Below are 131,185 nucleotides of genomic sequence, written 5' to 3'. Positions count from 1 at the left end.
GTTGTGTACGACGTCCACTGGGGGCGTATTGCGTATTACGGAGCTGATTTCAACTGCCAGTGTGAAGGCGGCGTTATGCCGCCTTCACACTGGCAGTTGAAATCAGCTCCGATACGGCAGCGAAACGACCGGAAGTCATTCATTTTCTATGGAGATTCGCAGACCGCATGCGAATGGGTCCGAACCAGGTGCGAACGAGTGCGGTGCGAAAAAAATCGTGTCCGTTGGCCATCCGGATGCGTTCAAAAAATTTAACTCTTGCGAAAGGCTACGGACGGTTCCTATCCGACAATTCCAGCGGAAGTTGGCGTTGCTATGGTACTGATAAACAAACCTGAATTCTTAACTTTTAATAAAATAAATAATGATTTTATAACGACAAGTTGTCATGTCATTTTTTCATTTTAATGATTTTATAACGTAATTTATGCAGTTAATACAATTAAATAATTAAATATTTAAATATTGTACAATTCAATGTTGTGGCCATTTTCCCGCTCATTCACATACAGCCAGAAAATTATATTATGGCTAATCGTAGACTTGTCAATGCTCTTGCTGTTGCTCTCCTATACTGGAGAAGCAAGCAAAAAAAAAAGAGATCCATGTGGGTAAAATACTACCTGGCAGAGAGGTATCAGTACGGGGAGTTTCACCGCCTGGTGGGTGAGCTGCGTCTGAACAACGGTGAGGATTTCAGGGAGTATTTCAGGGTGTCGCGCTGTCAGCCTTTCCAACCTTTCCGCCATTTTTGTTCTACTCGGTTCCAAGGCTTCCGACACTTTTCACCGTTGTGTACGACGTCCACTGGGGGCGTATTGCGTATTACGGAGCTGATTTCAACTGCCAGTGTGAAGGTGGCGTTAAGCCTATTTTTTGGCACTGCGTAATATATTTGCGGCAGCAAGGTTCATTGATTATTACGCTGGAATGAGAGTATTAGGGGTGTAATGGTAAGCAAAAATCACGGCTCGGTAGTCGGTACATACCTCGGTTTTGGAAGTCACGGTTCGGTTCATTTTCGGTACAGTAAGGGAAAGAAATGCAAACATTAAACTGCAGGTTGTTTATTACTATAAACTTTTTTTAACAATTTGTTTACACTTTAAAAAAAATACTTTTTAATAAAATATACATAAAATAAAAAAAGATCTCAAAGTGCAAAGTTCTCCACTAAATAAAATACTCTCAGTCTCAAACCAATATCATATAATAAAATATAATGAAAAATATGAATAACCATGATTACAGTGCAGCATTACCAATCCCTCAGATTTCGTTATTGCGTTGGACCGTCAATACTGTCAATACTGTCAATACTGTCAATACTGTTGACGGTGTCCTTTATCAGTAGGCTTTATATTTATGCTCAACATGAAGTATAGATATTGTTGTTGTGAAGACATCAGCCATCACGCAACTGACACGCAGCAGAAACGCCATGCTCGCGCCACGCAGCCAGTGTGTCACCGGCCTTAGAATCAGCTGCAGGGCGGTATTTGCGCTAAACGCGGAGACTTCCGCCACTTAATATGTTCGTTTGGAAACACGAAAATGTACCTATGTTCCATACACAAAATATTGCATTCGGTACACACATGCACCGTACCAAAATCCCTTTACCGAAACGGTCCGGTACGAATACACGTACCGCTACACCCCTAGAGAGTATAGTTCCTAGCCATATCGAAATTTCCCATCGGTCTTAGTACACAGTGTAACTACAGAAGAGTCAAGTTTTAAATAGGAAAAATATCGAAACTCTTTGGTCATTTTTGAGCAAGATGCTAACGGTCTAATCAGATTCAATGATGTATGCTAGGCTGCAGCTAAAAGTGCTACCGCCAGACCTGGATATCGACTAAATTGATTCGGAAACAGTAAAACTCAACTGTTTAACTCTAGGGGAATTGGAAAATAAGCCTATTTAAAAAAAGAAAAGAAAAGTGGAGTGATCCTTTAAGTAGGCTCTATCAACCTTGAGTGACATTCGATCAAATTTTGACAATTAAAATTTTTGCCTTTTTTTTTGAAGTGGGTGGGTTTTTGGGCTAGAAATTGCAATTATCTATCTATTAACTATTAACTATCTATTAACTATCAATATAAGAGCTATGGATCCTAAAAATAATTATCTTAATCATTTAATAATTTAACAAAATAATTCAACTATTAAACACTAATAAAAACAATCAGCAATTGCACTCTAAAACATTTGTCTCAAAACAAAATGCTTCCTATTCGATTTTGCTTCAAGCATGATATTAATAAGGTATGAGGCTTCATTAATGTGTACACCTACCCTTACAGTATTAAAATACAGTGTTTGTAGCATAATCTGAACACCTGGCACAACATATATGTTCAAAACTTATATAGGGATTCAGAAGGTTTGTAAAGCTCCATGATTTCGAAAAGGATACTTAGTTCACTACAAGGCCTACAGCAATGTCATGATCAAGCTTAGGGTGGAACGTTTGTTATCATTGTGATGTAAAGCCTCAGCAAAATATAAGTGTTAAGAGAAAACACGTATTTACATCTTTTGTTACAGAGTTGCAAAATAACTTTCCGTTCTTTATGTGCCTTTCTTTTAAATGGACAGTAGACCTATAGTAAAATTATGCTTCAGAGTAAGGTTTTTATCACGGTCAAAACATCAAATGAGAGACCTATAACTGAGTATTTGCATGAAATCCTTAAAAGCAAAACAACACCTTTGTTTACCACATTTGTTATTTAGAAATTCTGCATAACAGAGATCTTTTGATTGTGATATTTGATTGAAATGTTGAATTGCCAACTTCTATCTTAGTGCAGAAGTTGACAAGAGCACCTTAGGGTTTATAGAAGTTTCAGAATGCTTTTATCATTTCTCAGTTTATAATTGTTTGTTTCTTGAAAGGTTTCAGTTTACAGTATTTTCACAAATTTGGCACAAATCTAATCTTTTGCCTTCACATATTATGCAATTCACATCACCACCGCATGATGGCAACAAACATAGCAGTCCTCCCTATGTAAATTGTGAAGGCTGAGATTTTAGTGCAGATGTGGATGTTTAACTGTGAGGATGACCAGCTTTTCACTGTGATAAAGTGTGAGGTAAGACTCCTCATCCATTTGATGCTTTTGAAATGTTATTGTACTTCAGTGGTATGTTAGTAATATCTTCAAAGATATTAAAGGGGTCATATGATGTGATTTAAAATTTTCCTTTCTCTTTGAAGTGTTGAAAGCTCTTGGTAGATAAAGAAGATCTGTAAAGCTGCAAAGACTAAAGTCTCAAATCCAAAGAGATATTCTTTATAAAAGTAAAGAGTCAACCACTTGTACCTAAAATGGCTTGTTCTAACACGCCCCCACATGTCTATGTCACAATGTGGAAAGATTTGCATAATGCCGCCCAAATGTTCACGCAAAGAAAGAAGGCTTAACTTTTATTTTTGGTGTTGCCGCCGGGGCCATGTTGTGGAGACGCTGTGTGTTTCATTGTGAAAGCGAAGCTACTTTGTTTGGCCTTCCAAAAAAGGACACACCTAGAAATCAGTAGTTCAACATTGTTCTGGAATAGTTCAACCCAAATATTCAGATATGTGCAGCACATTTTGTGGAGGATGAGAACTGTTTCCTGTGAGAGTAGCCTACAATTCCGGTGTCTGTTTCTATAAAGTGGGGCAGTTCCATCTTTGCAAGGACAATCTGGCACTTCTGACTCCCAGTCTGTAAGTACGTTTCATTTACATATTTAAATAATTTGCCACTGATGATTCAAATTCGAATTTTGAGCAGCGTAGAGTAGTGCTTGTTGTTTGTTGTTTCTTTGATCACAAATGTAGACATGATTTTATGTTTACATGGCGTAATACGCAACACAATGCGTAAAGAGATCGTATAAGTCAGGGTTCCTCAATTAGTTTTCGTCAGGGGCCGAATTCTGCCAACAATACCAAACCAAGGGCCACTGACCTCGGCTATATTATATATATATATATATATATATATATATTTGTATGTATGTATCTATCTATGTATGTATGTATGTATGTATGTATGTGTTTGCTTTTGTTGAAATAATCAAAAGATGGTCATGTTGAATATTGAAAACATTACCTGTTTGAGGTGAGAACACAGGAGGATACCTGCTCCACACGAAGGCTATATAACCTAGCGAACGTATTGGGGGTCGTCCAGCCCGCAGCTCTGCAGATATCTGTCATTGAGGCACCACGAGCCAGCGCCCAGGAGCATGCAACACCTTTAGTTGAGTGAGCTCGCAGACTGAATGGGCAGGGCATACCCTGTACCTGATAAGCAAGGGTGATGGCATCCACAATCCAGTGGGCCATCCTCTGCTTAGAGATGGTCTTCCTCTTCTGCCGGCCTACGTAACAGACAAAGAGATGGTCTGAGGTCCTAAAGCTTTGTTTCCGGGCTACATAGCATCTTAAGGCTCGGACGAGAAAGAGCAAAGCTAGGGCTGGGTCTCCTCCGAGGATGGAGTCGCAACTATCCTGGAGCGCAGCTTTAGACCGTACGGTTGAGCAGGCCCGGAATGTGAAGGGCACAAGTGACCTCAGAAATTTCAGACTCTAAAGGAGGAGGTGGCGGGCAAGTTGTAATATGTGACAGGAGCACAGACCATCTTGCCGGTTGATGTATGCTACAGTCGCTGTGTTGTCCATTCAGACCAGCATGTGCTTGCCTCGCAAGCCCCCTTTGAGACAGTCCAAAGCAAGGCATACTACTCACAACTTTAGGTAATTAATATGCCATTGCAGATGGGGGCCCGTCCATAACCCCGACACTGCGTGCCCTTGTATGTGGCCCCCAGTCAGTGGTAGAGGCATCTGTGTAAACCACATCATGCCTGGAGACCTGTTCCAGGGGCACACCTGCCCAGAGGAATGTAAGGTCTGACCACGGGTTGAAGGTTTGGCGACAGGCCTGTGTAACTTGGACCTGGTGAGTGTTGTGCTTCCACACCCACCCCAGGACTTGGCCATGAAGCCAGTGCTGAAGCGTCCTAGCGGTGTAAGTGCTGCTGCAGCTTCCATATGCCCCAGGAGCCTCTGAAATAGTTTCAGCGGGACCGCCGTCCTGCCCTTGAACGAATTCAAGCAGGTCAGCAACGACCTTGACTTTCTTCTGTGAGGCGTGCTGTCTGTTCGACCGAATCCAACGCCATACCAAGAAAAGAGATCCTCTGCATCGGGTTTGCTCTTTAACTCATAACTCACTGCCTTTCTTGGGTACAATGAAGTAAGGGCTGTAAAACCCCGCCCTCATATTGGCTGGAGGGACCAGCTCCTTCACCAGTAAGACTGCTACCTCAGCCCTCAAGACAGGAGCATTGGCCTCCATCACTGTTGTGAAGTGTACGCTGCTGAACTTGGGGGGATGCTGGCCGAACTGAATCACATCGTTGATGGTCCGCAGAAGCTAGCACAATGGGCTGGGTAGCACTAGCCAGGCACCTAGATACGGTGCAAGCGGGACCAGCGAAACCACTGCCGAACCGGGGCAGCGAGGAGGAACATAGGAACCCAACTCGGGCGGCTTGTAAGCACACTAAAGTGTCTGAGTGTGCGGTGCAACGCTTACCTGTCCATAGTTGGGTCTTCCACAACTCTTTGTACCCTCCTGGGACACAGAGGTTGTGAAAACGGCTCTTTTAGAGAAAATGCTCTTTTAGGGAAATGCTCTTTTATTGGTAAGGTGCATAGGGGAACTGGCAACTTGCAGCACAATGGGGGGTAGTGCAGCCTGAAGTGTCCAGGAATTGTAGGTGGGGGGAATGAATGTACAACGCTCTCTCCCCCCTTAATACCACAATTGAGGTGCCCTTGATCAAGGCACTGGACCCCCAACTGCGCCCCAGGCACCACAGCATAAATGGCTGTCCACTGCTCCGGGTGTGTGTTCACGTTGTGTGTGAGTTCACAGCTGTGTGTGTGCACTTTGGATGGGTTAAATGCAGAGCACAAATTCTGAGTATGGGTCACCATACTTGGCTGTATGTCATGTCAGTTTGTGTGCCATGTGACTGTTCATGCTAGGTGGACTCCATCAGGGGCTTTTTGGCCCCTTTTTGAATGACAAATATAGGCTACTGTCACCATTAAAATAGATACTCTCAGGCAGTCTCAAGTCACCTTTATATAGCGCTTTAAACAAAATACATTGCGCCAAAGCAACTGAACAACATTCATTAGGAGAACAGTGTATCAATATGTCAATAATGCAAAAACACAGTCACAGAACTACAAGCTAGACATGGCTTTGTGTTTTGATGGGGATGTGCTGTTTCACGACATTTACTGTAATGTGGCAGCCATTAGTATATCTTCAGTATCGCAGCAGCTACTCAACTTCTCCTTTTTTATGGAAGATGTTTTATTAGTACTTTACAGATAGACTGGCATGCCTGTGTAACATTGCCAATGCTAGCTACAGCTCTGCAGGATGTTTCACAGACAAGCTAGAAAAATATTTAAGATGGGTGGTCCTTCCCCATTCATGGTCCCTTTTCAGTCTGCATGAGTTAAAGGAACTAACTGAATCCTTTTCTCTTTAAATGGAAATCAGGATTGGTCCCCTCTCATATCTCTTCAGAATAGGCACAATCCTATTTATTATTTTGTATATTCCAGGGTTTTGGTTTCATTTCCCTGCATTTAATAAAGCTACGCTCAGATCCATCCCTGCTGGTTACTGGGATAAAGAACCGGGTTTATTTTATGATGACAGATTGAAAATATCAATGTTTGATCAATTAGTTGCTGAGTCAAGCATTCTTCATACCAGTGGGATTTAAGGAAGGTTAGAGCCTAGAATTATTTGGAACAGATGCTGAAGTCCCAGTCTGGAAGCAGCACAGACTGAGGTGAATAAAGTAAAGTACTTTGTCTTGCACCGTCTTGGTGTGCCAGATATTGTTGCAGACATTAACTCAACTTATCCAGGAGAGATTCTCTGTTATTCAAATCCTCTTGCCAAATGAACTGTATTCGATAGGAAACAAGGGATGCCAGGGGAAGCTTTTTTGGAACTACACACTGAGCTAGGAGAAACATTCTCTTTGCATTTGCTTGATCTCCTCCGACAAAGACCCTTTGGTTGGGTTGCAGTAAGAGAAATTCTTTGTGAGAAGATGGCTTGAATCCTATGGCTCATGTAAACGAATGGTCCATTAATGAATAAGGATTTAACTGAATCACAATTTAATATTGGTTCCATTTAGAAGACCTAACAGTCCACTGTTTAGGTTCCATATAGTTCTCTTAAGACTCCATTCCAGCAGCCTCTCTAGCTTGAAAGACCATGTGGAAAATTGGGGAGGTTAGGATAGTGTTATCCACTAAAAACATTCAGTATTCATCCTTCTTTGCATAGGTGACATTTGCTTAGATCCACAAACATCCATAACCTGTTTGCTGATGTTGAAAATATTGAAAATACTGCAAAGAAGAGTATGTGTAGAAATAGCTAATCAGCAAGATAAACTTCTTCTCTGACCCTACACCCAAAATCTACTATAAGCTAGCAAGACAGACATGGAATAATGATGATGTTTAAATAAGCAACACATTGAGTGTCTCCATTGAGTGTTTTTGGTATATTTTTTTTTTAGGTTTTGTAGGAAACAGGCACCAGGTAAAAACCAGTCCTCTGGCTGAAATCTCTGTGATGACCTACTTTGCACTCCTCTCATGGCACAGTGTAAGGCTAAGGTCATATGATAGGACTGGCTATCCTTGTTGAAAAAACGCATATACTGGTTAGATATGTTGCGAAGGATGTCAGCTGGTTAAAGCTGGTCCCTAGTTGGCCATGAGCTGGTCCTTAGCTGGCTATGAGCTGGTTATGAGCAGGCATTGGTTGCTTAGGACCAGCTTAAACCAGCTCAAACCAGCCATCATGCTTCAAATCATACCTAACCAAAATATGCAGTTTTTTTTCCATTAGGGATGCCAGGGGAGAGATTTATCTTTCCAAATTGTTGCAGCTTGTAAAATGTAACAAGGAAAAGTGTAAACAACAGTGTAAAGTACAGTGTAAATGCTTATCAATTTGCCCCATTTTGGTTTTACAGTATTTGTGTTAAACAACCTTCTAAAAATATTATGTTCAGGATACTGACACAAAATCAAATTGCTATGACGATGATTTCATAGCAGTAGCAATGTTGCAGCAGGTGCATTCAACATGAGGAACTGACCATTGGAAATCATTACGCTTCAAATAAAGATTGTAGGCCTGTATATTACATTATGCCAGTAGCTAGTGACCAGTGACTGTTAAAGTTCCCTTATTATTCAATTTTTAAGGTTGCTAATATTGTTTTATGAGTCTCTTAAAACAAGTTTACATGCATGCAATGTCAAAAAACATGTTAGTTTTCTCAGAAAACAGATTAAATTTGACCTAATTTCTAATGATTCATTAACGACTCATGCGAAACAGATTGCAAGAATCAGTCTCTTTAAACCCCTCTTTTCAATGAGCCCTCACTGATGTGAGCTGTACAGCGCGCGTGTCGGAAACAAAATGCCAATGGTTATGACAGAATGGCAGCCTTGGAGACCTGTCAACACATAGAAAAACTGATATGGATTGTAGCTTACTAACTCGAGCCAGAGTCTGATGATGAAATGGATGAAATGGATGAACTGGCTGATCGACAATAGACTGATTCACAAACACGACTGGAGCAAGACATTTCTCAGTTGTAAGTGTCAAGTATTGACAAGTTTGTGGTAATTATGAGATGGGATAAAACACATTTACTCTTACAGCTTAGGATACATCATCGTCTCGACATGATGTTAACCACACATAAATTTTACTGTGTTTGTGGGCAGGCAAGTTGGCGATATATAACGTGGGCGGACATTATGCAAATGTGTTATTTCGTGATGTAGAGCCGTAACAGAATAAGATTCAAAATTCTTTTTTACAACTCTTATTTCTTTATTTATTTTGACAGACAATTTACTTTATCTATCATGCACTGTCACCTTCACAACTTTGGAGGTAGTTTGTGTTTACATTCAGCTACGTGATGCATGGAAAGTCGAAAAGGCAACTTTAAAATGCATTTGATAATTCATTAAATCAAGAGATTCTTTCAAAAACGATCGCATCAAGTTAATTTATCATTTATTTCAAATTTTTTATTTATTTATTTATTTATTTTTTTACATATTTTTATTTTTAATATGCTCATTTATAACATTTTAGACTAATTTATAACAATAAATAAAACATTTAGTAAGAAACCTAAGTGAATTAGCCCATATATTATTTTGTTTAATGTTTTTATTAATTTGTTTATTTTTCAGAATCATGGGAGAACATGATCTCTGTTTCCTAAAATCCATTATCCAGAGTCACAGCTTAATAAATAATAGCCTACTATTATTACTGTTTCTAATAGCCTATTAAAATGTAGACGAGGATGTAAAATGTACAATCTTACAGACTTTATATAGTACAAAAATAAGGATTTGGTACATTTATAATGTATTATAATGCCGCTTCTCATCCAGTGTGCTAAGTTCTGCAACAACCCAAAACCGCATTAACAGTCTTCAAGCCAAGAGTTGACTGATTAAAGCCAGAGAAGAGCAGAAGCAGGAGACAACGTAATGATGATAAGAAAAAGTTCGAATAATTTTAGTTGTGTATATTTCAATGCTTTGACCTTGTCTGACCAGCACGAATCCAACAAGCAGTGTTATACAAACTGCTTCACAGCATCCTGTAAACCTTGGATTTTCCTTAAACATTTCCTCGTATCTCGTACTCATATAGACAAAACAGTTCAAGAAACTCCACAATCATAAGATGAAACAATGAAACTGCATAAGCAAGGAAAATAATAAGAAATGTAAAACATAAAAAGCATCAATGATTAAATCTATGGTCAAATAATCACAATTATATAAATGATACAAATGATAAATGATAAAAATGACTTGCCTATTGCGAAACAGGCAGAAGGACATCGCCATACAAGGATTATACATAATAATATATTCCTCTTCATGAGAAGAAGTGAACAAAGGTTCCTACTTCATGTTAAATGTTCTCAGGATTTTTAATATACAGTTCAGCTCCCATAGCACACAGTATATTCAGGTTTTGAACATAAACTCCCTCTCTTATCGTGTCACAGAATGGCATCTTTTACAGAATGTCTTAATTGCTTTCAGTTTTGAAAAGTTATTTCATACAAACTTTACCTCCATCTGCTAGGACTCAACGTTACAAGAATTTATGTTGTGTACAAACATCTGAGTACTTTAATCCTCTGAGCACAGTACGAATCATGCCTTTGGCTTTTGTCCAGATTACAAAGCTACGAGTTGTTCATAATATGCCTCTTTGAAAATAGATGATTAAATGAAACAGACTCACACTCCACGATTTCTCATATAGTCAGAGATGGATTGGACATGCAGTAACAAGAAAGTGTCACAAGAGCAATGGAGTCATTCGATTATATAGTCAGTGTGACGGTGTGTCATGGTTTACTGCAGTTCTTAACCCTTCTACGAAATATGCTTTAAAGTACATCTTGTGAAAGCTAGTGAGGAGAAAATAAAATAGTTTTGCTCACACAGTGATTCATCTTTTTATACATTTGAACAACCTCTAACTTGGCTAGGAAATTTGACAATGCAAGATGGCAATGACATCTGCACACTTCCTAGGGGCACTGTGAATATCCAAATCATCATATTAGAAAATTAAGAAACAAAAAATTGAGTATATTTAAACTTTAAACTTCATATAACCTTTGCAAATGCCTCATACATTCATCACAGCCTTATAATTATTCTTATATTTACAATAATTTACTATTTTATCTTGGACTTGAAACTCAAAGGGGCCACTTGAACTGCAAGTTCAAGATCTTGAACACCAAATTTCCCCATCGTGTAAAAGCACCACTGATGTTTATCCATGCTTGTTTGGTGTATTTTGCCTTACTCTTCTGTAACCAAATCTGAATTTCTTTTGACATTTAATACAGGAACCATGGTCCCACACCTGCTAAGCACCCTCTGGCTCAGCCTGCTACAGTAGCCCAAAGCTCTCATGGTTGAGCTGGAAGGAGCAAACAGCTCATTAATGGCATAGGAGTCAATTAACAATAAACTGGGTTAAGAGAATGCTTTGAAATCTCACACACTTCACCTTTAAGGAGCAGCATGACAAAGAAGTGACTCACAGTGTTAGCCTTAATGAGCACTGACAGAGACTCAAACAAAACAGGAATATGAGCATATAGAGATAGCCTTGATTTCAATATTTAATGGTAGACTAACATTACTAACATTATTATGATGACAGTACAGTTCACTAAGACTGAGAAGATTAAAGTTGGTGTCTGAGCCAGGATGCCTTTCTGTGTGGGGCTTGCATGTTCTCCCTTGTGTTGATGTGGGTTTCTTCCTCCATATGCTTTGGTGTCCCCAAAAATCTAAAGACATACATGATAGGTGTGAAAAGACCTATAGACTACAAAATTGACAATATATGTAAATATGAATGTGTGTTAGCCCCGAGATTCAATTAAGTATTGTTACCACATATGGTGAATAAATTTAAATCGATTAAAACTGTTTAATATGTAATTGTACTGTAAAATACTATAAAATGTATGAGCATGGAGGTAAAAACTATGAACTGACACACAATTTATGTAAAAAAGAAAAAGAGTCCTATTTTGTTTGTAAAACTAGAATTTTTTTTGAAATATTACCCTGATGCTGTCACATCCTGTTATACATCCACTAGTTAGAATTACAACTTTAAAAGCATAGATTCATGTGATGTGTGGGATTCAAACCAGAGAGTATTAATATCAGTAAAACAAGTTCTACCGCTGGCTGACATAGTCAAAATAGTGGATTTTTATATTGGTGTATTTAAAGAGATTGATTTGTTTGATTTTATATATATATTTTTTATAAACCACTTGGTTCATTTCTTAAATATCAAAATATGGCCTCACTTAGTGTTTTCAGTGCTCAGTGTTATCAATGTAAATAGTTCTGTATCAAGAGTCCACTTTTGACCAGTGGTTTTAAGATTATCTGACCCACATTTGGCTAAAATAATAAAGAAATTTAAGCAAGTTTAATACAAGCTTCAGGGTTCATACACACTATAACAGAACCACTGTCTTGATTCACAATGAAAGCACAGAAAATGCCATTTCCAATCACAGACGTTTAATGCATTCTATATTTACATATCAAATCTACAAAATAGGTGCATGTTAAAATATGCCTGGTGAACTTATTATTTCCAGCGCCATAGCCCTTTACACACAATCCCAAGTAACTTACATCTCAGCATTACATTCTGATACAGTAGAGTAAGCACAATGCAAAACAAAAAGTATACTGGCACTTCAGAAGTAGCTTAAACACACTGTTAAAGCAGATCCAGTTGTTCATAAAGTACTAGTATAAACTGGGACTGAAGTACTGGATTCAGTAATTTTTAGTTGTCAAGTTGAGGATTTTATTTTGAGTTTCCTCTTTTCCTGTTAGTTTGAGAATCAATGTCAACTCACTCACTCACTCACTCACACACACACACACACACACACACACACACACACACACACACACACACACACACACACACACACACACACACACACACTCACTACAGGCCGAAGATTCTCGAGAGTTCACACAAAGCTGTGCCAGGATCAGTTTTGCTGTAAAGAAGGACAGAATGTGTCATTTAATGTGCACAGAACTGAGAGGAGCTAACCAGTTCCCAGAGGCACAGACAGCAACCGGTCCAAAACTACAGCACCAATAGAAATAAACTTCATATAGACCACTTACAGTATTTGAGATACAGTAGATGTCACACAATCACAATTCATTTAAAAACTACTGCAATACATATTATATATTCAACAGCAGAACAGATCAATGTAGTTATTTGTAGCACATATAGTAGTAAATTACTTTTTTTTGTGTGTGTGTTATTATTCAGTTGATCAATGATTTGAAATTGAGTTCTGATGATTCCCCGGTCATGCTGTCCATTCCACTAACACATGATTAAAATATACAAACAAATATGATTGAATAAATCTAATGAAGTGTGCAATTTGTGGTACTGCAAATCACATTTCTTGAAAGAAACAAAAAAATTAAGAGTGTTGACCTGTCAGAGGAGTTTCAAGGACTAAACAAATACCAGTGTCTCAGTGTGAATGCTCTATTGATTAGTAAATTAACAGAATGAATATTCAGATAATTCAATGTAGCTGAGAAAAATGGAGAATTCTTTTTAGTAATTTTACTTTGTCATAAATGGGGTAACAATTTCAAGTTAATTAGCTTTCGGTATTATTTTAGTATGTCATGAAGGCTGTGCTTAAAGCCACAGGTTACAAACTTTCAAACACACAAATTAAAGTCCAAACTCCAATCAGAATGATTATATCTTATTATCAAGTTATAATAATCTATATATGAGAGAGAAATCTCCTGTTGTATGGGAATATGATTATCAGAAATAAAATATATTATAATCCTTAGATTATATAATTAGATAATAATTTGATTAATATTCATTTACATTTGAAAAAGTGGGAAATCCTGTCGCAGACCGCCACTGAGAATGGTAAGGGATTGCAGTTATTTTAAACTGACCTTTTAACATTGAAACATTTATCAGTAAATAACACAGATAGAGAGAAGTTAATCTAGCTGTTTTCTTGCTACTTCAGTTACTCTTAAATATCTTTTAAAGGTCCTTCACACACAATGAGCTGTAACGGTGCTCTCACACTACCTTATGCACTTATATTTAGATATTAATAAAAATATAGAACACTTACTAAAATGTCCTCATCAAATACTGATATTTCTCTTTGCTCATGCAACCTCGGATTCTGTGCTTTGAAGGAATATATTCATTCCTTTAACAACTGAAAATGATTTTACCTGGCACCTTGAAAAACTGACAAGCCAGCAGCAGCTACTAAACCCTAAAGTTTTATTTTGAAATTAATACTTGTGCTATCACTGATAGCCCTCGATGGCTGGCACAAAGTATATAGCTGTAAAAAGCATCAACCATTGAGCTTCTCCTGCAACTTTACATTCAACATTGCTTAAAAATCAGAATCTGCTGTTTTAGCTGCTTTGATGACTTGGCATGGTTTAGGCACTAACACAAACTGCAAACTTGCAGGAGGGCTGCAGTAAGGTATTTAGCATTTGTTTCTCATTTATGACCTTTACAACTGTTAAATGCTGTTGCCTGTCATTTTGCACACACACTCCGGCCTTCATGGAGGTGGGGGTAACTTGACGTCCAAGAGACTGTAAGCAAAAATGTTCCAGAAGATTCCACAGAGGATAAAGAGTGTGTAGACACTGAAGAAGATCCAGAACAAGGACTGTTCCTGCAAACGCTGTTCATAGTTCTGAAGAACCACAACACCAAGAGTGAGGCCCACTGCCACACCCCCCAGATGGGCCACAAAGCTGGGATTATGGCATGGTGGGAATGCTGGGGGATAGAATCGAAGCCAGACGGCACGACCGAACTCCACACTCACTGTAGATACAGAAAGTAATGTAAGGGTTTATATATACAGTACAGACCAAAAGTTTGGAAACATTACTATTTTTAATGTTTTTGAAAGAAGTTTCTTCTGCTCATCAAGCCTGCATTTATTTGATCAAAAATACAGAAAAATTATTACAATTTAAAATAATTGTTTTTAAATGTATTATACTTTAAATTATCATTTATTTCTGTGATGCAAAGCTGAATTTTTAGGATCATTATCACATGATCCCTTTAGAAATCATTCTAATATGATGATTCATTATCAAAGTTGGAAACAGTTCTGCTGCTTAATATTTTTTCAGAACATGTGATACTTTTTTAAGATACTTTGATGAATAAAAAGTAAAAAAAAAAAAAAAAGAAGCTATGTTTTTAAAATAGAAATATTTTGTAATAACAATATACACTACTGGTCAGTAATTTGGGGTCAGTTTTTTCTTTCTTTCTTTTTTTTAATAAAGTCAATACTTTTATTCAGCAAGGATGGGTTAAATTGATAAAAAGTGATAGTAAAGAAAATGTATTATTAGAATATATATTATTAGAATTTTTTTTTTATTTTGAATAAATGCAGTTCTTTTTAACCTTTTATTCATCAAATATATTAGACAGCAGAACTGTTTCCAACACTCAAAATAAATCAGAATATTAGAATGATTTCTAAATGATCATGTGATAGACTGGATGTTACATGTGACACTAAAGGCTGGAGTAATGATGCTAAAAATTCAGCTTTGCATCACAGGAATAAATTATTTGTTTTGCAAAGTATATTCAAATAGAAAACTATTATTTTAAGTTGTAATAATATTTCACAATTTTACTGTTTTTTCTGTATTTTTGATCAAATAAATGCAGACTTGATGAGCAGAAGAAACTTCTTTCAAAAACATTAAAAATAGTAATGTTTCCAAACTTTTGGTCTGTACTGTATATATTACGCATTTCATTTAAAAAGACAGCTAATCTTATATGCAAAAAACTTAAGTGGACAAAGTCATTTTTTATGTTTTGCTTTTATTTATATTTGTATGTTTCTTAGACTTATACTGACAGTGGATGCAAATGTTATCTGTGTCATTGTAGAAAATGTTGCAGGTATTTGGTAACTATAATTGTTTATAGGTCAAGATAAAGTGAGTAGCATTCAGCTCATCCTCTTATCTTGTGGACCAACTTATGTTATGGTCAAATCAATTGTGGGGAAAAGCATTACTTAATGGACTTTCATTGATTAGAACAGTTCTGTACGTTTCCTACTAGTTCTGGAAGAACTGGCCTGTTATAATGGTTTTGTTCTTAGTGACATTTACAACATCATATCTATTATATTTTTGCAAAAATAAATATCCCCCCCAAAAAAGATTAAATCTCTAAAATCAGCTGATAACAAAAATGGTATAAATATATTGTCAATCCCCTAGAATATCACGATCATTTAAAATTTCAAGCACAGACTTATAGTCTCACAAACTAAATACTATTTTAGCATGAATAACATAAAAACAGATAACATACTGCACACCAGAGCCATTGCCATGCGAAAGAGCTTGAACTGACACTTCATTCCTGACCAGTTCTGTAAACAGAGGGAGAAAAACATTAAATTAGGAGAAATGACAAGAAAATTGGTAGTTAAGAGAGAAAACACTTCAGTATTTGTTCGTATACTCCTCTAGTGTTGTTCCAGGGAATTGGTTTTGGTACACCATTTTATCAAGGTTGCTTCAGACTGAGATGTATATTTGTTCTGGCATTTTCAGTGATCCTGTGAGTGACTATCACAGCTGGCAAAGGTAGCAGCATTAGCACCTGTGATTCATCAGCTAATTCAAGGTTAGTCTTGCAGTTTTGCATGTATTATACATAATAAATCAGATTTGATTTGACCTAATGTGAGTTCAGTTTTTGTTGTAGACAGTCTGGATGCAATCTGAGTCCATACCATGTACCAGTGCTGACACTAAAGGTTCTATCTGAAATGCTGAGCAAGTACAGGAGGGTTCATGATCTGACTTGAGAGACTGTGGACAGTCCCGGTGTTAATATTTAATGACTCTGGCCAGGTCATTATGCAGTACAAAACACCTCCATTCATTTAGAGAGAAGGTCAAAGCTTCAGGAAATAGCACATAGGTCTTTGATTGGTCAAAAAAGAGGAAGAGCTACAAAATATACATTTTATATAATAATACAATACAATAATTGTCTATGTACAGTAAGTTGATTCTGTATTGACTGAGATCATGCAAAACAAAATATGTTTCCGGGGAATCTTAGGCATCGGTTCTGTTATTTAGTTACCACTGAAGAAAACAGCATCAAGAAGTGAACATTCTATAAAAAGAATGCAGTCTTAATGCAGAGATCAAAACAAACACAACCTGTGTGTTTACATGAACTGCATCTAGACAAAGAGAATGTTGTAAAGAAGGAAATATAGGCCTGTATTTATAACTCCATGAGAGGATAAAGACACGTTGAAAGCTTTATTTAACATCTCAACTGACAATGTATGGAATACTCTAAGTCAGATACACAAATGATTGCATTTTGAAGTCACTACAGGGAACTTTTTAACTAAAATTTCTTAATTAAGTCATGTAAATGCAGCTTACTTGCAATGTCTGGGGGCTTTATAAAACAAGTTTATCAAATAACTTCTTGTCACCTTTTTTTCACTCTTAAACAGTTACACTCATTCTCTACTATAGGAGAGGAAGAATTGTATAAACTTGTTAAATCATCTAAACCAACAACATGTATGTTAGACCCTATACCAGGGGTCATCAACTATATTTGTCAAAGGGCCAGAATTTTTCTCTGCAGACACTGTAAGGGCCAGATACTCGTAATATAAAATAAAATTCGAATTGTATCCTAATATGTTATTATTTGATACTAAATCTAATTCCAAATTTATGTTATTTTTTACATATTACTTGTACTGCAGCAAGCCACCAGGGGGCGATAGCGATATTTTAGGCTTCATATTTGTGAGGCTGTCAAGCTGTCCATCACTCTCACATGCAGGTCGTTGTTTGTGGAGAACACTAGAAGAAAGGCCTTCTGAATATATTTGAATGAAAAATGGCACTCTCAAATAGCCTTAAGCTCTTTGTTTTAATGTAGAATTGACTGATAAGTACGTATTCATAGTGCCTACTGTTAGAAATGCTGTACTTGTGTGCCTCATTTGCTTTTTTCCCGTTAGATTTAAAAATAAATAAAAAAAATTGACATTCTATTTTTTTTTTTTTGCACACCTGGGATCCCCCGCGAAATGGTTCTCATTCCCCCTTGAATAAGGCCGGCGACACACTGGCTGCGTGAGCGTCTCAGCTGCGTGGCGTGTCTGTTTTTATTTCGGCTCCCATATTTAACAGGTTGGAGTTTGCACACTGAGACACGCGTCTTAGGCGCGCTCGAGCCACGTGGAAAACGTGCATGCTAGAAATAGAACCGACACGTTCCACCAACGGGAGTGTTCTCTGGCTAAAGCGCAGAACAGCGGAGTTTGTATGGACCGAAGTGCATGTCTGAGCTTGTGTTTTGTTTCTTTGACATTGTGGAAAATAGAATAATAGAAACAAAATGAATTAGCATTTTTACCCGTTATTATCAATCTAAATTAATCTCGTTTTTAATTTCGTTTTTCTTTATTTAAATTTCGTTTTTCTTTATTTAAATTTCGTTTTTTCTTTATTTAAATTTCGTTTTTCTTTATTTAAATCTACCCTTACTGTGCCAATTTGTTATACAGAAAAATATTAGACTACCTTAAAAGTATTGCTTAATTTAACAGACCTGTGTGTGTGTGTGTGTGTGTGTGTTTTATATCACTAGTGCAGTGTCCGCCAGTTGACGTTGCATGCCCTATACCATCTAAGCTCCTAAAAGAGGTGCTTCCAGAAGTCATAGATCCTCTTCTGACTATTATTAATTCCTCATTGTCATTAGGATATGTCCCCAAAACCTTCAAACTGGCTGCTATTAAGCCTCTCATCAAAAAACACAACCTGACCCCAAAGAACTAGTTAATTATAGACCGATCTTGAATCTCCATTTTCTGTCCAAGATACTAGAAAAGGTAGTATCCTCACAATTATATTCCTTCTTAGAGAAAAATGGTATCTGTGAGGATTTCCAGTCAGGATTTTGACCGTATCATAGTACTGAGACTGCTCTCCTTAGAGTTACAAATGACCTGCTCTTATCATCTGATCGTGGTTGTATCTCTCTATTAGTTCTATTGGGTCTAAGTGCTGCGTTCGACACTATTGACCACAACATTCTTTTGCATAGACTTGAACATTTTGTTGGCATTAATGGAAGTGCATTAGCATGGTTTAAATCATACTTATATGACCGCCATCAATTTGAAGCAGTGAATGAAGAGGTATCATATCGATCACAACTGCAGTATGGAATACCTCAAGGCTCAGTACTAGGGCCGCTACTCTTCATGCTTTATATGTTACCCTTGGGAGATATCATCAGGAAACATGGTGTTAGCTTTCACTGTTAGCTGATGATACTCAGCTCTATATTTCTTCGTGGCCCGGTGAAACACACCAATTTGAAAAACTAATGGAATGCATAGTCGATATAAAAAACTGGATGACGAATAACTTCTTACTGCTAAATTCTGAAAAAACAGAGGTGTTAATTATAGGACCTAAAAACTCTGCATGTATTAACATAGAACACTGTCAAAGACTTGATGGCTGCTCTGTCAATTCTTCATCATCAGTTAGGAACCTAGGTGTGCTATTTGATAGCAATCTTTCCTTAGAAAGCCACATTTCTAGTATTTGTAAAACTGCATTTTTCCATCTCAAAAATATATCTAAATTACGGCCTATGCTCTCAATGTCAAATGCAGAAATGTTAATCCATGCATTTATGACCTCAAGGTTAGATTATTGTAATGCTTTATTGGGTGGTTGTTCTGCACGCTTAGTAAACAAACTACAGCTATTCCAAAATTCAGCAGCAAGAGTTCTTACTAGAACCAGGAAGTATGACCATATTAGCCCGGTCCTGTCAACACTGCACTGGCTCTCTATCAAGCATCGTATAGATTTTAAAATATTGCTTATTACTTATAAAGCCCTGAATGATTTAGCACCTCAGTATTTGAATGAGCTCCTGTTCCATTATAATCCTCCACGTCTGCTGCGTTCTCAAAACTCAGGCAATTTGATAATACCTAGAATATCAAAATCAACTGCGGGCGGCAGATCATTTTCCTTTTTGGTACCTAAACTCTGGAATAACCTACCTTACATTGTTCGGGAGGCAGACACACTCTTCCAGTTTAAATCTAGATTAAAGACCCATCTCTTTAACCTGGTTTACACATAACATACTAATATGCTTCTAATATCCAAATCCGTTAAAGGATTTTTAGGCTGCATTAATTAGGTAAACCGGAACCGGGAACACTTTCTATAACACCCGATGTATTTGCTACATCATTAGAAGAATGGCATCTACACTAATTTTAGTCTGTTTCTCTCTTATTCCAGAACAGGAATAACTGCCCCAACTGAGCCTGGTTTCTCCCAAGGTTTTTTCTCCATTCTGTCACCGATGGAGTTTTGGTTCCTTGCCGTTGTCGCCTCTGGCTTGCTTAGTTGGGGTCACTTCATCTACAGCGATATCGTTTACTTGATTGCAAATTAATGCACAGACACTATTTAAACTGAACAGAGATGACATCACTGAAATTCAATTATGAACTGCCTAACTGTCATTTTGCATTATTTACACACTGTTTTCCTAATGAATGCTGTTCAGTTGCTTTGACGCAATGTATTTTGTTTAAAGCGCTATATAAATAAAGGTGACTTGACTTGTCAGTTTATGTGGTTCATAATATGTCAGACTAACTGAAAAAAGCCTGGCTTATTTGTTGAACTTGTTTTATGAAACAGGCCCCTGGTTACTGATGTGCAAGTAAATGGGGAAAGCTGGTTATTTAAATAAGTGGGTATTTGTGAGTTAACAGTTTACTGGTGTGCATGTAAATGTGCTTAATAACATATGCATGTCTAAAAGGCGAACCTTACAATCTTTCAGCTACTTGATAACCTGTATCTGAAATAGAGATGGAATGTGAATCACGCACATACACAACAGAGAGGGTTAACTGCTTGAGTTTGAGTAATTTTTAGTGACAAGAGACATCAGGCTGAACTTCACACTCATCATTTATCCTGACAGTCTGAGGCAAGGGCATCCTGATATTTTTCAAAGGATTCAAAGGAATTTTAAACGGGAGCTGAGTTAAGACTATATAATAAACATACGTACTTAGTATCACCACTGTGATTAATGGCATATTTGATATCTCTTAGCATTATCAAAAACTGAACAATAATCATTTTTTTGGAGCAAAACATTTTCACAACTGCTCAAACTGCTATAATAAGAAAATATAGAAATTTCTTGATTACCATGACAACATTGGCGAGGTGGGCGGAGACCAAAGCGTAGACTCCGCCTGATGAACCGACAACAGGTGCTGTCATGTCTGTCACTGACACTGCCAATGAACCTGCAGGAAGGCAATGCAGACAAAAGTCACGATGACACAAACTTATGTTCAGGCATCACCAATATATTCACTTTCTTCAAATATTGGAGTCTGCTGGAGTCAATATCATATAAAAAAAACACTGTAAGCCACTGACCAAATAATATTTGAACTAATGACGGCAAATGAGATTTAAAAGTTGGCAAATGGCAAGAGTATCAGAGAACAATGAGTTCATGAGAATTCTGCCAAAGATCTTTTGTGTTTCACAGAAGAAAGAAAATAACAAATAATTGCGTTCTGTAAGTTCTGTAACTGGTGAAAATTAGGCACTCATTTTGATCATGTTATTTGGATACTACTAAAAAAACAACAATATCAAGTGATATCAAGCGTAAAAAGTGTAACGTCTTTATGTGAAGATTAAAGCAAACATGCAACCTCTAATTACTATATCAAATTTCTCTAGGCAGAGAATGGCAATGCCTTGTAAAGATGTAATTATGTACATCCACATTCACACAGTGAATACACACATTGTGATCAGACCTGCACACCGCTGTTGATGAATGTGAAATTATTAACTGGCTTTTTCATGTTTCTGTAGTTGCAATGCATATGTCTCTACAACTTTTTAATGTTCTAATAGGATATCCATGTCATTGTTACGGATAACTCGGGAAGCGTCCGATCTCCTGGACCTTCCTCTCCATCTGCCCGTTTGATTGAGGATGATACCCGGAGGACAGGCTGATGGCCACACCTAGGAGGGAATGGAAGGCTTTCCACACCCGGGAGATGAACTGGGGGCCTCGGTCCGATACGATATCTTCTGGGATGCCGAAGTACCTAAAGACATGGTTGAACAGTAATTCAGCCGTTTCCATGGCTGTAGGTAGGCCCTTTAGAGGAAGAAGACGAAGGGATTTAGAAAATCTATCCACTATAACCAAAATACAGGTATTGTTATCTGAAGGCGGGAGGTCAGTAATGAAGTCCACCCCTAGGTGTGACCACGGGCGATTAGGAACGGGCAGAGGATGGAGCTTGCCAGATGGTAGATGGCGAGGACTTTTGGACATGGCGCAGCTGGTACATCCACTCACGTACCTCCTGACATCCGAGGCCATGTTGGGCCACCAGAAGCGTTCCCTTAGCAGCGAGAGAGTTTCATTGACCCCCGGGTGACCAGTGCCAAGTGACGTATGAGTGGAGTGGATGAGTGGGGTGCGCCGTGTCCTGGGGATGTATAGGTGTCCCAGTGGGCAACCCGGCGGGATGTTGGTAGGAGGCTCGGCTGGAGGAAGAGTGTCAGAAGACCAAGTAATCGGAGAGACAATGATATTTTCTGGGAGGATGGTTTCTGGAGTTTCAGATTTCTCTTCGAGAGCGTAGCATCTGGATAGAGCATCGGCCTTTACGTTTTTCACCCCTGGGCGGTACGAGATGGTGAATTGGAAACGGGTGAAGAATAACGCCCAGCGGGCCTGTCTGGGATTGAGTCTCTTGGCTACTAGAAGGTATTCTAGGTTCTTATGGTCAGTGAGGACTTGAAATGGGTGTTTGTCTCCCTCTAGCCAATGCCTCCATTCCTCCAGAGCTAGTTTGATGGCTAGCAATTCCCGATTTCCGATGTCGTGGTTTACCTCCGCCGGGTTGAGTTTCCGGGAAAAGAAGGCGCATGGATGGAGGCAGCTGGGATTCCCCTGCTCCTGGGATAGGACCGCTCCCACTCCGGTGGTTGAGGGGTCCACTTCCACCACGAAGGGCCGATCGGGATCAGGATGGACCAGGAGTGGGGCGGTCGTAAAGGCCTGTTTAAGGGTTTGGAAGGCTTCTGTGGCGGTTGGAGTCCAGGAGAGAGACTTAGGTTTCTGGCGGAGGAGATTGGTAAGAGGACTGGTGATGGTACTCAAGTTTTGTATAAACCATATATAGAAATTTGCGAAGCCAAGGAACCGCTGCAATTCTTTGATGGTGGTTGGAGTGGGCCAATCCTTGACTGCGCTCACCTTCCCCTCGTCCATCTGGATGCCACTGCGATTGATGGTATAGCCAAGGAACTGCACTGAGGGCTGATGGAAGGAACATTTTTCGACTTTGAGGTAGAGCTGGTAGTAGGGCTGCAACTAACGATTATTTTGATAATCGATTAATCTGTCGATTATTTTTACGATTAATCGATTAATCGGTTTATGTACTTATATTTTAGTTTTTTCCATTTTTCCCCTAAAGTAAATTATTAATAAAGGGTCTTTATCATTCAGCATATATTTTTAAGAGATTTTAATAATTTTGCATTGTCATATCCTCATCACAAATATACCTGGAGTTGTTTTATTATGTGTTAGTGATCCCTTGTCAAACTCTTCTGCAATCAAAACACTGACCCATACTCTATCAAATTTCACAAGGAGATTTCAAATAATGTTTTCACCATGGCAGTCCTTAGAGCTCCTAAAGTAGTTTAACATCCCGAACAAAGCTTATTAAGGAATCTTTCAGAACATATTTTCACGAAGAATAAGGATAAAACAGAATAAGATTGCAGTGCATTGTATTTTATTATTTACTGGGAAACAGCTTTATAGCTTATGCTGTGAAATTGTAAACAATCCTTCGAATAAAGTGCCAATGGCATGAAACCTGAATGGAACTCACAATTTAAAGTAAAATCCATCAGAAGGTTGTCCAGAAAAAACGGACACACAAAAAACCTGCTGTGTGAAAAAGAGCAGTGAATACTTAGAAAAAAAAGTGCATTTCAAATATCTTTAAACATTTACCTCTCTCATTCAGTCATAATTAGGCTGCACGACTGAATTATGAACTGGTAAACGACAAACTGATCACAGAACATGTTTGTAAAGCTTTAAATGTTAACTGTTAAAAAGCAATGTTATCAGCTTTTACAACTAAACATTTGCAAACAACATTGTACTGGAGAATCTGCACAAATAAAAGGCTTAGGGGCCGTTCACATATCGCGCCTAAAACGCTAGGCGCACCCATAGACTGTGCGCACCGCTTTCTCCTCCTTTCCAAAGCGCTCGTGCAGAAGCGCCCCTGAGGCGTCTGCCTTTGCTAAGCAACCATGACGTGCTCTCTCCTTGAAGACGCGGAAATTTCAGCAAAGGATAAATGGATTTGCAGCTCTAAAAATCGCTTGCAGTAGCTCTGCTACTAAATTTATTTCAAAATGGGAATCCATATACAGCTATGATCAGCTGTTCCTTCATCTTGGCTGAGCTTTTAACGTTGTTACGGGAAAGGATGAAGCTGATTATTTAGTTCTTGTCACATGACCCGCGGTGCGCTTGCTGCATTCTGAAAAGTTGAAATGTTTTTAACTCGATGCAGTGTGCACGCGCCTGGAAAAACGGGTGCGTCGCGACCGCGTCGCTTCCATTATGGGCGCGCATACTGCGCGCCTACATTGGAAATAACGAACATGAGCGCGCAAAAGACACGATATGTGAACGGTCCCTTAAACAGTTCAGTAGTGCAGAGTTTACAGGTTAATCTTCTTTTTTGAAGGCTCAAAATAAAGTACTCCCACATCCTGCTGAATGCTGCAGAGACGCCGTTCGGGAAGCACGTGACATAAAATGAGGCCAGCTATTGGCTATTCGCTACTTCTCCTGTTGTACTGGCTGAGTAAATCCTCCGGTGGCTCATTACTGCCACACTTTGGTCACCGCAGATCTGAAATATGCACGAAATAAGCCGCTTACGGCAAATAAATTATTTAGCAACGAATCGATGACTAAATTAGTTGACAACTATTTTAATAATCGATTTTAATCGATTAAATCGATTCGTTGTTTCAGCTCTAGCTGGTAGTCCCTCAGGCGTTGCAGGACCTCTGCAACGTGGCGTTGATGTTCTGCCAGGCTCCGGGAATAGATGAGGATATCATCGATATATACCAAGACAGACTTGTGGAGGAAATCCCTGAGCAACTCGTGGATGAAATCCTGGAATACGGAGAGGGCGTTAACAAGCCCATACGGCATGACGCAATATTAGTAGTGACCAGTAGGGGTAATGAAGGCGGTCTTCCACTTGTCCCCCTCACGTATCCTGATGAGGTTGTATGCGCTGCGGAGGTCCAACTTGGTGAACACAGTGGCACCACAGAGATGTTCCAGGGCAGCTGGGACGAGGGGAAGTGGGTACTGGAATTTTACAGTGATGTTATTGAGTGCTCGGTAATCAATACATGGCCTCAAGCCTCCATTCTTCTTCTCTACGAAGAAAAAGCTTGAAGCAGCAGGGGAGGTAGATGGACGAATATACCCTTGGGCCAGCGCCTCCTTGATGTATTCCTTCATGGCCTTCTCCTCGGGAATGGATAGGGGATATATCCTTCCCTTTGGCACTGGTTCACCCGGCAGCAGATCGATGGCACAGTCCCACAGCCGGTGTGGAGGCAGCTTGGAGGCCCGTTTAGGGCAGAAGACGTCGCTGAAGGGGGCGTAGCATTGAGGAATGGTGATGGACTGATTTTCAACTGGGCTCTCAATAGACGTGGAGTAGACTGGGAGAGGTTCAGGGGACGGTGTGACTGGAACTGGACAACCGGAGATGCATGATTGGAAACAGGCTTTGCCACACTTCAGGATCTCGCCCGTCTTCCAGGAAATCACGGGGTTGTGCTGCTCCAGCCACGGGTGCCCTAGAATAACGTCGGTGGTGGATTCCTCCAGAACCAGCAGATGGATCTCCTCGTGATGGAGTAGTCCAGTTTGGAGGGATATGGGGCCGGAGATGAAGTTGCCGGCTGACCCAGAATCGAGGAGGGCGGAAAATGGAAGAGACATGTCAGCGGCAGTAAGTGTCACAATAGTGGTGAGTGGTTTTATTTGGTATCTTGAAGGGAGAATGGCACTCACCATAGGACGAGGAGGACGGACGGGGCACACTGCTATAGCATGCCCCGGGGCTGCACAGTAGAAGCACAGATTCTGGGCCAGCCGTCTCTGACGCTCCGCCATAGTGAGGCGGTAGGAGTCGAGGATCATAGGCTCGCTGGCTGGTTCTGGGGGGCTGACGTTTTCTGGCCGGCAGAGTGGTGTGGAGGAATGCGACTGGCCCTGGTGCTCTTCTAAGCACGACTGCATACGAGTGGCGAAGCGGATGGATAGCTGGATGAATCGCTCGAGTCCGATGGTATCCTCGTATGCAGCGAGATGCAACCGCACTCGGGGTTCCAATCCTTGACGGTAGGTCGTAAGTAAAGCCTGTTCGTTCCATCCACTGGAGGCCACCAGAGTCCTAAACTGAAGGGCATATTCATTGACAGACATTTTCCTTGTTTTAGGTTATACAGCTTCTCACCAATGTTAGAGTCCCAAGCTGGTCTCCTGAAAACTTCACAGAAATGGTCGATGAAGCTAGAATAAGACTGGATAACTGGGTTATTTTGAGTCCAGAGAGAATCTGCCCACAGTAGTGCTTTACCTTGCAGCTGGGAAATAATAAAGGCTACATTTGAATGATCAGTGGGGTACAAGTGCGGTTGCATCTCCAGGACCAGCGAACATTGAAGGAGGAATCCGCTGCATTCCTCCGCCGAACCAGAGTAGGGCGCCGGCCTGGCCATGGGACTGGCGTGAACGGCAGGTGAGGAAGTGATGACAGGGTCGGCGGAAGTGCTCGCTGGTGTAGGAGGTGCTGGTTTTGCCATGAGTGTTCGTCAGAGTGCATCAACCAGATCTTGAAAGGGGTCCGTGAGGCTCATGCTTGTGCCTGGCGGTGCTGGTCCGGTCATCTGTTACGGATCACTCGGGAAGCTGAGGATTAACAGAATGAAGATGTTTATTATACACAGACACAAGCAGAGGAGCAGGTAGTGATGAGTCACAATGAGGATGGATCCGTGAAGGTAGGGTGAAGACTTCTTGGAGGGACGGTGAGCCACACACACGCACACTTGGGGAACTGGGTCTTCAGAGAGAATCGCTGGAGAGAGTAGAAGAGGAGTTAGTCCTTATAGTAAGCATAGAGGAATGATCTGGTCGCAAACGTGACCGGACAATGTTTGAGTGCGTGTGTGTGGCTTTTATGGTGCTGCGGTGATAGGCTGGTGATGAGGATCAGGTGGATGTGATTTAGAACTCAGGTGATGGTGTGCGTTGTGATTATGTGGAGGTGGAACCTGGCATGTTTGTAACAGTCATAATGAAGGATAGTAAATGTGCAGAAGGACCGTCAGATATTAGAAGTATAATTCACTAAAAAAAGAAAATGTACCAATTATTTATGATCGGACAGAAACAATTGGTTTATTTTTTCAATAATAAAAATAAAAAAAGGGAGGGGGATGAAATTTGAGAATAAAGATATCAATATGAGATACTGCGCTCTTTACACTCAGTTAGCTTGGTTCAGTCTTTTCTCTTTGTAAAAGCAGGAGGTTTAAATACAGTACATTTTCTCTCAAATTCCACTCAGTTTAGGGCAAAAGATCAGACCAGGAAAGTCCTCTGGCTATGTAATTCACAAAGATTTTTGACAAATTTTTGCAGAATATAAATTTTTAAACTTGCATAACCAAACCTGTTTATGTATGCTGCAAGCTCTACAAACAGTCCAAAATATTCCAAAAATGTATGACTAATTTCCCAGTTCTGGGTCTGGGCTGCAGTATATTGAGGGCTGGGGTTAAACTGCCTCTTCATGACATCTGCTGCTGATTCTCCAGGAGCACGCATGCACAAACACACACACACACACACACACACAGACACACACAGACACACACACACACACACACACACACACACACACACACACACTGATATTAGCCGCTAATGTCATCAAGGAGAATGAAATGACATTTCCATTTCACATCAAACCCCACAGCTGGTAGAAAATTCATGTGAACTTCCCCCCTCCTTTCTTCTCTCCTCTGCTCTGCATCATTCTCACTTTCACTCCTCATGCCTCTTCATCTCTGTTTTTCTTGCATTCTCCAGTCTGTTTGTTTTTTGTTGTTTTTACCTCTCTGTTCCTCTCAGCAGGGGTTGCAAACTGTTGTGTGAGGTTTTCTAATGTTGGAAAAGCTCAGAGTGTTTGTAGTGTTTAATCAGCTTTCCATTTGTTAATCTTCACAAGTCTGAAAGCACATGGCTGGACATGGAAATAATTATATAATCATAATGTTATACCAACATGTTCGCTTCATCAGCTGACTCTTTTGAATAATTTCCAGGATTTTGACTTGATTTTATGAGTTTTTAGAACTTCAACTTCAAGTAAATGACATAAAAATATAGTGGTTGGATTAAATCAAAATTGACATTTTACCAATGACAGTGTATAAAATTTATATAATTGATGACTGTTGGAATATACATTTTGTAATGATTTGTACAGTTAAATAGGTGTAGTAACATTTTGCATATGCATCACTTAATCTAAGGCCCAACGATTAGATTAATTAACAGCAATTTGTGGAAAGAATGGCAAATGACTAGAACAACGATAAAGATAAATGTGACCTCAATGAACTAGTCTGGTTAAGTCATAAGTGTCATGTCATGATTGAAAGAGCTGCCTGAACCCTTGAATGAAGGCTGTTGGGTATTAGGAGTCTGGAAAGGGATGGAAGCTTAAATGCATTCAAGGTCCAAAAACACTTAAATTTTCTCACAATATACAATGCAGCATTAGCTCTTTCTCTGAAATGGCTTGTTTAAGGATCCGGTCTCTCTAAACCAGTCCTTTCCAAGCACATATTCTGCTCTGACTAGTCAGATTGATATCAACAGTATCAAAATCTTGCTCAACACTATATCACTAATCAAAGTAGTAAGAATAACAGACAGTCTGCATTAATCAACACAATTTTAAAGTTTTTCAATAATTTGAGTTAGCAGAAGTTGACAGCTGTGCACTGGGTGTACGCATACAAAACAAACATGTTTTGAATACTCAGTAGAAAATATGTACATAAATGATTAATCATATATACAGGCTGTAACCAAGATGGTACAAAAAAAGTATAAAGTTTTTTTTATTGCTTTATCTTTAGTGAATAAGCATTTTGCAGATCCCATGTTGAACTCAGCAAGATATGAGAAGTAAAATGACAGGGACACAACAAAAGGTTGAAGTTATACTGGTGTGGTGTCACTTCAAAAATTAATTGTAACCATGGACTATTCACATACTTTGGGAGTACATGCAAAGTGATTTTTACTTTCGCAGTACAGAGAACAGCGTCTTCTAGATATGACGACAACACAAACCAAACTATTCCAGGTCACAGCTACAGTTTTTGAGGGCGGGTCAACACACACAGTGTTCACAGTCAGCCAAAGAAGACTATAGGAAAATATGTAACCTATCCTGTTTATGCAGGAAGTAAGGTTTGGAATTTTTGATGATATGTTTCAGTATTGCTGATTTCTTCTGGGAGACAATAACTCCAGTTGTGGTGGACTTTGCTCTTTGAAATTCCGCAGACCTTTTACATTCACAAACAGTTATATTACACATTACATGAAAGCTAATATCCGAAAGAGCATAACAGGGGCACTTGAAGGAGACTGCATTAAAAAAAACACACTTTCTCATCACAAACAGTAAACCTAAAAATATATGCTGAGTTTGACTCACCTGCCAGTACGCCACACACATACACCAGGCCGATTCTCAAAGCTCCGTGGACCATCTCTAATGGCACACCCACCAAAAGTTGCATGGCCATATTTAGACCCAGATGTTCAATTCTGAAACATATAAATCAGCATTATAGCACAATTACAGATGTCCCTGAGAAAGGGATTAATATCTTCCCCCAGATTACATTAGATTAGTGTCTGTAGTTATTTTCAGAAGTTGAACATTTTACAATTTGGTACACTCCCATAAAGACCTTCTGTTTACCATATTTGATGTGCTGTATGTATCTATGTATGTGCAAACATTAATGTTTATATGTGAATAAAAGCCTCAAGTAAATCTGTTTATCATATGAAGTAATCATATCTTTTCAGAAGTCTTGGATTAAATCGCTCTGTTCTTTGGATTACTTTCACAATATCTTTATGCACTTTTTGAAGGCAGCGTGGACCTTCTCCTTGAATATTCTCTAAATGATCACAGACCAAAAGAGCAAAAATGAATATGATTACTGTACCATCACCTGCCCTTATCAACCTCCAGATGCCAGTGGTGAACTCAAGAATATCTGGTTACTCTAACTGACGCTATTAGGTTTAATTAGCAGACAACCGTTTTTTAATTTTTGTGTCTTTAAAAGCTCTTCTTTCAATAAACCTTAATTTATGGAAGAACTAAGAATGCAGTCACTGTTATCTTACATAACATTTTCAAATACTAGTCAGAAAAGAGTAATGTGTCAGAGATGAGGCATGTAGTGTGTGTGTTCTGACACACGAGTGACCTGATTCTGACATGAGTCATTTCCCAAATCCACCCCATTCCAACTTTGTTTAGTCCAGCTTTTTTTCTAAAGCCCTGTTTATTTCACCAACTGCTCTAATTCTTTGACTTTCAATATTGCACATGGAAAACTGTTACACCTTTACATCAACAACAGCATAGTGACATATCTGGGTGATAGAAAACACTCAACTACAGGTAATTTTCTTCATGTCACATTCCTGGTTCTCCTCAACATTGCCAAACAGATCCCATAGAAGCCCAGTGGGGCAAAATCTGCACCCAGATCTAAAATAATAAGAAGCAGGACAAGGTCAGAATAATTATCCTCATACAAAAAGGACCTGAAATTCACTAAGCTTCAGATAACTGGGGCATATAACTTAAGACATGGTGTACGATGATCATACAGAGCTAAAAGAAAGAGTCACTGACAAACAGCTTATTCATGATGCTGATGAAGATATCAGTCTGACAGACAAAAGAAACAAAGAAATGAAATGGAAGAGCCTTTAATAAAATATCTGAACTGAACATGAACATCTCTGAATATATTAGCCAATATTCAGTACAAGCACTTTTTCACAACAAAAAGACAGTTCATGTCCCCAGAAACAGCATATAAAAGTAACTCAATTGCTTATCAGGACAATCTGCACGAATTATCTTGAATTATGAATGGCCACAGCCATCTGAAACTGATCTCTGCTTCAACAAAACCAACAGTTTCCAGAATAAAAGATAATTAAATCACTGCCATGAAAAGACTGAAATATGAGGGAAGATTGTATCTGATAAAGCAGGAACACATTGCACACATTTTTCATGAAAATCGTATGTATACATACAATCACATACAAATGATACTGTATGTACATATTGTACTGTACTTTAATAAAGACATGTGACAAATAATTTTGCTGTGGCTTTGTTTAGAACTATTTTTGTTAGCTGGGAAAGTAAATGGCAACACTGTGTCTTTGTCAGGGTTATGTTTGGTTTGTGTTCTAGTTTTCATTGTGATTTCAGTTGGCCTTTTCCCCTGTGACCTAGTTTCCGGTATTTTTTTGTCATTTTGTTCACCTGAGTCTTGTGAATTTACTCGTTAGTCCTTCGTTTGGTTTAATATTTATAGCCCTGCCTTTCATCAGTTTGTTTGTCCTGTCGCCGTTGTTTTCTCCATTTCTCCCAAGTGGATTTATTAAAGACTGTTTATTTGATATCTGCCTCCTTTTGAGCTTCTTTCCCGTGGCAACCTTTGACATAATACAGGACCATAAGATGACTGAACTGAGCAATGTTAACTGGGCTGAGGATTTTCTCCTGGATATCCAGCAGGAGGGACAGCCTTTGGAGCAGTATGTGGAGGAGTTTCTGAGCGTGTTACATCTGGTGAGTTGGAGTGATTCCAAGATTAATGCGTGACTCTGAATGGGACTAAAAGATGATTAATTTATTTAGATATTATGACTACGCTCTTGATTTAAATGGTTCCAAGTTTCTAGTCGATGTAGAGAATCATCACCCTCCTCCCATCCAGAAGAACGTGGACGCTCCAACTCACCACAAGCAAGCTCCCTCCACATACTGTTTCAATAAGTCTGTTCCACCCGCATTTCCCCAAGTTCTCCTAAGCTCCTCCCTAGTCATCAGCCCAGGATCACTGGCTGCTCAGGTCTCAAGCCCACTGGCTGCTCAGAAATAGAGTCCATCGGCCGCTTTGAAAATCAAGTCCGCCGGCTGCTCCGTTGTCAAGCCTGCCAGCCTCAGCTCAAGCAAACCCGCCAGTCGCCACAGACACAAGCCCAGCAGCTGCTGCCCTCTCATGCTTGCTGGCCGCTTCACTTTCTCAAACCTTGGCCCAAAGGAAGAGGCTAAGGAGGTGGTTTTCCAAATCTCCAGCACACATCTCAGCGCTCATGGACATGGTTCTAACCCCAAGAAAGCTCTCCTTAGTTTCTGTCTTTGTTGGTCCTGTCCAGCTCTCCATCATCTCCTGAGTCCTTTTTTATTATTTTTTAAGTAATAGCATTAGCATGTTGTGGAATAAAAATTGTACCAGCAATCTTTTGTTTGGTAAAATATCAAAATAATCTCAAAACTCTCAAGGACAGTATAATACCAAAAAAATTGCACGTACAGAAAGTACCAGTTTTATTCTTGCATTGACCTTTAAAATGGCCTTTACCCATCAGATTACAAGCAGAATCATGTGAAGGGTGATTTAGAAGTGCAAATTAAAAAGGTTAGTGGGCAATGCAAATAGAACATTCTGTTCCAAACAAAATGATGTTTGACACAACTGCTGGCCATCTGAGATCATGTGGATAATATCATGTGGTGTTTAATGCTGCAATTCTGTGACACCATCTCAGAATGAGTCATGTCCTACCCACTGCAACTGATGAAACCAAGTTAGAGAGTGAATTTTGAAAAGCCTGTGTCTGCGTGTTCTCCTATTTGGATTCTGTTGGTGAGGCAGACAGAGCGGATCACTAGCTTGGGTTAATGGGGAGATTACTCTGTAGATAAGTGTAATATAAAACATTAAAACCCACAGATCACAGTACATCAGGCACATCACAAGGGCTCAAGCCCTCTATCAACCTGGGACATAGGCCTTCAGTCCTTTACGTCAGAAAAAAGCTTTTTGAAATGTGGTGTAATAGCATTTTTTTTTGTGACTAAAAAAGGTTGCATTGAGGGTGTAAGCATTTTAAAATGCCAGAAAAGAAACAGCTAATCAAAGCAGTATCTAAAAATGGCATGAATTAGCAGCAGTGAGCCACATTTTGAGGCTGCAATATTCTTGCATGATTTGATATACAAATATGTCTTTAAATTACAAAAGGGAAAAGGGGAATGTATTAAAGTACCATGAATGCCATATGCACCTGAGAAAGGTTTTTATTCCTGCTTATTTACAGCTCTCTGTATTCAGATTTGTCAACTGTAGCATTGAGCTGTCAACATTTTTTGTGTAATGACAATTAAACTGTAATACACCATAATTTTTATCTCATATCACTTAGATATCTCTTTCTCTTTTCATACCAAATGTTACAGAATCTCAAAAGCATTAACTAAAAAATGTACTAAGTAGTTTAAGTTTTGCTTGAGAAAATTCTGCTTTTTTTCAGTTTCAATAAGGTGAAATGTTTTAGGTGGTGTTTATGGTAACTTACAGTACAATACATTCAACATCTACCATGTTCTGGGCACGTTTAACGGTGGGTAAGAGATCATAAGAGATCTCGTGATTACTGTATGTTAGCTAGCTAGTACAAAAGTAACAAGGATTTCAAGTCAAATCTTGTATAGAAATTAATATTTTAATATTGCTGCCAGGATGATTGTAATGGACTATTTTTCTTTAAAGGACGTTTAAGCTAATCTTCATTTAACATTAAAATAATTCAAAATCAAATATTTTATATTAATGCATTAATAGAATTAAATTAATATATGAGTTATTTTGTAATAATATAACTAGTGTGTAACTTACCCTGCGTGCATGAAGACGTAGCTAAGGTAGCGCCAGGCCTGAGTTCTGAGCTGTGGGTGGTATGGCAATGGGCCCTTCAGGAAGTATGGTGATGACACTTGGAGAACCCAGCGGTTAAGTTGGAATCCGTAATACATAAAGACAACAACCTGAGAACAATGTGGAAAGTAAGTGCCTGTTACTAATGTGACACTTTTGCTGTCCTTCAAATCATAGTGGGCCACCTACATAGGAAGCATTTTAAGGGCACCCTTCACACAATGGCTGTTCTAAATGGTAAGCGTTTTCAATATTGTTGAAAATAGTCCCTTATGCTCTCCAAGGCTACATGTATTTGATCAGAAATACAGCAAATACTGTAACACTGTGAACTAATACAATTTAAATCAATAAAAAATCTATTTAAAACATTTTACTACTTTAATATGCTATCAAGTTGTAATTCTGTGTCACATGATTCTTCAAGAATCACTCCAATTTGCTGTTTTTTATATTATGTATTAAAGCGATTAGTACTATGGAGATGGTAAGAAAAATGTTTACAATTAATTAAATATAATTATTGTAATTAAACATTTGTTCTCACACCCGTTCAGGTCTTGGTTTAGCTGGAAGGCCTTTTAATTTTTAGCTTGCATGCTCTCCTGTGTATTTCTCTTTGGGTACTCCCTCAGTTTTCTCCACAATCTGCAGCTTCAGCAGCTGTACATGTAGGCCTCAAGGCAGCTTACTAGAATCTGTTGAGCTTTGATTCATAATAACTCCTACTGAAAAGTGGGGCCTGGTATAAATATTTACATTTTACTTGCATTTCTGGTAGAACTGGAGGAAGACTTTCAATTCAGTGACTCTCAAATTCATTATTTGTTCATTCATTTTAAAGGAGACTATAGTGTGCTCTCTAGTGACTAATCTATTTAGAACAGCAGTAATGGACCCACTTTATACAGTATTACATGTTTTAAACTACATGTACTAACATGTTAAGCAATCATTTGATACAGTCTCGGTTGTGTTTTTACATTGTTTTACAAATATACTTAATTACTGTGTACACATGTGTAATTACAGTGACAACCCATACCCTTTAAACCACCTTTAAACCAAACCTGTCTCTAACCTTACCCTTATCCAACCTCAATAGCAAAAGTGCTTTACAATCCAACACAGACACAATAAGTACGCAACACTATTTTTTAACATAAGTAGCCTACTTAAAGTCACCTATTATAAAGTGGAAACATATCTGCTGTTACTGTATGTTTGGAGTTTTTTTTTTTTTCAGTTTTATAGAGTCAGTAGAAAATATATATATTTTTTCTTTTAATAAACTTCAGTAGTAAAGTTTATACTTACCTCTGCTATAGTGATGGCCAGCATAAGCCATGGTGGTGGACAGTAGGTGTAACTGTCAAAGTACCACTTGCGGTCCACCTCTCTCGCCAAAGTCTCATAGGCAACATGACGCACAAGTCTCCGAGACAGACCCAAACCCACTTCCTCTCTCAGTGCAGAATTCCTGAGTTGCCGACTCCCCTGCAGGATCGCTCGACGGAAACTGTTTGAGCGCTTGTTGCTCATCTGAAAAAATAAAATAAATAAAAACATGACACAAACTGAACAGTCATGTTTATCGGCACTTTTCTTGTAAATATGCAAATGATCAGGTAACAGTTACAGAGTCAATCAGGTTTTTATATACAGGCAGGCACATACTTTTATATTTAGCTGTGAGAGCATTTACTGTGATCCTTAATAATATATATGGATGTTTGTTCTTATTCCGAACCTCTGACTATACTAATTCACCACCCAGGTTTTTTGGGAAATATGCCTGATGTTATTGGTCTATGAAATGTCTTTCTGTCACTCTATCACACATCCCATATCACCCCCCCCCACCCGAGACAGAATGCCACTGTTGTCACTTAGCAACCGATTAAAGATTCCACAATCATCTCCAAGTCTCAGAGCAGCAGTGCAACAAACAGTGTGTAAGTTATTGCATGTGTGTGTGTTTGTGCGTATAAGACAATGCTGTTCAAACAAGCTTTTCACTGCTGAGGCAAAAAGCCCTCCTCAAAAACCTGGAATGTTCTCTTATCCCATGCCAGGCTCCTGATCAGGAATACAGGTCATACATTATGTAAGTTGTGGAAGAGGCCCTGAGAAGGATGAAGAAATTTAGCTGGAAAGCCCCTAAAGACGTCGCCTTTGCCATCACATTGGGACCAAATGAAATAAAAATGTTAAATGTTAAAACATGACTAAGCTGACCTACAAAGCTTGTATTTTCACAATTCACACAGTAAAGCTATATAAAAACTATTTACTCTGTTAAAAACAGTAAAGAATTTAGTTTTACTTTGTGTAAAACTAAAGCCAGAAAATAACGAATGCAGCCCCCCGTCTGGATAACAGCTCACCTCAAATGATATTTTGTAGAGGAATATGTACACACAACCACGTGCAAGCTGTTTCAACTTATGTTTCGTTTGATATAGATATACACACGGACACACAAAACAAAATAAGTACACACATTGGCCAGGGTTGATATAGATTATAATTAAAAAATTAAGGATCAGAGTTTTTTTTTTTTTTTTTATAATTCTTTAATTCAGTTAGGATTCATTAAACTGATCAAAGGTGACAGTCTTTCAGCTTAAATTCTGTTCTTTTGAAATTTTCAGTTCATCAAAGAATCATCAAAATTCATCATGGTTTCCTCAAAAAATGTAAGCAGCACTATTGTTTTCAGGTGTGATAATAATAAATGTTACTTGTGCACTACATGTGCACCAGATGGTCAGCATAACTGAAAAAGGGTGTGTTGATAATGCAAAAGGACAATAGTAAAGTGTCAGTTCATCATAGATTCAGTGATGTCGTCATCTAGCTCAGTCAGTTTCATATATACTATATAATAATTAATAATTAGAAGGTATTTACATGATATTCCTGTATACTTTAAAAGAATACCACGGTTTGTCTAAAAAAGGTACATTTGTTAATGCTTTCATTATCATTATCAATTAATAAACATTTGTCAATATAGGGTAATTTTAATTTATCCATATGCTGTTGGTCATTGATAATTAAAGTTGTAATACATTAACTGTTGTTAATGTATAAATCTGGAAATGTTAAAAATGCATTAATAAAGACTGAATGCTGTCAATTTTTTGTTTGTTTTTATTTTTTTTTTATTCATGATACCCAATCTATATTTTTAACAATAACCAAATGAAAAGTGTCACCAGACTTTTTTTGTTAGTGAATACTTGTTTAACTCACTGAAGATGGAAACATCACCATATATTTATCATAATGTGAAAGAAAATGTTTTAGAATTCAACCTCACAAACAACCACTATTAATTTCCTTCTACTGTTACACATCAGCTTTCTTAAAATATCTCACATGAACAGTAACAGTCTGTGTGCCTTAACTCTTTATACACACAACTGATATTCACTTCTCCACAAAAACAAACAGACATTAAGTGCTCCCTGGGATGCACTTTTCTGTGGCATAATAATTTGTTGAAGATTTTTGTGTTGGCTGTTTCCATGGAAACCGCACAAGGAACAATATGGTATTTAGAGAGTACACACACAAATCATGCTCTCTACTACTGGAGCACCATACAGCCAGCTGAATGACTGTAAGGCTGAAGAAAAGGAAGAATTATCAGAAAATAATGGAATGGTGCTGCCACACTTTAATTGCTTTCCATCACAGTGAACATAATAGTGAAAACACGGCTATTAATGCACATATATAGAATTTTCCATACCTCCCAGTCTCACTCTTGCATCTCATTTCTAATGTTTTTTCCATCTCTTAAAATAAAAATGTCATCCACCACTAGTTATTACAATTTGTCTTTCCCCTGTATCTCTGTTCTCACATTGTTATAGTGGACAATGAATGAGAGCTGTATGGGAACAAAAGAAGTGTAGAGACCCAAATTGCATGCTCCTCATTCCTCTCTGTCCCACTTTCACATGACCTGCTACAGCCAATCAAAACACAGAATCTGATTCAAAGTTTCCCTGCATTGCTTTATGGTACTATAGCTCTATTCTCCAGCCACTGTGGTGAACAATGAGACTCTTTGAAGAGTTGCTGTATGTGCGAAAGAAAGACTGAGAGAGAGTGAGAAAGAAACAGGGAAAAGGGCAGAAGAGGGTGTCAGATTGAGGATGGGTGGCATTCAGATATTCCCACAGATTTGAAGGCATTCCCATGCAAGTGGAATGGAACATTCCATGTTTTGGCTTTTAGTTCAGGGTCAGGAGTTCTACAAACCTCACCTCAAGTTCATCTTCAGAACTCACCAGGTTAACAAAATCCTGGTAGCAGATCTTTCCATCAGCATTTCCATCAGCCAGGGCAAGAAGAACCTCCAGCTTGTGGGGGTCCAGTTCTGATCCATGAGCCGCAAGCAGGTCTCGGAAACGCTCAGTACTGATGAAGCCTGAATTCTCTGGGTCATACTGAACATATTACAAAGGAGAAACAGGAAATTAGAGTTCCTTTTAACATTCTGATTCTAAAACATTTCCACAACCAATAAATGATTCAAAACAAATATTATCTGCCATCTTTGAACTCATAACATGATGATTTTCATTATTGAGGAATTTATCCATTGTTTAATCTAAGAACTATAAGCAGAGGGGCATTACTTGATTTCATCTATTAAATAAGTTAGAAAATAAATATTAGGGATTGCGAAACTAGCTGTGTCTTAAGTGCCAAAAATCCTGTACCATGAAATGCGTGATATATAATGTTTTTCTTAAAACTGTAGAAATAATTTTAACCATTAATGTTGTTTAATATGAATTTAAGAATACAGAAACATGTGTTCAATGAAGAAGGTGGCCCTGATGCTTTCATTTACACAGAACAAAAGCAGCATCTGACCGCCTCTGTTACTAGGGCATTATAAACATTTCATTTAGTTCTTTAGTGATCTCTAACAACTGAACAGAACTTTCAGAGCTGATAGCAACTGAGTTTCTGGCAAAGACCTGTTTATCCAGAAATGCTAGAGAAAGTTGGATGGGGTGTTAAGAATAGGAGAGTCATTTGCATTCTTTCTCAAGTAAAATACCACCCACAATCAGTGACAAAACATATTAATACATGTCAGATTATGTCCATAAAGTGGGTGAAAAGTTGTTTTATTACATACAGTACAGACCAAAAGTTTGGACACACCTTCTCAAAGAGTTTTCTTTATTTTCATGACTATGGAAATTGTAGATTCACACTGAAGGCATCAAAACTATGAATTAACACATGTGGAATTATAGATGGAATTATATACATAACAAAAAAGTGTGAAACAACTGAAAATATGTCATATTCTAGGTTCTTCTTTTGCTTTGATTGCTGCTTTGCACACTCTTGGCATTCTCTTGATGAGCTTCAAGAGGTAGTCACCTGAAATGGTCTTCCAACAGTCCTGAAGGAGTTCCCCGAGAGATGCATAGCACTTGTTGGCCCTTTTGCCTTCTGTCTGCGGTCCAGCTCACCCCTAAACCATCTCGATTGGGTTCAGGTCCGGTGACTGTGGAGGCCAGGTCATCTGACGCTGCACCTCATCACTCTCCTTCTTGGTCAAATAGCCCTTGATGCCTTCAGTGTGACTCTACAATTTTCATAGTCATGAAAATAAAGAAAACCCTTTGAATGAGAAGGTGTGTCCAAACTTTTGGTCTGTACTGTATGTATGTATGTATGTATGTGAGTTTATTGAGGCAAAAGTCATAGTTAATGGTGACATTTGGTCCCCCAAACTAAAGTCTGACCATTGGGGCTTACACACATACATAATTGTGTTTAGGTAATCAGAAAGATAAGGATGGTTTAACGGAATAATGTCAATAACATGATCTGTGTCTGATATTGTGTTTAGAGTCAAAGTTCAAAGAGCTCATCCTGTTTTATTAATTGGTGTCAATGCTTTCAAACATTAATTCACTGTTAAGTTCATGGGGCACACACACACACACACACACACACACACACACACACACACACACACACACACACACACACACACACACACACACACACAAAAACTCTGTATAGCTATTTCTGAGGACATATGTTGACACAATACAATCTCTAGCCCCTTACCCTAAACCTACCCATCAGAACTAAGTGCCTCACCCAAGACCTAACCTTTACCCAATTATAACCTGACCCCTAAAACCAAGTGAGGTCTGGCCAAAATGTCCACAAAATTGTCCTCACTCTGATGGTCTACTCAAACTGGCCCTTACAAAGACACATCATAAACCTCTTCTAAACTAGAGAATTCGCATATAAATATGGCTAAAGATTAATAGACAGTTTGCTAAACATTATTAAAACTACGATCAATCTAAACATACAGATACTGTATCAGATGGACCTGCATAAACCAAGAGAAAAAATGATCTCACTGAATGGGAACGTTGATGCTTTAAATGTTTTTCTTTGATGCTTTAAAAGCTGACCTCTCATGTTAATACAAAACATTCAGCAATAGGTGATGCTACAAACAAAACAAATTTATTTTACACAAGATTTAAAGGCAAATGTACTTTAATGTACAACCCTAATCAACCACTTATACTGTACTTTACCATGTATTACACAAATTTTACCACAGGTGGGGCATGTGGATTGCCTAGAACCCCCTTTACCTTTTTTTTTTTTTTTTTTTTTACATTATTATATAAATATATATTCTGGAAAACAGATTCAATTAATAAATTAATTCCTATATAATATTATTTTCTAATAGTAATATTAATTTCTAATGATTACATTATTAAAAATGAAAAAATTAATAACATTCAAGCAATTAATGTTATAGTTATTACTTTTATTTTATTTTTTTATTTATTTAACCTTTATTTAACCAGATGATCTCATTGAGATTTTAAACCTCTTTTTCAAGAGAGACCTGGCCAAAATGGCAGCATATTAACAGCGCATAATTACAAATATGATCACCAAGCATATACTCAACAACAAAAGACATTTAAACAATATCCTCCGTTTCATAAACAAACAACATCAATATCAACAATTTATCAACAATTTATACCAACCATAGGTTTAAAACGATTTGGTTATTTTAAAAACAGTGACAATTTATGGCATCTAATTCCAAGATTACATAATTACATTAATTTCCATTAATTACATTAAATAGCATAACATAGTTGATTAGGATGTTTACAGTTGCCAAGTAACACTGTAACCATGTGCATTCATATAGAACAGTGTGTCTATTACTGCTCCTGGAGAACCAACATCCTGCAGATTTTACCTGCAACCAGCTCCAACACAGTTCTGTGCAAGTTTCTATTAATCCTGAAGACTTTGAGTAGCTGATTCAGGGGTGTTTAGTTAAGGTTTTAGGACATTCTCCAGGGCAGTGGCCATCCAGGAAAAGGACACCCCTGATATAGAATGTGGGATGTGCAGGTGTGCATTTCTTGTAACATTTCTTGTGCAGTACGTGCACTTACGTGTACTTAAAGTGTACTTAACTAGGAAGTATTGAGTATTATACAATACATGGATGGAGTTAGGTTCAGGGTTTAGTACCTAGTTATTATCCAGTTATTGTAATTAATGTACTTGTGGAACAGGATTGTAAAATTATACTGTATTTTACTAGAGATTACTAGGGATGTTATGAGAGAGAGAGAGAGAGAGAGAGAGAGAGAGAGAGAGAGAGAGAGAGAGAGAGAGAGAGAGAGAGAGAGAGAGAGAGAGAGAGAATAAAATATTTCCACTGTTATTCAGACATTCAAACACACAACTAAAGTTTCACCCACCTTCTCTTGAATGAAATCTGCTAACTTCTGGGTGCTGTTAATTTTATCCCCACAAGTTTTCATGGTATGATCTGTTCCTGTCCCACACGGTCCCCACAGAGGGAGAAAGTGAGAAGCTGGAGACAGAGACTAATCTCTACCCATTGGGGATTTACAGTTCAGTGCAGACCCCCACCCCCAGAACACACGCAAGCAAACAAACACCCACCACAAACTCCACCCTCAACCCCTTAGCCTACATTCTTAGTACCCGATCACAAACACACACACACACACACACACTCTGCTGTGAACAAGAAAATGCATACATTCTTGGTGCCATACCTACATGAACTATTTTTAGTAAACTGCCTAAAACAGACATATTTGAGGGAATCCAGCATCATCAATGGGGTTTGATTGCCTAGTTCATTCTGCCACCTTACTGTACAAAATTATACATCACACAGAAACAATCTCTCTCTGCTGAGCCTGCACATGCACAAATATAACCGATTGATCTCACAAAATGACTCAGCTAAATGTAATCAGGCTAAGTCCTTTCCTAAAATGTAATTTTATTCTATTATTTTGATGTGTTTGTGAAGTTGATATTGCTTTTATGCCACCCTGTTGTGCATAAAATGTATTATATGTAGACACCAACCACTGCAGCCCTGATAATTAAATACCACATTAATCCTGCTTAAAAATAGTCCTGGGGCTGATCTTTCATTACAGAGCTAAGAAAAGGGGTGGTGTGTGTTTGTGAGACCCCTGGTATTCCAGGCCTCATTTTCATAGAGCCGCATATTAAACAGTCTTCTTTACACAGGAGAGAATAGAGTTCACCAACTGCCACAATCTGTGTGTGTGTGTGTGTGTGTGTTTGGAAGGGGAGGGATAAAAAGATTAATACATAATAATTGTGTACCAAATAATAATAACAATTGATGAATTCTTTGATTCATATGGAAACTACTTCAACCCCTGAGTAAAATTATAATAAAATAATAATTGTGAAATAAACTAAGAAATACTAAAATAACAACAATATATATATATATATATATATATATATATATATATATATATATATATATATATATATATATATATATATTTACATTTATATTTACAAATAATAAATTCACAATTACAAAGAAAATATACTATTAAACTAAACTTTTAATAAACTTTATTTTATATAGCACCTTTAAATGTAGCATCTTAAAGCACTTTACATTAAAATATGAAAATAAAAGACACATTACAGTACAGGCAGTAAAAAACTAATAAAAATAAAAAGCCAATATAATAACAAACAAAGTAATCACATGAATCACATAAAAGCTACCCTAAAAAAGTATGTTTTTTAATTAAATCAAACTGCATGATTTAAAACGCATTGTTAGACATGACATCATAACTGGAAGATACAAACTAATTTATTATTTCTTTCTGTCTTTCTTTTACTCTGAGGAAGCTATATGAGAAATACATTTGACTTATCACTAATAATATATATTCAGAGAAGGCCCATTTTCATTGTTGTTGGCAATGCTTACTATATATATATATATATATATATATATATATATATATATATATATATATATATATATATATATATATGAAGAGTTCAGATGCAAAAGCCTCTAAGTGCCATCTGCAATTTTCATCTAAAATTATCAAGCTCCTATGCTTAGGTTGAGTCATTTTACTTTAATGGCAATGTGCAGGTCCTTTTCCAGGCTATTAAAGTGAAATAACTGAACATAAATATAGGAGCCTGAAAACTTCTTGGTAAAATGGATGTTTATAGGCAAAACTCAAGCAGGTCAGGACTATTAAAGATAATCAATTAGCTAATGGAAGTTCAAGGCTGAGGTAAAAAACCTGATCCATGTCTAATGTACAAACAAATAACAGGTGTTCGGTGTGTCTCACATGCTCTTTAAATGCAGCTGAATAACTTTCAGCATATACCTTATGGTGTAACCAAACTCATACATGTCCATGTGAAAAAGGTGCCATTCAAAGAGGATTAGCATAATTATCTCCTCATGAATAGGAAACACAAACAACAGGATTGAAACATATTACAAAACCCATATATATATATATATATATATATATATATATATATATATATAGGCTATATTTTCACACTGAATCTCCAAATTAGTGTGGAATGAACTTTAAAGGCACTATTTTAATTCTGTATTATTACAGAGATTAAAGATTAGTAAAACAAACAGTCATATCCATAACATATTTCCTAGTTTTCTGTAGTGTACATATGAATCAGTTGGCCCTTCTGTCATTTGTGGTAGTGGGGTCTATGAGAAAGATTGTTGGCATCCACATGACCCATCCAGAGCAGTCAGAGCACAGAACAAACACTCTCTATCATGAGAGTGACAAAATCTGCTTTGAAGAAAAGGGAAAAACTTCATCATCAAATTGAATGAATATGTTTGCAAATTTTAAACAATAATTTGGAGCTCATTTATCCAGATATGACAAATTTTTATAAAAATATTAATACTCAATAGAAATACTGCATTCATAAGTAAGTTTTATTTATTGATTCAAAAGGGAGTAAATTTTTTAAATTCATTACCAAAACAAAATGCAAATTCAGTAGCTTAGATTTAGTAACATACTATACACTGTCTATCCCTCTTCAGCTCAATGTCATTACAGACCGCTGTTACAAGACCTTCTGTTCTCAAATGAATGGCTAGACCAGAGGCTGGTATCTCTACAAATAATGATATGAAACAATAGCAGCAGGGTCACAAATGCCATCAGGTGTGAGTTACAACCTCCATGCAGCATTTAGATAAAGAACTGACCTGACAAACATGAATTAAAAGCTGCTAATTAAAAAAAACAACTGCTCAGAGGGGTCTCAAAGTCAACATTCACAAAACTGTTAAGAGCACAAACACTGTGCCTAGATTACTGTATGATGTAATTCACAGCAGCTATTAAAAGAAATGTGAAAACAGAACACTATCCAGGGAGTGTGAAAACAAGATCATTTTCACTGCTTGGGAGCACAGTCATTTCATGGCTGGTGCCTTCAATACTGAAGACGCTATTCAAAATGACAAAGCAACAGTGTGTGGCAAACAAGTCAAGAATGTACAGACAAAGATAATTAGCACTTCAAACAAAGGGTGTCATCAAACATTATGAATATACAAAATGAACCACTTTTGTCTGGGTGTTCAGTACCATTGAGTATTTTTGTGGCCTCCGGGGCTTTGCATATGTTAGCTACTGCTCAGCTGCTTTAGAAGACTGCAGTAGAAATTGGCCCAACCCTCAGGCTGTGAACCAACAAAAGCTGCACTGCATGGGGTATACAAACCACCCAGGCTCATTGAAAAAATGGTCCTGCGGTGTCACTTCTGCAAAATGATATTACGTTGCTTCTTGACCCTTTCAAATTGAAATGTTTGGTGAGTGGCACTAGAAGTGTGCTCAGTTCATCCTTAAACAGTGTGGCGATGTTTTATTATAATGTTTGTTGTACATATTGCAGCAGTTTGGAAATTAAATGTCAGGTGAGTGGTGCTAAGGTAAATGCTCATTTGAAAAAAAAAAATCTTAAAAATAACATACCTGTTACAAACACGCCAGGTTCCACCTCCACGCAATCACGACGCACACCCTCACCGGAATTCTAAATCACATCAACCATCATACATGTGGATTATTTGATTTTATTTCGTTTAAATCTCTGTTTTCAACAGCTCTGTTAAAGGCAGGGTAGGTAAAAAAAATTATAAAAAAACGTATGTTTAAACTTTATTTATATATCAATACATAATTAAAATGTAAGTACTCTGAAAAAGAAAGTATAAAAATCGAGTGTCTGTAGACCTCTCACGACTGTTTTAAAGACAGCTCATTATTTCCATTCACTCCACCCCCTCCCTTCTGGGCTCCTTCCAAAGCCTCTACTACAGCTCGCTAAGTAATGTTATGTTAGCTATATTACGCAGCTACATGTGCTAATGACACATGCTTCATGAAAAAATAAACAAAAAAATATGTATGATCAAAATACAAAAAGAAAGATTTACCTGTCCAGCAGAAATAAAGTCATCAAGGAGTCACTTTTCAGCCCCTTGAGTTCCCTCAGTTCTCGCCATCGCTGGAAAGCCACGCCGATATTAACTCACATTTTATTTCTTTGTTTATCCAAAGACTTTTTGTTCATTGCCTTTTCTTGTACTGTTACTGTCTTCCTTTTTTTTGCCTGGTTTGCCTTCACTAACTGCATAGGCCGGTACTGTGAATTTTGCTTGCTGTTTCTCTGCCATTGTTTTGGTATTCCTAGGATCCGTGCCTGTTGAATTCCTCAAATCAAACGTGCGCGTGCAAGTGGGCAGGTCATGTGTGGCAAAAGGGTGGTTGCCATGGTTGCGAGAGAGTGACAGTCGCCTAAGCCAATCCTATGTTTCGTCCCTAAATGGAAATAATAATAATGAGCTATGTGGCAAGCCAATGTTAACTTCTTCATCAAAACACAAAACATTTATCCCATTTGTACCTGAGAGGCACTGTTACACATGTTCCCTGTGTGTAAATGTCAGTATTTATGACTGTCTAATGTCTGACTACTTCACTCGTATTTTACTCGTAGTGTTTCTGTTCATAGACTGAATTCTTCAACAAAAGGGATCCTAATCCAAGGACAGTGATTATTTTTGCGGCTGTCTAAGATGATAAGTGTGATGCATTATTTGTTTGTCTGTTCAGTACATTTCACTGTGGATTCTATGGCAAATCACTTTTCGGTGCAGGCTTTGCAAACAGATTTTTGCAAGACATGGACATGACAATAATACCTCAACGTGTAAGTAACTGTGTTCATTCTAATGACTAATCTTAAATTATATACAGAAAGCGATCAAAGAACTCTCCCTTTATAATCCCTGGAGCTTTCAATCACACTGTTTGAGTTTCTATTCAGAACTGAACTTTTCAACCCACATCTCAAAAATTGCCTGGTTGTGTAGGTTCGCACTTTACAACATCAGGAAATCAGACCTTTCCTGTCAGAGTGTGCAGCACAGCTCCTCATCCAAACTTTTCTAATTTCAAGGCCAGTGTGGCGGGGGAGGTGTGGTTCAGCAAGGTCTGCGACGGGAGAGAGTGAAGAGACGAGCGGTGGTAAGTGGTTCAAGTGAGAAACAAGTAACACCTGATTCTCGTTAAAGTGATTGGCGTGGGGAAGCGCTATTTAAGCCGCCCGAGGATCGGCAGAGAGAAAGAGATCTGAGGACTCGGGGAAGGACGCAGCAGCAGCAGAATGTTTATGCGCATGTGGCGAGACTTTGTTTTCTGTTTTTTCTTTCTTTTGAAGTACATAAAAATCTTCCTTGAGCCTCAGTACGCCGACCCTGGTCTCCTTCCTTCACACACGGAGAAAACTTAAACTTTATTACACTGGTGGCGAAACCCGGGAAGGAAGGAGAAACACACCGCCATGCAGACCCCGTCAGGCCCATCGGGTTCGCCATTTGCGGACATCATCATGTCGCTCGCGGGCCTGCATCAGGAGCAACATCAAGCCCTGCTGGACCTGCGGGCCGACCACGACCGCCGATTCCAGGCCATGATGCAGGCCCAGCAGGAGGACCGCGAGCTGTTCCGGAGTTTGCTGGACCGGGGGGTTCGGGCGAGCCCGGCTTCCCCCAGTGCCAGCCCCGCTGCTCACATGCCTCTGACGAAGATGGGACCCACGGATGATCCGGAGGCGTTTCTTGGTCTGTTTGAGAAGACGGCCGAGGCATGTGGGTGGCCATTGGACAGCTGACCGGTTCGCATCATCCCGCTGCTGTCGGGGGAGGCCCAGAAAGCGGCGCAACAACTGCCCGTCCCGAACCTCCTGGTGTATGCCGATCTGAGACGAGCCATACTCCAGAGGGTCGGCCTTAGCCCCGAACAGCACCGTCAGCGATTCCGGTCGCTGGAACTGACCGAAGCAGGCCGGCCCTTTATCTTGGCCCAGCAGCTCAGGGACTCGTGCTGCAAATGGCTGTTGGCCGGAGGAAGCGATGGCAAGGACATCGTCAACAAGGTGGTACTGGAGCAGTTTATCTCCCACCTGCCGAAGAAGACTGCCCAGTGGGTCCAGTGCCACGGGCCGGCGTCGCTGGATCTGGCCATCCAGCTGGCGGCGTGTTCCGGGGTAGGCAAACCTCTTCCATCTGTCTCTCTCTCTCTCTCTCTTCCACTACCTCACTCTCTTCCCCTTCCCCAAAACCCGTTCCTTTCCCCAGGACCCAGTACACAGGCCGCCGAGGGCCACACCGCGCTGGAGGACGGGGCCGGAGCCGGGGTCTGGGTTGCGGGGTCCGGCCAGGGGAATGGGATCCTCGCGCTGGGAAGGGGGAGAGGAACCTCCTGTTGCTTCCCCACGCCAATCACCTGACCCACTTCCGGCCACTAGGGCGGTGGGGAGGCCTGGGCCGGCCTGCTGGCGTTGCGGGGATCCGGGCCATTTCGTGGATAGGTGCCCGGTGATGGAGGTGGGGATGTTGGTCCGGATCCCGGACGACCCGCAGGCTGCCCCCGATCAAGCCGGGTTGTACCAAATACCAGTGAGTATAAAGGGGGGTAGCTATCGGGCTTTGGTGGATTCAGGTCGTAACCAGACCTCCATTCATCAAAGCCTGATACAATCAGGGCATTGGATATGGGTTAAAGTGAGGTGTGTGCACGGGGATATCGTGGAATACCCCGTAAAGGCCATAGCTATCAAATTTCGGGGTCAAAAGCATTATGTAGGGGATCACCTCTCGCCCTCACAGCTCACTGACATCGGGCGGTTGCAGTCCGAATTTGCCAATGTGTTTTCGCCTCTACCGGGTATCATTAATCTGATTCAGCACCATATTGAGACAGAGCCGGGTGTGGTGGTTCGCAGCCGGCCGTATAGATTACCTGAACACAAAAAAAGGTAGTTCAGGCTGAATTAGAAGCTATGCTAGGGATGGGAGTAATCGAGGAGTCCCACAGTGATTGGGCGAGCCCGATAGTTTTGGTGCCTAAAACGGACAGCTCGGTTCGCTTTTGTGTGGACTACCGCAGGGTGAACGCAGTGTCAAAGTTTGATGCTTATCCAATGCCGCGGATTGACGAGTTGCTCGATCGGTTAGGCACGGCTCGCTTTTACTCGACATTGGACTTAACAAAGGGATACTGGCAGATCCCCTTATCTCCAATGTCCAAAGAAAAAACAGCCTTCACCACGCCGTTTGGATTGCACCAATTTGTGACGCTTCAGTTCGGTTTGTTCGGGGCCCCGGCTACGTTTCATCGTCTCATGGATCGGGTGCTAAGACCCCATGCTGCATATGCCACGGCCTATCTGGATGATATCATCATCTATAGTGGAGACTGGCAGTGGCATGTGGAGCATGTGAGGGCCGTCCTTGGGGTGCTGAGACGAGCGGGGCTAACGGCCAACCCAAAGAAGTGCGCAGTTGGGCGGGTGGAGCTAAGGTATCTGGGCTGCCACTTGGGTCACAGCAGGTGCGTCCCCAAATTGACAAGATGGCAGCGATTGCAGCCTGCCCCAGGCCCAAGACCAAAAAGGAGGTTAGGCAGTTCCTGGGGCTGGCAGGATATTACAGGAGGTTTATCCCTGACTATTCGGACCTCACCAGCCCGCAGACTGACCTCACTAAAAAGGGGGTACCGGATACGGTCCAGTGGAATGGGGGGAAGGGGGGGGGGGCTCCCCGGCCTGAGTCGGGCGGTGGGGGTATGTGGCGGGGGAGGCGTGGTTCAGCGAGGTCTGCGACGGGAGAGAGAGTGAAAAGACGAGCGGTGGTAAGTGGTTCAAGTGAGAAACAAGTAACACCTGGTTCTCGTTATAGTGGGGCTGTGAATCTTTGGCAAGGCAGCAATTCGATTCGATTACGATTCATAGGTTTTCGATTCGATTCAAGAACGATTTTTGCAAATTTAGAACGATTCAATTCGATTCGATTCACAATTAAATTCGATTCGATTCGATTATAACGATTCGATTCTGCATTCTTTAAGTTCATTCACGGGATTATTTAAATGCTTCTACTAAATTCTTTAAATGCTTAGTCAGGGGGCAAATTACAGCAGCCTTTATGTTTAGAGAACCATAGGTTAGGAAAAAAAAAAAAAAAATTTTGTCCATTGTTAAATGCTAGTTTAATGATGCGACATGGCATACGTAAAAATGTATGTAAGCCAAGTTTTTAAAAAAGAGCTTAAAGAGTATTATGTATAAACTAACATTTTGTCACACCAGGGGCGTAGCCATAATTTCAGAAGTGACAGAAATGTCAAATACAATAATTTTATGTATGTAGCCTATATAATAATAATAATAATTATTATTATTATATATATTTTTTTTTACAAGGAATTATCTTCTTTTTTAATTACTTTTAATTAGCTGTAATAAATCAAATACACTGCAGGACAATAATCAATCATTTGTAATCGATATTTTTTTCCTAATGGCAATTTTATGATTGTTTTATATACTAGGCCAGGGGCGATTCTAGGATTTCATTTTAGGGGGGCTCAGCCCCCAATGAGGGAATGATGTAAAAAAAAAAAAAAAAAAAATTAGTTTATGCTCTAATGCTTATTTGTAACTAATTTCATTCATTCATCCAGTAACATGCATATGGCACAGTTCTATAATCACTGAGGTACCGAATGTGAGGTATTTAGGGGGGTTCGGGGGCATGCTCCCCCGAGAAAATTTAGATTTCTCTGATCTACATATGTGCATTTTAAGATGTTTTGAAGGCCAAAAAAAATTGGATGACAATAGCTTTAAAACCATGTGCGGGCAGCTGTTTTTTTTCTCACTTCATCAGCATCACACTCTTTTTCTCTTGGTTTTTATCTTGCTCGGTCTTTTCCCTCGTAAAGCTGAGCTTTGACTGATATAGGCTTTTTATTTTTGTCTGTCAGTGAAGAAAGTAAACATAGGGTCAACTGATAGGTTGATTTATGAATCATTTTCTCAGACAAAGCTACCAGGAAAGCTAGGTAACTAAGTCCATCTACAATGAAATATAAATTATTTTATTTTTTAAGCTTTTTAGCCTTTGTAATCAACAATACGGTTGGTTATTCACCAAGTCACCCCGTGAAAATCTATTTAATTTCAAATCATTTAACTAACCAGCTAAACGTGTATTAATGTAACTGTCTATTGGCAATATGATTAATCTGTTCTATATTTATTTCTATTTATTAAAAATAACAACATGAATTATCAATTTGCCACTTCTATAAATCAAGTACTTAAAAGAAAATCACAAATCCCTTTTACTCTTACTCTAATATATGTATGTACACTCCTCCTGATTCATTATTACTTAATAACAAACTATATTTATTAATACAAAACAAAAAAACTCCAAAATAATAATGATGTTCTCTGTCTGGGCCATCTAGTGCTTTCAGATAATGATGTGTGTCTTTAATAATTTCTGTGCATGGCAGCATAATGTAATGCCAAAATACAAAATAATATGTTTTAAAGTTTAAAAAGTAAATAAATAAAATAAATCATGATCGTTTTCTAAAGTATGTTTTCATGGTTGTTAATCGCTTCATTTTTGTAGGAATAAAAAACAACTATCACACTGTGTGATAGGGCTGAAGGAGAACGCAGCGAAACGTATTGGTATTGGATGAGAAACCGAACCGTCCCGTGTTGCTCCCAATGCTCCAGTAACATTACATTATGTAAACTGCAATGCATTTATGACAAAGAACTGCACCGATGCAGATGTAATATCATAGCAATCTATCAATAAATGCACTCACGACACACCTTGTACTCTCTGATGTTCGCTCTGCTCGGCGCCACTGAAGATTGAAAAATGCGCTAACTCCAAGCAGACTCAAATAAGGGGAGGTGCCGAAACTTGACGCAGCTTGCCGCCGTTTCAAATGAGTTTTTTTAAAGGGGGCTGAAGCCCCCCTAAAAAGGGCCTAGTGACGCCCCTGTACTAGGCTACATTTAATTAGCAATTATTTAATTTTTCTGCACAGAATAAGGTAGAAAATATACTTTATACTGTACTGTAATAAATGTCAATTAGCACTGCATCATTCATAAATTGTTTGTGTTTTTTTTTTTGTTTCATCAGTTCATTCTGCTTTTATTCAGTTTAGCTGCAGATATAGCCTGGCACGTCTATGAGAGCGAGATCGCTTCTCTTTCAGTGTGAAAACGTCTTCATCTCTATTTAACTTTTCCTCTCCATCAGCGAATGATTCTGAGAGGAAACGTGTCAGATGTCTGTTTGCTAATGAAACAAACGCTACTTTCATGCATCTGATTATCAGATAAATCTCGTGCTCTTATTTCAAGGTCGTTGTTAATGCTGTGGTTAATTTTAAAAGTTTCCTTCATATATTCGGTTCATCCGCATTGTTTTAAAACATTTATCATTCAATGGATCTGTGCGTATGATTTAGACACTTACATTTCTGCTCCGTCCATGCAATTAATACAGCTGTCGACGGCTCCGGTAACTCCGTCGGTAAGATGCAGAGAGCCATTGACAAACTACAGAAAAGTAAAACTTCTTCAGGTTAGCATTAGGTACTGGCCACGAGTCCTATAGATCACACGTCAGCTGCGTCAGAGACGAACGGAGCGCGAGCGCAATCCTGTGACAGTCTCAGTCGGTAAACAGTGGAGCGCGTGAAGGACAGATAAGAGGCACGATTCACAAACACTCTTCAAGGTCTCCATTAATTCGTGCGTGTAGTAATTTAATGTGTAGGCTATACATTTTGAAAGCATTGAATCGCTATAGAAATCGCGATTCATTCAATTCTTAGCATTTTGAATCGATTACTGTCCAAGATCGGTGATTCACGATTCAAAAATCATGTTTCAAGATCGATGCATATGAATCGACAGGGTTGGTAATCGATGCATCGAGAAAACGAGTGAATCGTTACACCCCTACGTTATAGTGATTGGCGTGGGGAAGCCCTATTTAAGCCACCCGAGGATCGGCAGAGAGAGAGAGATCTGAGGACTCAGGGAAGGATGCAGCAGCAGCAGTGACGCACGAGAGTGAATCGTGAACGTGAATGTTTATGCGCATGTGGCGCGACTTTGCTTTCTGTTTTTTCTTTATTTTGAAGTAAATAAAAATCTTCCTCGAGCCTCAGTACGCCGACCCTGGTCTCCTTCCTTCACACACGGAGAAAACGTGAACTTTATTACAGCCAGACTACTACATTTCTCTACTGGTGGGCCTTCCAGGCACTGCGACAAAACCTCTGCAGATAATCTAGAATGCAGCAGCACATCTAGTCTTCACTCAGTGAAAGAGAGTGAAACTCCTAAACTCACTCCACTGGCTCACAGTTGTGGCCAGAATCAAATTTAAGGTCTTGATACTGGATTCTAGGACTGCCACTAGAATGACACCTGCCTACCAGAATACACCACAAAAGTGCATGCTCCTTTCTGCCAGATAAGATCTTTGAATGAGTGATGCCAAAAAAATAACTTGCCAAAACCTTAACCCTCTCTGTTCCACTCTGGTGGAATGAACTGCCAACCTACACCTAAACTGCTGAGACCACATCTTTCAAGAAACAGCTGTAAAAACAATTTTCTGTAAGCACCTTACCAGTTGCTCCAGTTAGTTACTTCCAACAGGGTCAATCTTCATTCATCACCGTAAACAATATGCAATGGACACACACACCAGCTGGACCTGCTTTCTCACAAAGATTTTTTTTCTCCGTAAGGATCTTTTGGAGATTCTCCTTCCTTGCCACAGTGGCTTTTGGTTTGCTTACAACAGCTTATAGACACATATTAATTTTAGTGTGACTGTAAATTTTATATAAAACATTATTACTGCAGTCATTTTCTGTAAACAGTGTGTTTAGTATAAATGTATAAGTTTAAATGACTTAATTTGACTTAAACGGCAGAGACACAATCTGTACCTGTACATTTTGGAACACAAAAAATATATTTTGAAGAATGTTGGTAACCAGATTGTTTTGGTGACCTTTCGCTTCTATTGTATGGACTAAAATAAATATTTCTGAAAATGTCTTTTATGGTCAAAAGAAAAAAAATGTAAGTTATCTCATTTTACTAGAACATGAGGAACAAATTAATGATGACATATTTCACTTATGGGTGAACTAGGCTATTCCTTTAAGAATCAGCCATCTTTTTACCTTGCTGTATCTTTCGTGTAGACAGAAAAACAACAATAACTTAGGTTCTTAGTTTGAGTATATTCTGTTGTGTATTTAGTATCCCTATGGTGTAATTGCCATAAACCACTTGAAATAGCCAAAAGTTCAAATTTGGACATTCCCAGTCTACGTGGAAATGAGTCTACTTCAGCTGGAAACAAAAAGGCAGACAGCTTATCAAGGCAGTTCTGTCTCAGTTCACTGCCTAAAATTAAAGACAACCTGCACAGCCTGTCATGTTCTGGATATTTTCCCACACACCAGCACTGACAGGAACTATAGTACATGTTTGAAAGATTACATCAAAGCCTATTACAACAGAAAAAAAAAAAATACAAATAAGGGATAATGTATATCATAAATAATGTATAATGTATATCATAAAATAGGACATGCATGCAAAGAAAAATGTTTTGTATATGTTGATATGAAATGCTTTAAACTAGCACAGCTGTGTATGAAAACCATTGCCTACAGTCAAATATGCATAGTCAAAAATATGTACCAAATTTCCAATGCTTTGTCTTTTTCTTCTAGGATTGTAAAATAAGACCATTCGATCCATTTCAGATGCTGCTCTGAGTAAACAAGATCCATCATTGAAGCCACACTGAACTGATGGATTAATGGTCAGGGCCACTGGCCATTTGTCTGGAGGCCATACGTCACACACTAATTGCCCAGACACCATTTCTCACATCTGCACTAAAGGTCACGTCTAGCTCAGATTGGCTCTAATCATGCAATTAATCTCTCCGAGGCTAAATTTTGCAGAAATGTAAAACTAAAAATACTATTACAATTTATTATTATGTGAATATTTATCTGTATACACACATGATCAATTTAGCCTTTTAATCTCTCTGAAAACATGTTTAAAGTTAAAAAGAAATGTCCTAATACAGTATATCCCATTTTTCATCTAGGCCACGAAGAGTTGCATGATTAGTGAATGAGACCTAGTAACTTTGTTGTTAGACTAAATTTAAACTTGTCTGACCAAATTATTATGTCAACAACAATAACAACAATATGCCTTTCCACTATTGAATTACAAATTAACTGCGGATCTAATTGATTGAGCAGTGCTGTATATTGGGATTCTCAAAATTATTTGACATTCTCTGCATAGTCTGCAGTGACAGCTCAGACATGAGCCCCATATTTGGGCCAATTTCACGGGATTGTACCCGCTCTCCATCTTGCTCACCCCTCTCAGTGAAACTAAATTGTAACCTTATGGGACATTTTTTCCAAGCAGATCTCTGTGCTTTACTGCACTGCTCTATCTGTATCTTGTCTGCACGGTAGAAACTGGATAAGCAGTCACCCCATTACAAAAAAAAAAAAAAAAAAGAAATTCCTGCTAGAAGCCAAAATACAGCAGGAATGGTAATAGCACCACACAGTACAGGTCAGGGTAATGCAGTCACAAAATAAAACGTGCCCGTCATCATTTACTCAGTCTCATGTCATCACAAAGCTGTATGAATTATTATTCTTATTATTATTTTTGTGGAAGACAAAGATATTTTAAAGAATGTTGGTAACCAAACAGTTTTAGAACAATAAAGTTTAAATCCAGAAATGAAAAGTCTGTCAATAATTACTTCGTTCATCTTCAGAACACAAATTAATGAATAACAATTTATTTGTTTTAGATATTTTATGTTTAGATATTTCTACTAATTTGCGGGAGTCCCGTGAATTTTTTTATTCTCCCACATCCCGCACACTAATGTTGCTTTCGTCATGAAAATGATTACTAAATATCGTTGTCAACGAACCTTTATCACATGATGAAAAACAAGATGACACACAACGTAAATGATGGTCATGTGAGGATGACTATAATTAAATGTATAATACAATATTGTTGACAAATAAAAATGAGACTAAATGTGGTTTACAAAATAAAAACTAGGCTAAAATGTCTCTTAATTTCCGTTGACCAAAACGAGACGAACTGTGATAAGGTTATTTTGTTTCGTTTAGTGGCGTTATTATTATTATTTTGCAGTATTTTTGTTTCCTGTGTCTCACTTCAGGGGCTGCATCAGGTCTTACTGCGCAGACACAGGCGACATCACTTCCTCAAGCACCACTCGCTGCATTATTTAGAAGACGACAACAAACAAAGTTAAGTCTGACACAGAGAAAGGGACAGATGTGTGTGCTTGTAACATGTTTGGCTGGTAAAATAAATGTTGTGAATTCAAATTAGAGAGTGTTCCGTGTCTGGAATGGATGTATTCTTAAATCGATAAGGTAACAATAATATAATAAGATAACCTTGTTTGAAATGGGTTTGCTAAAAGAAAATTTTGTATTCGTCTATACTACTAGGTACTTATACTATATTGACTGGGTTAAATAGAATTGCATTACTAAAAAGAGACTAAAATACAATTTTCATTGACTAATAATAGACTAAATGTTATCAGATTTCACCAACTAAAACTAGACGAAAAGTCATGGATAATTCTGACTACAATAAGACTAAAATGCTCAGACTTCTAGTTGACTGAAAATTGACTAGACTAAAAAGAGTATGAACATGACTTAAACTAATAAAAACTAAAATGACAGCTTCACACAAAGACTCGACTAAAACTAAAATTAAAACAGGAAACCAAAAACAACACTTCCGCACACACACAAGTGTCTATCGCACGCAGCAGCACTTGCCCATCTTGCCCCACGCTGCACTCTGTTGTGTCGGGTCTTGTGGGAGAAGGTCTCTGGCACTTGACTCAACAGTGCATGTGATACATCCTTTCTACAATCTCTAGATTATAAAACATTGCATTCAGTCAGCAATGTAATGCAGCAGTAACGTATAGAGACCTCGGCTTGTAACTATACTCTAATTACTATTTAGAAAATTATAACGCATTAAATTACTCCGTTACTAAAAAAGTAATCAAATTACAGTAATGCCTTACTAAGTAATGCGGTACTGCCCAACACTGTTCTACACACACACACACACACACACACACACACACACACACACACACACACACACACACACACACACAAACAAACACACACACATTTTATGCTATGGCACACTATCACTTCTCCCACTGTCGATGCCACAACACACTTGTTTCTGCTTTTATTTCTCTTCCCCTTTAAATTAATTTATTGTTTTTCTTAATAACAAACTTTATATTAAACTATATTTTCCTTCCTTACACATCAAAGCTAAGCAATGTTGGAATTTTACCCATCTACAATAGACATATGATATGCTCAGAAGAAAAAGAACTTCTTGAAAAGTTAAGACATATCAAATTGAGCCTTCAGGTGACACGAGCTGTCAAAGAATGTCTGAAAGCAGTTTAAATGCTCCTCTTAAATCTTCTACCTAGATTAAAGACTGAAGGAATACTTCAGCCACCATATGAAAATTGTGTTTATTCACCATTGTATTGTTCCAAAAAGCTGACTCATTCAAATATTATGACAATTCAATAGAAATAACTGGTGAAATAACAAAGTTCTGTTATGAAATTCTAGATGGTGCAAGTCGATAGGTTCTAACGGAATCTGACATAATTACATCAGCATTCACATGATTTCTTAACAGCAGCCAATGAGCTTGCTGCTCAACATTTAAATATGTGGCTAATGCTTGCAGTAGGAGTTGCATCGTGCTTCAGAAACACTCCACCTTCCCCAGCTCTACCTGTATGGACCTGCTATGGGGTAATTTCACATATCTTATAAAAATCGGGGTTATTTCATGTGTGCTATATGTGCAGCAGAAGTATTTCTTACATGTTCACAGCAGCATGTCTGTGGATGTAATGGCAGTAGCAAGTCTTGGTACTTGCTCTGCCATAGCATTCTATTCAGCGAGTTGTCATGAAAGAAATGCTTGTCAGTAAATTCGGCAGTATGTTTCAACAATATAAGTAATTATGAAATAACATATTAATATGAACAATTAATATGCAGTTATGTGTCTGAAAACATATCTAGTTTGCACTATGATACATTCTTTTTAACTACTCTTTTTAAAAGCTAAAATGTAATAGGGAGAACACTGCATATTGGAAAGCTTATGGAATTGATTTGCAGATACTGTAGTTACTGTTACAACAGACCAAAATGTATCTGCAACATTACTAATGGATCAGGTTTTTCTTCAGAGTTTGGAAAAACGCAGTTTGTGCAGAAGATGAAGAATGTTGCCATCCAAGCCCTTGTCGTCAGCAGCAGTTTTGAGGTGTTATCAGCAGCCTCGCAATGACGCAGACAGAAATAGAGAGAGAGAGAAAGCGCTGGCAGCTTGACAGGGTAATCAATGCTGCCTCAGAGACCAGCTATCCCACAATTCCCTGTGTGTTGTGGACAAATCACAATGCATTCACACTACAAAATGATACTCCCTGAGAATGAAGCACACTTCTTCTGATGTCAGAGACAACAGAATTAGAAGAAAATCATGATGATTGTGTTGAATAACTACATAAGAGAGTGCAGGTATTTAATAGGTTGGGGAAGTATTAGATTACAATAAAATATTATTCATTACACTTTATCTTTTCTGTTCATTCTTTTTGACTTTTTCCATGTTAAAAAGTTCACACAAAAATGAAAATTCGTCCATGTTTTACTCACCCTTGAAGCATCCTAGGTGTATCTTACTTTGTTATTTCAGACGAATCCAATCAGTTAAATAAAAAATTGTCCTTGCTCTTCCAAGCCTTTCAATAGGGTTAAGCAGGAGTTTGTTGTCAACAGTTCAAAAGACGTGAAATAAATTGTGCGCATCTATAATAAAACCTCCCTCACTTGGCTCCTGGGGAGTAAATAAAGGCCTCCTGTAGCAATTCCATAAGTACTTGTAATATAAATATCGAGATTTCAAACGTAATAAACACTTTTTTTCTCACATATGCTGATGGAAGACATATGTGTAACACGTGCGCCTTTGGGAAATGTAGGAGCAAAGGAAGCAATGTTTCCCTACTTTAGAAAAGGAAAACCAGTCTCTTCTTGACTTAATTCAAAATCCTTTGACATTTTTCTTTAAAAAATCCTTGTTTTGTGCTTCTAATTCGTGACCACCATTTTGTTTTGTTCTCTCTCCATGCTAGTTACTAACCACACAGCGTTGACATACTACAGTTGTGTTCAAAATTATTCAACCCCCTAGAGACTGCAGTACTTTACAAATACAAGCTTTTCCGAAGATCCAGGATATAATAAAACTTGCATCTATAACAGTTCACTGGCATATTAAAAGTGATATTGTCAATATATAATGTAATATATTTGAGTTATAAGATTTTTTAATAATACTGCTATGTCATAATTATTCAACCCCTATTCAACATTGCTGTTTTTAAATCACTTATTTGCATGGTGGGGAATAAAACCGTCTCAAAACACAATTAAGCCTTTAGAAACTCTATTAAAAACTGAATTAGCTTGAGCTGTTACACATACAGTTTGGCCCATGCATGTATTGAACTTGAGTAGCAAAATGTCAACAGAGATCTCACAAAAGCAAAAGAGAAGAAATATTGTATTACTTTAGAAAGGCTAAGGCTATATGATGATTTCCAAGACATTGAAAGTTCCTATAGACACAGCTCTCAGCCTTATTCCTTAGCTTAAAGTGTGTTTTACCAGAAAATCTTTGAGGGTGTGGAAGAAAAAGCACAATATCATAAAATGTTTAATCAGAGCAACTGAGAAAAAACCTGCAATGTACAGCCAAAGACTTGCAAGATGACCCGATGAAAGGAGGAAAACCATTTCAATGCAGTGTGTAAGAAGAACACTAGACAAGTATGGCCTTCATGTTGAGACATCTTGATAAATACCACTCTTTATCAAGAAGAACAAAAAGCCAACTTGAACTTGATAAAATTCATTTGTGTGGACCTGTGGAGCTCTGGAGGAATGTTTTATGGAGTGATGTGACCAAACTGGAACTTTTTGGACCCATGGATCAGCGGTATGTCTGCTGCAAAAAAGGCAAAGCTCATAAGCAGAAGAACACCATCTCCATCATCAAACTTGGAGGTGGATCAGTCCTGTTATGGGGTTTCTTTACTGTAGAAGGAAGTGGAAATCATGACTGTATGAAGGACATCATGGATTCTTTAAAGTGTAAGGCCATTTTGACAAGAATTGTGATGCCTTTGGTGCAAAAACTGAAGCTGATGATCAATGGACTTTCCTGCAGGCCAGTCATACCAAAGTACACATCCAAATCTACTACTGCTTGGTTCAGGGATCAGTCATAGAATGTACTTGAGTGACCTGTTCAGTCTACAGGCTTAATTCTCATTTCAAATATCTGGTTGAATTTGAAGAAAGCAGTGGCAATGTGAAAACCAAAGATTATCAGTGATCTGAAAGCTTTTTCAGGTGTGGAATGGGCCAAAACTGTAGTAGAGAGGTGACAGAAGCTTCTAAACACTTACAGACAGCGTTTATTGGTGATTTTAAAGAATAAAAGATTCTGCACAAAGGGTGTTGAATAATTTTGAACATGAATGTTTAGAGTCATTTCAAATTTGAATTTTATCATGATTCATCAATGTTCCATTCTCAGAATCACTCAAAAGTGTATTAACAAACTTTCTCTAATACTTTACTGATGCCTTTGTAAAATTGATTTCATAAAATGTTATCCTCCACAGCAAATTGTCTTGCAAGTCAAGGAGGTTGAATAATTTTGAACACAACTGTATGTCATCCGCTTGCACATCTTCCACGTTCCAACAGTCAGCAGAACCGAGAAAAAAAAGTGTAATGTAATGAAATCTGGATATTTATCTTACAAATACACATGGATTCACTACAGGGGGCCTTTATTCACCCCCTGGAGCCGTGTGAGGGAGGTTTTATTACAGATGCATACACTTTATTTCATGTCTCCTGAACTGTTGACAACAAACACCCTCTTAACCCCATTGAAAGGCTTGGAAGAGCAAGGACAATTTTTTATATAACTCTGAAAATATGAAAAAAAAAAAATGTCACATACATCTAGGATGCTTGAAGGGTGTCAAACATGGACAAATTTTCCTTTTTTTGGTGATCTAACCCTTTAACTTTGAGATATGCCCATTATTGTTATCAACACACATATTCTTCTCTTGATTTTCCCCCTTAGTAACTTAAGCATACTGAATTTTCAATAATGAGCCAAAGTGAGAGAGAACCCACAGCTACACTTTCAGTGAGGACCAAAGCAAAACATAATACTTTCATGCAATACTAATGGAGTCCAACCATAATCCTCTAACAGATGCTCCACTGGAAGTCTTCAGCTCATTATCATAATGTACAATGTTAAATCCAATGAACCACTGAAAAACACAGAAATGGAGAGAGCGAGAGAGAGAGAGAGAGAGAGAGAGAGAGAGAGAGAGAGAGAGAGAGAGAGATCAGCTGTTCTGAATGGGTGTATGGCTTGTGAATTTCAATTGAGTGTTTTTGTATGAATTTATGACATAACTGCATTGTGTCTTCCATGAATCCAATGTTTTTGTTATGAAAACAGATATATTAAATACCCTGTAATCAAATATACAATTATCATAGAATACAGCTAGTAAAATACATTTATCTATTCTAGCCCATTAAAACTCTTTATTTTTTTTCTCTATTTTTAATTTCATGGGAATACACAATTGTCCTATAATCATACTAATTATAAACCAATATTTAGAACCTAAAGTTTATTTATAAATGCTAAATTTAAATGCTATAAATTTAAGTTTAATGCACAAGAAAAGGACTTTAAGCTGTATTTAGAATAGATTTTGGAAATTTTGGTCACAGTGTTGGATAAATTGAAAACTAATTATAAAATCTATAAAATTGTTTTTTTTTACATAAACGTGTGTATTAGACGGTTTAAGCAAATATTACATAAAAAGGGAACTTAGTTTAGTACTCACATGCCATGTGACAGCTGCTTTCTGTGCACGTGCTTCAGATATGTGAGCTCAGAAAACCGTACATAAGAAGTTATAAGAAGAAAACTGATATGGCTTTAGGACACAGGATTTCAGCATGATAGACATACTAATCAAAAACAAAACAGAAGGTTTTTTTGTTTGTTTTTCTGGCAGATTCTCTGCAGCACTGTCACGGTGTCTGGTCTCTGTTTCCCTGGATCTCCACTAGTGGTCCCACTTCCCCATAGACACCTCACCGCAGGCACTACAATTCCCACAAAGCCTTGTCCCTTCATCACAGTAATTGCACTCCTGTTAATTGCACTCAGGTTTCTTCACTTGATAGTCATTACCCTCCCTATATTAACTGGTCTGTTTCTGTTTGTTTTCATGGAGTCCTTACTTTCCGTCACCCAGTTTCCTCGCGTTCCTGTTTCTATCCCTGTTTGTTTGTTTTGGATTGATTTTTGGTTTTGACCCCCTGCTTGTTGGATTCTGATTTGGATTACCCATTAAACTCACACTGCATTTGGATCTCTCATCTCCTGTGTTCCTTTGTTCCCGAACGTAACAGAAGGACTCCATCATGTCGAGATCCAGCGGTGTGGGACTTCATACCCATTCCCCAGCCAGTATGGTGGAGCCGAGGGCGAAATTCATGAAATTAACCTCCCTCCGTGATCTTCAAGGACAAAGTCAAGTCACCAGTGTTCTTCATGGGCAAGGTCAAGTCACCATTGATATTCATGTGCAAAGTCAAGTCGCCAGTGTTCCTCATGGGCAAAGTCAAGTCACCAGCGTTCTTCATGGGCAAAGTCAAGTCACCGACTATCTTCATGAGCAGAGTCAAGTCACCAATGATCTTCATGAGCAGAGTCAAGTCACCATTGATCTCCCTGAATCCAGTCTAAACACCACAGAAGTACCCGAGTCTCTCCACGTCTCTGCGGAACTACCAGAGTCTCTCCACGTCTCTGCGGAACTACCAGAGCCTCTCCACGTCTCTGCTGAACTACCAGAGCCTCTCCACGTCTCTGCTGAACTACCAGAGCCTCTCCACGTCTCTGCTGAACTACCAGAGCCTCTCTACGCCTCTGCTGAACTACCAGAGCCTCTCCACGTCTCTGCTGAACTACCAGAGTCTCTCCATGTCTCTGCTGAACTACCAGAGCCTCTCCACGTCTCTGCTGAACTACCAGAGCCTCTCCACGTCTCTGCTGAACTATCAGAGCCTCTTCACGTCTCTGCTGAACTATCAGAGCCTCTTCACGTCTCAGCTGAACTACCAGAGTCTCTCCTCGTCTCTGTGGAACTTCCAGAGCCTTGTCACGTCTCAGCCGAACTCTCTGAGCGCTCGACTGATCCTGTTGTGGCCACGGAGGCCACCCTTAACTTGTTCATGTTCTCTGTTTCAGACTTGCCTAACCAGACTTGCTCTCCTGTGTCATCGATCCCACTGTGGTGGTCTTCTGCGCCGCCCGGGTGGACTTCTGTCTCGACCGCATGGATGTGGTGGTCTTCTGCGCCACCCTGGTGGGCTTCTGTCTCGACCGTACGGATGTGGTGGTCTTCTGCGCTGCCCTGGTGGGCTTCCGTCTCGACCGCACGGCTGTGGTGGTCTTCTGTGCTGCCCTGGTGGGCTTCTGTCTCGACCACATGGATGTGGTGGTCTTCTGCGCCGCCCTGGTGGGCTTCTGTCTCGACCGCACGGATGTGGTGTTCTTCTGCGCCACCCTGGTGGGCTTCTGTCTCGACCGCATGGCTCCAATTCCACCTTGCTCCACCCTGGATTCCTGCCCTGTCGGTTCGGCCCTGGCCACTGAACTTTCTGTTCTCTCCTGGACTTGTGTTTTGTTGTTGTTTTGTTTTAGTTTTTTGTTTTCTCTCTGTTTCCCTCTATGGACCTGGCCTTCCGTCCCTCCTCCTGGTCCTCCGCCGGTCCACCTCCCTCCTGGTCTCCTTGTTTTTGTTTTGTTTTTTGGCACTTCTTGTCTCTGTTTCCCTATATTACCTGGCCCTCCGTCCCTTCCCCTGGTCCTCCGCCGCTCCACCTCCCTCCTGTTCTCTGTATTCCTTGGTCTGTTCTTGTGTTCGGGTGGAGCATCTGGTAGCTGCTCTGTGGAGGAGGGGGTAATGTCACGGTGTTTGGTCGCTGTTTCCCTGGGACACCTCACCGTAGGCACTACAATTCCCACAAAGCCTTGTCCCTTCATCACAGTAATTGCACTCCTGTTAATTGCGCTCAGAGCCCTGAGCACCAGAATGACCAGACACAGGAAAAGTTTCTTCCCCCAGGCAATCCATCTAATGAACACTTGATAATAACTGTGGGATGTATATTGTCATTCCTTACCTACTTATTTGTATTTTTTGTTCTTTTATATTTGTCATTCTGTTGCACTGCAGAGCTTCTGTCACAAAAATTCCTTGTATGTGTCACAAAAATTCCTTGTATGTGTAAACAATAAAGCCCATTCTGATTCTGAATTCACATTTTTACCAAGAACAAGGTAAATACTGATACCAACATAGGCAGTTGGTTTTGCAACTAGTGAAAACAGAATTACTGATATCTTCAATAATATTTTAACTAGTAAAAATACTTTAACAGATATCTAGAAATGCCATTTTACAGGCAAGAATAGCTGTGCTAACGAGTAGTGCCCTGGCCAGGATTTCGATATTGTCTAAAATATCCATGTTTTGGCTTTGTTTGCGCTATGCAGACCAATTGTTGTATGACAGAGTACCATGAGAGCTCTAGAGAGCAGACGGCTTCTTGTGCTTTTGAATTGCTCTCATGGTACTTTGATGTCATACACCGATCGGTATGCTTCAAGTCAAACATAAATTTTTACACGTATTTGCATCGCTTTGACCATTCTCTGTAGGTCCCACCTCATGCATCACTATTAGTCGATAACGTACGAAGTCTGTATGTTATTGGTCAAACGATCATTACCTTTATTACCCTATATTAAGTAAGACTGGACAAGCCCTCGATCCTATGCAATTTGCATATAGAGCGAATAGAAGTGTTGAAGGTGCTTCACTTATGTTGTTAAACTTACTGACTAAGCATCTGGAGGGGAAAATACCCATGCAAGACTTCTCTTCTGCTTTTAATACTATACAACCTTGTATTCTAGCCAGAAGATTGCTAGAGTATGACAAGTTGAACCACAACTTAGTGGGATGGATACTGGACTTTTTAAATAACAGAATGCAGAGGGTAAAAGTGAATGGTAGCTGCTCAGATGTATTATGTTTATCCACAGGATCCCCTCAAGGCTGTGTTCTTTCACCATTACAATATATTTTGTACACCAATATGTGTCAAAGCTTACATGAAAACAGGATATTTATTAAGTTTGCTGATGACACAGTGATAGTGGATCGTGTGGAGAGTTATAAATATCTTGGCACAGTCATAGACTCAAAACTGTCATTTGAGTTGAATTGTGAAATGGTCTGCAAAAAAGGTCATCAACGTTTGAGTTGCCTTAGGAAACCTGCTTAACATTGATAGACACATGCTGACTTTGTTTTACTTTGCTTTTATTGAATCTTTTATGTCATTTTCTATTGTGGTGTGGTATGGAAGCCTGTCAGTGAAGAATAAGAACTCCTTAAACCAAATTATTAATTGGGTGAGTAGGATAATTGGAGTAAATCAAAGGAATTTGGGAGATATTTATACAAATCAGCTGTACCGGAAAGCAAATGTTGTCTTGAATGATCAGTCACATCCCTTAACCCTTGTGGATTGTTCAAATTCACTACCCTTTGGAGTTGTTCGGGATGAAAACATCCACTTTTTTAAATTTTTTTTGCATAAATCTGTTAATCAACCTCAGTCCTGATCAAAACTACCAAATGTTTTTAAAAAAATCCAAGATTTTAACTCTTTAATTGCCAAGTTCATAAATGATGTCACTGATTTGAGGAAAAAAACACACAAAATGACTTATTTTCAATATAAAAGTAATTGTGGCTGGATTTTTTTTTTACTTTTTATAACAGTCTTGGGCATGTCAAAGTTTAGTAGCAACATTGGCTTTGATGCATTTTTAGTTTTTGTGCAACATTAGATTTAATTTTTTTCTCCCTAATTAGTTGTTGGTGGCTGTTTTTGCCCCATTGACTTCCATTATAACGACATTTTTTGATTGCAAAGCCATGACACCATGTATTCATGCATTCTTGATTGTTTGTGGTTTTCCCTTTTGGGAAGAGGTAAAATTTGTTAATTTTACAGTTGATCACTAGGTGGGACCATTAACCCTTTAGATAGGCCTGTGCAAAAAAAGGCTTAGTTTCTGGCTTGTATATGGAGTTATATGGAGTATAACAGCAAATTATAGTGTTTGTGTGTGTGTGAGATTCTTGATTGTTGGTGGTTTTCCCTGTTGGGAAGAGGTAACATTTGTTATTTTTACAGTTGATCACTAGGTGGGACCATTAACCATTTAGATAGGCCTGTGCAAAAAAAGCTTAGTTTCTGACTTGTATATGAAGCTATATGGAGTATAACAGCATATTATATTGAGTGTGTATGTGTGTGTGAGAAAGAGAGAGAGAGTGTGTGTGAGAGAGACCTTTTCGCACTTACCTTAATGTATTTCAGAAAATCACAATGTACACCTCAGCTCTTAGAACTACATGGAGTAAACAAAAGTGTATTTATGCACCTGCTGCCTTTTAATGGTGGTGAAAGTATTCGGTTATTAAGTGATGACGTAAGAAGCGCTGTTTCCGGGTCCAGGCCTCAACTCGCTTCACTTGAGAATATGACCTCAGCAGCCGTTTATGAGCGATGATTATTCATATTGATAATTTAAGTTAAACGCTTTCAAACTTACGATATACACTACAGTCTCTGTGCTCACAGCGTCCCAAACACAAATAATTTTAAGATATTTTTTTTATATTTATATTTTCATTGTCTGGCTATCTGGTACTTCAGTATGGAGTTAAAGGTTAATGTTATAACTTTTTCACTAGTATTCTATCACAGTTTATATTAGCACCTTTTGTTGTTTTCTCGTGGTAACTGATAGAGCGTTTGGACACGGAAGCGCTGCTACGTGACGTCAGACTTAATAAGCGAATAGACTAAACAAAAGCAAAGTACGTGGATTTAAACACTTGCATGCCATCGTGCTGGATATTTGATGGTGAGAAAAGCAGCAAGCAACACGAGAAAGGGCTTGACTTGTACCAAAGTTTATAGAAATGATTATGTAGCGTGACCCCTCCAGCGAGCTGCAGCTTATTTGAAGTTGGTATTGCATTTTGGTTCATAATACATTATGTTCATAAATTTGATGCAAAGTATATTTTTTACAGGATTTTAAGGTTTTAAACTGGCTTTACCATCAAGAAAAGAGGAGCATTTCACTTATAGGCCATATGTACTTTTCACCATCAAAAGGAAGCAGGTGCATAAACACACTTCTTTTTTTATTGTTTATTCCATGTAGTTCTGAGAGCATGAGGTGCATATTTTGATTTTTTCAAATACTGTACATCAAGGTAAGTGCACAAAGGTCTCTCTCACACCCTCTCTTTCTCTCTCTCTCTCTCTATCACACATACACACACACTATAATTTGCTATTATACTCCATATAACCCCATACAAGTCAGAAACTATGCCTTTTTTTGCACAGGCCTATCTAAAGGGTTAATGGTCCCACCTAGTGATCAACTGTAAAAAAGAACAAATGTTACCTCTTCCCAACAGGAAAAACCACCAACAATCAAGAATCTCACACACACACAAACACTATAATTTGCTGTTATACTCCATATAACTCCATATACAAGCCAGAAACTAAGCCTTTTTTTGCACAGGCCTATTTAAAGGGTTAATGGTCCCACCTAGTGATCAACTGTAAAAGTACATTTTTTTACCTCTTCCCAAAAGTGAAAACCACAAACAATCAAGAATGCAAGATTATATGGTGTCATGGCTTTGCAATCAAAAAATGTCGTTATAATGGAAGTCAATGGGGCAAAAACAGCCACCAACAGCTAATTAGGGAGAAAAAATTTAAATCTAATGCTGCACAAAAACTAACAATGCATCAAAGCCAATCTTGTTACTAATCTTTGACATGCCCAAGACTGTGATAAAAGGTAAAAAAGAAATCCAGTCCACAATCACTTTTTATATTGAAAATATGTAATTTTGTGTGTTTTTTTCCCCAAATCAGTGACATCATTTATGAATTTGGTAATTAAAAAGTTAAAATCTTGGAATTTTTTTAAAAATTTGGTAGTTTTGATCAGGACTGAGGCTGATTAATAGACTTATGCAAAAAAAATTGAAAAAAATATTTATCTGATACATTTTTACAGCAGTTTAATTTAGTGGATGTTTTCATCCACGAACATCCCGAAAGGGTAGTGAATTTGCCCACAGTGTACCGTTGAGTTTTTGAAAAATTTCAAAGCATTTTCCCAAAATATGGGTCAAAATAAGATTTGTCACCAAAAATCATTCCATTAGCTCAAACACAGAGAAAGTTGTGGCCAAAATAAGACTCAACTTTACCCCCTAGTGGACGAAAACGTCCCCAACAACCCACAAGGGTTAAGGAATGACTTTCAGTTACTTCCCTCTGGTCATCGGTTTGTGGCCTCGGAATGGAAGACTAGACAGAACAGAAATACTTTTGTTCCAGTGGCAATTGAAATTTTAAATAATATGAGTAGTAGTAGTAGTATTAATAGTAGTAGTATACTTTATTGTCCTCGAAAGAAAAATTTGTTGTGGACTACATGTTGCTGCATATAAAAAGAACAGTTGATTTAAAATTAATAAGATAAACTGTTATTCAGCATTCATACAGATACAGGCATTCTTATACCTATTAAGTTTGCACATTGGGACTCTATATTTTCTACCGGAGGGGGAGCATTTCATACTGTGAATACAAAAAGTGAGTTTGGTCTCCCACGATTTTCTGTACCTGATTCAGAATGCAGTTCTCATATAAATGTTGAAGATTTGAGTATTCTTCATGTCCAACAGTTTTTAGTGCTGTCAACACCAGGTGTGCTAATTTAGATTTAAGCTGTATAGTTAGGTTCCCAAACCATACTATAACACCATACCTAACTATGCTTTCTAAAACAGCTTTGTAAAACAACATCATGATTCTCTTATTAACCCCATAAAAACTTAATCTACGTAAGAAGTACAGTCTCTGATGCAGCCGAGTGCAAACCCATTCCGTGTGAGTTTTCCAAGTAACACCCAAATACTTGCAAGTTTGCGTTTAGGTGATGTTTTGGTCATATATGACCACTTTACAATGGTCACCTATACATTTTGGATCGAATATAATCTTCTCCGTTTTATTTATATTTATTATTAAATCATTTTTATCACACCAGTCAACGAACTGGCTTACTACTGACTGGTAGATGTTTCCTATATTATCGTCTCCATAAAGTAGAATTAAGATGGCTGTGTCATCTGAATATTTAAAAATATACTTTTTTGAATTTTTATTTTGAACATTCATTTGTAAAAAGTGTAAAAAGAATTGGTGAACTGACACAGCCTTATGGAACACCTGTGCTAATGTTCTTTTGTTGTGAAAGAAAATTGTTTACTTTTACACACTATCATGTTGTACACATTATCTGAGTTTAACCAGTTACAGTAAAAAAGATAAGTACCACTTTATGATAGCTGGGTTTACACTCAACTGCTCCATCTTTAAGATTAAAAAGGGCGGTTGAATGGTGTTAAAAGCAGAGCTGAAATCGATAAAAAGTAAACGGCATAGGCTTTGTGAAATATAAATGAATTAGACTGTGTTTCAGTAATAGCAACGTTTGGCTATTAGTAAGCTCTGACGATGAATAACAGAACTTAAATAATACTGGGCCTTATTCTCCGTTAAGTCATGTTATGGGTTAAGACACTCAGTCCGTAGATGTTTTAATTAGTGTTATCACAAGGCTTTTTACATTGACAAATGACCCAGTTGGGAAGGTTTTTTGTTTTCTTTTTCTTTGTAACGATAATCCCTTTTCGGACTCGATTAAGATCCCAGTTGGATACTCTTTGATAAGAGTATGACGAAGTTTGTTTTTGGTTTCCGCATCTTCCACCTTTTAATAGGTTTGTTGTGGATACTTAGGTCATTGTTCGTTACTCCAAGCTGTGTGTTTTGTTTGTGCTTGGAATCAGCACAGGCAGAGTTAAATGTTGGGATTGGACTAAACATAATTATTTCTATTTTCCTGAATACAGCATTAAGTACATAAAGTATATTATATTTAGTAATGAGTATTAGAATTTGTACTTGGAATGTAAAGGGATCCAATAATCCAGTGAAAATGAAAGTTATTTTAAATAGTTTAAAAAAATGACAAAATCCAAATAAGCCTTTTTACAGGAAAAACATCTCAGCAACAGTGAACATAATAAATATCTCTGGGAGTGGCTTGGTCAGGTTTATTACTCCTCTTATTCAACAAGTAAGAGGGGGGTAATAATATTGATACATAAAAATTTGCTGTTAGTTGTTACAGACACATATAAGGATACAGAGGGGAGAATCATCTTAGCTAAAGGAATGCTTTATGGGGAAATTATTTTGCTGGGTAGCTTCTGTAGTCCTAACGTAAACGATGATGATTTTTCTGCCTTACTTTTTGACCGGTTTGTTGAAATGGACTCCTCAAACATTTTGATAGGAGGCGATTTTAATTGCTCTCTTTGTCCTTTTTTAGACAGGAGCCCAGCTCAGAACACTCAGTCTAAAAGCGCAAGATCGCTTAATAACACACTAGAGGAAATCGGCCTGTTAGATATTTGGAGGCATTTGAACCCCTCAACACAAAGTTTTACATTTCACTCCTTACCTCATTCATCAATGCAAATCTCAAAGCATCTGGCCCATTTAGTGGAGAAGTCAGATATAGGAGTTATTGCCATTTCTGATCATGCTCCTGTTAGTTTAGAGATGTAACCACTAAAACTAACTATTTGTTGGATAATCTCATATACAAGCCGTAAAAAGAAGGAACGATTAATACTACAAAACGACCTTGAAATAAAAATTAAAAGACTGGAAGAAGAATATTATTCATCAAAATCAGACAAAGTCCTTAAGAAATTAAAGACATCCAGGGATAGGTTAAGTGACTTAATAACAAGGAAAGCTGAGAAGGATTTGTTATTTGCACAACAAAAACTTTTTGAATTTGGCAATAAACCAAACAAATTCTTGGCGAGGCTGGCAAACAATGCCCCCCTTAAATTCTTTATTTTGGCAGTTAAGGATGATAATGGTCAGCGACATATGGATAATAAGTACATTAATGAGTGTTTTAGACCATTTTATGAGGAACTGTATAGTTCTGAGACTGACTGTGATAAATTAAAGGATTGTTACTCTCTAAATAGCTTGAATATACCACTGACGGATATCCTGTTGAGTTTTTTTACGGTTTTGAAGGGCAGGATTAATAAACTATTACAGAGAGTATTTAATGCATCCTTTGAACACTCAAGTCTTCCGGGGAATATGTATATTGCCAATATTACAGTAATACCAAAAAAAGATAAGGACCCAGAACTACCTTCTTCCTATCGGCCAATAAGCTTGCTAGTAGTAGATATGAAAATATTGTCAAAGGTGTTGGCCAATAGATTAGAGCATGTTGTATCAGACATAGTAGGCACAGACCAGACTGGATTTATTAAGAGTCGTTTTTCCTCAAACAATACAAGACGCTTGATTAATATTATCAATCATCTTAATCACCATCAAATACCAGGCGCAATCGTTACAATGGATGCTGAAAAAGCCTTTGATCGTGTTGAATTGGAGTACATGTTCGAAGTGCTAAGAAGATTTGGTTTTAAATCCACTTTTATAGACTGGGTGAAGATCTTGTACAAGATGCCTGTAGCCTCTGTCTTGACAAATGGTCTTTTATCCACACCATTTAAAATAACACATGTTACTGCTCAGGGCAGTCCTTTATCACCTTTGCTGTTTTCATTGGCTATAGAGCCTCTTGCGATAGCCATCAGACAGAATATAAATATAGGAGGAACTTTAATAGGAACAAAACAGCACACAATTTTATAATATGTCGATGATATCTTTTAACTTTGACAGACCCCGATAAATCAATTCCAGCATTGATTGATTGTATTAAAGAATTTGGACAAATATCAGGATATAAGGTTAATTTTGAAAAGTCAGAAATAATGCCTTTAACCTGTTAGCCAGCACCCCCCATTATGGGACTCACAGCTGAAAGTGCTCTACCTAACTTATAATTGTAACAGTTTACTACTTCAGTGTGTTACAAACATAATTTTGGTTGCTTTTTGAAAGAAGACACTTTGGGCTTTACTTTTTATCAACCAGATTTGATAATGCTCAAAAATATTAAAAGTTATAGACACTGAAGTGCCTTGAAATTTTTTTTTACCACACTTTAAAATATTTTTTTATTTGATATAAAAATACATGAAATGAGTCCTGGAGCAATCTAGAAAAGTAATGGGTTGAAAACCACATGTCTCATGAGTTTCTATTTCAAATCTGAATAAGATATCATAAAAAAATGAGACTCCTGCAAATATTTTTCTGAGACTATGTCTAGACCCCCACCCCCCAAATTTAAGAAAATATATTTCCCAATAGTACTGAAGGCTTCTACAAACTATTTAGTCAGTAAACATACCACTGCATAGTTTTTTTCAATTATAAAACACTAGACAGAAACTTAGACATCATATTAGTGATTTATTTGAGCACTAGAAAAATACAATAAGAATAATTTGAGTAAGAAAAATAAGAATAATAAGAAAAATAAAAAAAGATTTAACTTTGTTTGCCAATTACAGAAAATCCTGAGATTGCTAGAAATGCAGCTTTTACAATGAATTACGATGCAAATAAGTGCTGATGTGCTGATGGCCACTTATAAAAATGGTAATAACACAAATGTGCCATAAAAGTAAATAATCCACTCTCTCTATTCATATAGACGCGTTCACTTTGATTGCCGTGATCATATAGTAATAGCGAGCTAATTTGGGCTGATTTGCACTCAAACAGATGGTAATGGGTTGGTAGTGATGCCCCCTCTACTCAGATGTGGAAATCTATGATATCTGAAGTAGTAACTGTAGAAAGACTGAGGTATTGTCTCAATGGTAAATTGCACCTGTTTAAAAATGGGAGAATATTTTGAAGAGAGAATTGAAGATGAACACCGAGCCGAGCCAGATAACGAACAACAGACTGACTCGTTCTCGAGTCAAGAATCGTTTCTGTCAGATGCGTCCGATTCGAGAACCGAGGAGCTGATGATACTGCGCATGTGTGATTCAGCGTGAAGCAGACTGACACACAGAGCGTCTGAACCGAACTGATTCTTTTGGTGATTGATTCTGAACTGATTCTGTGCTAGTGTTATGAGCGTGGGTAAACCGAAGGCTTGAATCAAGGGCAATCATCGCCAATGACGCCATTATGTCGAGCGCAAAAGAACCGGTGCATCGTTTTCTTCAAACGGTTTATTGAATCGAACTGTCCGAAAGAAGTACTGATGATTCGAAAACCGATGCAACCGGTTCTTGACTTGTGAACGAGTCAGTCTATTGTTCGTTATCTGGCTCAGTTTGGTGTTCATCTTCAGTTCTCTCTTCACAGCAGTTCAGTCAGTGTACTGTTTGAGTAAATGAATTACTCTGGGATATTGGTTTGTTTTAACTCAGAGGGAGTGTCAGCCACATTAAAAAAGTTAACAAGCTGAAGTCATTTGTGAATTCATGCGTATTGGAGATGCAAACTGTTTAAAACGATTCAGTTCGATTTGGTGAACTGGTTCAAAAAGATACAGTTACATCAATTGATCACAAACTGCTTTGTTTTGAACTCTCTCTCACAACAGACACGGAAGAGAAGACAATGCTGAATAAAGTCGTAGTTTTTGCTATTTTTGGACCAAAATGTATTTTCAATGCTTAAAAAAATTCTAACTGAACCTCTGATGTCACATGGACTACTTTGATGATGTTTTTCTTACCTTTCTGGACATGGACAGTAGACCGTACACACAGTTTCAATGAAGGGACTGAGAGCTCTCGGACTAAATCTAAAATATCTTAAAATGTGTTCCAAAGATAAACGGAGGTCTTACGGGTTTGGAACAACATGAGGGTAAGTTATGAATGACATAATTTTGCTATTTGGGTGAACTAACCCACGGTTTAAGTACACCGTGTTCTGGTCAGAATTTGACAGGGGAGGCCTTGATCTGGCTGTGTAGGCTTCTTTTATATTCCCGTAGCATTTGTCTAAGATCTTATTATGTCTTTGTGGCGAGGTGGGCCTGGGAAGCCGAAAAAGCTGCAGCGGGAGAAAGAATGTGGGGACGAGCGGTAATAAGGAGGTCAAATGATTAATGATTAACACCTGTTTGTAATTCCAGTGATTGGGGAGAGAGGAGTTATAAGCGCCGAGCAGACCGGCAAAGGGGAGTTCATTGAGAGAGCAGAGCTGAGCAGTGTGTGTGTGTGGAAATAGATGTGTGAAGGCAGAGCGCCGAGCCGCAGTTTACTTTTGTTTATTCTGTTTATTTTTGGAGTTAATAAAGAGCCTTTGTTCGCCACCCCTGACTTCCTTGTCCATCATCTTTCCGAACTGTATTACAGTCTTGTATTGTCTTTAACATAATGTTCGTACCCAGAGAGAGCAGACTCCATTTTACAATGATTAAAATCGCCAAGAGTAAAAACAGGCGCGTTAGGTGTATGTTGAAGTTGGACTTGAATACAGTCTCTTATGATGCTCACAGCATTTGCTGCTTTGCCCAACGGAGGGACATACACAACACAGATCAAAATATTCCCAAACTCTCTGGGTAGATAGAAAGATCGCAAACTTAAACATAAAAGTTCAATGTCCGAATTACATACCGTGGATTTAACTGTCGTATGCCTACACCAGCGGTCATTTACGAACACACAGATGCCTCCGCCTCTGCTCTTCCCCGAGGTGACAGATCTATCTGCCCGAATAAGAGAAAAACCTTGTACCTCTATCAATGAGCCAGGCATCTCAGGTTGAAGCCAGGTTTCAGTAAACACCAGAAGACCTGCATCCCGGTACTCAAAGCAAGCTTTGATGCGTAGTTCTGAAGCTGTCTGACACCACCTCTGTGACATCTTTTCCGCCGCCGTTTGCTTTCCACACTCCTTTCAGACAGTCCGAAAGGTTCACAGGCAAATTGTTATCAACTGAACGGTACAGAAGCAAATCCTTTCTTGTGTATGATATTGTTTGGTCGTGCTCCTCCTGGACGCCATTGTGTGCGAATAACAGACTGATGTCAGGTGCGCGATAAACAACCCAGTAAAGAGCCATATATATATATATATATCGCCATTCAGATGACTTAAAAACTGACTAAACTTAAAAAACAAAAAAACAAATAAATAAATATCTTGTCCTCTCAACACTTTTAAGAATGTCAGCAGCAGCATGAGTCTGTGTCGCCAACCGTGCAGGACCACCGGAAGTCAAGATAGATGTTTTAGTATTTGATAGTTAATTTGGACAGAGGATGTGTATGTGTCATGGTGCAGCCAGTTTTATGTTTTCTATGTTTATATTTTGGGTGACAGAATTCTTCTTTTATCTGCAAAACAAATTTTCCTGCGGTTATGATATAAAGATACCTTACCTTACCTTTATTAAGTATGAAAATAGCAAACCAAAGCCAAAACCTGGATATTTTAGGCAATATAGAAATCCTGGCCAGGACCTGTCCAGGGAAAATGGCATGTTTGGTCATACTATGATAAGTTTATCTGTCTGGCCGATGTGTTCGAGACAGGACCTTTATTTTGACAGCACTAAAATCGGCAGCGCCTGAACACACAGCGCTCACATTCTCCCACTTGTTTGCTGTCGTCGTTAACAGTTCTGTCCACAGACAGAAGTCTGTCTAATAATCAGATAGAGCTTGTAAAAAAAGAAATTAAAATGTATACAAACATGTATTGCTTTTATATTGTTAGTAATAAAAAGGCAATTATTATGTTACTTTCTCGTTTGCCATCAGCATTCAGCAAATACGCATTTATATAATTTTAACATCTTTTAATGAATAATGAACATCTGATTCTAAAAACCTTGGAAATTTAGTCAAATCCAGCTGTGAGATCTTGTGAAGGGTTTTTTTTATCCAGCATGATTGCATGTTTTCTGCATGACGGCTGGTCTGTGAGAATTGAATGCAGACAGGAGGAGAGTTCATTTACATTTAATCATTTAGCAGACGCTTTTATGCAAAGCGACTTACAAATGAGAACAATAGAAGCAGTCAGGTCAACAAGAGAACAACAACAGTATACAGTTAGTCTAGTATAGAATGCATAGCCAGGTGTTTTTTTTATTGTTTATTTTTTTTATGAAAAGACAAGAAAAGGAAAAGTGCTAGTATTAGTGCTAGTATTAGTTCAGCTTCACTGGAAATATGCAATTGACAAACTTTAAACTCGTGATTTCAAATTATGCTGTGCTTCATGCTTTTGCCCAATGTCATATTCATGTAATTTTCACTGTGTGCTGTATGTAAAATGAGTGTTACCATGGCTTTATTTGAAAAAATAAAATAAAATAATGTGATTCCAAATGCACACAAACTTCCCAGAATACTGGGTGCCCTTTTGGTTACAGTGTTTACTTCCTTTTTAATTATATTTTTATTAAATATTTGTTTATTTGTGAAAATACTTTGTCATTTAAATTATAAGCATGTTTATTTTACAAACTTATTTTTTAATCCACATTCAAATGATTACAAATTTCTTAAATATTAAATAAAATTATATCGGCCTTCTGCCACTCTGCTTTCCATGATATTGGCATCGCCATCGGCTGTCAAAAAAACAATATTGGTTGACCACTAGTATTGAGTTCATGAATATTAATGAGATCTGATTTTCCCACAATCCTCGTTTTAGCATCAGCACTGGCCAAACATGGCAGAGGAACATCCACTCATAGAAATGGCTCCTCCTTTATTTTATTCGTTTATTCAATGAAACATGAAAATAATATTATGTATGATTTTTTTTTAATTGTTTAAAAAGTAGTTTCATCCTATTTCTTTTTTATTGGCCACCAGGTCCTTTGGATAATTAAAAGAAAAAATGAGCAAGACATCAATTTAGCTATCAATTATTTTATCAAAAAATAACAACCTCATGTTACATTTTCATGTTTATTTTTGGTTTCATTACACTTTATTCAAATGCATAAAATAAAATATACACCCAAAATGAAAAATAAAAACTTTTTGTAAGTGTTAGATAATAATGCATCAAAAATGTTTGATGTTTTTGCTGGACATTTTTTTTATTTTATTTTTTTCATTTATTGTTCCATTAACATAGTAATAATAATACAGAACGAGTCGTGATGCCGCATGCCCAAATTCTTGCTGGCGTTTCTCCTTGATTAAAGACGGGTTTGTTATAATGCAATGCTATTATTTTTTTTTTACTGTAAATGTTGCTGTATTATGTACACTGACACATTCTCATATGATGAGCCAAACTATTGTATTTACACTCTCTGCCTAATTCAGCTCTGGTTTTCTTGACCAATGGGACCAAATGGGTGTGTAAAATATGAAATGATACACACTGTAATATGCTGACGTGTATTATTTTTATATACTATGTTGTCCAGTTCTTGAAATACTGGGCCTACACTGAACAAGATGAATGATAATTGAACCTTTTGATCATGCCCGTTTTCCATTTCAATGCTATGTTATGACACTGCACTGATACACTAACTCTTCTGACAAAACACAAACATAAATGCTTTTGCTTAAAACATAATATTTGAATGAAATATGCAACATTCTCTATCAATTGTAGCAGGTTTGGAGACAACGATTTATAGTAATTTTATAGTTATACAGTATAATTTAACTAGTGAACATTGAATTGTTTGATATCAAGAATTCATATCATGAGAAGGAATAAAAGTCAAAGCGGCTTGCCATACTGGGAGGTAGCAGTTTAGGCCGCCCCTGTTTTTAAAGCTATTCTACAAACTTAAGTGAAAATGTAATTGATTGCACCATTCATTCTCAATACTGCAATCACTCACCATAAACCCTGACAAAAGGCACTCATATCAGTAAAAGAAAATAGCAACAGTTTTTCACTGTCTTGATCTTCATTCACTCTTTTTTTTCTTCAGCCCACCCTGAGTTGACCTTAAGTTCAGCCTAAAAAGAATCAATGTCTTTCTTCATAGAGATTTATGGTCTCTAATAAAGGGTGACCAGCCCAGCAGTGACTCACAGGGGGCTCGGATTCATCTCTATATTCAGCAGAGGGAGTTATGTTGTAGAGGGCCATGGGACCAGGAGGTCACTGTCTGAGACATTTTCAAGGTTGCCATCTGGGGCCCAAAAGAACCCATCATTGGCCCTTCATGTTATTGTCATTCCTATAAGCCTCCAGACTGTTAAAAAAAGCTCTGTAATAAAGAGAAAAAAGCTCTCTTTTAAAGAAATTGTTCAGTTCTGTTAAGGCCAAAGGGCATTTGATTGTTATTGGCTCACTTGTGTTCCTGCTTTCTGCTTCAGTCATCCAGCAGGCTGCCATGTGGAGGTCGTGGGAGCAGAGATCACTCTCCATTCTCTATCTGTGCCATAATCCTATTGCTGTAATCCCCGGTCAGACCTTCTCTTTTATTCTGCCTTTCTTTTTCTTACTTTTAGTCTCTCTCTCTCTCTCTCTCTCTCTCTCTCTCTCTCTCTCTCTCTCTCTCTCTCACTTTATTAAGTTTTTAATCTTTATTGTTCGATCTCCCTACCTAATATGTGTCTTTTTCTTCCTTTTTTGTCTGTTGTTTGCTTGTTTTATTCAAACTAAACCTTAGTAGCCTTGTCCCAGACCTCCCTTTGCAAAACCATCAAAAAATATTATTAATTAATTATTAAATAATTATTATATTAATTTAACTATTATAATATAAATAGAGAGCTGAAATAGACAGACCATATCATTAATGTGTCATTTTCCAATCAAGATGTCATTCTGTTAAAGGGCACATCAGATGCAAAATTAACTTTTTACATGGTGAACTTCAATGTGTGTTGGCAGTGTGTGTACATAACCACTCTAAAATGATAAAAATCCACCCATTGCATTTTTTTAATCCACACAAATCATAAGCACTTTCTCAGATCAAGCCTTTCACAGATTCTTGGCAAAGTGCCCAGGCCCCTCCCAAGACAGTTGACGAACACTGCCATATTAGCATAGACCCGGTTGCCTTTGTAGAAGTTTTATAAAGGTGTTTGTTAAAGGCAAGGCAAGGCAAGTTTATTTATATAGCACATTTCGTACACAATGGTAATTCAAAGTGCTTTACATAAAATAAAGTAAAAAAAAGGCATTTATAACCTTTTAAAATGATTAAAAATGTATTTAAAATTAATTTAAGACAGTGCAATAATTTAGGGTTGCATAATACACAGTGCAATACATAAAATACGGTGTAATCATGTTGGACATCGCACAGTGCTCATTTAATAAATGCACAGCTAAACAGATTAGTTTTGTGTCTAGATTTAAAAATGTCTAATGTTTTATCACATCTGATCTCTTCTGGAAGCTGATTCTAACTGTGGACAAGCATAATAACTAAAAGCAGATTCCCCTTGGCATTTCACTCGTGGTCTGTTAGGTTTATATTCAGTGAGCATATCTGCAATGTATTTCAGTCCTAGGTTATTGAGTGATTTATAAACGAGTAAAAGTACTTTAAAATCAATCCTAATTCTAACTGGAAGCCAGTGTAAGCACCTGAGGACTGGTGTGATATGCTCAGATTTTCTGGTTCTAGTCAGAATCATAGCAGCAGGGTTCTGGATGAGCTGCAGCTGTCTAATGGTCTTCTTGGGAAGGAAGGTGAGGAGACCATTACAATAGTCCGCCCTGCTTGTGATAAAGGCATGAACAAGTTTCTCCAGGTCCTGACGGGAAACATTGAACTCTTGCAATGTTTTTTAGACGACAGTTTGCTGATTTAGTTACTGCTTTGACATGACTATTGAAACTAAGTTCAATCTCCAGAATCACACCAAGATTCCTGACTTGAGTCAAGATATGCATTCACCTTGAGAACTTCAACTTTGTTTCCAAATGCAATGACTTCAGTTTTTTCCTTTTTTAACTAAAGAAAGTTCTGGCACATCTAACTGTTAATTTCATCAATGCATTGGCAAAGGGATTCAATGTGGCTGTAGTCATTTGGTGATTAGGCTAGGTAAATCTGGGTATCATTAGCATAGCTGTGATAGGCAATTTGGTTCTTTCTTATTATTTGACTTAGTGGGAGCATATTAAAGACTAATAAGTCATTTACAAATGTATTTTAAATAGTTTTCGAGCAGTTATAACTGCATGAATAAGAATGGTGACTTTAACGGAAGAGAGGGGTGGGTGAGCAGTAGCTCATTATCATTTAAAGGGACATGCACCAAAACAGGTTATTGTAAATGGAGCTGTTTTTGAAAAGGTAAAAAGGGTGTTTTTTATTGAGAAATTTTAACCAAAGTACGTAATAGACTTTCCATGAAGACCACAAAGAATCATACCAACTTTTGGAAGATGGGCATCCGATGTGCCCTTTAAATTATTTCAAGAGTACTAAAATATAATTTAATTATGTGTATGTTTTATAAAATTCTAGTTATAAAATTAGCCCTGGCAGGACAAGTCAGCCATTTTATTAGAAAAAAATGTTAATTTCCATCATAAATTACTTAATACACAATAAACATAATACATAATTAAAGATAAAAAAGTAGAAAAAAAGACAGAATTACATTATTAAAGCAAGATTGTGAAAATACTTGACAATTACAATGGGAAAAAAGTGCCCAAAGTTATAGGTAAATCATTTATATATGGGGCATACAAACTGTAATTGAACAGAAAACTGCTTATTGCAAGAAAGATTCTAAACACAAAAGAGATTTTTTACATGCATACTCAATGTTTCAAGCCATGTCCACACGTACACAGAGTTTTTCCTTCTTCCATTTAAAAAAAAAAAATCTCTGTCCACATGAAAACGCAAACGCAGGCCAAGAAGCACTGTCAAGACCATGCCAAACCAACAGGTGGCGATGTAATCTCAACCGTAAATCCATGTTGGCCAATCAGAAGCCTGAAAAAGTTTCCAGTAGGCGGAGATAACAGCGCTGGCTCCAACGGCACAAGCCAAAAACGGCGGTTTCGCTATCTGCACGACAACACTGCAACCGGAGTTTTTGAAAAACTTCACCCTGGCAGGCATTTTCAAAAATGTCAGGTTTTAGTAACCTGCCACTGCGTTTGCGTGTGGACGAATGGCCAAACCATATTGAAAAAGCTTTTGTTTGTGTGGACAGGGCCTCGGGTACAAAAACTGTTGTTTATCAACATCAGTGTATATGAAGATACCAAATAACCCCAGAACCAAAAATAATCCTATAAACTGCGGCTCACCACAGTGTTTCAAATCTTCAATTCCTTAATTTGTATGACGATGGAAAGGCTCCACACTACACACTCTAAAGACTGAAGTCTTCTAATTAAGTCATAAATCAGGATTACTGGTTTGTAATTAAGCATAAACACAGGCGGGACACCCATGCTTAGAGATAGACACTTAAGATTTTGAGAGGGAAGATACTTATAGAGGTTAAAAAAATAAAATCATAAAATCATACCTATTGAAATTCATGTACACGTACCTCAGGCACATGCACACACAACACGACACAGACACAAGGCAGCTGCTGCCTCATGAAGTCAAACGAAAAGCTAATGGATTTAGAGGCCTGAAACCAACATTTGACCGCAAATATATGAAGGATGCATAACCGCAGAATTCATGCATAACAAAGCTCTAAATCAATAAAGGATTGACAGTTCCTCCAGCTATAAAAAAAGACTAACACACTTCAGAAACACTGTAAGAATAATGACTTTAATCTCCAGCATAAAAACGGATATGTAGTAGATTTTACTTTGGGTGACATGATCATCCAAAGCAAGTTAACTGTGCACTTTTCAGGGACACAGATTATTTCCCTGAAGTATTCTGGGATTTGTTGCTCACTTCATAGTGAGTAGGTGATGCAGATCATATCAGTTCACATTAGTTCTGCTAAAAAATGGAAGTCAGGTTTCATTAAGACTCCTGATATCATCATTAAAAGTTTGTTGCTAGCGGCCTTGAAGTAGGCTGGTGCTGCCACTTCTATATTGAAGCCACCACCTTCATCTACCAACTTCATGTAATGCTCAACCACAGGGAATAAAAACATTAAAATGATTATAAATCATAAAATCTTTCTCTGCACCTGAAACTTGGCTCTGGCGAGGAAATCAAGTTCTAAAGTAACAAAATATAATTATATATAGAGTACATGAAAATAATTTATATCTCAGGCATGAACCAGTCTGCCAGTGGAGTTAGATTAAATGACAATAAGCAGGCCTCAAGTGAAGCCAATATAATAATAATAAGAAGAAAGGGTTGGTAAGCTTTGATCAACATTAAACCTGTTAGACAAGACATTTCTTGAAAAAGGCAATATGTTTTGACATGCTGGAATGTGTCTGCAGTGTATACAAGTTTAATTTTCACATGTATGCAGACACATGCTTACAGATAATAAATCCAAACCATACTGTAAGAAGCTCAGAAAATCCTGCACAGGTGGTGGAAACGTTTCCGTGGCTGAAACTTTAGCTGTGACATTAGTAGCGTTTTAATCTTAAAAATGTGAAAAGCTTCAGTGTCTGATCACATCAACTACAGGTAGAAGCACTGAAATCTGAGTATCACCTTTCAAACACCCTGAAACTACTATAGTGAAACCTACAGTCACGGCTCGCATGTCACACAACACCACGGACTGTTTCACAGGATTAGAATAGAAGTGTAAATTTAAAACTTATAAACGGTGGTGTACATTTAATTAACTTCACAGTGTGTTTGTGTGTTCTCTGTTGTGTATGTGCACTTTGGATGGGTTAAATGTAGAGCACGGGGGAGTGAATTAACAGCGCTCTTCCACCCTCAATAACCATGGCTGAAGTGCCTTTGAGCAAGGCACTGAACATACAGGTGCTTCTCAATAAATTAGAATGTCGTGAAAAAAGTTCATTTACCATATTTTCCGGACTATAAGTCGCACTTTTTTTCATAGTTTGGCTCGTCCTGCGACTTATAGTCAGGTTCGACTTATTTATCAAAATTAATTTGACATGAACCGAGAGAAATGAACCAAGAGAAACCATTACCGTCTACAGCCGTGAGAGGGCGCTCTATGCTGCCAGAGATGCTGCTCAGTGCTCCTGTAGTCTACACTGAGCAGCATAGAGCGCCCTCTCGTGGCTGTAGATGGTAATGTTTTCTCTTGGTTCTTGGTTCTAAATGAATGTGACTTATAGTCCAGTGCGACTTATATATGTTTTTTTCCTCATCATGACATATTTTTGGACTGATGTGACTTATACTCAGGTGCGAGTTATAGTCAGAAAAATACGGTATTTCATTAATTCAACTCAAATTGTGAAACTTGTATATTAAATAAATTAAATGCACACAGACTGAAGTAGTTTAAGTCTTTGGTTCTTTTAATTGCAATGATTTTGTGACGATCGCGACCCAAGTAAGACACAGGAGAGGGAGAGATCCAATTGCAGGTATGATTTTAATGGGATAATCCAAAACAGAGTCAAACAAGCCAGGGTCAAATACAGAGAACAATCCAAAATAAAACAAACAGGAAAGGGACAGGAAGACGAGGAATCTCGGAGGACGAGAAGACTGGGATCACGAAGGGTAAGGACTCCATACAGACAACATGAAAAGACTGGTAAATATAGGGAGGCTAATGACAATTAAGTGAAGGCACCTGGTGCAATTAGCAGGAGTGCAATTACTGTGATGAAAGGACAAGACTAGTGGAATTCTAGTGCCTACGGTGAAGTGCCTAGGGGGAAGTGAGCCCACTAGTGGACACCCAGGGAAACAGAGACTAGACAGCGAGACATTACCCCCTCCTCCATGGAGCAACTGCGCAGATGCTCCACCCGAACCCAAGGGAAGACCAAAGACACAAAGAGACCTGGAGGGAGGTGGAGCGGCGGAGGACCAGGGGGAGGGACGGAGGGCCAGGTAAAATGGGGAAAACAGAGACAAGAGGACCAGATAAAATGGGGAAACAGAGACAAGAGGACCAGGTAAAATAGGGAAAACAGAGACAAGAGAAGTGCAACACAAAATGAGGAGTCAAGGAGGGAGGTGGACTGGCGGAGGATCAAGGGGAGGGACGGAGGGCCAGGTCCTTAGAGGGAAACAGAAAGAAAGACACAGACAAGAAACCCAGGAGGGAGGTGGACCAGCGGAGGATCAGGAGGAGGGACGGAGGGCCAGGTCCATAGATGGAAGAACAGACGAAAGAACAAAACAAAACAACCACAAAAACACAAGTCCAGGAGGACATGACGTGACGCCCAGCAGGGCAGAGCAGAAGACCACCACATCCGTGTGGTCGAGGCAGCAGCCCCCCAGGGCGGAGCAGAAGACCACCACAACCGTGTGGTTGGGACCGAAACCCCTCAAGGCGGAGCAGAAGACCACCACGTCCGTGTGGTCAAGACCGAAACCCCCCAGGGCGGAGCAGAAGACCACCACATCCGTGCGGCAGAATAAACAGGAGGACAAGTCTGGTTGGGCAAGTCTGAAACAGAAAACATAAACAAGTTAAGGGTAGCCTCCGTGGCCACAACAGGATCAGTCGGGTGCTCAGAGAGTTCGACTGAGATGTGAAGTGACTCTGGTAGATCAGCCGAGCCGAGGAGAGACTCTAGTAGTTCAGCAGAGACGTGGAACGGCTCTGGTAGTTCAGCAGAGACGTGGAGAGGCTCTGGTAGTTCATCAGAGACGTGGAGAGGCTCTGATAGTTCAGCAGAGACGTGGGGAGTCTCTGGTAGTCCCTCAGAGACATGACGAGACTCTGGTAATCCCATGGTGTTTATACTGGATTCCAGAAGATCAATGCTGACTTGACTCTGCTCATGAAGATCATTGGTGACTTGCATTTGTTCATGAAGATCATTGGTGACTTGTATTTGTTCATGAAGATCAATGGTGACTTGCCTCTGTTCATGAAGATCAATGGTGACTTGCCTCTGTTCATGAAGATCACTGGTGACTTGAATTCTCCCATGAAGAACCCCGGTGACTTGACTCTGTCCTTGAAGATCACCAGTGACTTGACTCTGTCCTTGAAGATCACCAGTGACTTGACTCTGTCCTTGAAGATCACCAGTGACTTGACTTGACTCTGGAAGGTCAACGGTGACTAGCCCTGACTCTGAAAGGTTAACGGTGACTAGCCCTGGCTCTGGAAGTTCAACGGTGACTAGCCCTGGCTCTGGAGGGTCAACGGTAACTAGCCCTGACTCTGAAAGGTCAACGGTGACTAGCCCTAACTCTGGAAGGTCAACGTGACTAGCCCTGACTGGCGGCCATCTTGGGCAGTGGCGTTGGACCGGCAGTCATCTTGGGCAGTGGCGATGGGTCGGCGGCCATCTTGGGCAGTGGCGATGAGCTGGCGGCCAACTTGGGCAGTGGCGTTGGGCTGGCAGCCATCTTGGGCAGTGGCGATGAGCTGACGGCCATCTTGGGCAGTAGTGCTGGGCTGGCGGCCATCTTGTGCTGTGGCGCTGGGCTGGCGGCCATCTTGCGTCGTGACGCTGGGCTGGCGGCCATCTTGTGCTGTGGCACTGGGTTGGCGGCCATCTTGTGCTGTGGCACTGGGCTGGCGGCCATCTTGCATCGTGGCGCTAGGTTGGTGACCACCTTGTGCTGTGGCGCTGGGCTGGCGGCCATCTTGGGCAGTGGCGCTCGGCTGGCGGCCATCCCACCGGAAGAGACAGGAGTGGCAGGGGCATCCCACAGAAGCCGATGCTGTAAGTAACACACGAATTCCCAGAACCCATATGTGTCCAGCTGAGCCAGTTCCTCTTGTGGAAACAGGTCATCCAGCACGCTATTAAAATAGTCCTTTAAGGCCGCCTCCTTATAACCCATGCCCTCAGCCAGGGACCAGAACAGCTGTGCCATGGCCCCCACATCATTACTCTCCTGACGGAGGGAGGTTAACTTTAAATATTTAGCCCTCCGCTCCACCATACTGGCTGGGGAGGAGACATGAAAGGACATACCACTGGATCTGTATGGATGGAGTCCTTCTGTGACGATCGCGACCCAAGTAAGACACAGGAGAGGGAGAGATCCAATTGCAGGTATGATTTTAATGGGATAATCCAAAACGAAGTCAAACAAGCCAGGGTCAAATACAGAGAACAATCCAAAATAAAACAAACAGGAAAGGGACAGGAAGACGAGGAATCTCGGAGGACGAGAAGACTGGGATCACGAAGGGTAAGGACTCCATACAGACAACATGAAAAGACTGGTAAATATAGGGAGGCTAATGAAAATTAAGTGAAGGCACCTGGTGCAATTAGCAGGAGTGCAATTACTGTGATGAAAGGAGCCTTCAGAATGGTCTCTCAGTTTGGTTCACTAGGCTACACAATCATGGGGAAGACTGCTGATCTGACAGTTGTCCAGAAGACAATCATTGTGACCCTTCACAAGGAGGGTAAGCCACAAACATTGATTGCCAAAGAAGCTGGCTGTTCACAGAGTGCTGTATCTAAGCATGTTAACAGAAAGGTGAGTGGAAGGAAAAAGTGTGGAAGAAAAAGATGCACAATCAACCAAGAAACCGCAGTCTTATGAGAATTGTCAAGCAAAATCGATTCAAGAATTTTAGTGAACTTAACAAGGAATGGACTGAGGCTGGGGTCAAGGCATACAGTTGTGTCAAGGAATTTGGCTAAAGTTGTCATAGTCCTCTTATTAAGCCACTCCTGAACCACATATAATGTCAGAGGTGTCTTACCTGAGGCCTGAGGCTAAGGAGAAGAAGAACTGGACGGTGCTCTCAGATGAGAGCAAGTTTTGTATTTAATTTGGAAACCAAGGTCCTAGAGTCTGGAGAAAGTTTGGAGAAGCTCATACCACAAGTTGCTTGAAGTCCAGTGTTAAGTTTTCACAGTCTGTGATAATTTTGGGTGCAATGTCATATGCTGGTGTTGGAGATTCACAATTTGAGTTGAATTACTGAAATAAATGAACTTTTCCACAACATTCTAATTTATTGAGATGCACCTGTATATATAAGTACAAAGAAATAACATATTGTTGGGTTCTTCATAACACAGCAAGTAAGATCAGCCCAGTGGTTACATTATAGTAATTATGCAGTGATATGAAACTTGTAATGCAGTGAGTCACACAGTATGTTAATTTAAAAGCTAGTGAATATGTCAGAGGATTCATGAGATGGATTCAAACCAGTAACTGATTGAAACCATCAAAGATTGTGAGTTTTTCATTTTTAGAACCAACACAAATCATTTGTTAATGAATCAGACTACACACGTCATGCTGTTATGTTTTGTTGCATGAAGTGTAAGAAAGAAATACCATGTTCTGCAACACACTTGTGGTTCATCACATCAGAAATGTGTACATTTAAGTTAAGCTTACCAAATAACTTAAATTTAATTAACTGAATTTGAGATTATATGTGTTTTTCTGACATGACATTAAGGCACACATGACTCGTTTACTTCCACTGTCTTCAGTCTGCTTTTGTTTTTTATTTTTTATCAAAAGGACACTACACTAACTGTACGGACAGCTTTCCATGAGGAACATAGAGTGTTTAACTGAAGGACTCATGAGAACTCTCAGTGACTCATGTGTTTCCCCTACCTGCGATTTAACCTGAAACCTTCATCTCTGACCACTAGACTGTCACCACCCCCACTGATGAGCAGATGCTGATCACATACTGCGTATATGTGAGTGTGAGAGAGATAGCTGTGTGTTGGGCAGACAGCAGGTGGGCTGTGAGCTAAATTTTCAGCCAAAGTGACAAGAACAGTAGAGCATGAACGCAATCAAGTTTCTTTAAGAGTAGAGGTGTGACCTCGGCATCCTGGCTAAATTCGCCCATTGGCCTCGGACCATCATGGCCTCCTAACAATCCCCATATACACTGATTGGCTTCATCACTTTGTCTCCTCTCCACCAGTAAGCTGGTGTGTGGTGGGCGTTCATGCACACTATGGCTGCCGTCGCATCATCCAGGTGGATGCTGCACACTGGTGGTGGATGAGGAGATACCCCCTGACAATGTAAGCGCTTTGAGTGCCTAGAAAAGCACTATATAAATGTAATGAATTATTATTATTATTATTTATTTTGGACACACAGCTGTCAAACATGTAGCCAATGACATCCTTATGCCCAGTCTCCCTGTTTCTTCTATCATTCTCCTTCCTTTATTCTGGCTCAAGGCCAAAGGATGGCACAGTTCACTCTAGCTGTGTTTACACTGCCAGAAAAAAAATCTGATTTTTGCCCACATCTGACACAGGTTGGAATTTGATTCACACGTGTAAACACACAAATCTGGAGCTGGTTTTCAACCTCTTTCACCTCTGCCCCATGCATTCTATAAATACAACAGGTTCGCTACTAAAAGCTACATTATATTTCTCTGCAATGAGTTGGTAACTTTCACTTGTTTGCAAGCTTCACATTCGCGCGGTTTCTCTCTCTTTCTCTCTCTCTCATCTTCAGAATCATTTAATAAATAGGCTATCATCTTGGCGCTACATAATTTCACTAAATTCTACCTCTAACGAGCTATATAAAATAGCATACTAAATGATTTTGAGCTGCAAAACATCCATGACAGCCTTTGTCCATGCTGCCAAATAATAGCCAAATGGCCACTCAATGTGAATTATAGAAATAATTTTAACAGGACGGCCATTCAAAACACGAGGATCTATCATCTACCATGTGTGATCACTCGCAATCATTTTGAGCAGGAATTATGAAAAAACAGATCGAGTCCAGTCGTGTCTAAATTGAATGTAAACAGATGGGACAAAAAATCGGACATGGTCAAAAGATCGGATCTGTACATTAAGACACGCAGTGTAAATGCAGCCTCCTTGCCCCTTAATTACCACACCAAAGATGTATTTATGAATGTTTGCAGCTTTCTTGGTCCAGTGATCCCACTAACAATACTTTAATACAATAATTTTATTTTTTATGGATGTCAATGGAGGAGAGGCTAAATAAACAGCTGTTTAGAGGAAACAGCTTATACTTTGTGATCCTGGACCACAAAACCAGTCATAAGGGTCAATTTGAGATTTAGCTGAATAAATAATCTTTCCATTGATGTATGGTTTGTTTGGATATGACAATATTTGGTTGAGATACAACTATTTGAAAATCTGGAATTTTGAAGGTGCAAACCATCTAAATATTGAGAAAATTGCCTTTTAAATTGTCCAATTGAAGTCCTTAGTAATGCATATTACTAATCAAAAATTTAGTTTTTATATATTTATGGTAGGAAATTTACAAAATATCTTCATGGAACATGATCTTTACTTAATAGTCTAATGATTTATGGCATAAAAGAAAAAAATTATCATTTTGACTCATACAATGTATTGTTGGCTATTGTTACAAATATACCTGTGCTATTTGGTTTTGTGGTACAGGGTCACATTTAATGAATCTTCAACATGTTTTACACTGAATGACTTAACTATTTTTTAGAGTTTTCACTGAAAAAATGCCACTTTATAAGAGAAGTCACTGACTTTTTGCAACCTGTGGGATTCAGCTTACAGCTGTTACGTTCGTAAACTTTGATTTCTGACTGAAATTCAAGAGAGATGTCAAGGCATTAATGTGATTGGTTATTAAGGCACACTTGATCCAAGTTGACCGTTACACTTTCCCCAATAGTAAGTAATACAGACCCTCTTATCTCCTAATTGTAAGGCCGGGCATACACTGTGCGATTTTCATCCGATTTTGAGCCGAATTCTGACTCGTGCGACTCTTTTTTGGATCGGGCCGATTTTCAGCATTGTCATGCGTCGTTTGTAGTGCAGTGTACAAGGGGAAACGAGAGGCGATTAACCTCTCCCGACCGCCAATCGGTTGGTCGGATGGATTTCTGACATGTCAGAAATTTTGGTCGCCTCTCGTGAGGTATTGCACTATTGAAGCAGGGCTACGAAACAATTTTCCACGTTCCCCTCACTGCACAAATGCGCGAAACCATAAACGAAACCATGGCGACACAGTGTGTAGTGTGGACTGAAGTGATGGAGGGAAAAGTTATGGCAGCAACATGTCAGCCTTTTCGACATATCATCGTCAACTTACCACAACAGGTTCTGAGGGATCATACGTGTTGATTCCCCACGTATAGTGTGAGCAGTCAAATCGCAACTCGACGATCGGACCGTACAGTGAGCGCATCGCGATAGTAATCGCGAGCTTTGGCTTTACATCACATGCAATCTACTCGTACAGTGTGAGTTGGTACCTTGCCGAAATCGCACAGAAATCGCACAGTGAATGCCCGGCTTAAAACAAACTATGCCTAGTAAAACCATTATTACCTGTTTCAGGTGTAATTCATTAATTAGGATTGGAGCTAAACTCTGCAGGACATCACCTGGACAAATTCACACGGGCCCCCACATTTGGGGTTGTGGAGGGGGATGTTGGTCTCCCCTCGGCAGAAACTTCACTCTTTGGGAGGGTGGGGGGGGGATACTTTGCTCCACCTCTAAAAATCGCGTTCCTCCCGGTAGAAATTACTCTCCGCATTCACCTCCTAGAAATTGAGCACCACAGTCCCCCTTCTCCTTCTTCCAAGGGCCCTTCCCATTGTCGGGCCCTTGGAATCATCCTAACCAGAGCAGTTCTGTGCATCCAGTAGAACACATTCACCATGCTTTTTGACAATCATTTTACACAGTTTAAAGAAGACATCTGCACTGGTTGTTAACTTGCTCCACACTTCCAAGCACCAGAGAGTACTACTGAACTGATATTTTTAGCAACTGTCTATTTTTTTTCAAACACTCCAGGATTTTTTCACGCTTTGAAAGTTGGAGATTCCTCTTATTATCACTCTTAGAAGTGAAGTGTCAGGGAAAGAGTGGGCTGTGAAGAAAGAATATAGAGCGAGGGAGAGACAAGGAAAGTACACTGAAAATAAAACAAGAGATATTGGACAATGACTCGCTGCATGTGCCTGAAAACAGAAACAAGGCCACATTAGAGATATTTTAACTTTCATCACTGAATGTCAAGAAACACAAATAGCTCAGGGACACACACAATGTATGTGATTGTTATGCGTTAATTGGCCACTAGGACATACAGGATTGCGTATATGCACATGGCCCCCTTCTCTGTCGATTTCTTTTTTTATTCCTTTCGTCCTTTCATAGACGAAACCTCTCTCAGCTTGTAGAATGAGTGATAAGGAGCAGGTGGTGAGCAATGGCACACTAATTGGCTGCCTCTTCAAAATACCAGAGAAACAAGCCAGACTACACATTTTCTGTTAGATTTTACATGTCCCTTGTTTAATAGAAGTACACTTTAAATATGCATCTTATATAATTTAGAACAGGTATGGGCAACTGGCAGCCCATTGGCCGTCTTTTAGTAAGGTCCACTGGATCATATTAGACACGGGTGATACATTTTAAAACATTTGAAAAACAAGTCGCATAAAGATTGCTTTCAGTTTATGATATTAATACTATCTCCAACCAGGAGAGGTCACTAGTTTATAGCCGATCCCTATTTTAATTTCAGAGTAGTAGCACTTTAATGTAAATATGTGCCTTGTCCAAATACACTTGATCACTTGACTACTTAAATGACGTATGCCCTGTATTTGGCTCAAGTGTTCAAGTGAGGATGAAAACCACAAGTGTGTGTACAACTTTTAATTACCTGAGGTGACACACTTTAATTTCCTTAAAACGTCTTCAGGTAAATTATTTACATTTAAGGCCATGAAAACTGGAGGGGGATGGCAAGACAAGAATATCTAGCTATATCGATTAATTTGACGATTAAACTTCAGAAGGCTATGATTTCACTGAATAAACTTGAGCGCTGCACGCCAGCTTTGTGTACTGTGGTTACTGGGGAAACAACTATATTTTCAATATTTTAGATTTAGTCAGAGAGCTTTCTGTCCTTCCATTAAAAAATCTATGTACGGTATACTGTCCATGTCCAGAAAGGTAATAAAAACATCATCAAAGTAGTCCATGTGACATCAGAGGGTCAGTTAGAATTTGTTGAAGCATCGAAATTACATTTTCGTCCAAAAATAACAAACATTACGATTTTATTCAGCATTGTCTTCTCTTCCGGGTCTGTTGTGAATGCGACTGCTGTGACAGTTGACGTACAATGCTGCTGACGTGTTATCTTTTTTATTGGGCGCACCAGAAAACAAGTCAGCAGCATCGTACATCAACTTTGATTATGTTTTTATTACCTTTCCGGTCATGGACATTGATGTAGAAAGTAGGCATTGATCTTCTTCTGTGGAGGCAGTTCTTAGCCATACTATTACATCATAAAGTGGCACATTCCAAAACCTGTCATTTTGGCAGATTGGTTTCAATATAAGCAGTTTTTAGACTAACAAGAAAATTTTGAGTTCTGAAAATTACAGAATGTATAGCACAATAACCTATTATATATAGCAAAAGATCAAAAGTCTTTCTTGATTTCTTAGTTCATGATCCATTTTAAGTAAAGTTGCTTGTGTTTTATGGGGCTCCGAAATTTTCAGCAGTTGTTTTAAGTGACTTTGGACATTGTAAAGCTAAATATCTGTGGAATGTATCTACAGTAGACTTGTGCTGGTATTTGGTAATGCGATATATTGCTGTGATTAATATGCACGATATTGTTATCGTGGGCACTTCTAAATACCGTGAATTATTTAGAATTTGGAATGCATTTTAAGAATATTATTCCCATCAGCTGCTTAAAATGCACAACACTGCTGTATGCTGCTTGAAAGAACGCTCTGATGTAAACAAGCGCATGAGAAGCACATGGAGGAACACATGAGAGACGCGCTGAATGAAAGCTCAGTCACTCTCTGACAGCAGATGGCGCTAAATGCAGCCCTTACCCTGTAAACATAAAACTAATCTTAAATAACCATTCAGATTTGTGTTTTCCCTATGGTGTTTATTACAGAGCCAACTACTGAAATATTTAGACTTAATAAGCTATTTATCTTCAAACATTCATTTTTAAAAAATTTTTATCTGGACTACAAATGCCCTAGATATTGTTTGAAAGTGTTTTGATCTTTTATTGTTCTTTCACACTTTACATTATGGCTTCATTAGTTAACATAAACTGCCAATGAAAAAATTATTCTGAACATTCATTAATCTTAGGTATTCCAATATTTAATAACACATTGTTAAAATTGAAAGTTGCAACTGTGTTATTTAATGAGCTAACATGAACTAAGACTTGTATTTTTTTTAACAAAGATTAATAACATCTATAGCAAATGTAGCTATTGCTCATTGTTTAGCTGTTCATTTATTGAATGAGCACTATGTGATGTCCGAACTGATTACACTATATTTTATGTTTTGCACTGTATTTTATGTAAAATAGTTTTCTATTTTTAAACTGTCTTAAATTCATTTTAAGTCAATTTTTACATCATTTTCATTTTCAAGTTCTTAAATTGCTTTTTATTTTTGTGATTATTTTTCTTCATGACTTTTTTTTATTTTTTTATTTTTTTTTATTACCATTGTGTATGAAGGTTAACTATGAGGTCTTATTGTAAAGTGATACCTATTGATTTTTTATAGTTCTTTTGCACTTTAATGTTTTTTAAATAAATAATTTAAATAAAAATTTTACTTTTATATATTTTTCTGTATTGCTTTGTTTTAAATGTTTAGTTATTTTTGTTATAAGAAAAAAAGTTATTTAACCTGTTATACTGTATTATGACCACTTTTTTAAAACAAAATTTCAATACCAAAAGCATTATCAATTAACCGCAACAGGAAAATTATCCCTAACAGTATGTATTGGGTTTATGTTTGGAGTATTACAGGTAAGTACCCACTGAAATCATTAATGCTAATTCTATCCACTGTATTAATTCTAAGACCCTCGTGAGCTGTAACAAATCCAAACAATGAAATAAATTCTAGCACAAAGGTCATATCTAAAACCCAGTTTATGGTAAATAGCAGCAGAATTATTACAGTGCAACAGCATCTCCTGTGAAGTTACACAACAAATAACAACCGCAAATTATTATTATTATTTAAGAACAAAACACCATCTTCTGCACATTGCTCAGAGACACACATGGTTAATTCTGCTTTGGAAAGCATTTGGAAATATTTTAATGGGGGAACATAAATAGATAAAACTGGCAACAGCATTACCACCTCGGGTATGCAATTTTTTTTTTTTAATAATTCAATAGACTGTTGTCAATTTTTCCTCACATTTAAAAAATGAATTTTACTATGTGTAAAAAAAGATATTTAACCAAGTCAGACCCAAATTTATGGAGAGAGAAAAAAGGTAAAATAATAAGTATTGTTAGTGAGTTGAGAAACGAAAGTCAGTTAACTGAATTACTGTAGTTACTGGTTTGCAGTCATGAAACTTAAATTTACTGGGGAGAGAAGTTAACATAATGTTATTGTAAGATAATTTTTATCTATCTGCAATGAGTGATTTAACAGATTTCCATTTTTACTTCCATTAGTTGTTTTTTTAATACAATCAGCTAATAAGTTGTCAAAAACAAACAAGCCATTTGCTGTCACTTGCACCACAGGGTAAGAATGCAATCATCTGATGCTAACAGCTTTTCATCAGTAGTCAGGTTTGAGCATTTGAATATGTATGTGTAAATTATATAGATTAATTGAACCCTAACATTGTGTCATTAAACAACCCAGTTCCACCTCCTCTTTTTCATTAGACTGTTACATCTGCAGTCTGTGAAGTGTGTTCCTGGCCTTTAGATCCCACAATGCACAATTTACAGCCTTGCAGTGACCCCAAAACTGGACTAAACCTCAAACAGCAGGCCACTTGAGGGACTCAAAGTGTTGGCTGTATAAAGGGAGCGGAGTAAGAGGCCCACTTGTGTGGCAGCCCCCTCCCTGCCCTGTCAAATCTAGCAGGGACGGAGGGGGTGTGCCACGAGCCTTCGGCACCCTTACAGCTCCCGTTCTCTGTTCATGTCTGGCTCCCTCTTAACCCTAAAATCTCTCTTTCCCTTCATATTGATATCCATCTCTCTCTTCTGCATTTGGGCCCCCTTCATCCTTCATATCTTTATCCCTGGGGAGTACGTGTGGGGGGTCAGGGTTAGGCAGGTGCAGAGCCAGCGAGAAAGCCTGAGAGCAAGAGGAAAGAAGGGGCGGAGGGGGGAGCGCTCTCCGTCTGTCACCCGGCTCTCTTGTCTCCCTGCAACCACTTACTAACCCCTCCTAATGCTGGATTCTGAGTGGACCAGAACTGTAACCATTATAGTGTATGTGTATTTAAATCACACAGCATCAGCCAATAACCATGTCCACTTCACCATTTAACAGAAGTGTCTATTTCCTTGCTTTGTCAGCTACAAAGTCTACTGGCCATTTTGACAAAACAATTTATGTTCATATTTGTGAATTTTGAGTAAATGTTGTATAATTATTTTTATTTTTAGTTTCGTTTGTGTACAAAGTGAACTTTTCAGAAATTAACAGAATGCCTTTTAAATTGCAATTCTTGCTGATGATTCATAGTACATTATAGACCTTACACTGTGTCCCAAACAACACACTAAACGCAATAATATACGATTTTTATAAGGCTATTTTGTCCTCCAACATTGGGGTCTGATAGCCAAGCACCCACCCCCCTCTGGCAAGTCAGGAAAGCTGAGATAGAGTTAAATTCATTAAGTGTCTAACATTACACAATTAAGAGCGTCATCTGGGCATTTAAAGTGCACTGTATTTAATTTCTTTAAATTGAGATTCAGCAAGTTCCACTTCCAGTAATTCCGAATCAAATTGAAATGCAAAACCTGTATAATGTTGGTGATTCAAACTCACAAACTGAAAAAGATTTGATTCTTCAATTCTCAAATTTCCCAATCCACTTGTGCTTTCATTTAATTGTATTATATAAATAACAAAGTGATGCTATAATATATATAGGCTAATATTGGATGACCAATAACTGAAATACTGTATCACTTTTCATGATTTAACCCTTGTGTCTTTTTTCGTATATTTTGTATAGAACCATTTTATCAGTTATTATCATCATATTAGTAAACAAGCAAGGTCTGCACATGTACAGATTTGCACAACACCAAACCCAAACAGACACCGTCAAGAACAAGAGCAGTAATCCTACCTTATCAAAAAGACACTTCCATTGCTGGATGAAGCATTTGTGTAAGATAGAGAAAGAGGTAAAAGAAAGGAAATATAATTGAGAAAAAGATAAATCAACTCTCAAATTCATCTCTTTTCTTTTCTGTTTTTCAACAACATAAATCATGGTCACTTACGTCTTCTGGAGCTACAGGAAGGACATCAGTGCTCTCTAGCACCTCGATCTCTTCACCCTCTGCGTGAGCAGCGACCGCTGGGGATGAGTTCACCATAGCCTCTGTGCCCCTCTCAATTTACCCAAACAATGATTATCTCTTCTCATAAAGTTCTGCCATGATGTCTTGTTCAGGTATATTCCGCCACATCTCGCCACATATGGTTTTGACAACTCCAAACTTCATGCAGAGCTAAACTCGCATTTTCCCACGTCTGTCATATCCTATGGCACGTTGAGTTTATCCCATTTTAAGGGGGTATGTGGAATTCCTCCTCGCTTTCATATTTCATTACAGGATGTTTTAGACACTGAAAATCCACGGTACGTCACACATAAGTTCGCGTTGGATTTTTAAACACGACTGTCTTTCCCAGTAGGGTCCGGATTCATATTCAAACAGTCACCTGCAAGAGAAACATCGTTTCTTTCTCAAATCCCTTATGGTATTTTGTGTTTCGTTTTAAATTATTACCATCCAGTGTCGTGTCTGGCGTGGTTTTGCTCAAACTGAATACCCGGTATGTCACCAAACAAGAATGCGATAACATGATAAAGCGAAATGATCAGGTTATTTACAACAGCGGCTTGTCTTGTTTATCGTACCAACGTAAAACCACGCAAGACTAAAAATAAAACAGTGTGAAATGCGTAAGTGTTAATTTGTGGTGCGTCATTGTACCTTGCTGTTGTTTGTTTCGCATCCACAGCGCGTGCCAGCAGCGCCCGAGAAAAAAGCGACTCCTGCCAGCATCCACAGAGCGCTTTGCCAAAGTTCACTGTGACCGAGCGAAGCGCAGACAGCATGGGGAGGTAAACGAGAGGCACCCGCCTCCTTTCACTGATCGTTGTCGTGTGGGCGCTTTTACAAGCGCTCGTCTCGAGTGATGATGGGAGATGAATATGGATGCGCGTGAATGATAGTCTATATTTCCTCATGTTCGTTTGTGTAGTTTGTCTTTTATGTCTCTGCGGTTTTGCCAGTGGATCTGTTTTCTGGATCAATAAAGTACATCTATTTACAGCGACTAGTGTAAAGAAACATGAGCAAGAGTTGTGGGTCCGATTAAAAGAAAAAGAAACTCGCACAGAAGTCACCCTCACTGGAAATTTATTTAAAACGACTGGATTTTTCAAAATTTGCCGAACAACAATAAATGTGACACCAGTGTTAATTTTAACAGCAACTATTTTGACTAAATATGAACTTAGTCTAAAAATGCTGTTTATTTTTAGTTATATTTCATCTTAATTGTTTAAGTTGACTAAATCTGTAGATGTAGAGCACGATATTCGATTTTTCATATCACGGTTATTGTGGCCATAATAATTCACGGTATCGATATATCGAGATATATAGGTGGTGGTGGGGGGGGGGGGGGGGGGGTGGGGTTGCTTTGTTTGTTGAGTTTTTCTTTTTCACCCAACGGACATAAGGATAGACTACTAATAAATGCAGGGCACAAGGCTTTCTCTGTCTCCTTTGAAGCTCCTGTGAAATAACAAGAGAGAAAATATCAAGTTCAACAGCATGGATGGTGGATGTATTAACTAACATGAATAAACAATGAACAATACATTTATTACACAATTTAATGAACTAACTAACATGAATGAACAATGAACAATACATTTATTACACAATTTATTCATCTTTGTTAATGTTAATAAATTCAAGTCATTCATTGTTCACGTTAGTTCACAGTGCATTAATGTTTACAAACACAACTTGTGATTTTAATAATGCATTATTAAATGCTGAATTTAACATGAACTAAGATTAATAAATGCTGTGGAAATATTCTTGTGTGACAGGTGTCAGCGTTAAGGCACAATACTGCCACCTGGGAGCTCAACCAGGTACTGGCACTGGAGTATTTACATTTGGTGTTATCATAATAGAACTATTCATTTTAAATATTGCGGTTGTCGCTTATACCGATATATTGCCACAAACTAAATTAACACGATATCGATAAATGTTGCTGCGAATATCACATTATCGTCAATACCGTTAGGCTATCGCTATACCACTAACTGTAGTAGATTTAGTCATTAAAATCTAATGGGTTTTGTAAAAATTTGCATCATCAAACATTTTCTAAAATTCCAAACTTAGGCATTTCTCATGCAGAAAACATCTAATAGTCCTATTTGCATGGCATTAAGTTTTGAACATGCAACAGAGACACATATTTAACTGTTGTGAAATATACCGTTTTTATTTATCTTAAAGGTAAATAAAAATAATTTCTCATTAAGAAATTACAATTTACACATCCACAAATGGGTAAAGTCCAAAAAAATAAACAACTGATCACATGTGAAACAGCTCATGTGATATACATAATCATGTGTACTTGCCCTTTACTATATGTTGGTTAAAGAAAATGTGCATTGCGCACTAGAATTGTTGAACATATGAGTGCTATTAGGAGACAAGATCACACTTCTCTGTTTGTCCATCTGTCAACAATTTGCAATTGTGCCTATAAGTGTGTTGTTGCATTTCTTGCCCCATGAGCACTGAAGAAACCATGGGCTAAAAGTCTGCTCTTTGGTCTGTTTTTAATATTTTGCACTTTTTTACTTTTTCACTTTGGTATATGGATAATAAAAACTTCATTTTTGAGAGACCTTTTTTGGTTCAATTTGAAAAAATGTTCAGTGTGCGGAGAAATTCAGCGACTTGTTGGACTAAAACTCATTAAGAAATAAGAAAAAGATCTTCTTTTAATAAAATACCAGGGATTAGGGACTAAATATAGATGAATCCTTATTAAAACTACTGAAGTTATTCAGTCAAGCATATAGTGAATGATTTTCTCTTTTTTTTTTTTTTTTTTGACTGTTTAACATTGATGACAGAGACAGCTGCAGGTTTATTAGCTGATATCACTTTAAGACCTAAAACATTCTCCCAGCTGTTATATGTTCATCTAATACATAACCAACTGTGTTCGTACACTTTCAGAAAAAAAGGTGCAAAAGTTGTCACTGGGGTGGTACCTTTTCAAAAGGCACACCTTTGTACTTAAGGAGTCCGTACTGGTAACATAAAGGTACATATTAGTACCTAAAGTGTACATATTAGAACCTAAAAGGTTAGGTTTTGTACCCTTTTTTTCTGAGAGTGTATGAGCATAAGCAAGACACATTTTTGTGTATATTTGTGTGACTCATTTCAATAGTGTGCACAGAAAACCGTACCAAATTGAGTTTTCCTTAGCATCATCAACTTGTTTCAAATGTATACATATGTCTGCTCTTCAACCGATGCCAACCTAAAAAACAAACCTTGACAAAAACTATTTTTCATATGTGAAATTAACACTGGACCTCACCCTTATACAAAAATATATTTATTACTGTGAAAATTGAATTAACATTTACTGTTGTTTGGTGCATTTTAACAGTCAAATTGAGTACTTTTAATAGGAATCTGCACAATCTGAAATTTTATTTTGAAATATTTATACACAGATTTTGCATGACCAACAGAAAGCTTGTTGGTATATCAGCTCTCTCTCTCAATATATATATATATATATATATATAGGCATGTTCAAGTTTCTAACCAAACGAAATACCGAATAAACAATATGCAACCTTTTAGTCTATTTGTCTTTCCCAACAAGAATAGTTCTGTCCAAAGACAGAATGGAATCAACAGTTGTGCGTCAAGGAACACACATTAGTACAGTTTTCTTTCTGAATTAATGTGATTTTGAACAAATTGGCTGAGCAAATTATTCAGTGACCCACTCATGGGACATTCACATGGGGCGTCAATGTTAATGCTTCACATTTACTTTGAATAGGTAATGTTATCTGCAAAATATCCCCACCACTAATATTCACATTGACAGTGTGACTGAAACTCCACAAAGAAAGTCCCAGTGCTGCCCAGTACTCTTAGTCATATGCTGAGCCATTCATATTTAAAAGGGTCCTATTATGCTTTTTACACTTTTAACTTCCTTTACTGCATAATGTTGCTGCTTCTGTGTGAACAAGATCTGCAAAGTTACATTTATTCTCTTTATCTATATTTTCTATCTATATTTTTTTATAATACCACTATCACCATCATTAGTTTGTTCTCAATATCTGCAGGGCTGTGATTATCGGTGGCCTTGTGTCTGTCAGCGTCTACAGTATGTGTCTATCAAGGATTACATAATTTCTATAATTAGCCACTTCTAAAATGCATATGGAAAAAAAACGTTCTCATTCAACACTTTTCTTTTTCATATGAGTGGTGGCGACAAACTTAGCATGCTTGTTTTCCCTCACACAACTCCTGGCATTGGTCCTGAGGATGTATTTCCATGGCAACATGTAGACCTTAGTTATTTATAGCGTAACACCTAAAGCATTTATAGTCTTGGCAATTTCTCTGTACCATTGCCAAAAATATTCCAGAAAAGTGAGAGAAATTTGAGATTTTCACATTTATTTTTTGAAGAGATGAACCATTATATTATTAGATCTCCATAATGCATCACATTATTATAGTATGTATATTACTCACACTCGATTATGTAAATATGATTTATGGTCATAACTGAAATCGCTTGTCCAAAGAATACGAACAAAGGCTTAAATGTTTACACTACAAACATCAGGCAAACAAGTCTCAGAGGCCTGATGAGTATGAGTAAATATGCTGTCCTAAAGGACTGTGGTGAAGATACAAAAATAAATGTAGCTCTATACTGCCTTCTTGTGTACGATTTGTAAAAGTTCAACACAAGAGCCAGAAGACAACGCTTTCATTTAGGAATTTGTTAAAATAGAAGTTAACACAGATATATTTTAAATTGTTATTAAGAAAAAACGTAGAGAGGTTATAGTATTTAGTTTTAAATATATACGGTATACATTTAGCCTATTATCTCTGTTCCTTGGCAGAGGGAGGGAGAGTTTACATGTTACTATTTTGTAAATGTTCTAAGCCTAAGGCAATGCAAAACTGAACCAGAATGATCAAAGGAAGTATGTTAACTCTCTGCATGTACCATTCAGCTACATAATTAGCTCAGTAATATTTTCCTCATTCCTAAATCGTTTGCACAAAGACATGATTTGTACTTTTATCAAAAGTTAAATAATAATAATGCTTGCAGTTCTCTTTTCTCACACAAATTAATCATGTCCAAATGCTAAAAAGTCAAGTCAGAAAGCAAACTATTTTTTGGTCATGCAAGTACAGCTAAATATATTGCATATTGCCATAACCAAACTCACATTTTTTTTTTGTACAAGTTCAAGATGAGTACCGTTTCAGCCAGCGTATAAACTACTTAAAAAGAGTAGAAAAATCTACTCCAATGTTGACTAAACTTGGTGTAAATAAAATATTAGCTCACAACAAATTCAAACAGACACAGTTCAAGAGGAAAAATGCTGTTTATTAATATAGGCTGAAATAATCTCCATACCACATGGAAAGACTTTTTCGGTGCAAGTCCACAACTATCACATTCTATTAAAGGATATTTAGCACAAAAGTGAAAATGTCATTATTATGTTGTTCCAAACCGGTATCAACTTCTCTCTTCTATTGAACACAGAAGAAGATATTTTGATGAATGTAGTTAACCAGTTGTTGGTATCTCTATAGTGTAGTGAGCGAGAGAGAGAGAACAGGAAGTATGGAAGTCAATGCTACCAGCAACTGTCTGGTTCCCAACATTTTTCAAAATATCTTCTTCTGTGTTCACCAGTATAAAGAAAGTCGTACAGATTTGGAACAACCGGAGAAAGAGTAAATGATGACAGGATTTTCATTTTTGTGTCAGCTAGGGTAAGAAGGGGAAAAAAAACAACCACTAGTTAAATCTCAGTACAGTCATGTTCTTAATATCTGAACAATAAAGAGAAACAGTTCAATTCCCTTTCACAACCCATCATTCCATTTAAACACAAGAAAGTCAGAGATTTGCATAAACCCACAGTGCTTGGTTGATGATGATCCTTGGTTGAGAGACAGAGCATAGTGATGACACTTTCTGCTGATTAAAATGAAAACTCTTACAAAGAAACTGGAACCCCCTCCCCCCACAAAAAGCTCCTTGTAATAATAGCGAGTCCAGACATACTGTCCCCCTCAAACTTGTGCATAGATTCTTAATCCTTTCACAACATCTTATTTCTGCATCTAGTGTTAAACCTTGATGGAGAATTAACTCAAAAACTAGTAAGAAGTTCTGGTAAGAGTTCAAGTTCTTTGTTAATCTACAATTCTCTGGCCTTTGCATTCAGGCCTCTACTGAATTTTTGAAACAAGTAAAGACAAGAGGATGGAATATCAAGCATCTTTTACTGGACCTCGTTGAGAAACATCAGGCAAGGTAAAATCAAACAGTGGTAGGTCCTTCCACAACCTAACCAATAAACAAAACTGTGTTTATACATAAAGCGACAGATACAAACAAACATATTTCAAATAGAAAGTACTCCACTTCAAGAAATATAACGCATAGGTTCACTACGAATCTAATATTTGGTAAATGTGTATCTGCTACGGATTCAAATTCAAAAAGACATTTTTAAATCCATAACCTTCAGTGCTTATGGCTGGATTTCTATCAGCATCTTTTTTCTTCTTTCGTTAACCGACTTGTTAAATTCTCATGATAATCAACATCGTAACAGTGGAACTGGAACTCTGAACCCCTAATCTTCCTGAGAAAATATCCAAATCCACTGTCAGTGTGCAAGAAAGTGACAGAATCATGTTACATTTACAGAAATGAAAGCTTCGGCATTAGTTCAACCAACAAGAATGTAATTTATAAGCAAAACACAATGCAACACTGAAACATTCCCAGAGTCCAGCAAGTAGCATACGTCTTCATTTTAAAAGGTTTATTTTTTTTATTTATTTTTTTACATTTATTTGATGGAAGAAGTTTTTTTTTTCTTGCATTCTTGTAATTCATTTCTTTTCTTTTTGCAAGTTCAGACAATTCAACCATTTGTAAACGGTAGGTAGATTTGAAAAGAAAAATAATTTCACAGAATGGAAGAGAGGCACCTTTTGAAATGAGTCAGAATGTCACCAACTAGCATCTGGTCATCTTTACTGTTCATCCATGAATGTAACTGCTTCTCTACCAACTTTCTCACTATAGCCAAAGTTCAGTTTTTTTTATTTATTTTTATTTTAATAATGCAATTGAAATGATGCAACACTCTTCAAAATGATAACTTCTGTGGGAATGAATCCACAATAAAAGCCACTATGAGGATACAATTTTACAGGTTTTAAACATTTTAAGATGACAATAAATCCATAAAGTCCTTGAGTAAACATTAACACATGAATTGTCATCATCTCCCCTGCAGTTTTCAGTTTTTTTAGTATAGCTGAGCAAGGGAAAAAAAGACACTCAGTGCAACGCTAGATAGTAACCATGTTTGAACAATTTTTAAAACACAAATAACAGACAGTGAAACATACTAAATAAATGAATGGATGATAAATGCAGACAGTCGCCCCGTGACGAGAAGCAGTGATTAGAGAGCGCACATACAAAACCAAACACATTCAAACTTTTTTTAAGCTCGCTTTTTTTTTTTTCTCGTGAAGAATGTTAAAATCTTGTGAGCATGTTATCAATACCCTTGAAAGTGTCAGACCCAAACAAAAATGTAAGAAAAAAATAAATTCACATTTTACAATTGGCGCACTTCAATTCAAGTATCGGTGAAGATATGTTTATGATTTTTCATTCTTTGCCTAGAGATAAAAACATGGTTCATAATTAAGGGATACAACATAATGATTGAAGGTATACACAAATACTGCATGTATGTCCGGTGTCAATTAATTTTAAACATGCTTCTCCAGTAAGACTGTTTGGTTCATATCTATCATTGATCACTCCTTTAGGAAAATTCTCTCAGATGACACACTGTAAGGATCAAGGTCTATTGCTTAATTCAAATTATATTTTACCCATTAGTTTCACAAGGGAAGGATTCAGAATCTGATAGCATTTTTTTTTCTACATAATGAGCATGATAATATACAAGATACTGTTTAGCTGTAGTCTAACTATGCTGGTGTCACCAGAGACTTCCTGTGATGTTTGGCTGTTTGGAAATACAGCCACATTGTGGTTCACTGTCAGTCAGCTGCGACTGAGTTTGGAACAAGGCAGTTACATACACAGGCAACAGTGATACCCCCCACCCCCACCCCCACCCCCACCCCAAAACAGAAAAAAAAGTCACTTGAATTTCTTAAGACACATCTGCTGAAATGTCTTCTCCCTAAAGAACAAAAAAGGTTTATACAGCATAAAGGCCCAAAACGAACTGAAACTGAGATGGAAATGTACAGTTCATTTTCAGTCCCCATTACAAACAGTTAATACAGCATACACAAAAGGCCCTCCAGCTTGCGGTCAACCTTCAGAATGTGACCAGCAAGCAGGAGATCATATCAGCAAGAAGTGCATTTTTAATTGTGTTTTTGTCAAACTTTTATAAACAAGATATTAAAATGCTATTACATTTTTGGTATTCAAAAAAAGTACCAGGGATTACTCGTGATCTGTATGCCATTAGCACACCATAATCCCCAATGCTGTTAAAGTTCTTGCTTGTTATAAAGGATTCTTCCAATGACAGCAACAAGATTATCACAAATAGTCAGCATGAAGTGACAAATATATCTGACGAATATCCTCAACCCTTTCCAACCCAACCCCACCTCAAACACACAAGAATCATCAAAGTGCCTCCAAAAAGAAGTGCTCTACAACAAAACGACACACATTGGAATTTAAGATGTGAATTCAGAGATGCCACAGTGTACTCTACATATATATCTATGTATATATTGGCACATGAGACCATAAGGGGAATTCAACACAACCAGCAGCAGAGAGGTAAGATACGCAGGTCCCATTTACTGTATAAATGAACTGATGGCTCTGCAGCAGACCTAAACTAGCCACCCTCCTAAATGTATTGCCCCACTGTTAAATATCCTCTTGCGTTTCTTTAATGTACACTTTGTACGCTGCATACACATCACTGAATGTGTAAAACCACTTACAAATGATAAATCTTCAAAACGACCAACTTTCAATAAACATAAATTTAGTTCAACTTGTCGTGCCCTGAGATTGTATTGAAATGAGATTTATCAAATTCAGCAGGAATTACCACACAGACCTCCGAAAAATGAAATTGGCTTGAAGTTTACAAGGATGGCAATGGCCTCGAGTTTGTGAGAAAGTATTATGGGAGGACTGTGGGATATTTCCAGATTGGCACAGGGCGGACATTACTTGCCCATCTTCTCTAACTTTGCATAGTGACAAGTCTGTCTGTAACTACATACTGTGTGCTGTAGTTAACGAGCCAGTGGCAGAAAGAGTCTGTCCACAGAAACGCTGCTCGGACAGGGCTTTTCAAGTACGGGCGGCTTGTCTCGACAACAGGGTTGGCTTCACCGAGGCCACACAAGAGAAAAGAGGATGTTAGCAGCTGAGTTAGAGATGGGACACCCAGGGTGAGGTGCATCAACAGAAGAGGCCCTAATCTAAATGACCTAAGAACACTGTTAACAGCAACAAAAACAAATAAAAAATGGCCCACACCACAGATCTTCATTTGCATTCGTTATACAGGACAGGTATACAGAGGCACCTGCACTGAAGGCAGTTCAAGACCCCTGCATGAAGACCAACAGAATGTGAAAAACACACACACACGCACACAAAAAAAAAAAAAAAGTTTCACAACACTGGCAATTCCATTCCACCTCAAACTCCAGCGAAAAATATCATGCAATGACCATGAGAGGTGTGATGTTATCCGGAGAAGGAACGGGGGACATTCGAAGATCCGTACCTAAGTTACTACAACAAGGACGCATATGATAAATGAGGACGCCAACGTCCATATCATGACGTCATTTTACTGTCCTTCCTTGCATTCCATTGTAGTAGGTGCACGGAGAAAGTTGCGTTGGAGAATCAAACATCCTCCTATCAGTTTTCACATTCAACTTTTCAATCTTTTTCTAATCGAGGTGCCTCCTCCAGACAGATAAAGACATTTGACTATTTCATTTGAGTAACAATGACATTCACTTTAAAAGATAGGGGGAAAAAAGTACAGACACGCAAAAAAACAAAAAAACTAAACATACATTGCAAGTTTTGTATGATTGTAGAATTTGTTCTTCCCTTCATTCTGATTTTTTTTTTTTGCACTCAAGTTTCTGGACCAGAGATGGACGACAAACAAATGCATTTTTTTTTGAATACCAGTAAGGTAAAAAAACTAAGGAAAAAAAGTTAAAAGTTGCCATAAGAAGGTATTTTTTTTTTTTTTTTTTTAACTATACACTCCATTATCTGATTTATTGGCTTCACAGAAGGAGCATAACTCTGTAATAAGTGCTATGATAATACCCCTTTAGGAAGAGACATAGAAAACGTAGATGTCTTTTATGTTTGTACCAAATGCAAAGGTCTCTTATTCTGTACTGCATTAAGAGAAACCCATTGTATTTGGTATTGTGCCTGACTCCCTTGCCATGTGTCTCCGCTCTGGATTCCGTTTCTGTTTGGTGAAGAAGTGGCTGGGAGACTGTGAGATCCAACACATGCCGAGTTTAAAACTGCATGGAGTGATGTCAAACACAATTAACGGTTTCTCCTTTCCACACAAATACCGATCAGCCAGCAAGACAGACGGACAGAGGCAAGATGGGAAAATGAGTTCAAAGGTTAAATTCTTCAAAAATCTTCGAGAGAAAAAAAAGGAGTCTTAAGTTTCAGTAAGCTTCAGTGTGGACGGAAGAAAGGGTCTCTGGCTTCTATTGCACAATGCATCAGAATGAGTTTCTTTTCTTGGTAGTATCTCAATAAAAACGGCCAACCAGATACTTCACATAGTAACTGAATAACTTCTGATTGGTTCAGCACTGAAGTCCATAAGGTATACTTAAAAAGCCTCCACTGAGAGTGTTTTTAACAGTGGTTATGTTCTCGCACACAGATGCTTGGTCAAGTTCCAGCAGACACACTGACATCCATTCATCTACATCAAAGCTTAACATTCAGCTTATTATTATTATTTTTTAAACCATACACATATTTTTGTAAAAACAAACTGGCATGAGTAAATAGAAATCAAAGAGCAGTGTAGCTCCCTTTTGTAAAACTAAAAGAATTAAAGAAAAAAGATCATTGGTGATTAGTCATGCTGACAGGCCACTGCTAGGAGTGTTCTTCTAATTTGCTCTGGCCTATTCGCTGGCTCAGAAACAGAACTGTGCAAGATACAAAGTTTTTTTTTTTTGTTTTTTTTTTGTTGGTTTTATAAAATTAATGTTTCAAGGAGGACTTGGAGAGAGAGCACTTACGGCTAATATAAGTTCTGAAGAAACTATGCAAAATTGAAAACCAAAAAAGTACCAGGATCATTCCAATCATCAGAACTGTCGTTATAGGGAAAGGTGTCATGAGGTCTCACTGTGCCTGGGTCGCTTTCAGATGGCTGCCTCGTTGATGGCTTCTCCTGAACAACACTTCTGAGAAAAAAAAAACCTTTGTTAAAAAAAAAAAAAAAAAACATTAAAAGGCTTCTGCTTCTACTGATTCTTGCTTTCAAAGGTCTTTGAACACTACGAACAAGATCCACGAACACAACAGAGAGTCTGACGTAAAAACCAGAGGACAAATAAACAGCATTGGGAGGTTTTCAGCTTTGTTTCACCCTAAACCTCCATTACAGCTCCACAAAAAATGATTATCGCCACATTGATTTGCTTGGGTTTTGATCCATTAGGTCTTTTGACTTTGTTGGTTTATGATGTCCGATACGTCCTACATGCTCTCTCCGCTCAGCAGGTCTCCCGGGAGCAGAGTGTTAATTGGGATGGGGCTGCCAATTACCCTGGGGTCATCTCCATTTGGGGGAGCCCACAAACTGGAGTACTGTGGCACACCTCCCCACAGCAGGTCGCCTCCGTTTCCACTGCTGCTGTTCCCGGTACTGCAGACTGTCTTGGTACCTCCTCCACCCCCGCTCCAGAGGCCTGTGGGGTGGCTTGCAGCAGGGTTGCACAGCCGGGGTTGATTGGAGCCTGGTGCTTGGCTGGCCTGCCAGCTAGTGGTGGGGGTAAGGGACTGGCCCTGTGCAAAGAAGCGGTTCACATCGTCCTCACCGGCAAACTCTGCCAGGATGGTAGTGTTACCCAGCACACACCTTGAGAGGCAGACAAAACGTTGGAAGGGATTCAAGTATTAAAAAGCTTTCTTGATTGATAACACATGAAATCAGCTTGAAGAGAGAAAGACGACATGATACACATTTATCTACAGGACTTGAATTTAGAAAAAAATGATGAAACAACACATACCTAAAACTATAAACTGTATATAAAAGCTATTCTCAAACATCCTCTTTAGGCTCTGTCCCAAATGGCACATCTCATGTGCACTAGCAGTCTTGTAGACATACAATGCCGGTCATGTACACATGACTGTAAAGTCCGTGATGCCGAAGGGCTCGGCAGCAGACTTCTACCCAACAGTCAAAGAGGCATCATGTCACAAAAGTGTGGACTTAGAGGAAGACCGTGGGTGTTTAGGGTGCCATTTGGGACAAGGCCTCAGAGATGTTTGAAGTAGAAGAGCTTGTAGTCTTACATGTGCAGGGATTTTTGGGCTTTGGCAGTCTCCTCCTTGGAGCTATAACGTACAACAGCATTGCCCTGCGTCAGGTTCAGATGGAAGGTAATGAGAGGGCCGTGCTGCATGCACAGAGTCCGCAGGGTGGAGCCGTCAATCTGATGAACACACAAGTTATTAAATGAATTGTTATTCATATTCAAGTGCTAAGGGGCAGTTCAGAGAGAATGCATTCTTGCATTAATAACAAGGACGGAATGGTAAAAAGAAGCTGCACAGAACGCAAGGGTTTTATCCAAAACAAACATAAAAGCTGGACAACTTTCAAAACACTGTGCTACTTTTAAAATCTGAACAGATTTTAAACACTATAGCCATAAAAGGCTTGCCAAGAAGAAAAACTGGGCGTCATGCAGTATCACACACTACCAGACTTTACACACACATTGAACACAAAGAAATCTGTCTTGTTGCTAGAAGGTGAATGACAAATAAAAATGTTATAAAATCAGCTCAAAAAAAAAATATATATATATGATATCCTCTTACTGGACTGATTTTGAAGTGTAGGAACTCCTATTTTAATGCTAAAAATGATACATAGATGCTGCTGTAAACACATACTCAGAATATGCCAGATTACGGCTTCTTCTGATTGGCCCAATGTTTCGAAATCGATACTGATGAGGTGCGCTGTATGTCAAAACTTCTTTTTGTGCTCGTGTGTAAGATGTTGGAAAAACAGCAAGATATAATGCAGCAGTAAAAAAAAGGGTATTTATAGAAGTGTAGTTTTTAAAAAACCTTTATATTGAAAAAACAATCAGCAGAGTGCAACTAACAAAATAATAGTGCATAATGCTAAATAAAAAAACTCAATACCTGTATAAAAAAAAAGAAAAGAAAAGTGACATACTTATAAATCTCTGTAATTTCATGCTATATGAATCTGAATAAATCATACTAGTTTTCACAGTAATATCAATTGTTTGCTCTATGCACCTGAGGAGTGAGGTTTCTCAGCACCAGCCAGCTGCTTCCTCTGTTGGGACTGTCAGAGCTCCAAGTTCCCCCTTCTATAACAAAAAATAATGAGAGACAGGTTTGGAAAAACATGTTGCAGCTGAGCATATTTTCCACTTAATTCTTGACTTTTGCCCATTTGCAAATCTAAACACACAACTTGAGACAGACAGAGGGAAGTCTGACTGGTCGGCCACACTAGAGCAGAACCTCGTGAGTAACTGGTTTTGCTGCTTTGTACCACACAGGTGTACAAAGGATTTACCTGAGGAGTAAGAGCTGGTCCAGCCCTGGCTGAGGCCAAGAGAGTTTCCTCCCCAGGTGGAGGAGGGCTTGGTGTTGGTCAGGCCTGGAGGGGGGCGTGAGGGAGCACAGGAGTTACGTGTCCCTGGAGAACCCTTCCATAACTCATGAGATAAAGAGGCCTGTGTGTGGGAGATGGGTCCAGGGGACCAGGTAGACTTCATTTCCAAGAGTTTTCCTGAAGAAGGGAAGGGAAGGAGGAAAGAGAGGGACAAATGAATAACAGCTGTAGGCACAGTCACCACCCATCACTGTCTCTAAGGATTGGTAACAGAAACAATATCCCAACAGAAATTTGTTCTGGTTGGGATTATTCAAACTGCCACAATGGGGCAGAGAAAGTCCGTTCTAATGGCTATTTCAAATAAACACTGTTCTTTTAAAATTTCTATTCATCAAAGAATGCTGAAAAATTTGTAATCACAGTTTCCACAAATATATTAAGCAGCACAGCTATTATCTCATTTACTAAGAATTATTTATTGAGCACCAAAACAGCATATTAGAATGATGGGACACTGAAGACTGGAGTAATGGCTGCTGAAAATTCAGCTTTGCCATCACATGAATAAATACAAGTTTAAATATTTTATTTAAAATATTAAAACAGAAAACATTTTGTAGTAATATTTCTCAATTTTACCATTTTAGTGTATTATACATAAATAATAGCAGACTAGGTGAAAAATACTTTTTAATAATTATCACAAAAAATGTTAAAAACAGTATTATCGAAACTGAAAATCAGGGAAACTGTGTGACTGATACATTTGATTTAACAGAATGTTACAAGGAATAGCGTGTTCAGCTTTCCATATGTGATCAACATTTATTTTTTTAATTTTGTAAACTTTTATTATAATAAAATTATAAATGTCTGCTCATATAACATACTGCAACTTCCCTCAGCAGGTCTTTTAAACATTAAAATATTCACTATATATATCTACATATTTACATATATGGATACATACATACATAAGCTTAAGGTTAGTTTATTGATTCTGACAAGGATCCAAATTTAAAACAGCAAAAACTATAACAGAACAAGGGCAAATGTGGGTTTTAGGAGAACACAGACTTGTTGAGGGCCTGTCTAGGTGTAAGGATAAATAAGGGTAAGTAGGTCTAGTGTGGGACAGGGCCATTTAGGATTTAGGGCTGTACCTGGACTGTTAGCATCCCTCTCGTTCTGAGGGGACAGACTGAATGAGTTACAGGCACTGACTGACCATTCACTCGAAGAAGACACAGTCCCAAACGGAGATGGGGACAAGGCTATTGTGGCCATTTGTCCCAAGTGGATAGCAAAAGGGGCGTGAAGAAACAGTACAAAACATTTATTGTGTAATGATCCTTAAAATAGTGATTTCTGTTATAGCTTTAAAGTTGACAGTCAATGTTCATTTAGAAGTAAATATTTCAGAACTTTTAAGTAACAAGTTCTGTTGGTCTGTTACATGTTTCATATGCTATTAATCATCCTTACCCCCAGTCCTGTCACGTAACAGGTAGCGATTCACATCCTGTATGTTAGTGTTAATGGTGGGGCCACTTGGAACACTTCCCGGGGTCATGTTGGGGTCATTCTCAGGGTCAATGTTCTGCAGACCTTTCCATGGCACCCCAGGGCAGAATTCTGAGATAACATAAGAACATAATTGGTTGTTCAGCATCAAGACTCAAAGTATGTAACGGGTTGGCAACCTTTTGGTCATGAAGTTCCGTCTTTAATTTTTTTCTGGGAAAATCACTGTGCCATCTCAGACGCATAATAAAAAAATATATATTACTGTGATCAGTGGGGATAATGTGCAAGTGAAGCTTACCAGGAGGCCAGTTGATATTGGAGTTATTAGACATTTTCTCATTGTGACTTTTGCCTTGTGTCCAGCTCTCTGGAGACACCAAGGTGCTGGTGGGGGATTCGGAGCTTGACATCAAATTGTATGGGCTGAAGGAATCTTCCATGGTGCTCTTTCCGACAGGAACATGGGACTGAGCAGAAGAGATTGAACCTGAAACAAAAGAACGGTCTCTTAAATCTCTCTATTCACAGGGGGTTTTACTCAAAACATAATTTAATAAAACATTTAGAGACTAAGCAACATCATTTAATAAAACATTTAGAGACGAAGCAAGGCATATATTTTAATGCCCAATATCTGAACTACTATTTTGCTTTTCTAAAAAAAAAAATCCATCTTCAAAGATACAATCTGCATAATAAATTTCAAGATTACAGGCTTGAGCTTTTGTCCTCAGATGAACTCACTCCAGTAAACTGCAGCGGCTTGGCTGGTAGTACTGTTCAGGCCAAGTTTACGGAGAACAAATGCCAAGAAAGGATAATACTTTAAAAGGCCCTGCTGACTCAGAGCAAAAATAACTCTGGAATGTCTGCAAGCACTTAATCTGAAAGGGTGTTTTGTCTGTCCTTTTGAAATACACAAATCTCAGGAACAGAAATTGTGACTCGGTGTCTGGAGTTTGGTGTTTGATTAAATATATTGCTGTGTTTTCATTGAGTTGAATGTTGTTTGTGGAAGCAGAAGTATTTTAAAGCAGTGGCATGCACAGACTTCCGGAGCAGCAGGAGCTAAGCAACACTGCTAGGGCACAATGGGGGGAGGGGGATGCCCCCCTTAATAGAAATCGTGGTCCGGGGACACATAGACCGGACCAAAAGGGCACTTTAGCGTCCCCCTTCCCAGTGGATGCCACGGTTTTAAAGGATGTTAGAGCTTAAGGCTATCAAATGATGGTCTTGACATTATAAATTAGATACATTTATGTAGTCACAGCACAAAATAAAGCCCATAATATGTCTGGAGCAATGAATAAATTAATACCATGCTTATTGAGGTTTGCTTCCAAGTGCTGAGCGCTAGCTGACAGGGAATCTATGGAGTTTGAATGAGTCCACTGCGAGAGCCGGGATTGAGACTGAGGGGGGTCTTTGAGAGATAGACTTCTCACCTCCATACAGTTTACATTCATGTTCGGGTTCAAACCAGCTACAGAGGGGAGACAAAGAGACAAGGAGATTAATGCACATTCACACACATAAACACAAGGGGGAAAACATTTCATGATCTAAATAACTAAAAAACTATAAATAAATTATACAAATGTATGCATTTAGAAGATGCTTTTATCCAAAGCAACTTACAGTGCATTCAGGCTAAAACATTTTGTGCTGCTAACGCAATGCTCTACCACTTGAGCCTAATACATTATTCCTTTATAACAATATTTGTGCCGAAAACCCCCAATGAAACCCCAAATGAAGAAAACTGAAAGGCAGTAGATTGTTATGGCAAACAACAACAACAACAACAAAATTGATAGCAAAAATACATTTCAAAAATGTAAAAAATAATGTTTTAATCAAACTAAAGCAATGTTTTAAACTGACAGTCATACTATTATTACAAATGATACAGAACTCAGCTACTATATAAAACTTACACTTTGTGTTAAGATGTGCTTGATAGTGTGTAATTATACAAATAATTACTGAGTAATATCAATTAACAACTTGGACTTACTATGAGGTTAGGATTTGTATTATTGTTAGCTGTTTGTAATTCTGCAAAATTCACTGGTATTACTACAGTAAGTACATGGAACATGCATAACATGGACATTGTAAAATAAAGTGACAAGTGCGCGCGCACACACACACACACACACACAGACACACACACACACACACACAAGAGTGTGTGCACATGGGGCTTGTTCTCTTACAGAGTGTATAAGGGCTGAAGGAGTTTGGAGAAGTCTGCTGCTCTTTGGTCTGCAGGTCTGAGACGGAGAGGCATGAAGTGTGAGGATGACCTGTGAAAGTATCCAAGCTTGCCTTGCCAAGATGTGGGTGCAGGCCAGTGTGAGAGGAAGGTGGAGGCTGCTGCTGTTTCATAAGCAGGGCCTGGGCCAGCTGACGCTGGTGCTGCTGGATCTGCTGCTGCATGTTTGTGATTGTACGTGCAACCTGTGTGAGAGGATGACGGTGATTATCTTTTTCACTGTATATGGAACATTATTTGTTATGGTCATCAAAAGATAACTATAAGCTAATATTTTAGGACTAGAATTACTGTAAGTGTCTAAATACCAGGGCCAGTAAAATAAATGTCATACTTGCTGCTCTTGTTGTTTGATGGGACCAGAGACATTACGCTGAGCCTGCATCATTTGCTGCTGAATTTGCAAACGCTGATAAGCCTAAGAGAAAGGGAAAAAGAAACAATTTGAGAAAGAGAGGAAATTACAGAGAAATAGAAAGAAGTAGAAAAAGAGATAGAAAGGTGATGGGGTCATTATCAAGACAGAAAGCACTAGAATCTCACTTCCTGCAGACAGGCCAGTGGGTAGACGACAATCATTGGTATTCATGTGGAAACATCAGAGCAGGAGAGTGAACTGTGACTCACCACCTGCAGTTGTTGTAGTTGGTACAGCAGGGTCATTTGTTGAGGATTTATTGGTGAGGTTAAAAGTGCAGGATTAAGTCCAATGTTTTTTGCCGCAAACTGTAAGAGCTGTGCTTGAACCTAAAGAGGAAAAAAAAAACTGTTTGTGCAAAGCCTGATGATCCATGTCATCCACCATGATTTGAAAATGTTCTAAAGAGAATCTTGTGTGTTTTAGTGGAAGCAAGGAAATCTGACTTCCTGATGAAAATGAACAAATTTTAATTTCTGAGCAAACCACCCCTTTAATTGAAGGGTCATGAAACCCCAGACTAATTTTTCTGAGATTTTAGCAGAGGTTTTTGTGTTGCACATCATGGAAGAAAAATGTTATCATCCGATAATATTAACTGTTGGATAAAACGGGTTAATTTTAAGCTTTTTGCGCTATTTTCATCTTCCAGGTTTAAAATCTACATTGTGTTGACGTCACAGACTATAGTACATTGATGAAATTAAAAAAAAAAAAAAAAAGTGACGTGACATTCAGCCAAGTATGGTGACCCATACTCAGAATTCGTGCTCTGCATTTAACCCATCCGAAGTGCACACACACAGAGCAGTGAACACACACACACACTGTGAACACACACCTGGAGCAGTGGGCAGCCATTTATGCTGCGGCGCCCGGGGAGCAGTTGGGGGTTCGATGCCTTGCTCAAGGGCACCTAAGTCATGGTATTGAAGGTGGAGAGAGAACTGTACATGCACTCCCCACACCTACAATTCCTGTCCGCCCGAGACTCAAACTCACAACCTTTCGATTGCCAGTCCGAGTCGCTTACCGTTAGGCCACGACTTCCCCCGACTTCCCCATATCAGTGTCTTTTCAATTATTCATGAGACATCGTGTTCTTATCCTAATAGAAGACGCTTCTCTTAATTATTCACAACAGCCAGGGATGGGCAGTATTTCAAATACATGTATTTGAAAAACAGAATACTATTTTGTATTTAAATAACTTTGAAAAAAAAAAAAGGAAATCTAATATATTTGGCATTTAAACAATTAATCTGAGTATTTTTTAATTTTCTAAATACATAAGGTATCAACCTACTTATTAGACTGCTGATTTCCTGCAGGGATGGGCAGCATTTGAAATACATGTATTTTAAAAACAGTTTTGTATTTAAATATCTTTGGAAAAAGTCAAATGTATTTTGTATTTAAATAAATTTAATCTTAATAAATTTTTTTTGTATTTAGTATGTTTGTATTCTTGAATTCAAAAATATTCAAAAATACTGGAGAGGTTTTTTTCGGCCGGCTCCTCCTCCTTAGACTTGACACACACAAAGGTTGCCAGATTGACGACAAAAACAGGAACGAGTGCACTTGATGATTAATGAAATGAAATACATGGTGTTTTCCACCAACTATTGGAATACAACTATACAAAATACGATTGGGTAAACTGGCAGTAGGGTGGGATTCACAAACCAAGACAGAGACTGACATTCCGGGCCGGAGCACACATTTTCAAAGGAGAATAACTGACTGTAGCATTGTTTTTCAGATACACAAAAATATGTTAACTTAGCATGTTTCTTAAATATCTGCAAACATATTATGGTATTTTTATGCTTTAACAGAGTCAAAAACTTACATACAGGACCTTAACTGTTTGGTTACCCAAATGGTTTGAAATATCTTCTTTTATTTATAAGTTGAGGGTGAGTAAATAATGACAAAACTTTAATTTTTGAGTGAAATATCTCTTCAAGTAACAGCCCTATAGTGTATTATTCTTCTTCTGGTGATTGAGTTTGGGTTCTTTGCCACTATTGCCTTCTGGCTTGATTTATTGGGGCCTGAAAGACACTTAATCTTCAGTAATTTATCAATATGACCACAGTGACTGACACAGTCAGATGAAAACAGCTCTGTGAAGCTGCTTTGACACAAATGGTACTGTATAAAGCACTACAGAAATAAAGGTGACTTGACTATTCTGACTAGATTATTGACATGAATTTAAGAATTATGAAATTTGAATTTGAAATAATAGATGCAATTTATACCTGAGGGTTGAGAAGCTGAGGCACTTGAGCACGTAGAGTAGGCTGGGCGGAGCTAAGAGGTGGCACTGGTGGTTGAGGGGGCGGGGCCTGCTGTTGCATGACCCGAGTTTGTGCTGCTCCGTTAGTGCCAAACATTCCATTCTGCATCTAGAAAAAAAAGAGATTGGGGGTATGGATCAATAAAAATGAAATGCTTTTATATACTCCTAATGGCTGGATGCACTTAACAAGAAAAAATTTCAGCATGAATTGAAATCTCTCTAAAAATGCAGCCTCTTAAAAAAATAGTATGTTCTTTTTAACATTGACCTGAACACAACGTCAAATTCTCCTGCCACTTTCGGATTAAAATAAACCACTAAAATAAATAAATATTAATTTCATATAAATAAATTAATACAAATAAGTTCATTTCACCACTCTAGTCTTAGTGGCTAGTTATATATATTATTAGCAGTAGGACCTTATACCAGACAAAGCAGCTTTACAGCTGCATCTAATTTTAAAACGATTGTGTGCTGTGCATATGTCCTTTCCACAGATTTCACAACACTCACCTGTCTGTTGTTCAAGTTTTGCATGGACAGGCCAGAGGAGACCCCACCCAATCCGTTGCTAGGGAGGCTGCTATTGGCCAATGGGAGCTTGAGGCCAGGAGAAGGCATAAACTGTGAGGTTGAAGCATCATCTGACAGCCTACCATCCTGAGATACCAGAAAATATGTTGCAAAAATTAGTCGTAAAATTCAACTAGATCAAATTTTCTCTACTCCAGCCTAGAAAATTTCTTGGGACTTCTTCAAAACAAACAAAAAACTATACCTTGTCTAGGAAGGGGGCACGATCCAGTGAGGGGTCTTTGGAGAGGTTTGTGGGTCGGCACACAATGGGTTTATTCATCCCATTACTGTAGTCTGACATGCCCATCCCCCGTTTGTCCAGTTCAGTTTTCTTCTCCAACAAAGCACCTGAAAAAACAGCAAGTACATAATCAGTATTTTAGACAAAGATCATATGACACGTGTCTGCTGTTATGAGTTAACATCAAAGTTTACTACGTACTCATGGCCTGATCCAGATTCATATTGTTGCTCTTTAGGGCTTCTTCTGCAGGATCCTTCTGTATCAGGTAAAAGAAAAAGAATTTTTATGCTAAAAAAATATTTATTTTACATATCTTGTTAATGATAAAAGAGTAAATGTTTATTGATTCAACATACTGGAAAACCCATATCTGTAAGCTGCTTGATAAGTCTGGTCATAATCCAAACATCATCCTGCCTGTTGAAGACCTTGCCCTGTAAAGAACAAACAATATTAATTTTACTTATGTATATATATATATATGTATATATATATATATATATATATATATATATATATATATATGTATATATATATATATATGTATATATATATATATGTATATATATATATATATGTATATATATATATATATATATATATATATATATATATATATATATATATATATAGTTTACATAAACAGCTTCTTAACCACACAATAAGCATGTGACATGACATTACACAACAGAGCACTCATGGCTTTAAATGGCTTACCCTTTGTGGGCCCTTCTTGGATTGACTCCAGGAGTTACACGAGGTATCTTGGGATGTAGGACTATTCCACATGTCACCATCATCAGCATCCCATTGGCTAGTGTTCATGCCAAGCTCTTCCCCTCCTGATCCCCATCCATCTTGCATAGATTTTGGACCTGGCAAAACACCAATAGACAAGACTGCTCATAATCAGGGCTGTAACCAGCATTTTATTACCATACATTTTATTAGAGCCCGATCGATTTATTGTTTTGCTAATTTTATTGGCCGATATGAGACTGTCGCAGATATATCTGCATTGGAGTATATCCCACAGATATGCTACCAATATTAATTTTTTTATAGAACATATAATGCAGATAAAATGCTTGTAAATGCTGTAATTACTTAGTCCAGCAGAGAGCTCTCCATTGTTTACTACTGACGACCAAGGTCAATGTAGTGACACCAGTCACGCGTTTCAACCATAATTTTACAAAGATAGGAGAAAACTTTTTAAGTTCAAAGAAAAAAAAAATTTATTCAACAATTTCTTCTCTTCCTGGACAGTCCTCCGCCATTATCAACATATGTGTGGTGCTGCTGACGTAGAACACACATGCACGTCACCTTGTTCACAAGCAGAGGAAAGCAATGCGCTTGTCAAGTCAAGTCACCTTTATTTATATAGCACTTTAAACAAAATACATTGCGTCAAAGCAACTGAACAACATTCATTAGTAAAACAGTGTCAATAATGCAAAATGACAGTTAAAGGCAGTTCATCATTGAATTAAGTGATATCATCTCTGTTAAGTTTAAATAGTGTCTGTGCATTTATTTGCAATCAAGTCAACGATATCGCTGTAGATGAAGTGACCCAAACTAAGCAAGCCAGAGGCGACAGCGGCAAGGAACCAAAACTCCATCAGTGACAGAATGGAGAAAAAAACCTTGGGAGAAACCAGGCTCAGTAGGGGGGCCAGTTCTCCTCTGACCAGACAAAACCAGCAATTCAATTCCAGGCTGCAGAAAAGTCAGATTGTGTCGATAATTGCATGGGAGGACTGTCCCCAAAAGAGAAGAAATCATCAAATAAAAGTCGTTATTTATTTATTTTTTTGAGCACAAAAAGTATTCTCGTAGCTTTGTAAAATTACAGTTGAACCAGTGATGTCACATTAACCATTTACTTACTACATTTCTGTGCCTTGATCATGGTAGGACCCTAGCTGTCTATGGGAGGATCGGAGAGCTCTTGGATTTCATCAGACATCTCTTAAATTGTGTTCCGAAGACGTACAAAACTCTAACAGGTGTGGATCGACACGAGGGTAAGTATTGACAGAATTTTCATTTTTAGGTGAACTATATATATAACTATATATATATATACCTATTATGTTCCTTTTTTTTTCAAGATGTTATATAAGTCTCACATGTCCCAAGAATGTGTCTGTAAAGTTTCAGCTCAACATACCCCACAGATCATTTATTATAGAATAAAAAAAGCCTATTTTGAGTGCAAGCAGAACCACGCTTTTTCTGTGCATGACTTTTTAGATGCAAATAAGCTGCTTCTACTATCACCTTTTCCAGAATCGGCTAGCCTTTACAGCTCAAAACTCAAAAAAAAACTATGCCAAAAAGCATCGGTTTGGTTTTTAATTATGTCTATTGCACTGAATTAATGCATTTTAAATCCATATCAGTTTAAACTTCTGCACACACAGACTTTCACATGGCATGTGAGTACTAAACTAAGTTCTCTTTCACACACGTTTATGTAAAAAAAAAAATGCATAAATTACAAAAACACAGTCAGCTATGTCTGTGAAGTTTGTTCATATTAGATCTGTGTATCATGTGACAGCAGTGTAAAATACAGTACCTATACAATTACTCACAGGTCTGGACTGAATTGACTGTGGACTGGGTCTCGGCACTGTGATCGTCTTGCTCTTAGACACTGCTTATGATTTATAGGGATTAAAAAAAAGGGGCAAGCGGATTTTTAGGATTTTAGGGTGGTTGTGTACACACACTGCCAACACACATTTATGTTCAAACAACATGTATAAGTTAATTTCTGTGGCACCAGAGTGACCAAATGAAATTGCAAACATAATGACAGTTTTCAAACAAGCTTCTCAAATACTGCCCCATTCTGTTACTGGTTGGAAAAACATATAGCCCTGGTCCAAACCCACGTCACTGGTTGTGTCAGTGCTTGTCAGGCTGGTTGAGATGTTTAAGCAAACAGAGCAATTTTTTTAAATGCCAGAGAGCCACAGAATTTATATTTTATAATACAAATAACTTAAAGTTGTCTCAGCATGTAACATGGTATAGCATAAAGTATTTAGCAGAAAAAACAAAAACTTCAAATTTGAAGTGAATTAATGCAATCTGTACTTGATTTATGCAACCACCAGTGTAGTTTAAACTTGTTTGACAGATGGCGGAAGTGATAGAAAAGTGTTTATTATGTTTGAAAAATTGATATTTATCTCACAAAAATGCATAGATTCATTACAGCAGGCCTTTATTCACCACCCAGAACCGTGTGAGGGATGTTTTATTATGGATGTGCACACTTTATTTCATGTCTTCTTAACTGTTGACAACCAACACCCGCTTAGCCCCATTGAAAGGCTTGGAGGGGCTAGGACTATTTTTAGTTAAACTCAGGCTAATTAAAATTTTTGGGTGAACTAACCCTTTAAGTATCAACAATTTCTTAGTTTCCAAACTTCCATTATAGCGAGTGCTTTAATATGAAAAGGTTCCTTTATTTCATTACCTTCCTGACAGGAGCCGGATCCAGCAGGTGCATTTCCTCTGCCATAAGGTCCACTGGAGTCATGGCCACCTTCACCCCATCCCCCACAGCCCCTGGAGTGCTGGCCCCAAGTTGAAGTTCCATTGTCCACAGAAGAGTTAGAATTGGCTGGCTCGCCCCATGAAGAGGGTTCGGAGTTTGGCTGTACATTACTAGGCTCTCCCCAGCCTGGTAATTAAAATACAAAAAATTTAATGTCCAAATAATCAATAAATTATCAAAATAGTATCAAGCAGAACACACATTTAGGCATCCAAACTGATGGATGTTTTTTTTTAGTGGACAACAGAGATTGCACTAACCTTGACTTCAACAATCTAAGCATATTTTACTAATATTTGCCAGATGTACAGAATAATAACATTATCTAAAATTAAGATACAATATTTGCATTCTCTTACCTGGGTTCACCCCGGGCATTCTGTTGAGAGGAGATTCACCTTGATTGGGTGAACCATTGTTGTTGCTACCACTGACATGGTTCTGAGTGGGACCTTGGCTGTGGTGTTGGTGAGGCTTGCTATTGTTGTTTGGCCCAGTGAGGCTATTATTGTTGCCACTGTTGCTGGTTCCTGGATTATTTTGAGAGTTATTCCTGTCCCACATGTTTACACTCTTGCTGTACGCACTGGGGTCCCCCCAGGTGGAGGTCCCATCATCAATTTCCATTTTGCGACGAATAGAAGAAGGAGATGGTTCTTCCCAGCCGGTGGCCTCATCCCCCAGCTCCTGTCGCCCTCCTGATGCCCAGCCAGAGTTGCTCTGTTTCACAGAATTTGGGCTTCCCCATGATCCTATTCCTCCAGCTCCACCGTTGCCACATGTGGATTCCTGAAGTTTTCCACCCCAACCTTGGGCTGAACCATTGGAATGTTGAGCATCACCCCAACTACCACCCTGTGCTGGTGCTGCTTTACCCCATCCTCTCTGTGTTTCTTTCCAGTTTCTGTTGTCAGGATCCCAGCAGGAACTTCCAGACCCATTCTTTCGCATTTCTGAAGGGTCACCCCACTCTCCACTATTCCCACTCCCACTACTTCCCCAGCCTGAGGAAGTTTTGGTTCCATCACCCCAACCTTGTGTTTTCTTCTGAGAAGTACCATCATTCCAGCTAGGGGACTTTTCCTCAGCCCAGGATTGGCCATTAGAACCATTGCTATTGGGACCTTCAGCAACAGGATCACCCCAGCTACCCTGGGATCCATTGGGAACCTTTTTATTTGCAGGAGGTTCCCCCCATCCACTGTTATGCTGAGAAGAGGCTGAGACTGATCCTCCCCAGCCTGCATTTGGTATGGCTCTGCAAGATCCCTCGCTCTTGCTTGTCTCCATTCTATGAGGTACACTGAGGTTGGGACTGGCACATCCTGGAGGAGGTGGTACAGGTCCAGATGAAGGTGTGTTGGAGGAAGAACCCCAGACATCAGTCTCTGCACCACTCTTTTTGTCTGGACTTTCTTCCATTTCCCAAACAGTGTGTTGGCGAACTGGAGTCTGTCCCCAGCCTGTGTTGCAGAGGACACGTGGGTCCAAGTCCTGTCTTGGGAGCAAAGGGGCTAAATCATCACTTGAGGACCTTTCTCTTCTTCGTGGGTGGCCCTCACTACTGTCCCTGCTGCCCTCACTTGCTGGAGTATCAGGGCCCCAGGAACTCATATGGTCATGGGAAGGACCATCATTCACATCCCATCCTGTACCTTCAGTGCTTGGTTGTTTGCCCCAGTCACCCCAGCCTACACCACTGCTACCTCCTCCCTGCCCCCAAGAGGAAACGCCTGCAGAATCCCAGGCTGCATCCTTTGATTCTGCATTTTTGGCATTGCCGTTGCCCCAGAAGGCAGTTCCATCTTCACTGGCAGGCTCAGTAGGTGACTGACTGAGGTTTCCTCTCCAGCTGTTTACTGGACTCATTGGCTCTGGTTTAGTGTTATTTGGTCCATCACTTGTAAGGTTAGGAGGTTTCATGTTGAAAGATACATTTGTGGGTGACTGATGCTGTTCTGGGACATCCGGGTTGCCCCATGCACAGTCACCTACCAGGTTTCCAATTTCCATTGAACCAATGCTACCATTTCCATTGGTGCCATGAGGTGGTGCCACTCCTCCTTGGCCACACATACTGAGCGAAAGTGGATTTGAGCAAACCATGCTACTAGGGCCCCCAGGACCCTCATGTCCAAGTGCTGGCCAAGCAGCAGGGTTAGCACTGGGATTTAAGTTAAGATTAGAGGCACCCCAGTTGGACTGCCCTCTACTGCCCATGGACAAGTCAATCTTTCCCTCTGAGACCCAGCCCCTGGTAGGGCCACTTTGACTAGAGACCATACTAGAAGAGAGATTAATGCTGGCTTTGCTAAATGGGTAATGACCCTGCTGGCTAGCTCCTGTAGCCATAATAGTGCTGCTACTGTTGCTGACGACCTGTGATGTGCGTTCAGTGTTCAAGGTGCATTCTGGTGTCTGTTGGCTGTTGCCGTATCTATTGGAAGGCCAAGTGTCGGTGTCGTTACAGTTAATAATCACTTTATCACGGTTGCTGCTGTTGCTTCTGCTGATTGGGATGCTCCAAAGACAATTCTCATGCTGGGCTCCCAGTCCACTTTGATGAGGAAGTCCTGTAAAATAAATAAACAGGGTGGATGTTATTGTAGCAAAAAGAGATAAAAAACTATATATATATATATATATATATATATATATATATATATATATATATACACACATGATGCCATTTATCTTAAACTAAAACCAAGGAATATATATATATATATATATATATATATATAATTTATTTATTTATTTAAGTGGTGGGCATAGATTATTTTTTTTAATCTAGATTAATCTCACAGTGATCTTGAAATTAGATGTGAAATTAGTTGAAATTAAAATGGCTCATTCGAATTCTACCGAAGACAAACTAGGTGGTGCATTAGAAAAGGGGCTCATCTCCTGTTTCCAAAATGCATCACAAAGTGTTGAAAAAGCTGTAAACTAATTCCACATTGCACAAGGTGCAAACAAACTTATGCCTGTTTCACACATACTCCGTCTGCAGTGCGTATGCGTTGCATATTTTTTTATGCACCCATGTTAACGGTTTCCAGTTGCGATCCAGGAGCGTTGCGTCTGCAGGAGTGCAGCGATCGTTTACGTACCGAGTAGCGAACTGCAAACGCGTCCTGTGTGAAAGCACATCGAGTCCGTGCTGCACCATACGTAATGCACACGGACTGCATACGCACTGCAGACAGAGTATGTGTGAAACAGGCGTGAGCAGGGCCGTAGCTGGGGTCAGCGGGGCCCCAGTGAAGGTTGTACCAGTGGGAACTGTTTGAAATTGTTTAATTTGTATGTTCGTTTATTTTTATTTATTTGTGCTATTTACACAATGTTTAAGTTTTTTTCAAGTTTGTAGGTGTCAAGGTACAGAAACCAAATAATTAAATGTAAAATAGCACTGGATATTCTTCAATGCAAAAATGAAATATACAATCAAACCTACATTTATTCAGACACCTTCAACATTTCTCACATTATTACAGTTTTGCTATATATATCAAAAAGTATATCTAGTGTCTGAATAATTTTTGGTTTGACTGTTAAAACTACAAAGTAATTCAGTCAAGATCAGTGAGTGATTTTCATTTTCATTTTCTTGGATTAACATTACAGCAGCTAGTAGCTAAATTAGGCGCTGTCACTTTAAGAGACGATGAACGCATCCAATATAATACACATCCCATTTTTTTCCTCAACTGTTTACTTTCACTTAAGAAATAGCTAACAGTTTTTTCGAGCATAATTTCCAAGGTGGATATTTTGACATATTTTGTATATATTTGTCGGCACAAGAGCAAAAATAAGCAAATTCGATGTTCAAGTGTTTTGAGACGCCTTTCTCTGCGTGAGCCCTGAACACCAGAACACTGCGAGTAAATTCAGTAATTGGGCTTTCACATCTTTTTGTTTGTTCAAACTGCGATTTGTATTTGTTCGTTCAGGTGCAGGAGGGACTTGGAGGAGAACTTCGCAGAAGAGAGCTCGGTTCAGCGGCTCCCGATCTCTCTCGTGCGCAGCGAACACAGCGCGCGAGTAACCAGCTACTCTGTTCAGCTTTTCCGCGTCTTGTTTTTGGATGCTTTAAATGTTTAAATCGACAAGCGGTAAGGCTTAAAAACACGTGAAAAAGATAAGCTTTCGTGACGATGCGCAGCAGTGGCCCGTCAACTGTCCTGAGCATCTTTTTTGGCTGGCCTCAGCCAGTCGGTTATATAAAATATCAAGGTGAAAGTCATCATAACTTGCTTAGTATAGACCCAGCTCCCAACCCAACTTTACGAAAGTCGACACGAAAGCGTATCATTTTCACATGTTATTAAGCCTTGCCACTTGCAAATGTAACCATTCAAAAGACTTTAAAGCATTCAAACACAAGACGCGGAAAAGCTGAGCTGAGTAGCTGGTTACTCGCGCGCTGTGCTCAGTGCGCACGCGGAGAGAGAGCCGCGTCTCACAGACAGCAACACTGAACTGAGCTCTCCTTTGCGAAGTTCTCCTTTAAGTTCCTCCTGCACCTCAACGAACAAAAACAAAATCGCAGTTTAAACAAACAGAAAAGGATATGTAAGAGCCCACTTCAGCACCGCGGTGTTCTGGTGTTCAGGCTCACACAGAGAGAGGCGTCTCAAAACACTTGAACAGCGAATTTGTCTGTTTTTGCTCTTGTACCGACAAATACATAAAAAATATGTGAAAATACCCGTCTTGGATAGTATGTTCAAAAACTGTCAGTTATGTCTTAAGTTAAAGTAAACAGTTGAGAAAAAAATCGTATGTGTATTATATTGGATGCATTCACTGTCTCTTAAAATGACTGCGCCTTATAGGGCTTGGGTGCCGCGTTGCATTCTGGGACGTGGCGGGCATGTTGATGAACAAATAAACAGAACGAACATACAAATTAAACACTTTCAAACAGGGCCCAATGGTACAACCTGAACCGGGGCCCCACAAACCCCAACTACGGCCCTGTTTACAGTACAAACCTTGTAAGTGAACTATGAGGGCAAAAAAACTAAACAGAAACAAAATAATCGTTCATTAATCGTAATCGAGGTAAAATGTTCAATTAATCGAGGTTTTGACTTTAGGCCATAATCGTCCAGCCCAACTAAGAGTGTTGCTTAGAAACAGTACACAGATGTATTATCCACCCCCTTAAAGGGGCATGTGGCAACTAAATGATTCACTGCATAAATCAAATATGGTGCCCATGACTAACCTAATGTTTAGTTAATAACATGTTGTACATTTTTTATCCATTTCCTCGGTGAGTGCCTGCTTAAGCAACCAGTGTATTCTTTGTAAATTAATTTGCTCTTTTACTAGAATGATACTAAGACTTAAAAAAAAAAATTCTGTGTCAGCTCAAATAGATGTGGGGTTTATGATATAGCCAGGCCACAATATTGCCAGTGCCTCATAATGCAGTTCTTCCATCTATACAATTATCCCCTCATTTCGCCACAGCCTTATCATACAAGCTACAGTGCATTTCAACATCAATCATGCAACCACTGCTTAAGTTTTCACTATCAACAAAGTAACAATTTAGCTGAAATGTCATTAGTTTGACTTGGCACCACTGGCACATCTGCAACATTTGAATAATCTGACAACTTAGGTGTAGAGTTTTCACATTTTTGATGGCGATCAGACAATCCAGCGACTTATTCTCCTGTAGCCAGCCGCTCTCAGAGACACCATTTTATCAGAGCTGAAAGGCAGCCAGGAGAACAAGGCTGCTGTCTACAATTCTCTCACCCTCACTTTCATTCCCTTTCTCCTCTTTCTCGTCTTTCTCCTTTCTCCACTTTCTCCTCACACACCTTCCTCTGCTTACTCTAGCTATTAGTCAGATTCTCTCCCTACAGAGGGAAAGCAACCGAAAAAAGGCTGCATGAAAAATTTATCACACATAAGGCGGAGACTTTTCCCTTTCACATTCTTACTTGAGCATCCAGAACAAAACAAAACAAAATAGAAGACACAGGAAGTGGGAGTTTATATACCTAGAAAGTAGCTCCACACTACTAGCCTAAAAAAATAAATCGAGATACAAATTGTGACCATTCGACACCAACATACTTCTGCAACTACTGTCTAAGAGTCTTTATGCAGCAACCTGCCACCACCTGTAGTACCTCTGTCTTGAATGAAACAATAATTTGCTGAACTGCGTTTCTGTTTTTCATCCTGGTGAATGCCCAGAAAGTTTTCAAACTTTGGAAAATAACATCAGACCTTTTGGCATGTTTACCTAACAAATTTAGATTTTCTTCAATTTTGCTTTAATACGGTCTACAATTACAGCTTTCCAGTGCCAGACTTTCTCTAGCCAAAGTTTCAGTGACGTAAAAGACTGTGCTTTTGTCTGAAAATAACTTCCTTTCATACTAATTCTGTTTTCTGGATCAAAGGCCTCACTTCTTCCCAAGAGCGGAATGGCAAACATGTTTTAAAAGCTCATCGGTTATGTTTTCCACTTGTCAAAGTCAGATCACAGTGTTCTTTTAGAAGAGTGCTGAGAGAAAGAAGAAAGAATTAGAAAAAAAAGAGTGAGGAAAAAAAAGGAGAGAGAGCGAGTGAGAGTGAGAGAGACTCAGGCGGGCATCAGCTGGGGAGAGACACTGTGCTAATGAAGCTAGAGGGGGCTGGGCAAGTGAGAAAGGGACCATCTCTAGTTTAGACATGGATGAGATCATATCTGTAACATAACTCAAGCACCACCCTACTAATTTAGCATGTCCACACCTTTAAACCGGTCTCGATGCCTGTTCTATAACAAAACTAAACAAATCTAACTGTATGACTGAAGCATACAGCACTTATATTGACACATTCCACAATTGTGATTTAAACTGTTTAATGAATATATATTTAACATCTCATATTTCTGATGCTTTAAACATTTTAAAACTAAATACCAAAATTGAAATCGCACTGAAAAAGCAGCTCTCGAATCTTGTTCTGCTACCAAGAACTGGAACTCTTTCAGCTGATCCAAAAGAGGAGAGAAGTCAGTTTTCTTTGTATTCACACTGTTCATGGACTGAAAATGGACTTATAACGTTTTGTGTTCACTTTAGTTGTAATATAACAGCTAAAACAGATTTATTTATTTATTAATAACATGCTGTGCTATTGTTTGCACAGTACAACCCTCTCTGGAAGGACATCTTTGAGTTGAGATGTTTTTTGAGTGTCCAGTTACGATACTTACATTTATGCTTTTAGCAGATGCTCTTATCTAAAGAAACTTACATTGTACTCCAGTTAAACATTTGATCAGTTCTTGCTTTTTCTGGGAATCAAACCAATGACCTTGCCATTCCTAGCACCATGCTAATTAATTTACAGTAGATGCCCATTGAAAAGACAAGTCTTTGAATGCAACAAATCTTATGTACAGGTGCATCTCAATAAATTAGAATGTCATGGAAAAGTTAATTCATTTCAGTAATTCAACTCAAATTGTGAAACTTGTGTATTAAATAAATTCAATGCACACAGACTGAAGTAGTTTAAGTCTTTGGTTCATTTAATTGTGATGATTTTGTCTCACATTTAACAAAAACCCACCAATTCACTATTTCAACAAATTAGAACACTTCATAAGACCAATAAAAAAATAAAATTGTGAATTGTTGGCCTTCTGGAAAGTATGTTAATTTACTGTACATGTACTCAATACTTGGTAGGGGCTCCATTTGCTTTAATTACTGCTTCAATTCAGCGTTGCATGGAGGTGATCAGTTTGTGGCACTGCTGAGGTGGTATGGAAGCCCAGGTTTCTTTGACAGTGGCCTTCAGCTCATCTGCAATTTTTTGGTCTCTTGTTTCTCATTTTCCTCTTGACAATACCCCATAGATTCTCTTCTATGGGGTTCAGGTCTGGTGAGTTTGCTGGCCAGTCAAGCACACCAACACCATGGTCATTTAACCAACTTTTGGTGCTTTTGGCAGTGTGGGTAGGTGCTAAATCCTGCTGGAAAATGAAATCAGCATCTTCAAAAAGCTGGTCAGCAGAAGGAAGCATGAAGTGCTCCAAACTTTCTTGGTAAATGGGTGCAGTGACTTTAGTTTTCAAAAAACACAATGGACCAACACCAGCAGATGACATTGCACCCCAAACCATCACAGCCTGTGGAAATTTAACACTGGACTTCAAGCAAAACTAATGAATACTGAAATAAAACTTTTCCACAACATTCTAATTTATTGAGATTCACCTGTGAATGCTCTACAGAAATGTGTATGATAATGGTCTGGTAAAAACAAAACCACATAGAGTTTCTCTAAGGCTGAGTCATTTAATAATTATTATTAAAGGAAACCACTTACTAATCAATTATCAAATAAATGTTGTTCTGCACATCCCAAAATTAAACCTTAAGTTCAAAAGACCATGTCGCAATTTCAAATAAAAAATTAATTGTTCTCTGCTTTTGATGGTGTTTAAATTCCAGAAGCATGCACATCTAAAATATTAATTTAGCAGAAAATCAAATGCATTTGAAACAGTGAAGACGATAATTATTCAAGAGTTGACAAAGCCATATGGTGCCATGAAACAGCCGGTGAGCCGCTGTTCCCAGGGATTCCCCTCTTTCCAAGCTCTGTTCTTACACCTGCCATTAAATTTGGCAGATTGGAGTGAATCGCAAACGCTCTCAGTCATCGACCAGAGGGATGTAGGGGAGGGGCCGAGTAAACAATAATTGCAAAAAACACTAGAGACAGAGTCCCTCAACCATGCCACTCCCATGACCTCAGGCATAGAACAAGACTTAAGAGGTCAATGGCAGGCTTTGTTAGGGCGTAGCAGTGTGGGGGACACAATCCCACCCCGTCTCTAAATCATAGCCACTCTACACTTCTATATCCCAGCTAGGCCATGAGGAGGAATACAATGTCTCTATTAAGACAACAAATGATAAAAAAAGTTAATCTCTATTCACAGACCTGATATTGGTCAAGTGAAAAGACTGTTAAACTAAATATCTTAGTTTCTCCTTCAAAAACAGAACATGATTCTCACCCGTGTGCCGTTTGCTGGTGGGTGTCTCGGGAGGGGAGATGACACCGGACTGAGTGCAAGCAGACGTTGGGTTCAGAGTGCCTGTAGGTAAAGGTTGACCCCTCTTCAGTAGTTGCCTCTGCTCCTGCTGTCGGAAGCGTGGAGGAACCTCTCTGGGCACATATCGGGGACTGGGCTGCTGTAATGGGTGTAACTGATGTTGTAGGGAATTACAAGGGCTACGCTTGCCATTGCTGGTGGTGGCAGCAGAGGGTACAGGCAGGTTCAAGGACAGAATGGGGCTTGAAGGGATGGTGGAATTGGGATTAACAGAGTCTGGCACTGCGAGAGAAGTGGAAATTTAAAGACAAAATCCAAATTTAG

At 38.6% G+C, this 131,185-nt stretch overlaps 2 protein-coding genes across 6 annotated transcripts in view; both read right to left on the bottom strand.

Annotated features, from left to right (window-relative positions):
- Nucleotides 1–13,976: 13,976 nt before the first annotated feature.
- LOC132161299 (rhomboid-related protein 3-like) lies at nucleotides 13,977–97,668 on the bottom strand. Of its 4 annotated transcripts, none has more exons than XM_059571257.1 (10): nucleotides 97,509–97,668; nucleotides 96,789–97,233; nucleotides 96,632–96,655; nucleotides 38,402–38,584; nucleotides 35,439–35,663; nucleotides 34,083–34,231; nucleotides 29,789–29,901; nucleotides 21,084–21,184; nucleotides 16,141–16,201; nucleotides 13,977–14,607 (listed from the first exon to the last, which is right to left on the bottom strand). In XM_059571257.1, the coding sequence occupies exons 2-10, from the start codon at nucleotides 96,882–96,884 to the stop codon at nucleotides 14,336–14,338; spliced, it is 1,224 nt and encodes a 407-aa protein (XP_059427240.1). In that variant the 5' UTR covers nucleotides 96,885–97,233; nucleotides 97,509–97,668; the 3' UTR covers nucleotides 13,977–14,335. The 4 variants fall into 4 exon arrangements, with proteins under 4 accessions (XP_059427240.1, XP_059427241.1, XP_059427242.1 ...); XM_059571258.1 differs by having other exon boundaries at nucleotides 38,426–38,584; nucleotides 97,509–97,666; XM_059571259.1 differs by lacking the exon at nucleotides 96,632–96,655 and having other exon boundaries at nucleotides 97,509–97,663.
- Nucleotides 97,669–106,998: 9,330 nt separating this feature from the next.
- LOC132161294 (trinucleotide repeat-containing gene 6C protein-like) overlaps nucleotides 106,999–131,185 on the bottom strand; it is a 24,215-nt gene continuing 28 nt past the window's right edge. Inside the window, exons 1-20 of one of the 2 annotated variants that reach the window (XM_059571246.1) lie at nucleotides 130,823–131,185; nucleotides 122,124–124,337; nucleotides 121,684–121,890; nucleotides 118,899–119,056; nucleotides 118,538–118,615; nucleotides 118,380–118,437; nucleotides 118,140–118,285; nucleotides 117,875–118,021; nucleotides 117,318–117,464; nucleotides 115,257–115,376; nucleotides 114,964–115,047; nucleotides 114,571–114,814; nucleotides 113,670–113,834; nucleotides 112,647–112,835; nucleotides 112,307–112,456; nucleotides 111,985–112,095; nucleotides 110,780–110,995; nucleotides 110,494–110,567; nucleotides 109,510–109,649; nucleotides 106,999–109,066 (exon numbers count right to left, since the gene is read on the bottom strand). The exon at nucleotides 130,823–131,185 is cut by the window's right edge and continues 28 nt beyond it. In XM_059571246.1, coding sequence (XP_059427229.1) covers nucleotides 108,685–109,066; nucleotides 109,510–109,649; nucleotides 110,494–110,567; nucleotides 110,780–110,995; nucleotides 111,985–112,095; nucleotides 112,307–112,456; nucleotides 112,647–112,835; nucleotides 113,670–113,834; nucleotides 114,571–114,814; nucleotides 114,964–115,047; nucleotides 115,257–115,376; nucleotides 117,318–117,464; nucleotides 117,875–118,021; nucleotides 118,140–118,285; nucleotides 118,380–118,437; nucleotides 118,538–118,615; nucleotides 118,899–119,056; nucleotides 121,684–121,890; nucleotides 122,124–124,116 — 4,809 coding nt within the window. In that variant the 5' untranslated portion in view covers nucleotides 124,117–124,337; nucleotides 130,823–131,185 and the 3' untranslated portion in view covers nucleotides 106,999–108,684. The remainder of the gene's footprint in view (nucleotides 109,067–109,509; nucleotides 109,650–110,493; nucleotides 110,568–110,779; nucleotides 110,996–111,984; nucleotides 112,096–112,306; nucleotides 112,457–112,646; nucleotides 112,836–113,669; nucleotides 113,835–114,570; nucleotides 114,815–114,963; nucleotides 115,048–115,256; nucleotides 115,377–117,317; nucleotides 117,465–117,874; nucleotides 118,022–118,139; nucleotides 118,286–118,379; nucleotides 118,438–118,537; nucleotides 118,616–118,898; nucleotides 119,057–121,683; nucleotides 121,891–122,123; nucleotides 124,338–130,822) is intronic. The other variant, XM_059571247.1, reaches the window with a different exon arrangement.

Source organism: Carassius carassius, chromosome 17, assembly GCF_963082965.1.
Source record: "Carassius carassius chromosome 17, fCarCar2.1, whole genome shotgun sequence".
In the NCBI taxonomy this organism is placed as follows: Eukaryota; Metazoa; Chordata; class Actinopteri; order Cypriniformes; family Cyprinidae; genus Carassius; species Carassius carassius.
This window is presented reverse-complemented; position numbering and strand designations above follow the sequence as displayed.

Coding starts and splice junctions, on each gene's coding strand:
- LOC132161299 (XM_059571257.1), bottom strand. CDS start 96,884: ATGGTGAACTCATCCCCAGCGGTCGCTGCTCACGCAGAGGGTGAAGAG. Junction 38,585..96,631: donor GGAAGTGTCTTTTTGATAAG/GTAGGATTACTG, acceptor TAATATGTTCAG/TATGACCCAGAGAATTCAGG. Junction 21,185..29,788: donor TGTGTGTGGCGTACTGGCAG/GTGAGTCAAACT, acceptor GCCTTCCTGCAG/GTTCATTGGCAGTGTCAGTG.